Below are 144179 nucleotides of genomic sequence, written 5' to 3'. Positions count from 1 at the left end.
ATTTATTCAATAGCTCATTCATCAACCTCATGAAAGTACTTGGTGCAATAGTCAAACCAAAAGGTATCACCAACCATTCATACAATCCCTCATTTATCTTGAATGTTGTCTTCCATTCATCTCCTTCTCTGATTCTAATCCAAAGATATCCACTCTTCAAGTCTATCTTTGTGTAGTATTTGACTCCACTCAAGCAATCCATTATGTCATCCATCCTAGGAAAGGGAAATCGGTACTTCATTGTGATCTTGTTTATTTCTCTGGAATCGGTGCACATCCTCCATTCCCTATTCTTCTAAGGTGCTAACATTGTTGGTACTGCACAAGGACTCAAACTTTCTTTGATCAAACCTTTCCTCAATAGTTCTCGCACTTGTCTATTCAACTCTTCATTCTTTGTCGGTGTCATCCAATGTGCATCTTTGTTCGGCAAACTAGCTTTGGGAATCAAGTCCATGCAATGATTGATACTCCTCACGGGTGGTAATCCATCAAGCACATTATCTGAATTGATGTCTTCATATTCTATCAACAATTCTTTTATCTCCTCCAATTGTTCTTCATCATGCTTCGAATTCTTAGTCCTCTTATGAACTAAGGAAAAACACATGTTTTCATGTCTCATTCCATCTAGGAATTTCCTTCCATCCACCAAATAGATTTGAGCACTCGTACAAACTTCACTCTTTAGGGGCTCCTCCAAGGGTAACAAGGTTTGTTTCATCCCATTTGCCACAATAGTGTATATGTTCTTTCTCCCATCATGTATTGCCTTTCTATCAAATTGCCAAGGTCTACCCAACAAAATGTGACAAATATCCATAGGCATAATATCACACAAAAATTCATCATGATAATTTCCAATTTTTAATTTCACCATGCATTGTTCACTCACTAACAACGTATGATCATCCCAAATCCATGCTATTTGGTAAGGCTTAGGGTGTTTCAATCTTTCCAACTTCAATTTTTTCACCATTTCTTCTAAAATAAGATTATCCAAACTACCACAATCAATAACTACTTTGAAACACTTATTCAATACCTTACATCTAGTCTTGAACAAATTTCTTCTCTACAAGGGCTCTTCTTCACCTCTGGTATGACACAAGGCTCTCCTCATCATCAATAGTTCTCTGTCTTCTAGTTTGTTAGCTGATCCAGTGGGACTTTCTTCTACCAATGTTGTTCATCTAGTTTTCTCTATATTCTTACATTCGAAAGAACGATGTCCTTCTCCTTCACACTTAAAGTAAGTTCCTCTAAACACTCTCTTATCTTGTCTTCTGTCATCTTTTCCAAAACCTTCATTCCGATAACCATCAGGTTCTCTTCTTCGATAGAAATTTATGTCATCCTTCCAGTTTGAACTACCATCTTTTCTTACTTCCTTGTCTTTGTTTTGATCTGTACATGTTCCTCTTCCTCTAGAATATCCTCTTCCTCCTTGAAATCTTCCTTCGGAAAGCCTTCCACCTTTACCTCTTTGTCCCTGCTCATGTCTTTTGTTCAACTTCTCTTCTACTTTCAACACATATTGGTAAGCTTCTTTGACACTTTCCAACTTGGTCAAACTAAGTTAATCCTGTATAGATATCTGCAATCCATTCAAATATCTTGCAACTTGTTCAATCTCATCATCGACATGTGCAGATCTGATATTCAACTTGTAAAATGCTTCCATGTACTCCTTCACACTTGATTCTTTTTGCTACAAGTTTTGCAACTTCTGGTACATATTTACTTGGTAATCAGCTGGCATAAACTTTGATTTTAACTTGCCAACCATCCGCTCCCATGATTTGATCTTCTCTTTGCCTCTTCTCTATATATCAACCTGCAAATGTTCCCACCAAAGAGATGCATGACCTTTCAACCGAGTATAGGCATATTTAACCTTCCTTTCTTCCGCGGTGTTCTCAAAATAAAAATACTTCTCCATCTCTGAGATCGAATCCATTAATTCATCTGAATCAAACTTACCATCATACACTAGTGGGGTAAAATGTGGTTTAGTGTTAGTCTTACTCAAAACCCTCAAAACCTCTCTTCATCCAGATCGATCACCAATGGGTTTGCTACTTGTTCTATCGGTGCTTCTTCTTCTTCATCTTCACTTAGATCTATTGGAATTGTTTATGTGTTGGATTGATGTTTTTTCATTGATGTCAACACTAGCTGTTATGGTTGGTTACCATCACCGATAGACAAATTTTGGATACCGGTAGAAGAACTTGTGTTACCAATAGAATGAACTATTAGTTTGATACTACCGACATGTTTCATGTTTGGTTTGATGCTTCTAGAGTATGTTTTGGTCAGTTGGTATTGACTTGATGATTGGATGCTATAATACACTCTAGTAAACCTTTACCGACATGGTTTAAGGTTTTACAGGCAGAACGTTTACTGAAGATCTTTAACATGATGCATAAGTGGTATTGGTGCAGCTTATAGATGGAATTCAGGATGCAGGAGGTGATCTTTGTTCATGCTTCAACTGATTGGAGACATTGCTTTGGCATGGTGAATCTATTTGGGTCTGATACCTATCTAGGTTATGGAGTGGTATCATGTTACGTGTTCTCGACACATTACTGGGATGATTTATGGATTGGATAATGTTGTTTTGGTTTTAAGCTGACATGGCATATCATTGTAATATACATGTAATGATCTTATTATAATATCTTTTAGGTGGCTGACCTAATTGGTTTAGGCCTTAGAGTTTGTATAAATAAGACGTAAGAACTCATTTTAGAGTATCATGGTTATTGTAAGAGGTCATGGTCAAGGAATGTAATGTGTGAATAATGTAAGATCATTCAAGTAGAGGAGTTGGTCGATCTTTGGAGATCGAAATGGGTTTGAAAGAGGATTTAGTCCTCCAGCATTGAGCTTAACTAGGACTATAATCAGGCATGGTAATGCTATCTTTGGCTATTCATTCTTTTGGATTTTTGTCCAAACATCTTGTTAACCTCTTTGTAGTCAGTCAGACCCCTTTGTAAGGAGTAGTATGCTCTAGGCAGTGTTCCTTCCTGCATGTGCAGGCCCCTCATTGTATCACATACTTTCTGTAGAAGTATTATCTAACTGTGGGTAGGCTTCCCATCGTGGTTTTTCCCTTTCCAGGTTTTCCACATACAAATCATGGTGTTATGTGGTATGGTTTCATTGTGTTGATTCTCTATTTCATTTTTAAGTTTTATTGCTTACTAGTATTTGTTTCCGCTATTCCAGTATTTAAGTTTATGTGCTCCGGTTTAAGGTTATAAAGTGGTTGAATTAATATAATTTATTGACAACTAATTCACCCCCCCCTCTCAGTTGTCCACCGGTTATTCTAACAACATCTTCAATATGTTGACCTCTTCTCTAGGTTGTTTCAACAACTTCTAACTGGGCTACAATTCCCCTCAACATTTACATCACAATAGGGTTTGCATTTCCATGCACTCGACCATTCCTATTTCTTCTTCATGACATCTTCACACCAGTCCTCTATAGCTGCAAGTCGGATCCACAATCTGCCACCCCACAACAAAATCTTCAGGACTCCAGAATGAAATCTCCCTCTGATACCACTTGGTGTAGTCACAGTTAGGAGGGATCTCAATGAGATCAATCCAGACCATGCAACAAAAGTAAACACAATGAAAGAAAGACAAGATGATGGAGGCAATGTAGAATTGAATGAATTAGATCATGAAAACTTATTACAAATAACCGGTAGCATCCAGACTTCAAGATTCGGCTCACTGGCGTACTACATACATGCTCAATTACATAATCATTCAACTCTGAACCTCTAAATCTTATCATACATCTTCTATATTCTCTCTAATGGATTATCATGCTTAATTAAATTGATTTATATGGTATAGAGGGGTTCATGTCAGTCCAAGAGGGATCTAATGCCAAAGAACAAGATCAAATGTGTAAAACCACCAAGTCGACCTCCACCAAGTAAAATCCTCCAAAAAATCCAAAGGAAGAAGTGCAGATTAGAGGGAAGGTCAGTCACACACCAAGGAACATTGGAATCCATGAACTGAAGCTTCACAATCTATGAAAAGGATCCGCAAGATTCACCAATAGTAAATAGGTCCAAATGGTCCCGGTGCTCTAAGCCAAAAAATTGTCTTAGAATCCGGAAACGATAACTTGCCAGAAAATGATCCAAAAGTCCCACGCTTCAGGAATAAGGAAGATAATAATGTTCACAAGAAAAATCCTTCTCCACAAGATTCTGTGAGAAAATGCAAGAAAATGCAAGAAGAAATGTTAAAAATGCAAAATAGAAAACAAACTGAAAATAAATGGTTTTTTGTTGATGCAAGATTGCCAAGAACTAGGGATGCTCTTGCATCAAGCATGTTAAATATGGTCTAAAGTTTTTGTGGAACTTTTTTTAGAGTGGAAATGGAAAAGGAAAGTGTCATGGAGCAGGAGCATATGTGAAGTGTGCACTTTGCCAACATGAACTTGAAGGTACATGTTCAACGTATATTTGTGTAATTTGTTCAAGAAATCTCTATTTACTTGAGTATGTATCTTATGGGTCGAAGTTAAATTGCTAAAAAAGGTTAATATGCGGGTAATAGAATACAAAATTCAAGTGAGATAGTAGAATGGTGCAAAAGTCATTTTGATGCTCTTGACGCGACATACAACAAATGCTATTTTTGGGAGGTTAAAGATATTGATTGATTTGATCCTTATAATTGCCAAATAATCAATGGTATTAAAAGTTTGCATCAAGTGATGACTACAAGACATAGAAAACCTCTTGTGATTTTGGTAAGAGAACTTAGAACTTGTTTTTCTATTGAAATTGCATTGAAAATAAGTCATGTCTATAGAACTTAAGAAACCTCTTGTGATTCAGGTAAGAGAAAAATCATGTTTTTGTGTTGATTGCATTGAAAACAACACAAATATTCAACAATGTTAGAACATTAGAGATGGATTTGTTTCACAATGGGAGATGAAAAAATTAGTCGCTATGTCTCCTTATCAAGATAGTGACATTGTAGATATTCATGATCCTCTATATTCAGTTGATTATGAACGTGTTTCTGATTTAGTTGTGCCAGATAAGCTTGCATTTTATTTAAATATCCTTACGTATTTTCATGTACTTTGTTTAAATTTAAATTAAATTTTAACCATGTGTAGGAGCACAAGGAGGCTATGAATCTCCTAATGTCTCCAATGGAATACGATGTTGTATATAATTTAAAATTATAATTGTGTTAACAATTTTGAATTTGAAATCTACTATTTAAAATCAATTAAATAATATGACCTTACAGAAAAACAATGTGTACCTCATGAGACTCGAAGGCTCTCCTGATCGTGCTAACCTCAGATGAATGGAAGGACACATAGTCAACATCTAAATCTAGAGATGTATCCTTTAAGTCAACAAGCAAACTAGTATAGTGACCGTGACCTCGAGCAGGAGGTGTAAAAGTAACAAGATGCAGTGGTGTATGTCGTGGAGGCTCAAGTGCCGGATTGACTGGTGTAGGCTGAGGAGGAGGTGTTGGATCAACTAATGTTTGTGGTGGAGGGGTTGTAGGATGCACTAGAATTCACTCCTCTCTCCCCATATCACACTGAGATGCTCTGCCACCATGGCTCATAGATCCACCTCCGTGTACATGTCGTCTCACCTATGTAGGTAAATCCTCTAGTGTGATCTTAAGATAAGAAGAAATAAATGTGTAAAAATACAATAAATTGCTAGACAACAATGCACTCATCTGTTGCAAAGGATCAACCTCTATCAACTATGCAGCATCAAGTGGAGATGGTATGTCTACATGGACATAAGAATCAATGCCACTGCTCAATGTTGTATCTGTAGCCTACAGAATGGTAGTCTGTGACTACAACAAATTTGATCTCTTGACATGATTAGATGACATCTAATCGATCTAAGTCACAATGTGTGCAATGCTAGAGAACATGTGTCGCCTAGCATCATTTGTTGCTGCATCTATTGCCTATGATAATTCCAAACATTTTGGAAGAACCAAAAGGTTTGGACCAACTAATGCCCATTTATTAGCAAGCACGGGTGCATCAGGTCGTCTATATTTATCACTCAGCCTCCTCCTCCCCTGCCTAGCATTCGATGGTATAGATGTGTAATCTACGTGCATGCCCATGTCAAATAATTATTTTCATAAGTAAAGTGGCAACTCATACATTTGTGGCCATTTATGATGAGCTGCAAACCACTTAGAATATATGAATGGTGTGACAACCATATTAGTGCATTTGGTCACTAAATATCGCCTGACCTTATGTTGACTCCCTACATAATGGGGGAACATGGTAAGCACCTGTGTGGAAGATACACCCTCTGAGATGGTTTTCCATCCCACCATGTCAGTCACACTACAAGAGATGGAGCTATAGAAAGAGTCAATAGATATATCATCATATGGATTATATGTATGAACAGTGTCAACCATGTTAATCAACTCATCCCTAATACCCTTTTCCCTTTCCCTATTTGGATGGTTAGGGACATTCAGTAATGTATTGTCAAGATGATTTATGGCACATTGTAAAGGCTCAATAGTTTTGGCAAAAAGTCAAGCCCTAAAATCAATGGACCATGAGAAGGTATTTGACCAAACTGTCCAGATGTTTGGTCACCCTCACGATGCACACTATCATCAGATGGATCATGATAAGCCATGTGGAAAATATATGCATGTGTAGTTATAAAAGCAAAGAATTTTAAAACTAATTATTCAAAACTATTTTAAAATAATTCAAACTAATTCTGGAAACTATTTTAAACTAATTCAAACATATTTGAAAATGATATAAAATTTGTAATTTAAAGTAATTCAAAGTCATTGAAACATTTGATACAAATTACTTTAAAGAAACATTAAAATTAAATAAACATACATACATACTCGTTTACATAGAAACACATACACACATACATATACATGGACACATACATACACACATACACATACATATACTTTACATACACACACATACACATACATACATACATACATACATACATACACACATACATACACACATACATACACATACATACACATATACATAAATACATATACACATACACATACACACATACATACACATACACACATACACATACATACATACATATATACATACATGCATGCATACATACATACATACACATATAGATATACATACATACACATACACATACGTACACACATACACATACACATCCACATACACATATACATGCATACACATACTTACACATACACATACACATACACATACACATACACATACACATACACATACACATACACATACACATACATACATACATACATATATACATAACTACACATACACATATACATGTACATACACATACACATACACACACATACACACACATACACACATACACACATACACACACATACACACACATACACACACATACACACATACACATACATATACATACACACATGCATACTTATATGTACACATACACATACATATACATACACACATGCATACATATATGTACACATACACATACACATACACATACATACACATACCCATACACATACACATACACATACACATACACATACACATACACATACACATACACATACACATATATATACATACATATACATACACACATAGATGCATATACATACACATGCATGCACACATACATACACATACACATACACATACACATACACATACATACACATACACATACACACATACATACACACATACATACATACACACACCATACACACATACACCCACATACATACATACATACATACATACATACATACATACATACATACATACATACATACATACATACATACACACATACACATATACATGCATACATACATGTATACACATACACACACATACATGCACATACACACATATACACACATATACACACATACAAACACTTTTATGTACTCACATACATACACACGTACATGAACATGCATACATGTGTATGACTTACATACACACGTACATACATACATACATACTGTGTACATACACACACATACACATGCATACACATGTACATCTATGTATGCATGTATATGTGTGTGCACATATGTGTATCTGTATGTATGTGTATGTGTATGTGCATGTGCAGGTTTAGGTGCAAGTGCAGGTATATGTGTAAGTGTGAGTATGTGTGTGTATGTGTATGTGTGTGTATGTATGTGTATGTGTATGTGTATGTGTATGTGTATGTGTATTGGTATGTGCATGTTCAAGTGCTGGTGCAAGTGTACATGTATACATGTGTACATGTGAGTCTAGGTGTGGGTGTGGGTGTATGTCTCTGTGTCTTTATGTGAGTGTGAGGATTTTCTTTGCTATGTGTAGTGTATTGATTATAATTTTTTATGGTTTAATAGTAAGGGTAATGAGGAAATGAATTTTTTTTTGTCATCATTTAATAGTAATTTGGGCATATTTTTCTAATGGTGTCATAGTGTGGGTTTTCAAAATTTGCTAGGTTTAATTTATTTTTAACATTTTTCTAATGCTTTCATTATAAAAATTGTCAAAAAATTGATAAACTAAAGAATAAAAATAATAATAACAATAAATATATTTATTTTTTAAACTACAAAAACACAAAAAAATGGAAAAAAATGTACATACCTGGAAAAAAAAGGGTTGGTACTAAGCTCCTTTTGCAGTTTGGTCGAACTTCCAAAGCTCCTCAGGTTGCAAATGAGGGTCGGTCGCCAAAAAAATGGTTTATATAACCGATAGTCTCGCCAAATTGAGTCTGGCCCAACTCAGTTTGACCAGACTAAGTCCGACCGAGCTCAGTTCGACTGGACTATCAACGTCATTACGGCACCACACAACACCATGTGGCTTGAGAGTAGTCTTATCGGGCTGAGTCTGATCGGACTAAGTCTGGCCGAACTCAATCCGGATAGACTACCCCCAGTTAGCCTAAAGTGTGACATAACTCCATGCTTTTTCCTTGATGTGAAGCCAAACAATGGGAAATTTACCTGGAACAATAAAATATGTGGTGAGGAGGTCACCTCAGAGAGGTTGGATAGATTTCTAGTTTTTGGTTTTTGGTTCAGTGATATATTGATTAATACTAGCTCAAAGATTTTAGATTAGAGGGGGTCTTATCATTGGTTGATTAAGCTATCGGTGTCCTCTTTCAATCCACCTAACAACTTCTCTTTTAAATTTCACTTAATGTGGCTTAGATGTCCCTCTCTCCAAGACTTGCTTTGAGTCTAGTGGTATCAAGGTAAATTGGCCTATGGTTGTGCTATGCATTATTTTGTTAAAATGTTGCAATGTTTGAAATACAAGCTTAAGAGATGGAACAAGCAAGGATTTGGGAACCTTTAGTATAAATTATTGATGGATTGGACTCGATTGGACAACGTTACCCACTTAATTTGAGACTACGGTTTGACCTTGGATTTGAGTAGGGAGGAATCATCTGTTGTCAAGAATCTAGAAGAATGGGAGTTTTGAGGAGGAAATTTTTTGGAAGCAGAAGTTTCATAATGACTGGCTTTAGGAAGGAGATAGGAATACAACTTTCTTTCATAATTGTGTGAGGACTTGCATGACTAACAATTGTATTTAATCTTTGGTTTCCCTAGATGGTTCTACCCTTTCTTCGAGAGCAACCATTTCTCAAGAGGTAGTAAGGTATTTTTCTGTTTTGTTTATAAAGGACTCTTTTCCAGCTTGGGAGGAGGAAACCACAATTTTGGATTTTATCCCTTTGGTTGTCTCTTAGCAAATGAATGATGACCTCATTCGACCTATTGACATTCAAGAACTAGAGACTATTGTTTTTAGCATGAAGAAAGGTAAAGCTCCAAGGCTGGATGGTTTTCTTATTGAGTTCTTTTAGGAATTCTGGAAGATAATTAACCTTGATCTTTTTGTGTGGTCTAGGATTCTCATAGAAACAAGAATATGTTGAAGGCTATGAATGCTACCTTCCTAGCCCTTACTCCAAAAAAAGATGGGGAAAACAAGCTAGATCAATTTAGGCTCATTGCCTTATGTAATGTTGTTTATAAAATCATTACAAAACTCATTGTTGAACACTTTAAGGGATTCTTAAAGGATCTGATCTTTGAAGACCAGGGGGATTTGTTTTTGGTAGACAAATAATGGATGGGATCATGATAGTAGTGGAGGTTATTCACTCTATGGTTTCATCTAGGGAGAAAGCTATGTTTGATAAGCTTGATATGGCAAAGTCTTATGATAGGGTGAAATGGTCCTTCTTGCATAAAATATTGTTAGCTTTTGGTTTTCCCAATGAATGGGTTTGTTGGGTCATGAGTTTCATCACCACTGCTTCCTTTTTTATCTCATCAATGGAGAACCCTCAAAGTTATTTAGAGCTTCTAGGGGCCTTCAGCAGGGAGATATCTTGTCTCAGTATCTATTTATCATTCTTCCTAATGAGTTGGGAAGTTTCATCAAGTTTCAAGTCCATAATGGTTTGATTCAGGGATGGAGATGGGGTAATGGGTTACCTCCTTCCTCACATCTCTATTTTGTTGATGATACTGCTCTAATGGGGGTGGCTAGAATTAATGAAGTGGTTAATTTTAGAAAATCATTGGATATTTATTTGGCTGCTTAGAGTCAAAGAATTAATGAGACTAATTCTTTCATTTAATTTTTTAATACCCCTCATCTTATTTATAGTAGGATTGCTCGTATCCTCAAATTTCAAATCAATACTCTCCTTACTATTTATTTAGGGATTCCTTTGGGTTTGGGTTCTCAATGCAAGGACCTTTGGTAAGATATCTTGGAGAATTTTCAAAAGAAGATGAGTCATTGGACATTCTGATGGCTTTCTTCTACTGGCAAGGTGATTCTTTTGAAGGTGGTAGTGTAGGCCCTCCCTCTCTATAGGCCCTCCCTTTCTAGTTTTGTGAAAGAATTTGATGCCTTGTTGCACCAGTTTCTTTGGTTTGGTAATCTTCTCTTGGCTAAATGGAATTTGGTGAAGTGGGACCATGTGTAAATTGAAGCAGGAAGGAGGTTTAGGGCTTCGTACTACTACAATGAATAACCTGGTCTTATTTGTTAAGCTTTATTGGAGATGGTGCACTTGTCAGGACTAGAGATGAGCTAGTATTCTCTCCTTTTAGTATTTGCAGGGTGCAAGTGGGAGATAATTCCTTAGATACTCTCTGGTGAGGAAGGGTTCCATGATTTGGAACACTTTAAAGAGAGGTTCTAATCTCATCAAGCATGGTCTTTTTGGATTTGTAACAAGGGTGTTGGTGCTTTATTTTGGCTGGATTCTTGGGAAGGCCAACCCTCAATTTTATCCCAGTTCCCACATCTTCAACCTATTTGCAATATCTTTACTGAGGCTAGCTGGTGTAGGGTGTAGGATTTTAAGAATATTTATTTGCAGGATCATCTAGAGGTTTGTTGTTGGAAAAATCCCTATAATTGGCCAGAGGGAGGTTCTGGGGAAGATCGTCAAGAGCTTGCAAAAATACTAGCTGGAAGACTCTGTAGTTCTCTCAGAGGGAATGATACTCTAGCCTAGGGTCTGGAGCTAAAAGGTAGGTTCTTTGTTGCTTTAGGGTACCTTGAGTTAGATAGAGACTTGTATGGTAGGGAGGGTGTTGTTTGGTGGAATTAGGTTTGGAACAAATTGCCATGGCCTAAGTGCAATTTTTTTCTCTGGTTGGTTGCCCAAAATAAGTTTCTGACTAGGGATAATTTGAGTAAACAAGGATTTCATGGCCTATCAATTTGTGTCTTGTGTAAGAATAGTGAAGAGAATGCTTCTCATTTTTTCTTTCAGTGTCCCTACTTAAGGGGGATTTGGCATCTCTAGTGAGAGTTGTGGAATCATGACTATTTCCATGCTACCTCTCTGGTGGAGTTTTGGGAGACCTCCTTCTCATATACCTTTTCTCTAAATTGCATGGACAATTGGTCCCTCTTATTATTTGGAATCTTTGGCTCGAAAGGAATCGAAGAATCTTTCAAGAGGTAGTTTTGGATAGAAATCTCTTGTGGCATGTTGGGTGAATATTTTGTCACTAGCATACCAATGCCAAAATATATAATTCACACACAACTATGTTGAGAAATTAATCTCTCCTCTCATCAAGGGGAGGTTCCCTTTGAAATTTCTTCTCTAATTAACAATAAATTAAAATCTGTGGTTAATTGTTTAGCATATAACTCTCTTTTTTCAGAGTCTATGTATTCTCCCTCCACTTTGTTACAACTCTTTATCAATTTTGACACTCAAAGAAATTAACAAATGAATTCAATAAACTATACTAAAACTTACAATCAAGAAGTCTAAATTCTCACTCGAATGTAACTCTAACTCAAACTAGTTATTATAAATGATAAGAAACTTAACTTGCAACCCAAAGTCTTCAAGTAAAAATTCCCAATCCTTCAAACTACAAGTAATAGGAGCAATACAAATCTTACCACTAATCACTTAATATTAGAAAATTTCCCAAATATGCAAGAAGCACAAAGTCTACTTGCACAATTGAAAATCTCTTTTATAAACTTTAACAATTTCACCTAAAGATTCAAGATCACGAAGAACGATTATGAGAAATAAACATAAGAATGATTCCGATCACAATCACAATCTTTAGTCCAACACAAAGTTTGGAAACTATCGAATTGCTATCTTTATTTCCTTGAATCCAGTTTTTTACATCAAAAGCACAAAGTCTTAATTGATATAAAATTGGGTAGAGTTTTGCTAAGCATACGAAAGATAAAGTTTTACAAATTAGGTCCTCCTTATATAAGAAAAGAAGTTGAGAAAAAGGTGGGCACAATCGACTAATTCAACTGCATAGTCCCACTTGATTACAACTACTGCAAAAAATAAAAATAGAGCTGCAAGAAAAATTGCAGCAACTAACAGTGCAACTACATGAAAAGATAGTGTCAATGAGGACACTTTATTTTTCATTTTCTTCCCTCTAGATTTAGACGGAGAAAGGTCAGTTATTTGCCAAAATATGCAACATTTTCATCACAAAAATTGACATTCACCATCAAATCACTAGCTTCAAAAGATCCTGAAAGATGCCTGAAAGATCAAAATTACCCTTAGACAAAAAGATAGAAAAATCAGCAGATCGGGTTTTAAAACCCGATTTGCACTTGGGGAGGTCAAGGCTATAGGTTGGGTTTTATAAACCGATCTGTAGTTGGGAAAAACCTAGGTTGCAGGTCAGGAAAACTTCCCCGACCTGCATATGGACCTGCAAGTCGAGAAAAATTCCCCGACCTGCACATAGGAAAACTTCTAGGTCGGGAAAAATTCTCCGACCTGAACTTAGACCTACAGGTCAAGGAAAATTCCCCAACCTACATATAAGTAGACTTGCAGGTTGGGAAAAATTCTTCGACCTACACTTAGACCTGCAGGTCGGGAAAAATTCCTCGACTTGCATATAGATCAGCAGGTCGGGAAAAATTTCCCGACCTACACATAAAGGCAGACCTACAGGTCGGGAAAAATTCCTCGACCTGCACTTAAACCGGTAGGTCGGGAAAAATTTCCTGACCTACACATAAAGGCAGCTCTGCAGGTTAGGAAAAATTCCCCGACCTGCATTACTTGGCAGACCAAAACTGTACTTTGGGTTTTAAAACCCGATGTGCAGGAAAACACAAGAAACACTGCATTTCGGGTTTTAAAACCTGAAGTGCAGACAAAAGATAAAATAAAAGATGAAGGGAAAAACATGAAAATGACAAAAATGAAGATGCAAACTGACACGACTTATGAGGGAATTCAACCGACCTTGGAGGACGTAGGCTACAAAATGGACATATTTCGTAGGGCTTGTACCACGATTTTAGCCACACTGAAATCGAGGACAACATGACATAGGATTTTTTATAAGCTTTGAGAAACTATTGCAGCTAAATGTGATATCTCGGTCACTATTGCTCCAAAGGATTTGGATGTGGTTATCAGGTTAATATTGACAAGAAATCAAGGAAGACCAAGAAGAAAGTTCAAAGAGGGGGGAGATGGTTGTCTCTCCTAGAGGGAGTGTTGAAAACTAATACTGATGGCTCTTCCAGGGGGAACCTGAGTTTGACTGGAATTGGATGTGTCGACAGGAATAGTGGAGGTAGCGTTGTGTTTTTCATCTTTATATTTGAAGGTCTTTAATCTAATAACCTTATGGAAGCATTAGATATTATCCACACAATTGAGAGAGCTTATGCTCTTGGATGGAGAAGTATTGGTTGCAAATCTAATTCACTGATAGTGATTGATATTTTGAACACTTAGAGTTTGGAGGAGGTTAATTGGCAGCTTGTTGCAGTGGTTAAATAGATTCTAAATGTGTGCTCTTATCTATATTTTATCTCTTTTAATTGTATCCCTCGTGAATGGAATAAGGTTGTGGATTGCTTGGCCAAATGGGTCACATTGAACCCATGGGGTGGAATATTAAGGATTGGGAGCTCCTATCTCCAAAACATTTTGGCTTTCTGAACAAGTTAATTGAGGATGATCAGATGTTGTAAGTTTGTTTTGGGATGATTATTTGGGACCTTTTCGCTTGTGGTTGTTTGGTCCTATTTGTGGGTAGTAGGGCCTTTTCTTTGTATCGTTAATTTTTCTGAACATTTTTTTAAAATTGATTTGCAATAACAGTAAAATAACAAGGTAACATATTTTTACGAGGCAAGATTTGGAAGTAAGCAAAAAAATTGGTTAGTTTGGGATGAAATATAGGTTACCATTGTGCTCAGATGAACCAATAACCCTAAAAACGCCTATTAATTTGTCGAATTTCGAGACTAGTAAAATTTGGGGCAAATTTTTTTTCAGTACTATGTAGCATCCAAATAAACACATAGGTCAACATTTTTTCAATTCAGTTTGTTTAGAAAAAATATTTCATTTAAAAATAAATTCTAGAAAAAAAAATTGTTCGATTTTTTTCAAATCAAGTCAAATCATTGATATGGAGTCTTCTTTGTCCTTCATTCCTTCTTTTTAGTTGTTCATGTTATTTTCATGCATTGCATCTCTTTCTTTTGGATAGGGGTTTTTACCCACATGGTTTTTCTTCTTTTCTCCATTTAGAGAGACTTCATTGGTATCTACATGGGTACCTAATCAAGCCTTTTGTTGTTGGGAGCTAGTTTTGTATTCATGCATTTATATTTTTTTTTACTCACCCTAAGTTTCACTTAAGGAGGGATGTTAGAGCATTTTAACAACTACTCATGCTTTCTTTCTTAAGTTCACTTAGGAGTACTTGGTTCTAGTTAGCTTTGTGTGCTTCTAGTTTAGTTGTAGTTAATTTCTTTTTAGCTCCTCATGCATTCACTTTAGTTCTCCTAATTTTGGTTTGGGGAATCTTTGTGCTCTCTATAAAAGAACATTATTATAACATTATTGTTCATCTAGTAATTTAGTTTTGTATAATTAATATGATTCATGTTTTTGGATTAGTTGTGCTTTGGCTTCTATAGCTCTTTTTGCTTCTGTTTCATTTCATGATGGGTGTTTGATTGGATGTGATCTTCGGAAGTTGTGGGGCTAAGTGATCAACTCTAATATGGTATTAGAGCTCAATCTTTACTTCAACATCATAAAGTATTTGAAGGAGGAAAAGGTGACACAATCAAAATAAATTTCACCTAAATAGAAGTTACATTCATTTGCAAGATGAAAATACAAAATTCTTACTTTGAAATGAAAAAAAAGGGCATAAAAACAAAAGTTGAAAAATAAGTTGAGATGTAAAAGCTTGGACAAAACATTAATTTAGAAAATAAGTTAAAAAAGAGGTTAGTATATAGATTCCAATATAAATTTTCTAGAAAGAATGATTGTGATATGATGCAATTGTGCCATGCCCCTCTATACAATTGATATGATGCAATTGTGCCATGCCCCTCTATACAATAAGATGTCAATTCTACACAAGAAATGGAGACTAATAAAAAATGACCAGTACACTTATAGCTCGTGATGGAACTGGTAACAAGAATATAGAAAAATGACAAATTAATCTATATTTTGAGATAAAGAAAATGATATATGAACTAACTTAAAATAAACAATAAATATATATTGAGGGAGAAAAAATAAGAAACATTTTGTAAGAGAGACACCAAGAACACCTATAGCTAAAACAAGGGTGAAGGTTGTGACTACTTGGGAGCTTGCCAATGTGACCAAGTCCATAAATAGTCTTTCAACCTCTACAAGTAATCAAATTATATAAATGTATTCAATTTGACTATGTGTCTTAACCTACATGCATACAAGAATAGTAAAGAAAGTGCCTATTACTAGCATAGTGTGCATAGAAAATAAGAGAATTTGGAGGAAATGTGTTACCAATATTGCCATTAAAAGTGGAGCAATTAGAATAAATGTAGTGAAATGAAAATGATACAAATAATCATGAAAAAATATAAGTACAATAGTTTTTACCTCAAGATAGAGTTATAAGAATTTTGAAAACAAAGAGATTAGATAAAGGTAAGGTTCTTCATAGCCAACAAGAGAAGAAGACCAAATTATAACAAATAATAAAATATATGAAAATTCTTGTGAATAGAAATTGATTGGAAACCCAACAAGAAATAGAAGTAAAGAACTTGCAAATAGAAAAATGAATGGGTGTGCCAATATTTCTATACAAAAATTAGGAGAATAATGTGAAATTCAAACACCACTTAGAGAGGAGTTTCAACAAAAGAGAAAGAGTTGTAGTCCAAAAAAAATATAGTTACTAAAGGAGCTCAAATAATTAAAAGTATAAGATGTAGATTCAATCTCAATAACTTGGAATGCATATATACTATTGTAGAAGGGTTATTTGAGCCACTCTAGACATTTCAAGTCGAAATTACTAACAATTGTCAATTTATGACAAACATCTTAGATGTGCTCTTTAAAACATTTTGAATAATATAGCCACAATTAATGTAAATTCTAAACAATAATGTTATCATGGAAAATACCAAAATATATAAATATTATTAATATTCATTTGAGGTTTTTACAATGTATTGTGCAAATGATTATTGTTGGTATTTTGGATATGTTGATATGGTTTTGTCATTGATGTCAACACCTATTAACACTTATCAACTCTGGCACTTTGGAGGATTGGCAATGTTCACTGACAAGCAAGTGACTTTATGCACGGTCACCGGTATCTGGTATACCAGCAGGATATATTGTTCACCGGCACTTGGAATAACATGGAAAACACTTGGTTATGTTGATGACATCGTTTGGACACTTTGTCTTGGAGATTTGTTCATTGGTATATTCGTATTTGCATATTTGTTGTTACCGACAAATAGGTCCAGAATAAACACCGGTAGGCTTATCTATTCCAAATCAGCACAACATGCTTTGGAGATGATTTATCAATGTTGTAAATGCATTAAGCCGACATGGTGAATCAGATATTGCATCGGTTATTGATTTACTTGTAATTGATTTTATTGTAATATCTTTTAGAGCCGACCTACTAAAATTGGTCTTAGGTTATGGTATATATGTAAGATCTTGTTTGTAAGATCTATATGCGACTGGAAAAGGGAATTGTAAGAAGGTATATGCGAGAATAAGAAGAGCTATACACGCAGACATCATTTGAAGTTGAAGCAAGGTTTTTGTGAAGACATATCAGAACTACACTGGTACTGAATCCAGCATATGAAGATGCTATTTTGAGCAGTACATCATTATTGGATTTAACCATCCAATTGTAGTCAGTGTGACTCCTATTTGTGATTGAGCAGTGAGCTCTAGGCGCTTGGCCCTTTCTGCATGTACAGGCCCCATTTGTATACACATACTATTTGCAGTAGTATCATCTGATTGTGGGTAAGGTTTCCCATCGTGGTTTTTCCCCTTATAGGGTTTCCACGTACAAACATTGGTGTTATGTGTTGTGGATGTTATTGTCTTTCTATTTTCATGCATTAATCTTTACTGGTACTACAATTAACTGCTAAACTGTCTACCGACATAAATTTTGGTTTACCGGTATTAAGCATTAAGTTTAGTTAAGTTGTTTTTGGTTTGAATTTATTAGACAACTGATTCACCCCCCCCTCCCCTCTCGGTTGTCTCCGGGACCTAGCAATTGGTATCAAAGCTTAGTCCTCTTTTTGTAGAAGTTTAACAACTTGAGGAGATCCAATGTCTACTAACTATTTCAGGAAGGATAGTCCTAAACTTGATGGAACCAACTATGGCATATGGAAGATCAGGATGGAGACACATCTGAATTGCATTGGAAAGGACATCTGGGAAGTTACAAAGAATGACTATACTACTCCTACTCCCGGTCAGCCTAATCCACCTACCTTAAGAAAAGATGAAGAAAATGATTGCAAAGCAAGGGAAGCACTTTTGAGCGCATTATCAGATCAACAAATCATGGGATTATCATATAGGTCTATTGCTAAATCTATTTGGGATCATTTGGAAACATTGAATGAAGGATATTCCATAGTCAAAATTGCAGAACTTGAAAGCTTCCGGGTCAGGTATGAAAATCTGAAAATGGAAGAAGATGAAAGGATTACTGCTTTTATGGAAAGAGTAAATGAAATTGTTTTGGGTATTAAATGTTGTGGAGGAACCTTAAGTGAAGATGAAATTGTTTCAAAAGTTTTAAGAGGATTACCACCGGCATACAAAATGAAAGTTACTGCTATAAATGAGTTAAGAACTATGCCTAATACATAAGTAACTAGGGACACATTGATTGGAAAACTTTCAGCTTTGAAATTGAGGAGTTTGGTCCTGTTGCTACTATAAAGGTAGATTCAACTTTTAAGGCATCAACATCATCTGCACCATCATTTGACAAATCTGATTGGAAAGCCTTTTATGCAAGAGAACTTGAAGAAAGCAAGAGAGAAAATGAAGAACTTGAAGAACTTGAAGCACTATTTGCAAGGAAAATGCCTAAAGGTCCAGTTGGAAGCAAGTATGAAGGTAAAAACGCCCCTTTAAATGTTTTAACTGCAATAAGATTGGTCATATGGCTTCAAGATGCCCTGATAGACATGCTAGACTAAGAGAAGAAGCTAGAAGAACATACAAGCCTAACCCTGAATATCAGAGATACATATCTAGAAGAATAATAAATCTTGTTATCTTGCTGATGAAGGAGTCACTGATGTTATTTCTGATGAGGATCCGATAGACAATGGATGGGTTTTTGTTGCTATAATAGAATATCAATCGACACCTACTGTTCAACTGGTAGAGCAAGCCTTGGTAGCTAAAGTTGAAGTTAAGGATGAATGGATCATTGATTCAGGATGTTCACATCATATGACTAGTGACAAAAGTAAATTCTTGAACTTTCAGGAGTATAATGGAGGTCTGGTAAGATTTGGAGATGATAAAGCTTGTTTGAACATAGGAAAAGGTACTATATCTCTTGATGGTAAGCATAATACTGACAATGTTTGCTATGTTGAAGGTTTAAAACATTATCTTTTGAGTGTTGGTCAATTAGTTGAAAAAGGATTTTAGTTAAAATTCAAGAATGGAAAATGCAAAATTATGAACATAACTGGTTTGGAAATTGCAATCGGTAATCAAACTAGAGGTAACATCTTTCATTTGAATAACAATGAAAAGACATACTTGATTGCACATATTGATGAAAGTTGGCTATGGCATAAGAGACTCTGTCATGTAAATTTTGATTGCATGGTGAAAATTAGTACTACTAAGGCAATTAGAGACTTACCTAAGATTGTCAAACCTCACAATCCAGTATGTAAGGAATGTCAATTTGGAAAACAAGTTAGAGCATATTTTAAAAGTATTCCAGAAAAATCCAATAATGCTCTTGACTTAATTCACACTGATTTATGTGGTCCAGCTAGAATTAAAAGCTTACAAGGTGACAGATATTTCATGCTAATCATTGATGACTATTCTAGAATGTGTTGGGTTACTTTTCTTAAAGAAAAATCAGAAGCACTTGGGAAGTTCAAACTATTCAAGGTAATGGTAGAAAATGAAACCGATAAGAAAATCAAATGTCTGAGATCAGATCAAGGAGGTGAATTTACATCTCAGGAATTTAATGCATTCTGTGAAGTGAATGGAATCAGAAGACAATATATCAACACCTCGGACACCACAATAGAATGGAGTTGTAGAAAGGAAAAATAGAACTATCTTGGATGTAGCTAGAAGTATGCTATCAGAAGCAAATCTACCACATGTATATTGGAGAGAAGTAGTGAGTACAACGATCTATACATTCAACAAAGTTCACATCAAAGGTGAAACTGGTAAGACCCCTCATGAACTATGGTTTGGTATTACTCCTACTCTTCAATATTTCAAAATATTTGGAAGTAAATGCTATATTAGAAGAGATGAGTATATTGGCAAATTTGATCCAAGAAGTGATGACGGAATATTTCTTGGTTATTCATCTAAGAGCAAGGTATATAGATGTTTTAACAATAGACTACAGAGAATTGTTGAGAGTATAAATGTGAAGATTGATGAACAGTTTAGAGGAACTTCAAGGTATATAGACTCTGAACCAGGAACAGAGATACTGACAAAAGAACCTACATTGAACCCACCGGTACAGAATGAATATCCAGTTACACTGGTATCATTTGAAAATTCCACTGTTACTGAGGAACAAAAACAAATGAAGACACCCTGGTATGTAAGACTGAATCACTCAGAAAATCAGATAATTGGGAACAAGTATCAAGGAGTTATGACAAGAGGAAGACTAGAAAATGAAGAGGTATGTCTTATTTCTCAAATTGAACCATCATCAATTAATGAGGCATGTGAAGATAAGCACTGGATTAAAGCTATGGAAGAGGAACTAGAACAAATTGAGAAGAACAACACATGGACATTAGTTCCCCGACCTAAAGACAAAAATGTGATTGGAACAAAATGGGTATTCAGAAACAAACTTAATGAAGATGGTAAGGTAATCAGAAATAAAGCAAGACTAGTGTGTAAGGGATATTCTTAGAAAGAAGGAATTGATTATAATGAAACCTTTGCACCGATAGCTAGGATTGAGGCAGTCGGATTATTCTTGGCTTTTGCAGCACACAAGAACTACAAAGTATATCAAATGGATATTAAATGTGCATTTCTGAATGGAGATCTTGAAGAAGAAGTTTACATTGAGCAACCTGATGGATTTTCTTTGACAAATAACAAAGATATGGTTTGTAGGTTAAGGAAAGCTTTGTATGGGTTGAAGCAAGCTCCAAGAGCTTGGTATGCTAGATTGGATAAATAACTTTTGAAGATTGGATTTTCTAAAGGTAATGCTGATAGCAACTTATACTATAAAGTGACTAATGGTGACATCTTGGCTATAGAAGTTTTTGTTGATGATATAATCTTTGGAGGAAAAGATGGATTATGAAAAGACTTTTTTATTCAAATGCAACAAGAATTTGAAATGTCTATTATTAGAGAGATAAAATTCTTTTTAGGATTACAGATTTCACAAACTAATAAAGGTATATTCTTGAGTCAATCCAAGTACTTGAAGGAGTTACTAAAGAAATTTGGGATGGAGAACTCTAAACCGATAAGCACACCTATGACTACAAATGACAAATTATCACTAAGGGGTGAATCTACACCTGTTAATCCAACTAGGTACAAATCTATGATAGGAGGTTTACTGTATTTGACACAAACAAGACCTGATATTATGAATGCAGTATGTATTGTTTCAATATTTCAGAGTAATCCTAAAGAAAATCATGAATCAACAGTAAAAAGGATTTTCCGGTACTTACAAGGCACTACAAATCTTGGTTTATGGTATACTAGAGATGAAAACTTTGAATTATGTGCATGCACAGATGCAAATTGGGCAAGAGATGTAGATGATAGAAAAAGCACCACCGGTGGAGTATTTTTTCTTGGAAGCAGATTAATTTCTTGGTTGAGTAAGAAACAAAGTTGCACATCTTTATCAACAGTAGAATTAAAATATGTTGCAACAACAACTAACTGTACACAAGTATTATGGCTTAAGAAAATGTTGAAGGACATAAAGATCAAATGCAAGGAACCTATAACTATCTATTGTGATGACACTACAACAATTGATATATCTAAGAATCCGGTACTACATTCCAAAACTAAACATGTTTCTATCAAATTGAATTTTCTGAAAGAGAATGTTGAAACAAAAGAAGTAAAACTGGTTTATGTGAATACGAAAGAGCAGATTGTAGATATTTTCACTAAGCCTTTGCCTAAGGAGACTTTTGAATATCTCAGAGATCAACTTGGGGTCATACCCCCACTGGTAGAGACTTAGACAGATAATGTTTGTCATAAATTGATAGAATTAACAAAGAAATCTTTTATTTCGGCTTTGATGATGAGAGCTACTTCTCAAGGGGAGTAGTTGGTATATTGAATTGGTTGGTATTTTGTATTTGAACTTGGTTTTGTAGTAACTTTGGCATTTGATGTCAAAGGGGGAGAGATTGATATGAAAAACACAAGGAAAACACATGTTACTCTAAGGGGGAGAGATTGTTACTTAGGGAGAGATTGATTCCTCTATGTATCTGAATTTTGATTTCTGGTTATGATCTCTTTTGGGAGATTGTTGGTCTTTTGTATTTGGCATTTTTGTTTTGGCACTTTGATGGTTTTTCCATCTTGTGTTGCAATCAATGCCAAAGGGGGAGATTGTTGGTATTTTGAATATGTTGATATGGTTTTGTCATTGATGTCAACACCTATTAACACTTATCAACTCTGGCACTTTGGAGGATTGGCAATGTTCATCGGCAAGCAAGTGACTTTATGCACAGTCACCGGTATTTGGTACACCGACATGATATATTATTAACCGACACTTGGAATAACATGGAAAACATTTGGTTATGTTGAAGACATCGTTTGGACACTTTGTCTTGGAGATTTGTTCATTGGTATACTCATATTTGCATATTTGTTGTTACCAACAAATAGGTCCAGAATAAACACCGGCAGGCTTATTTATTCCAGATCAGCACGACACACTTTAGAGATGATTTATCAATGTTGTAAATGCATTAAGCCAACATGTTGAATCGGATATTGCATTGGTTATTGATTTACTTGTAATTGATTTTATTGTAATATCTTTTAGAGCCGACCTACTAAAATTGGTCTTAGGTTATGATATATATGTAAGATCTATATGCGATTGTGAAAAGGAATTGTAAGAAGGTATATGTGAGAATAAGAAGAGTTATACACGCAGACATCATTTGAAGGTGAAGCAAGGTTTTTGTGAAGACATATCAGAACTACACCGGTACTGAATCCAACATATGAAGATGCTATTTTGAGTAGTACATCATTATTGGATTTAACCATCGAATTGTAGTCAGTGTGACTCATATTTGTGATTGAGCAGTGAGCTCTAGGCGCTTGGCCTTTCTGCATGTGCAGACCCCATTTGTATACACATACTATCTCTAGTAGTATCATCTAATCGTGGGTAAGGTTTTTCCCCTTACAGGGTTTCCACATACAAACATTGGTGTTATGTGTTTTGGATGTTATTGTCTTTCTGTTTTCATGCATTAATCTTTATCGGTACTACAATTAACTGATAAACTGTCTACTGACATAAAGTTTGGTTTATCGGTATTAAACATTAAATTTAGTTAAGTTAGTTTTGGTTTGAATTTATTAGACAACTGATTCAACCCCCCCCACCCCCCCCACCCCTGTTGTCTTCGGGACCTAACACTTATAAATTGTTGCATCTTCATATAACTTTCCCAAAACCAACCTATAGGAATCTAATTCCCAACTAGTTATTTGTTAAATTTAACACTAAATAACACTAATATAATATGTAGACCTCAATTTTAAAACACTCTTGTTAAAGTTTACATTACAAAAAAACAAAAACAACAACATGCAAACTCTTCAACGTGGACTAACTATAGAAGCCCATTAAAAAATATATAGAAGTGTCTTGAGAAAATCTCCTTCCTCATCCAAATCACAAGGTGGACTTCTCATATATAGGAAAATGTCCTAATTGACCACCAACTTTCCTTATAATCACCCAAACTACTTGTGTCATGGAAAATGTCTATCTAACCACCAAATCTCCTCAAAATGGCCCAAATTTCTTGTGCCCTTAAAAATATCCTAACTATTCACAATTCACAATTACACTTGCATTCTTATGAATTGGGACATGATCAATTATCCACAAGAAAAAATATCAATTATTGTGAATTGATATGTACTAACTATCCATAGGAAAATTCAAGTCCCTTTATGAATTGTGACATGCTCAACTATCCACAAATGCACGCATGTAAGCCTATGATGTAAGGCATACCCAACTATGGGTAAGTGCACAAAGATGGTGGTCAAAAAGGGGGATATAAGTGGATAATTTTTTTATGAAATCAAGTGAACCTAAACTTGGAGGCAAAATTTGAAAGTCATCCACTCAAGATATGAAGATAATCAAAGAACAAATATTGTAGTACTATGAATCTAGTTTCCAAACTAATAAGGGTGAACTCACAATGTTGGTTCCCACTTTTTGGTACATCCTGGTTTTTGCTGAAATCATACATTTGTTAGAAAATATAATTTTAAGTTTTAAGAGGTCACATTTGAAGTAATTAATTGAAGAGAGTTAGATCAAAGGCTCTTAGATCAAAATTTCTTGGATAGAACCTCTCTACTTCTAAATCATACTTGCAATGGAGTCTCCTTTGCATCTATCAAATGCTAATAAAAAACCAATTTTACTTTAGCTATTGGGGGGTCAAATGTATTCATTTAGAATTTTTGTTTTTTTAAGTATTTAGTTCTTATTATAAGTTTTCCAAATAGAATAATTTTTAATATATTTTAATTTTATTTCTTTTGAATGTAGGTTTTTCACCAAGCATAAACTTCTTTGTTCAATGCATTGGAAAGATAGTAAACTAATTCAAAAAATTCTAAAAAATATATATGCACTAGGTATTGATGTCTTCTTTCTAACAAAAAAAATAAAATTTAATTTTGATATATATAGAACAAGTTATGTGTTCAAATGTACACCTATATCTAAATTATAATTAGTCGGACTTCAAATCTTAATAAAATGAAAAATATTCAACATTTCACTATGAAACCAACTGCATGCCCTGTGTATTGATGCTACAAACCAAAATTCAAAAGAATTAAGTTTTCATCATTTATAGAAAAAAAATTATACGGTTCAGGATGCACATCACTCTTACAAAACTGTTGTTTGCTTGTAAAAAACTACTTTTTGAGGGAGATGGAAAAATCAATAAAATTTTATTCAAAAACATTTGAAAAAAACATATTTAGAATCTACGAACAAGATGTTACAAATCACTAGTCTACATCATCTTTAAATTCTTAATGGTTTAAAAGTTATAGGTGTCGGAAAGTGAATGTTTTTATCAAAATGTTTATCTATGTGTCAAAGTTGGTCAAAACATGGGAACTAGTGTTGTGAGTTCACCCCTAAACTTTTTCAAAATTGGATAAGATTAAGGGGGTCAAATGCTTTGCACACGAAAAATAGACCCTGATTTTTTCTTAAAAACATAACATAGTGTTTGACGTGTGCATCAAAAAAGTCATAGTTAGATTTAGTATTTTGTCAAATCCTTTGACAGAAAGATAGTTAACAGTGAGAACTAGAAGATGTGTATTTTTTTGTAATTTTTATTGAGTATTTTTTTTTTATGATTTTTCCAAACGAGCACATCCTGAAAATTAGGTACATATTTGTGCGCGAAGCATAAGTTGCACTAAACAAATTGAAAAAACAAATTTTTTTTAACTTGTAAAGAAACAAGTGCACTACAATAATATATAAAGTTTTTTAAATTTGGATGAGTATATCAAAAGTTATTAAAAAAATGGTGCATCTATGTTTGTGAGAACTATGGAGACACTGGTAAAAGAAATTTAATAGTAATGTTATTGTTGTTCAAATTTTTAAAAAATTATATGGTTAGAAATCTCAGAAGATGGGTGAAAATATGGTGGCAATTTTAGAAATACCCACTTGATGAAGTGTAAACCTGATGATTAAAAGGTCGAGAAACCAAGTTGATAAAATAAAACATGTCAAAAATGAGGGAAATGGAGGGAAATCAAACTTCCAAACCATAGCTTTGTCATCAAGGCCTATTTCCAAGCCTAAACAATCAAAAGCACGTATGGGGTACCTATGGTATAAAAAGCGCATATGGGGTACTTATGGAATGAGAAGCTCGTACACTCTATCTTAACTATAAACTGCACGTACACACTATGTTTACTATAAACAACGTGTATGCACTATGTTTGTTTAATTTTTGGGAGTGTGTATAATATAATATTGTATATATAATATGTGTATATACATATAATATATAATATATAATATTTATATATATGTATATAATAATATATAATATATTAAGTATATATATACACACATATGTGTGTATGTAAGTGTATTGTCTCCCCCTCTCAAGCGTGTACAAGGTGCCTCTCTCTCTCTCTCTCTCTCTCTCTCTCTCTCTCTCTCTCTCTCTCCCTCCCTCTCCCTCTCTCTCTCCCTCCCTCTCCCTCTCTCCCCTTCTCCCTTCCTCCGTACCCCATCCCTCTCTCTCTTCTTCTCTCCCTCCCTCCCTCCACACCCCACTGCAATTGTTTCTGCATTTCTATAGAAGTAAGTGAATTTATTTCTTGTCTGCAACTTCCTCTTTGATTTTTATCATGTATGCTCTCCTAAGAAAATTAACTGATGGATTTGTGTGTGTATATTGAATAGGAGGAAGAAGGGTTTGAAATTGAACCACAGGTGCATTACCATGACAAACAAGGAAACCTGCAACAATATTCTTCTCGAATGTATTTTTAATGAGTAGGACAGATGTGGAAAATAGTGTCAACAAAGAAAAATGACGAGTCAGACTACCTGCAATATTCTTTTCAGAAGGAAACAACCGGTAGGAAGAGAAAGAGGGAGAGTAACATAGATGATGTCACAAAGAATGATAGTGGTGGGTATGCGAGAGTTCCCATGCTGTTACACATCGCCTGTCATCTGAAGAATTTGAAGTTTGTTGTAAGCATGGCAGTGGTAGTATATGATGAGCATCACTTGTCAAAAGGATTGGAAGGGTACATACCCATGAAAGAAATCAAGTGTGTAATTCCTATAGTCACAATCGAGATCAGTCATATAGCCTTGCAAATTTAAGAGCATCATATGTTTTACAAAGGTAGTACTCTTAGGGTTAGGTCAAGCTCTTACACTTTTTAGCGAAGCCTCATTGTTTGTTCACCTGGAGTCTCTCTTATGCTAAAAATGGTCTAACTTAGCTATATCAAAACTAAACTACCGATTTTCTATTGTATGATGTTCTATTCATAACTTTAAATAATATATCATTTTATTAGCCCACCATATGACCCCTTAGGTGTCATTAGAGGTCATATTGTTTGCTAAGAGGTTATATGGTGTCCTAAGGGGTTATAAGATGCCATATGACCCCTTAGGATACTATACAACCTATAACAACACCATATGGTGCCCTAAAGGGTCATATGGTGTGCTATGACCCCTTAGGACACTATTTGGTGCGTTATAGGTCCTAAGGTGTGCTAAGGGATCATATAGTGTCCTATGACCCCTTAGGATACCCTATGACCCCTTAGATGTTGTTATGGGTCATATTGTGTTCTAAGGGTCATATGGTGTCCTATGACTGCATAGGACACCATATGGTGTTGCTATGTGTCTTATGGTATCCTATGACCCCTAGGACACCTTATGACCCCTTAGGACACCATATGGTGTCGTTAGGGGTCATATGGTGTCCTAAGGGTTCATATGGTCTCCAATGACCCCTTAGAACTCCATATGGTGTTGTTATGGGTCGTATGGTGTCCTAAGAGGTCATATAGTGTTCTATGATCCCTTAGGACACCATTTGGTGTCATTATGGGTCTATGGTGTGCTAAGGGGTCATATGGTATCCTATGACTCCTTAGGACTCCATATGACCTCTTATGTGTCATTATTGGTCATATGGTATCCTAAGGAGCCATATGGTGTCCTATGACCCCTTAGGACACATGCATGGATCCCTAGGATACCATATGACTCCTAAGAATACCATATGACCCTAGAGAGGGAGAGAGGGGGAGGAGAGAGATTGAATGGGAGAGAGATACACCTGAGAGAGGAGGTGAGTGCGATAGATAGATAGAGACTGAGAGGGAGAGACAAGAGATAAATGAGTGAAAGAGAGATGGAGAGAGAGAGAGGGGGGGGGAGATAGAGATAGAGAAAGGGAAAGGGAGGGGGAGAGATAGAGATATAGAGTGACATAGAGAAGAGGACTCAGAGAGAGAGAGAGAGAGTGATATTTATAGAGATATAAGAGGTGGATAGATGGATTGGGAGAGAAAGAGAGACCTAAGAGGTAGAGGGAGGGAAGGAGAGAGAGGGTTAGAGATAGAGTCTGAGTGAGAGGGAGGAAGGTATGGAAGGAGAGTACAAGAGACTAGAGAGAGAGAGGTGTGAAGAGAGGGAGAGAGGGAGAGAGTGAGAAAGAGAGGTAATGAGAAAGGGAGAGAGGAAGGTGGAGGAGAGAGGGAGAGAATAAGAGAGAGATACACTTGAGAGAAGGGGAGAGTGAGATAGAGGATCAGAGGGAGAGACTTCAGAGATAAAGAATGGGGGAGAGAGAGAGAGAGAGACTTAAGTGAAAAATAGAGACTTGATTATCTCCCCTTCTCTCTTCCTCCATACCCCTTCTTCTCTCCCTCCCTCTCTCCCCCCCCCCCTCTCTCTCTCTCTCTCTCTCTCTATACCTCTCTCTCCCTCTCTCCCCTTCTCCCTTCCTCCATACCCTTCTTCTCTCCCTCTCTCCCTCCCTCCCTGCCCCTCCCCCTCCTTCTCTCTCCCTCCCCCTACTCTCTCTCTCTCTCCTCCTCTCCCTCCCTCTCTCTCCCTCCATCTACCTCTCTCTCTCTCTCCCCTTCTCCCTTCCTCCATACCCCTTCTTCTCTCTCTCTCTCTCTCCCCTTATCCCTTCCTCCATACCCCTTCTTCTCTCCCTCCCTCCCTCCCTCTCTCCCTATCCCCTTCTCTGCCCCTCTCCCTCACCCTCTCTCTCTCTCTCTCTTCCCCTCTCCCTCCATCCCTCTCTCTTTTCCTCTCTCCTTCCCTCCCTTTTCCTTCACATTTTATTTACTACAAATAGCATGTATGGGGTATTGAGCCTATTAGTTCGCTACCCTACCATAACATTTTTAAGGTGTAGGAGTGCGTACACGTTACTTATTACTTGTAAGCGCATATAAAGTACTGAGCCTATTAGTTTGCTATCATCCCATAACATTTTTAAGGCATAGGAGTGTGTACGCGCTAATTATTAGTGTAGGGTGGAAAAAAACTATATCGCTGGCTTGCCAACATTTTAGGGACTAACAACGCGCATGCGGTTATTAATATAGTGCGTACAAGGTACTTAGACATAGTATTATTTTCCCAAGAGCCTCAACGGCCTCAAAAGAAGTTTTTGAGGTCGTTGAAGGCCCCACTGCAACTCTATCTGCACTTCTATCACTGTTTTATACATAGAAGTAAGTGAATTTTTTATTTTTGCATGATTTCAAATGATTGAATTGTTTTGATTAAGTAAAAATAGGTTTTTGAAAGAAACCTGAACCTTTTACATATCAGGAAGAAAAGAAAGCATTAGAACTTAAAATAACCATGCCTGATCACTCCATCAAAAAAACTGATCCCTACCCGAACCAAAAAGCGATCACAAAACACATAGCACAAAGATCTGCATATTATTGTCAATATTATTGTGATTATTTAATAGTTTTGATTCAAAAAAATAATGATAAGATGCATATTTATGGTTATTTGTTTATTTATGAACTTTTGTTTACATATATATGTAATATAATTCTATTTAGGACAACCAATATCAACCATGGGAAAGAACAAGCGAGGAACAATGGAACAATGAGAGGCTGAAAAGGAAAGACAAAGGCAATGTATGAAGAAATTACGTGACATAAGAACAATGGGAGAAGAAGGTATGTCATCCTCAACATTTCAATTCGATTTACAAAATGAACATAATGCACCTAATTTAATTGAAGAAGAGACATTTGATTTACCATATGAACCTAATGCAATTGAAGAAGACACCACATTGAATAATCAATTAAATGATGAACATACACCTTCTCTATTTGATGAATTGAATTTACACAATGTGCCAATGTTAACACCTCCTAGAATCATTCGTAGGAAACCAAAGTATCCAATTGACATTGATGAGAATATATTGAAGCCAATGCCTGATAAAATGAATGAATGAACGAACGTGTAGGAGAATGGTTAAAAGAATATGGCAAAACTATTTTGAAAACTTAAATCAAACTGCAAGATGTCAATTAATTGTTCAAATGATTAAAAATTTGAATTTAGAGAGAATGAAAATTCTAGGCCTAAGATCATCTGAAAGTAACAATGAAAGAACTATTGTGAGAAATCTATTTGATGCATATCAAGCTATTGGTTCAAAATCATGTACTAAAGATTCTAATGCTACTCGACGTGTCATTACATCAACCATAATGAGCAAGAAAATAAAAAAAATCATTTGATAAGCAAAACAAGTAAGTCATTAAACATTAGTAGAACAACATTAAGTAAAGCATTACAGAGGTGAGAAAAAATAGAGGAACCTAACAATAAATCTCTTTGGGTATTCTCGGGTAGACTACCACGCAAAGACAAGGTTGTTATTGATGCACTAAGAACATTAATTAATTTTTTTTGGCATGACAACACAAGAGTTTCGCCCAACCAAAGAGATGTTGTTAGAAGGCAAATTGGGTCTACAAATCATGAGCCACATGCCAAACACTATTTGGATACGACTCAAACAAAATTTTATGAAAGATTCCTTCAAAAGTTTCCTCAAATAAGAATTTCTTAAAGATTTTTTGAAACGGAAAAACCTTTTTATATTAAGACTAATCATGTATGCACTACGTGTTGTTGTAGGATGTATATTGAATTTTCCATGCACTATGATATTTTTTATCATATTTGTTCTACTTTGCACACTAATGATGTTTTATAGGAATGCAATATACAAGCACCTCCTAAGTCGATAAGAGAATTTATTTCAAGTGTGCTATGTAATAGACATGATGGTTGCATTTATTATAAGATTCCTTGTTTGGAAGGTTTTTGTGCTATATGTGGTGGTTTGCAACATTTACCAAGATGTGTACATTTGGAGAGCACACATGAAATTGGTAGGAAACTAGTTTCTTTTGGAAAATACAAAACGGTCACATATGAAGTTAAAGATGGAAAATATTTGAAGAGATGCATGCTAGTGAAAAATGATATATGTCTAGTTGAATTTATGAAAATGTTTCAAGAGAAACTAGTTTATGAGTACATAATGCATACACATAGAGCTCGATGGTTAGATGAGCAATTGAAGTTATGTAAGGATGCATTTCCTCTTGGCACCATTGTCTCTATTGTTGATTTTTCTGAAAATTATACACTACAACCTCAAAATGAAGTGCAATCTATGTATTATCATTCTACACAAGTTTCTATTTTTGTACACATATCATTCATGCATGTAGATGATAGCATAGAGGAGGATAAAAAGGTTGCAAGAGAGTATCACTTCTACATGTAAGTGATGATCGTACTCATTCATCGGAGTTTGTACAAGGATGATTTAAAGTTTTCTATGATAGTTTAAGGGAAAAGAACATACAATACAACCAACACTTAATATGGTCAGATAATTGCACCACACAATTCAAGAATGCAAGGATGTTTTATTGGTTGACAAGGATGCATATGACAAGCGGTGTACAACATTTTTGGAATTTCATTGAGGCTAGACTTGGTAAGGGGGAGCACAATGGTACAAGAGCATGTGTAAAAAGAGCCCTAGCTAGAGAGATATTGAAGTACGAAGGTGGTGTTGAGTTGATAGATGCAGAAACAATTGTACGATGGTGTAAGTCTATAATGGGTCCAGGTAATCCAAGTACGTCAATGGTTCATAGATATTTTTGGTTGATCACTGAATCTAACATTGAAAACTATCTAGATTGGTGTACAGTTGCAGGATCTAGTGGCATGCACTCATTTATGAGTTCAAAGGCAAGCTCACTAGTAATTTATATGAGACAGATGGTATGTTTTTTCTCTTCATGCATGTATTTTATGTGGGAAGAATGTGAATCACAAGAGTGGGTTGACATATGGTCTTGTAGACCATTGGTTCCCATTGATACATATCAAATTCCCAAAGCACTACAATTGAGCCAAATGGAGACATCAGTGAATTTTGACCATGTATCCAACCTAGTGGATTCAAGTTATTTTTTGAGTTAAATTTTTTGCAAGTATTCTTTTTGGTTCGTTTTGTTGTACATCATACTTTATTTTTGGTATTAATTATCACTTTATAAAATGCAGGTCATGTGTATGCAATTGTTGAAGAAGAGAACAATGAAGAAGGAACGGATTACTATTTGTGTCATTGTGTTGAGCCTAAAACAAAATTGACAGCCACAATCATTGACGAAGAGGGTATTGAGTACCCAATAGGGTCTATTGTCGTGATAGGAACATGGCTTAGGAGATACCCTATTAAGAATTATGATGTTTGGTTGTTCGAGGACTTTGAAACACATAGACATGTTCTTCATTTCTCTAACCTTGTTGTTGTAAAAAATATTCATTTGATGAAGTATCGTGGTAGACCTCATAACAAGATTTTATGGAAAGTTCGTGAATCTGACCACAAGGCAATACTTGACACAATACGGGTTAGAGCCAATCCTAAAGGCTCACTTGATTGATTCTACGGTTCAGAGTAGAATGATTTTGAGAATTTTGTATATATCATTGACGAATTGTTCTATATTCATTTTATATATATATATATATATATATATATATATATGCAATGAGCTGATTTTTACATGTTTAGGGGCATAATTTTATATATTTAAATGGAAATGAGCTGATTTGTACATATGTAGATGCCAAATTTTGTATATTAAAATGACTATGAGCTAAATCGCACATATTGTAATGCCAAATTTTGTATAAAAGCCCATGAGATGATTTGTAAGATATTTTTTTGTATATTCAAATAGCCAAGAGCTGTTTTGACCATATTCAGAGGCAAATTTTTGAATAATATGTGACTATTTTTTGTTTCTATGTTTTGTGACTATGTTTTGAGTTTATTTGATATGATAAGGTCAATCATGAGCATTCTTGATTCTTGTATAATCATGGAGAATTATTTGAGTCATTATCAGGTCATAGGAGTCATGGATTGAGTCTAGATACAATTTGAGCAAAAATTGTCCTTATTGTCAAAAAAATTATCAAAAAAGTTGTCAAACAACTTGTACATCTCGTCGGTAGGGTATGATTCTCGATGTTAGGATGCTTTGGGATGCACAAGAGGAGCGTGCCTAGCATAAAATTTCCCACCCGGATGTTCTCGTGACGTCAATTTGTGCACACGACAAACCGAATTAATTCTAGCCTATCTTGCAACTTTGCATTGCATGCAACTGACAGTTTTTGCAGCAGGCAAAAAAATGCTACCAGTTGAAAATGGCTCTGAGTCATAAAAAATTGAGATAGGCCATTGTAGAGGAGCCTCATGTGACCCCACAGGTTCAAAAAAATCAATCATATGTGTCCTCGATTGGAATAAATAGTTCGTCAAAGTTTGAAAATTTTTTGGACTCAAGGCAATTGAGAGATCGTGTCGGTAGGGTATGACTCTCAACGTTTTGATGCTTTGGGATGCATGTGAGGAGCATGCCTAGCGTAAAATTACCCACCCATATATGCTCGTGATGTCAATTTGTGCACACAACGAACCGAATCAATTATAGCCTATCTTGCAACTTTGCATTGCACGTAACTGATGGTTTTTGTAGTAGGTGAAATAATGCTACCAATTGAAAATGGATTTAATTCGTTAAAAAATGAGATAGGCCATTGTAGAGGAGCCTCACACGACCCCATGGGTTCAAATGGATTGATCATATGTCTCCAAGATTGGAAGAAAAAAATCATCAAAGTTTGACAATTATATGGACTGAGGGCACTTGAGAGATTGTGCCAGTAGGGTATGACTCTCGATGATCCGACACTTTGGGATGCATGAGAGGAGCATGCCTAGAAAAAAATTCCCACTCGGATGTGCTCATGATGTTGGTTTGTGCACACGACGAACCGAATCAATTCTAGCCTATCTTGAAACTTTGCATTGCATGCAACTGACAGTTTTTATAGCAAGCAAAAAAAATGCTACCAATTGAAAATGGCTCTGAGTCGTCAAAAAATGAGATAGGCCATTGTAGAGGAGCCTCACATGACCCCATAGGTCCAAACAAATTAATCATATGTGTCCTGGATTGGAAGAAACGCTCCATCAAAGTTTGACAATTTTTTGGACTTAGGTCACTTGAGAGGTTGTGCTGGTAGGGTATGACTCTTGATGTTTCGACGCTTTGGGATGCATGAGAGGAGTATGTCTCGCATAAAACTACCCACCCAGACGCGCTCGTAATGTCGGTTTGTGCACACGATGAACCGAATAAATTCTAGCCTACCCTACAACTTTGCATTGCATGCAACTGATGGTTTTTGCAGCAGGGAAAAAAATGCTACCGATTGAAAATGGCTTTGAGTCATCAAAAATCGAGATAGGCCATTGTAGAGGAGCCTCATGTGACCCCATAGGTTCAAATGGATCGATCATATGTATCCTGGATTAGAAGAAACAGTTCATCAAAGCTTGACAATTTTTTGGACTCAGGGCACTTGAGAGATTGCGCTGGTAGGGTATGACTCTCGACGTTATGGTGCTTTGGGATGCATGAGAGGAGCTTACCTAATGTTAACCTACCCACCTGAACATGCTCATGATGTCGGGTTGTGCACACGAGAACCAAAATTTGACCATTGTGAGTGTGAAGGTGCTCTTGCACCACACACATATTGTTGTTTATATTCATATTGTCGACTTTTATTGTTTATATTCATACTGTTGATTACATAGGAAAATGTTCATTTAAATTTATAAAAGGGCAGCCACCAAATACAACAAATACACAATAATGAATTGAATACAACGAGTTTTGTAGGGTTAATTTGACATTTTAAAAATTTTATCAAATGATATTCCACGATTGCAATGTTTTATAGCATAGATTTTTGTTGTTTATATTCATATTGTTGATGACAAAGGAAAATGATCAATTAACTTTATAAAAGTACAGCCACAAAATACAACGAATACACAATAATGAACTCAATACACATTTATTGGATCAAATATCAACATTTATATATATAAAAAAAGGCATGTCTACCAAGTCAATACAAATATTACAAAAATGTGGCATATGCCATGTCCAAATCAATATACAATAAAAATGTAGAATATATCTACATGTATTGGTCATTCTATGACCACAACTAACACTATATGATCCTAAACTTGTGGTGGATCATCAAAATCGAGCCTCTTCGATGTAGTACACGGCTTTGTAGATGGCTGCAAAACCACAATTCAAAAGCCAAGTTAGAATTCTTTTGTAGAAAATAGTTCACAATTAACAACATAACTATGCATTTAACTATAATTCCTTTGCAATTGAAATGTAGATTACCTCATCGACTGATCTCAAAGCTAATGTCTTCACTCTCCTCTCCTTGTCACTCTTAGGAGTTTTCTTGAGGACAAACTTAAAAGGATCCACATTATGGTCGAACTGCGAAGGGGTCTATTGTAGATTAAATGTACAATTAATACAATGTACTAACATAAATGCATAAAAAACACTTAAAAGCTATAATATAGAGAACAATGACGTACCGGTTCCTAAGATGCTTCTCTAATGGACTAAGGATGCCTCACCATCGATGGAGAAACTGTCGCTATTATCGATACAAAAAATGATCAAAGATTAAATATAATTAATATAATGATAAGTATTGCAGGTTAAAAACCATTAATGTAATATATCAAACAAAAGTTTACCGGATCCTAAGATGCTTCTCATGTACACAGAGGAGGGCTTGCCATTGATGAAGCAGTTATGGATATTTCCTGTATGAAAAAATTATAAGATTATAATTTATCAAAAGTTCACATGTACGCGTGCATATAATCATGAAATCAAGAAAATAAAGTAGAGATACATAACTCCGCCCTCTCTTGATCCACGGGTGAATCAGGTGCATTCAACAAATCTACATAGCTCAATGGCCACTGTACATGTAAAATAGGCAAAAAATACTAATCAATCTACAAACCCCAACTAAGAATTGATTTCAACATTTTCAAACAATTGTACAACTAAAAATGTGTTCAATTACCTTCTTCCCACATTTTGGCGTCTTCAAGGAATTTTTTTTCTTAGGACGAGGCCTAGACGCGGAGAGGGTACCCTTAAAAAAAAATTAACATGAGATATTAGTAGAGATAATATATTAAACATAATTTAAAAAATCTAAACTGAAATGACTTGCATATTTCATCAAAACAATGCATAAAAGGGTTGTACAAAATATGATACCGTATAGCCTTGTAGGCCAAAATCGATTGCTGAGAGCGTGATGTCATCAATCTGGGACATTTGGTCCCTTGTCAACACCTACAAACCAAAAATTGGACCAAGCATTAAAGATCATTAGTATATCTTGTATTTTTTTGAATTCAAAGTGTACTATTCTATTTTAACATGTTACAAAATTTATACCTTAGGCATCGAAGTTGCAACTGTAGTAACTACAGGAGGAGTATGGGATACTGCTGCTGCATCCTGAAATGCATATTATTTATCTCAATTTAAATCAATGTATAAATGAAAATTTATTTTTATGTAATTACAAATTTAAAGTGACTTATAAATAAAATGTAATGAATTCAAACCAACACACCCGTGTCTATCATTGATGGACAAACACCATGTCCATCAACTCCTCTGTCAGTGCCAAATCCTTAGTCATGCGGGCTTGACATCTACTCCCGCAAAACATGTACGAATGAGTTGTGGATCCATCTGCAGCGACTGCATCATCCGTCCCTAAGCATATCCCCGAACAATTGACACACATATGTTGAATGGGCTCTTTGTCATCACCTGGAGCAACTAATGGCTCATCATCTAGTATAATAGGGTGTGCTAACGACGTCCCATGCTGGATGATGGCACCAGTCAATGTTGTGGCTGCCTGAAGAGTCTGTAGCTCCATCGACTCTTTCAGCTCTACTAGGACAACCTGATGCACCTTGAGTTTGGGTGCTAGGGGGTGACGACTCTCAGGGGCTACTCGCCTATGGGCTCCAAGTCTATCTTGGGCAGAGCCGCCATCTCTACCATGGAACTCTCTCATGTCAAAATAGTTTGGTCGCACATTGAGGACAAACTCACAATATACTTTTCTCAAAAAATACAATGTCACCTTTTTAATTATTACAAGGTGGATCATCAAAGATCATCCACCACCTCTACCAAAAAATATTCTTCATCTGCACATTGGTACACCAATGTATGGGAAACCTCTTTGCATTAAGAGGTAATGAATCACCAATTTTAGGATCAACAAAAAGCGCACATATTTGTTGTTTACTAATATTTTTGTTTTTCACTCCCTCGTATGATAACCCATCAGCATAGTATTGACGACACCTGTCCCTAAAGTTTCCCCATTTTGTAATTTGTGTGGAAATGACTATGGCAACACTAGCTAATGTTTCTAGGCTAGTGGCGAGGGATTTAGGATGCTCAAGTTCAGATGTTTTCAATTTATTAATCAGTCTATTTATTTTAGACATGTTTTGCTCTGATTGATTAATCAATTGCTCCTGTGTTTTAGGTGTGTGGTCAAAAGGAAGAATTGGGGGTGTATCTTGTGGGTTTTCAGGAGGTGCATTTTGTTGTTCTTGTTGTGGATTATCAGAATCTAGTTTTTGAAACAAAAAAAAAAAAACCTAATAAAAATTAACGAAATTAAATTCAAAATGTAAAACAAATTGAATAAATGGGAAAGAAAGACAAAAATTAAGAAAAACTAACCTTGATCCATAGCGTTTGGAGGGGAAATGAGGCACTCCGTTCGCGGTTTCGTGGAGGAAATGGGGAAAAAATGTGGTGGTCACGGGAAAATAAGACCTAGTTTTTTTTTAAAAAACTTTTTTTGACAGGTACCACATAAGCGGTTCTTTAGGGCTTATGAGCACGTACGCACTCACTTTCCTAAAAGCAACGCATACGCGGTACCTTTTTTAGGCTTGGGAACAATGGACCTAAGCGCGTATGGGGTGATTTCAAATTTTATAACCATGTACGCGCTGCTTGTTTTTTCATGGTTTTTTTGGGTGGTGTCCACTTTTCTAACCACCATCTTTGTGCACATACCCCTATACATGGATACAAATCACTAAGTCTATGGAGTAAGACATATTCATCTATTAACAAACCATAAAATTTCCACGCACTCCTACTCCATGAAGGGACAAAATTAAACTAGTGCTTCTCTTCTAAAGTACCATTTGTGAGAAAATGGATAGCTCAAGATGGTGATATTCCTTCAATCTCAAATTTAACATATTGGTTCTTACCTGCTAGAGGAAACACTATACTCTCTAAGAGTCCCATCAACACAAACAAAAAATCCAAGCATATTCATAAAGCTCATAATGCAATAGGATGTTGGGTTTAATTATATACTATCTTACATAGGCAAACCAAAGTACTCTCAATACTTCTTGAATAAAACAACTTTTGATTTTATAAATAATATTTAACTTACATCCTCTTCATATATATATTTAATTTCCACGCTCATATCCTTTGCTTTTATACACTCGTGTACAATTGATATACTATCATTTAACTTCACAATAAAAAAAGTTATTCTACAAACAAATGAAATAAATTATTTCTCATCATCTATATGGTCTACTCTCATGAATGAAAAATTAATATACTTGTACCTCTTACATTTGAAACTTGTTTGAAGAGAAGAGTGTTTCTTAAAATGCTAAAAAAGCTTGTTGAGCTTGGCCAAATAATATTTTTGGCATATTTTTGGATGATATGCCTACTTAAATTGAGTTGTAAGACCCATTTACTCTTCCCAAAGTACATAATATTCTTGTCTAATGAGGTGTTTATGAAACAATAAATGCCAAGATAGTGTTTTCTTTTAGACAATCCTATAGATTACTCTGCTTCTCTGGCAAGAGCTTTAGCTACTATTTGGTTATATTTTCCTTCCATTCTCTAAGAAACAAACTTGTATTATAATTTCAATTTTCTTTTTAAGGTGCCCCAAAAAATTTCAATAAATCATGAGACATTTTGTTATTTCATCATTTCTCCCTCTAACTGAAGGCAAGTCATTTCCTCATGAGAAAAATCTTGTCTCCTTTCCTTAGTTGAATTTTTACTGTCATATATCTTACTGCAATCATAATTCTCCATTATGTATGTGACCTAGGCTCATACGATTTCATGACCTTATGTGGTAATGATTGGATCCTACCATTTTTAAAAATTATGTGCTGAAGTTGCCCATAAGTAATCTAAATTGGAGTAGGCACCAAGAGGAGAGGAGATCAAAACCCATGTGTATTTGAAGGTGATTGATATGTGATCTCAATGTGAGGAGTAGGAACATGAAGATAGGCCTCTGATCCATCAGAACATGCAAGAACTTTGATATACTCAAGCTCCTCTATAGTATCATCATCATAGGGAAAGAAATATACATGTGCAAGGGGAAGAAGACTATCTATTGTAGGATCCTCTAGAAATGGAGAGATATGAGGGTCTCCAAAGATCTCATAGAAGTGATTCCAAAGTATGCGAGGACACTCAACGTCCAATATAACACACATAGTGTCATAATCAACACTAGAACAAATCACAACTACAGCATGGTCCCTGAGATTACCCCAAGCTGATTTACCATTTGAAATTGTTGGTTCAGGTATGAGTCCATACAAATAAGGAAACATATCTAGCCACCTAAGATGTGTTAGGATGTCATGTTGCCAAGACTCATAATTTCCCTTAGCTAGGCAAACAATTGAAGGATGAACAAGACAACCCATGATACCTCTTCAAATGAAATTATCAGACCCCAATAATCTAAAGACATGTAAAGAACATCAAATACAACTCTTTCCAATAAACAGGTCCATCCAAAGTGCCAAAATATCCAAGTGATTGAGCATATAGTGAAAACACAAAAATATCAATAAAATATGCATGAAGCACAATCTTGAAAAATAGACCTAATATATGGACTAATTACTTTGAGAGATTTACGATGATGTATGGAAGTAAAAAAAAACCCACCCCTTAAGATTAACTTAGGTATAAGCTAAAGAGCTAATGATGAATGTAGAATGCATGCATGAATGAGTCCCAACAACAAAGGCCTAATTAGGTACTCATTTACAAACCAATGCAAAGAAATGCAACTCATACCAATGAGGTCTCTCTAAACGGAGAAAAGGAGAAAAACCACATGGGTTAAAACCCCTCTCCAAAAAATGAGAGATGCAATGAAAAAGGTACTACATGTGACTAAGATGAAGGACTCCAATTGGTCCCCCAACTACATAATCGATTATAAAACTATAATAAATATCCCCCCATATGAGAGAGAATGAGGAGAAGAATCCCCCCAATGTAGAAGTAGCTCATGTGCCAATGACGAACGCTTGAAGATAGAACATGATCCACTGCCCAAAAACAACATGTCTCCCCTTAGGAAGAAACCAATCCACTGGAGATAGGTGAAGTCACTCCCATAAATTGGAAGATATAGGAATCCAAATCCAAACTATATGTGCCTCTAGAAACTACTCAAATGCTGTTATGTCCATGATAGATGATGTGGATGCCACAACCAAATCAAGTACATGCCTAATAAATGTAGGAGGTGACAAATCAAGACTTTGCAAAATCTGATGAAGAGCGAGCTCCATGGGCGACAAATATGAGTTGACAACACTGATGTGTCTATTAGTAAAGAGGATATGAATGTCCTCAAAATAGTCCTCTAGATATGAAATATGAGACTCAACAAACAAGGATGATATATTTGTAAGATACGATTCACAAATAATTGTGTCTAGAAGAACAATGTCTTGTAGCACTGAATCAATAGTCACAAGAGCCAAGAATCATCTATGAGAAAAATACCTATCACACAAAAGAGATCAAGCAAAGATTGTATGCTCTATAACAACTAGAGAATTCTCTATTAATGCATAAATAAATAGAAGATTCAATATTGAAGGTGCTATTACAATGAATGAATGACTTGCTTTATAGAAAGCAAGAGATGTCCTAATCCTAAAATTAGAAGAACTAAAGCAATGCAAAGTAGGAGCTAAATTAAGCTCAACTACAAGATAAAAAAAAAAACTAATTAGAAGTGCCTCTAAGTGAACCAGACGAAAAACACATAACACCTAAATATAATAAAGCACCTAAGTTTAGCTTAAGTGAAAAAACATTTAAAGGACCTAATTAATAAATAATTAGATATTTGTCCTAAAATTACTCCAACAGTATCCAATCGTAGTCTTGTCTTTGAATGTGCTAGATAAGGGAGTTAGCTCTCTATAGAATCCAATTAAGATTTGATAGAGATACAATTACGCTTTATGGAACCTTTTCTCACATACAAATTTGATATGGAGTTAGCCAAACAAGAAACCATGTTAGTAGAATTCACACATCTTGTTAAAAGGTACTCTTAAAATAAGTTTCTAGGAGTTCAAAGTCATATAATAGGTTAGAGGAGATTCTTGTAATTTTTAATTTCAAAAATTATTTTGTAAATAAAGAGAGCATAAACATTGGAGAGATGATGGATGGACAGAAAAGGTTTAATTACCTGACATAGTTAACTACCCTACCATTAGCTCTCACATTTTTGTTTAGAACTCTATATTTTCTTGTCATAACTACATAAATTCTGCTTTCAATAGTTTTTTTTCTATTGCTTAAAACATGGCAAATTTATATCGACTGAGCCATGCTTTTAATAAAAGTAATTTGTGAACATGAAAAAGACACTTGAATGCTAGCACTATAGTAGAAAGAGAAACACACATCTATCATCATAGAAATAAAACACAGATATAAATATTATCTGAATCTTAATCACTTTAAATATTTCAAATTGAAATTACCATGATCAATTCGCATAGCAAATACTTTGAATATACTCATTAAAATTTTGGTCCCACGAAAATGAAAATTTACTACCTATAAGACTTCGATGCCAAGAAATGGTGTCGCTAATCATGTTTAACACGGAGGATTGAAAACTGAAAAATTTACCGCTCAACGTAATGTCCAAGACCGCACACGGATTGGCAATTATTTTTCAGTCTTCTGATTTTTTCTATTCAAACACTTCGAGACACATTCGCTGGAAGTGAATAAAATTACTGCCCAGGAAAGTTTTCAAGCACGCGCTTGGACCTTGAAACGGGATCGAATCTGTTTTGTAACCGACTTCCTCAACCATCGCTTTCAGATGATGTCTCGTCAAGTACAGAGAGCCGCAAAATTCTTTTTAGTGGAAGAAAAAGTTCCACACTCACCATTACTTCATGCTGACGGATGATCCGCCTACTTAAATTGACTTTTTTCTAAAGGTTATTCTGTAACATCTTTCTACACTTTCCTATGTAAATAGGATTACTGTCTTACGAAGTGTCTGTATGCTTCTCTGGCAAGAGCTCTAGCTGCTATTTGGCTGTATTTCCCCTGCTACCTCTGACAAAGAGAGTTTTAGTAGAATTTCAGTTTTCTTTCTAAGGTACCCCCAAATGGGTGATCCTGGCTTCATCCCTGGAATGTTTGGTTACGCCATTCATTTGGCTGTGAGTCAGGTTATTCATCACATCAATGTTGCCATCAAATGCAGGAAAGAGTTAGATGCTCTCAAAGCCCTGATTCTCAAAGTTCAATTACTGAACATGGAAATGCAAAACTATAGAAAAGCTTTGAACTGTGGCAGAGTGAACACAGCCTCTGAGCCTTCTTTGCCCCTCGCAGTCAACAGTTGGTTGAACGAATTGAATGCTCTTCTGGATGAAGCATCCGATTTGGCCGAGCACTGCAACGTACAATCATACTGGCATCTCTTTCCTCGTTACAGAACGAGCAGAAAGATTAGGCGACTCATTGAAACTGTGGAAAAGCATCTAGCCTCCACGCCTTCCGTCGCTTTTCTGCATCAACTACAGCTGCATGTGACAAATCAGCAACTTCTTGAGCAGATTAAAGCGGGGAAGGATCCCCCCTTTAATCTGCATACTTCAGCACTTGCCGGCACAGTTGGAGATCTCAATCCATCTAATTCTACAACTGCTCCACGCACGAAGTATATTGAGGAGGCATTCATTGTCGGACAAGATTCTACATCAACCAGAATGAAGGAGCTGATTCATTCACAGCAGCACAAAAACGTCTCTCGTTTTGGCCTTGTTGGGAAAGGCGGGGCCGGTAAGACTCTACTACTCAAACGACTCTTCAACAGTGACCAGGTACAGAGTATCTTTTGCAATGACTTGATGCTTTGGCTTACTATTTCACAAAATCCATCTTTCAGTACCCTTAGAAATGATCTTGTAAAGCAAATAGCTCTTAAAGTAAATGAAATATTGGACAGTAGAGATGAAGACCGTGTGAAAACTTGGCTGAATGAAAGCATGAGAAAACACAAGTTTGCCCTGTTTTTAGACGATCTTTGGGAAACAAGTGCAAAATCCTTGTTAGAGGAGTTGTGTGTTCCTCACTCTCCACTCCACAACTCAAACATCATCATTGCCACTTCCAGAAGTAAGAGTGTGCTCTCACAGTTGGGTGTTCCACCTCCATCAATCATCCAAATGCAAGACTTGACTGAGGATGAGAGCTGGACATTGTTTTCTTCCCATGCTTTTCCGCACAGTGATGGAGTTTTGTCCATGAGCATTGACCAGGAAATAGCGAGGCGCGTTTGCAAGGAGTGTGGGGGGCTTCCATTAGCAATCAAAGTAGTCGGACAGGCAATGGCAGGTGTTGCTCAGTCAAATGAATGGGAATTCGCACTCCAGAGATTGCAGAATGATGTTACGCACTCGCTTTCAAGCAAGTTGAGATTAAGCTACGATGCTTTGGCCGACTTACCAGGCTATGGCTTTTCCTTGCAGTTGTGCTTCCTCTACCTCGCTGCTTTCTCAGAAGACGAAGTCATCCTGGCTTCAATTGCTATCAAGTATTGGATTGGAGAAGGGTTGTTACCCGGGCCGGATCCTGTCCAAATTGGAGAGACATACCTCATTTTGTTAGCAGATCGATGCCTTATTGAACCAATCCATAAGGATCACGACGGAAAGGTGATCAATTTCAGGGTGCATGATGTATTGCACCACTTTTTGGCACACCAAATCGCTCAAAAGGAAGAAAAATGCTTCTTTCAGGCACGCAGAGAGTTAGGAGAGTTTCCCGCTGATGAATGTGAGGGATACATCAGAATTTCATTAATGGACAACTGTTTGACTAAGGTTCCAAAGGCATTCGGGGCTCCCTATATCCGCTCCTTGCTACTGGCCGGTAATACATCTTTGTCGGAAATTCCTAAAGAAGTGATTGGGAGTATGACCGCTCTCAGGGTCTTGGATTTGTCACGGACTGCCCTCCAGTCGTTGCCAAAAAATGTGGGAAATTTGAAGCATTTAGTTTGTCTCAGATTATGCTCTGTTCCAATCAAGAAACTGCCGTACTCTGTCGGTACCCTTAGAAACCTTCAAATATTGGATCTTTATCAGTCTGATATTACACAACTCCCATCCAGCATTTCTAAGTTGACTTGCCTAAATATTTTGGATGTTGGTTCATGTAAACATCTGAAGTGCATGCCTTATGGGATCTCAAACCTTAGGTCTCTGAAGTACATGAATGCAGGCGGATCTCGAAATGTAGTATGGAAGAAGTGCAGAAGAGGTCAGCTTTCAATTAATGATTTGGGTACCCTAAACCAACTCAAATGGTTGATGCTTTCAAATAAGGGTGAAATAATTCGAGAAGGAATGCTCGGAACCATGAAGCAGATGGAAACTCTATTTTTATATCTAACAGATATAGTAAAGCTCCCCCATGACATGACTGCCATGTCTAAATTGAGGACACTCTGGCTAGCATGTCCTCACTTAATCCATATAGAGGATTCATTTTGTGGATTTAAAAATCTGGGTAACATTAGATTGTTCAACTGTGGCAAGTTGAAACAACTACCTCCTTTGCAGAAGCTTGAGAATCTGAAGCATTTACAGATTGTTAGGTGCCCCAACATAGAGAAGTTCCCAGAAGAATTCGGAAAGGGGGGAGGATTTCCTAAGCTTGAGGTATTTTCAGTGGTGGAGGTGGAGAAATTAGAGCAGCTGCCAATAGTAGAGGAGGGAGCACTACCTTCACTTAAAATATTGACAATAATGAAGTGTGAGGCATTGCAGAGGTTACCAGAGTGTTATTGGAATTTGAAGTGTGTAGAGAAGATAAGAGTGTATGGTTGTTCAAAAGCTCTTCACGTTATGGCAGAGGAAGACAAATTTATAAAGAAAAAAAGCAAGGTGCAAACAATAACATTATCAAGGACAGAAATTAAGACATTGGAAAAGCGCTATTATGATATCCTTTGTCGGGGTGAGCACTTCTATTATGGTGAATTTTGGTGCAGCGAGATGTTTCAATTTTTGGATAATATTAATCGATTTTGGTCTTTATATGTGTCAAAATAATGGTATATAAATATATATTATTATACAATTATTTGACAACAATTTTTTTATATTATATTATGTGTAATTGTAATGCTTAAAAAGTTTCAATTATTTTTTCATTACATATATATAATAAATTTATAATTAAATGTTTATTTTAATTTTTCAAATTTTTTATACATTGTGTTAGATTCACAATTTTAAGATAGCTTAAATTTGTCTATAGATTGAGTCATGTAATATGATCTAATATATATTACTCAAAATGTGTCTATCTCACTTTTAATTTAATGTTTATGGAAATTATTTGCATTCTGCCAATTTACAAATCCAAAAGATTGAGTTGAGTAAGAACAATTATTTATAGATAGACCCAAGTCATTAATAAAACATTTGGGAATCATCTACAAATAGGAAATCACAACTCAAAAATACTGTTTGATTTTAGAGAACTTTGAAGTCTCATCTCTACATAATTAGGCATCTTCTTCTTGCATTTCTTGTGTATCTAGGAAATTGTACAACCACCTTCTAAGGGCTTGACTTGCAATTAGAAAAAGTCAAGGTTTTTTCTCTCTCACCTCAAAGCAAGAACTATGGTACTTTTTAACACAACCCATTTTCAATTACAAGTCAAAAGATATAGACATGCCAATCTCAACCAATAAATTTCAAATTCAAGCTTGATGTTAGTAAACTTATCTGCTTGACTTTGGGCTTAATGGGAACCTTGGTCATGTTGGCATTGGTGGTGTAGCACGTGATAGCTTTGGTCTTGTCCAGTTTATTTCTTCAATTTATAAAGATTTTTATACTAATAATTACGTGGAGGCTGTCACCATTTTGTATGCTCTGGAGAGAGGCTATGTTCTTGGCTGGAACAGGATTATTTGCAAATCTGATTCACAAGTGGTGGTGACTCTACTAAATGAGCAGTGATTTGATAATCTTAATTGACACTTAGCTCAAGTTGTTAGACAGATTTAATGGTTGTCTCGTTTTTTGGAATCTATTACTTCTAGGGAGTGGAATGGAGTTGTAGACTGCCTGGTCAAATGGGCTTCTGATTGAAGGAATTGATGGAATATTAAGGATAAGTGGCAATTAACTTTGGATTTGTCTCACATGTTGAAGCAGGCTGTTGCTACAGATAGAACTATTTAATTTGTTGTTCTTTGCAAGACTTCTAGACCTTATTATTTTATAATGCTCTTTGTGTTGAATAAATTTTTACCCCTCTTTTTAAGAATTTGTTCATTATTATACTATTGATGGTTGATTTTTTTTTTTTCAAAAATTCAACACCTTGATATTAGTTTAGACACCAATCTTAAGATTTGTTGAATTGGGGTATTCTAGAATCTACCATAGTTTGACCTTACTGTAATTCCCGGTTTTTCAACTTGGGTCATACTGTCACCATTTTCCCCAATGTAATTTTAGTTTCAGTGTTTTGCCATAGGAAGCCCTGTTTTATGATTGCGTCTTTAAAAAAGCATGATGTCACAGTTTAATAAAACATGTTGAAGACCATTGTTTTCCTGAAACAATTTCATGGGTTTCATTGGGTATTGATTAATTACAAAAAATGAAGAAAACCCAACCTGATTGCAGTTTGTAATGCCTTGATACTAGCATCGTCTGCTGCCTCCTTTTCAGAGTATATCTTCCGCTCAACAGTGTGGTGTGCCTGCAATTGTTTGTCTAGCTAACTGTTAAAAAGTACGACCTAATTCCACTCATACCAGCAAAACAACAAATACATAACACCTGTATAATCATGAGCAACATAGAAAATGCCAGTAACTCTGTAGCGAGTGCCATCTTGTTCTGAAATGAAACACAATCTCGATATCTTTCAACATCTTTTTATCTCTAATTTTTTCAAAATATAAGTATGCTCTAAAATTTGAAAAATAGTAAAATATTCTTACTTACAAAGCACAATAACAAAACTGGTTTGTGATTCAATGGCATTAGCTAGAGTGGAAAATCAAAGAGGTATTCCAAGTAGAGTATCCCCATGAGACACTTTTAGTTTTAAAATAAGGTAAAATACCAGAGTCTGACTCTAGATGGAACTCCTGGGTAAAGTTAGTTCAAACTGGGTACATCAAACAGTGGGTGCAGATAGTTTTAAGTGTCAGGTGTTGGGAAAACCCCGCATTCAACTCCAGGCCATCCACACAATGTTCACCCAGCAAGAATAAATTTAGCAACCAAATAGAAGAAACTTAATTGAAAACTCAAAATTAGAACAATACCTGAAGTCAAAGGAGATTGGGTTCTTACAAAATTAGAATGAATGTCATGTATAAACTTTCCTAAAAAATTCTGGTAACAATCAGCACTAAAGATGCACTGTTACAGAAAGATCTAAAGACTGCATTCCTCTCCATTTAGTTTATACCATGTTAAGTGTTACAACTCATCTACTAAGGTCAACATCAAAGGCATTCTAACAGATCTAGAGAAACAAAGTTTTGATAGAGAGCTCTTTTGCATGATTAGTAACAAGTTATTCTAGATAAAAAACTAGTGATGTTGAGTTCGATAGCTCACTCTAAAGTTTCAAATATCAGATGAAAACTTCTAACATAGATTGTAAATTAATCCATCAGACAAAATCTAACCTTCTGTTTGATTTCAAGAACTTTGAGAATCTTAATATTCACCTCTCTCTTTCTGAAGTCAAAATGATATCCATACAAATAACATTATTTCAGAATGATTACAACCAGGGTCAATAAATATTCCAAAATCATGCAATCTTACTACCCAAGGTTAATGCAGATTCCAAAGTATTGTTTGTTTTGAGCTAAATAATTCCACAAAGATTCGTTAATGTAGAATCTAAAAATATGTTGTTATAGTCTAATATCTAAGTAATGTTTCATTATTGAATACATGAGTTTTTCACAATCCAGGAAATTAAATTTTATTTTTTCTGGATTTGATTGTGTATAGATTTTTTTCCATCAATATTTTTAATCACTCTCTATGATTCATCATCACGATGAAAGAGTGCAACAGTTTTTTTCCATCAGCGTTTTGAATCATCCTCCGTGATTCATCACCAGGTTGAAAGAGTGCAACATGGTTGCACTCTTTCATCCTGATGATGAATCACATAAGGTGATTCAAAATATTGATGGAAAATAATTTATACACAATCAAATTCAGAAAAAATAAATTTTGATGTTTCATTATATCAACCAATTATGAGGCAGGATTGCATGAATTCAGTATTAAACCTACCATACATGCACAATATAAATATTTATTCAAGTTCAATGCTAGAAGAAAATTAATATTTCTCTGATAGTCTAATCCAAAATGTTATAGAAATCACTTAATACCCGATTCAAATTTAGCTCTTAGAACTCAAACTTTATCATTTCCTTCACAATTCCAATTGCATAGTTCAAAGCATTCTGAAAAAGTAGTAATAATTCTACATACCTTATCAATTAATAGACTTCTTGTGATATGCATCACTTTCACACTGATACCACAAAATACCGCTACAATTGTTTATATTAAAAATTGAATAATATTTTTGTTTCTCAATGTCAAAGAGAAAATTGATGGGAATAACCACTACCTCATACAACAAATTTTTAAAAAGCTTGCAAAAGTTCTAACAAATTTCAAAACTCAATAACACTGAAATTTGCTGCTAACACAAAGACTGCAATAATGGAACTCACACATTCAAACAAACAAGAACTCTTTCTATTTTTCATTCATGAATCCAAAACTACATGTCTAGATTTTTTAGACAGCTTTAAAATCATTCAAATCTCTTTCCAAGCAACTCTGTCTTCAATGTGTTGGGTTAGCCCCTCCCTTATTCTTATTTCCAAGCACCTCTCTTTTATTCTTCCCCATACATTTTGTTAATCTCCCACTTATCGGATTCTGCAGTCTTGCGCTGTTCTTTTTGTTTCTCTGTGTTTTTGCAAATTAATTATCTGCAACATTTTCATTTCATTTCACCTCACTCTCCTAGCTCCTACGCAACCCAACTTGGTAGCCTTCCTCCTGTATCCCTTTCTCTCCATTTTTTATTGCACTGCTTCCTATTGTCTCACATCGCAGCCCACAACATACATTCCTTGGTTGTTTCTACTCCATACGCAGCTCTCTCACCATGCTTTGTTTTGGGTCGATGACTCTTCCCTATTCTCCTTCACCACAACCCCCTTCTTCTTCTGGGCTGATTCCTAGGTCATAAAAAACCCAACAGCAGAAATAAAAGTGAGATACTCAACCTCCTAAAGAAGCACCTGTAAAAAACACTTAAGTGCACAGATTCACTCCCATCCGTTATTTTCCATTAACAATTTTGCCAAAAATTAGAGCCTTTAAAGGCCATATTAAATCCTTAATGAAATGAATATAAATATTGATGAAAAACCATTAAATTTAATTATTAGCTGGTTTATTTGGAAAAGGAATTTGGCAGCTTTGTCTAGAGAGTATTTATCTATATGAAACTAAAAAGAACCACTACAATGCATAATATTTTAGTATGAATGGGAATAATTTTAGTAATAATTTCTCATCATACATAATGTTTAATAATATTGCATTGAATTCATGCATGTAGGTCACTAGATCTCTGTCACATCCCCACATCAAGCCCATTTGGTGGGGTCTCAAATAAATAAAACTAAAGCACATTGCAAGGACTACCTATCAAACACGGAAGGAGGAAAAAGGAGACATTTGAAGTTAATAGGCATGGCATGGGTATGGTAGGAGTGGTTGTGTAGGTAAGAGGTGTGCTGTAGGTGTGGAAAAACAAAGGGCGTACCAGCATGAATTGACATTGCTGCCATAAAGAAGGCATGGCAATCACCTCTAGAGTAAGAATTAGCAGGTGGACGGTACAACTGGTGTGAAAGACTTGAAGAGAAACCAAAAACTGTGGTCTCCAAGGATGCACAGGTGATGCACGCTAAAGATTGTGGAGACAGGGTTTACAACTGTTAATTGCATTCGTTGGGAAGTTATTAAAGCCTTTTCAACAAAACCATTTTGAGTGCTTCTTGCAATCATGGCACCCATGAGACCGCATTTCTCTAAGGCATCTTGGCACGTAGTTCACATGCCTGATCGATGCGTACAACAGAACCAGGGCGGTTGCAGCAACAACGTTTCAAAAACCCCATCTAACACAAGCAGTGAGGACACGGGTGAAGAGACCATGCTGCTGTGGAGGAAAATGCCAGTCCTCACAAAATGTGGAGAAAGGAATGTAAGGCATGAAGCTTTATGCTCTGGTTTGGAGAAGATGTTCGTGGATCCTCATTATCTGTGGCAAGGATCCAAATGGAAGACTCTGCAATTAAACAGAATTGATTTTATTCCTTATCAGTTCTATTCGTTTAAAACATTTAACCATTATAATTTGTGTAAACTTACCTTGGTGTAGGACTGACAGGAGGGAATGATGTAGGAAGGGTTTCTCAAACTTTAGATTCCTTGAAATGAATAAAACATCTATTCTTATTCTAGCAAAACCAAATGAGGGGTAATGATACTATAAGTTTGAAATGTAAATAAAGGTGAATTCTCCAGTATGTCCAAAATTTGCTAGTTGAGATAGCACACCAGGAAAGAGAAACTCAAGAGTTAAATAGAGAATCTCATTGGATGTAGTATGATAGTGGTCGTATGAGAAATTGTAGAACCATAAATTTCAATCGGACGGATTTGATTTCAATATTGTTACTAATTAATTATATAAAATCTAGTAGTAACGAAACTTGAATTCTAGTTGATAAGATTGGTTATGAAACACGTGTCAATGTAAGTTGAGCTAAATATAAATATATGTAATCCCCTATGGTATTAGCCTCCACCTAAGATGATTCAATGATTATCATATATGTTGGCATTAATAAATGTAGCATATCCTCCACCTCTGGATAAACATCAACATTATATGTTTATTCCAACCATGCGTAAATAGCCATCAATTTGTGTCTAACATGAAATTATAATGCATAGAAATTAAATATGGTGTGGAATACGTTTAACTCTGTAAATGTTATTTATTAAACTTTGTATAGTTGAACATAATCACGAGTTATGATAATGTGGGTTTGCGCAATTTAATAATTAAAATCATAAGATAAAGAGTGTTGTTATTATTATTATCCTCATCATCATTATCATGGATATAACTTCATATGAATAACTAATTAATATAGTGTTTCACCTATTGGGAGCATGAAGTTGGCAATATTCACTTATAGCAAGTATAGCATTACTGATGTATGCCTACATATAGTTGGATAATCCACTATAGCATACATGACATACTTCTCTTGAAGATAGTTTTAAAGACTATAAAATGGTATATGATATGAGTTTTATTTAATAAATCCAACTTGTGAGTTTGCGTGAACTATGGATGTTCCAAGTTGAGTTATATAACCTCCATACTAAACTTGTTAGGTGAATTTAGATTGGTAGTGTTTTCTTGTGAGTTTGCGTGAACTATGGATGTTCCAAGTTGAGTAATAAAGTTGGCCCTAAGATGATAAGGCAAACCCTGTGTCATTCAAGTTGGTTTAGGAATAATAATATAGGACTTTAGATCGAATACCTAGATAGCTTTGAAGGGATAGCATTCTAGTACCAATAACTAAATGCTAAATGTTATTAATGGAAGGGAAATGTTGATGACACCTTGGTTGTGGGAACTTCTGCATAGGCATCCGGGTAAGTGCACCAAGATGGTGAACAAAAAGGGGAGTATAAGTGGCCACTTTTTTCCTGAAAACAGGTAAACCTAAACTTCAAAGAGATATTTGAAGGTCACACACTCAAAACTAGGAGTTGAGAAAAGAATAAGAATTGTAGCACTTTGAATCTAGTTTCTAAACTACTAAAGTTTTTTAAAATTGGATAAGATTAAGAGGGTCAAACCTCTCTCGCACGAAAAACTATTTCTGATTTTAAAAAAAAACCAGAACATAGCTATTTTCGTGCGCTGCACAAAATATATAGTTAGATTTAGTATTTTGCAAAACCCTTTGGTAGGATGATAGGTGAGATTGAGATCTAGAAGTTGTGTATTTTTTTGTAATTTTTTCGTTGAGTATTTTTTTTTAATGATTTTTTGAAGTGACCGCATCCTTAAAATTTGGTACTTGTTCATGCGTTGGGCATAACTTACATCAAAATAATCGAAAATGAAAACTTCTAAATTTTTTTTTTTATAGAATCTAGTGTAAAACAATAATATGTAATTTATTTTGAATTTGGTCTAGTAGATCAAAAGTTATTAAAAAAATGGTAGACATATGTCTGTGAGGACTGTCAAGGCACTAGTAAAGAAAATTAAAGTTCACTATGCTAATGTTGTCTAAAAATAGAGAAAATTATATGGTTAGAAAGTTGAGAAGACGTGTGAGATTATGGTGGTAATTTTAGAGATACCCACTTGATTATTTGTAAACCTGATGATGATGAAGTCGATAAATCATGTTGGAAGATGAAAAAACGTGTAAAGGGACAAAAATAGAGGGAAAATGGGCTTGCAAGCCTTAGGGTTGTTTTCCAACCATCTTACCAAGCCAAAACACACATGGGTTTTGATGTGCAAGATAACCCACTAGGGTTTTGAAAAACAAAAAGTACCATTCATAGTTCTACATAACCCGTATGGGTACGAGTTATGTAGAACTAAAACCATCATTTTTAGTTTCACAAAACCCGTACGGGTTATGAAAAACCATAATTTTGAGTTTCACAAAACTAGTATGGGTTATGAAAAACATCATTTTGAGTTTCAAAAACCCATACGGGTTATGAAAAACCATCATTTGATTTTCACAAAACCAGTACGGGTTATGAAAAACATCAATTTGAGTTTCACAAAACCCGTACGGGTTATGAAGACATCAAAATGTATGCTTATAAACTTAGCATTTACTACACATAAGTATAGACATACATATATAATATGTGTTTATTTATGTATATATGCATATCTATAGTTATATATGCATATATTTATATAGATATATGTATATATGTTTGTATACATGTATGTCTCTCTTCTTTTCCTCTCTCTCGTCTTCCTTCCCCCATCACTGTCTCTGTCTATTCCGAGCCCTAATTAGCCTCCTTGAGTTATATCTCATCTCTCTCCCCCTCACACTTCTCTCTCTTTCGAGTCTCTCACCCTCTTCTCCTTCTCATTCTCTCTACCTCATCTCTCTCTCTCTCTCTCTCTCTCTCTCTCTCTCTCTCTCTCTCTCTCTCTCTCTCTCCCTCTCCCTCCCCCTTCCCCTTCTCTCTTTCTCTCCCCTACCTCTCCCTCTCCCCCCTCTCCCTCCCCCTCTCGTTATCTTATCCTACTCTCTTCTCCTCCCCCTCTCTTGATCCTACTCTCTCTCTCTCTCTCCTTCCTTTTCCCAATATACCTCTCTCTCTCTCTCTCTCTCTCTCTCTCTCTCTCTCCTTATCCTATTCTATTGCTCTCTTCCTACCCTCTCTCTCTCTCTCTAACTCTCTCTCCCTCCACCCTCTCTCTCTCTCTCTCTAACTCTCTCTCCCTCCCCCCCCCCCCCCTCTCTCTCTCTCTCTCTCTCTCTCTCCCCACTTCCTCTTTGGTTCTTATTTCTACATAACTCGTACGGGTTATGCAGAACTAAGGCCAAAAATTCTAGTTTTGCATAACTAGTATGGGTTATGAGAAATTGAGGAACTTGTTTTTTTATTATTAAATATATAATGTTCCTCAAAACCCATATGGGTTTTTTTGAATAAAAGGGGTAAAAATTTATTCAAAACTAGGAAAACAACAAAGCACCAAGGGTCAAACCACCCTGTCCATATCCAGTAAGTTATCTAACTGATGAGCCAAATCAAGAGACAATTGACTCCTATCAACAATATACCAATTTTGCAAGTGTTCAGAGGCCCATTTGGCCAAACAATCAGCAACACCATTCCATTCTCTAGGGATATGCTGAAAAGAAACACATTCTAGAGAAGTAGACAAATGAAGAATCTGATCAACCATGTGAAGTAACCCCCAACTAGCTTCAATAGACTGCATCTAATTCAGTAATCTAACAACCACCTGCGAGTCAATCTCACAAATAATCCTACACCACTCACGATCACAAGCCTGCTCCACAACAAATAAAAGAGCAAGAGCCTTCATCAAATTATTGGTGTGATTCCCTTTATAAATAGAGAAAATAAATTGGACATTCCCTAAACTATCTCTCCCAACGCCACCAATCCCAATAGGGCCAGGGTTACCATGAGAAGACCCATTAGTGTTAATCTTCAAAAACCCTAGTGGAGGAGGGAACCACTTCCCTTCCCTATTAATTTTCTGGAAAGGGTGTCGACCTCTATTTCTCTTGATTTGACACCATGAAGGAGGAAAATAAAGATGATCATAGCAAGTGGTATCCGCAGTGTCAACAGCCTCTGACATGTCACATTTGGCACAGATAGTTTCTCCCAAAGAGTAAAGAATTTTCCTCCACAAGTGTTGAACTCCCAATTGAACATCCTAAAAAATTTGTCGATTCCTTTCCAGCCAAATATGCCAAACAATAAAAGATGGCCCCAAAGTCCAAGCTATTTGAAGAAAAGAAGTCTTAACTGGAGGCTTACCCCATCGATCAAAAAATTCAACCAAAGAGGCAGCATGCTGACAAGCTTGGTTCCAAACACCCCACCAAGAATGCCAAATATGTCTAGTAAAGGAGCACTGAAAAAAGAGATGTGAGACATTCTCCTCACCATTACTACACAAAACACATCTAGAAGGACCTTGAAAACCATGGTTGCATAAATTATCCCAAGTCAAACATCGATTATGGACCAACAACCACATGAAAAAATTGCATTTAGGCCAGGAAAACTTATGCCACACATGCTTCCACCAAGAGACCTGGACATCTCCAAAAGTCTATCACACTAACTCCCCATAACTAGTAGAAACAACAAATTTTCCAGAAGAATCACTACTCTCCCAAGCCAAAATATCATTTCGAGTCAAAGTGGGACATTGTCGAGACCCCAAAATACGAGACAACTCAGCTCTATCATCATCCGAACCCCTTGGCGACCATTTAGAAGAATGTTTCCAACGAAAGGTAACCCCTAAACCACAGTTGAAAGCCTCCTTGTAGTGACCCACAGTGTTCCAGCCAGCTACAATAAAATAATCACAAAGATGGTGGAGGTGGGGAAAGGAAGAAATAATAGGGGGATGGCCATCCCAAGAATCAAGCCAAAACAGGGCTTGTGATCCATCATGACATATCCAAAATAGACAATTCTTGACCAAATGAGCACCTAATTTCATAGTATTCCAGATTATAGATCCACGCCCAACCAATTGAAATCAAGGGACATCAAACCAATTAACATTATTCAGATACTTGTGGTTGAGAATATGGGCCCAAAGCTGATCCTGACAGGAGCAACAATGCCAATATAACTTGGCAGCAAGGAATTTCCCATTCAAAAGTGTTGATCGTAACCCAAGCCCACCTTCAGTCTTAGGTCTGCAGACCGTTTCCCATTTAACAAGACTCTATTTCAAAGTAGACAAGTTGCCACTCCAAAGGAACTATCGTGAAAGGGCATCAAATTCCTGGAGAAAGTACATGGGAGCCGCTTGAACAAAACATCTGTAGATAGGAAGAGCCTGAATCACCGACTTAAGAAGAGTCAAGTGAGCAGTTGTAGATAACCAACGGTGAGTCTAGTGTTGGATTTTATGGCGCAACTTGTCAAGTAAAATATGCCAAGAATTTTTGGGCTGCCGACCAACCGTAATGAGAATGCCAAGATAAACCACAGGAAGGGATCCAATCTGAAAATGAAGAATATCAGCCACACGCCTCTGAATGGCAAGAGGAGTATTGAAGAAGAAAATAGATGATTTATGATCATTGACTTTTTGACTCGAAGCAACAAGATAAGTATCTAAAGCTCCTCTAAAAGATACAACTTCCCCAAGTCGCGCCAGGCCCATAAGAACAGTATCATCGACAAACTAAAGATGAGAGATTTGAGGTAACCCATGACCCCACCGCCAGCCAGAAATCTAGCCTTGAGAGACACGGTACTTCAGAAAACAGCCAAGGCCCTCTGCCAAAATAATGAACAATTAAGGGGAGAGAGGATCTCCTTGATGGAGACCATGAGAGGTAGCAAAAGGCATAGAAGGTTCTCCATTCACAATAACCGAGAAAGAGGCCGAGGTAACACAACTCATAATCCAGCTAACCCATTCTGGGTGAAAACCAAAGGCTAAAAGGATGCTTTGAAGAAAACTCCACTTAACTCTATCATAAGCCTTGGCCATGTCCAATTTGATAAACATGGACCTTTCCTTAGAGGTTTCCATAGAATGAATAGCCTCTATAGCAACAACCACCCCATCCAAAATTTGTTTACCAGCAACAAAACCCCCTTGTTCCTCTGATATCACAAAGGGAAGACAAATTTTGAGCCTCTCAGCAATCAATTTCGAGATAATCTTGTATACCACATTATAGAGAGCAATAGGACGGAAGAATTCAAGTTTATCCGCCCCTTCCTTTTGGGGAATGAGAATCAAAAAGGTCGAATTCATGGCTCTAAGCATCTATTTATTACAATAAGATTCCTTGACAACCTCTAAAAGATCCTGATTAATTATCTCCCAAAATTCTTGAAAGAATTCACTTGGAAAACCATCAAGGCCTGGAGCTTTCCCTTTATTCATGGAGAAAAAAACACTTTCAAGCTCAGGCATTGAAATAGGCTTGAGGAGAGACTCACTCACAGAATTGGTAACAATAGAAGGAATGCAAGAAAGAATTAAGTTCTCTTTGTCAACAGCAGGAGGAGAGTCCTCAACAAAAAGTGTAGAATAAAATTGTCGAGCCTCACAAGATATGGCCAAAAGAGCGGAAATTAGTTGCCCTGTAGAGGTAGTTAGAGAGGAAATATAACCTTTATTACAACAAGCCTGGACTGTGTTTTCATATGTGCAAAGTATGATGACATGATAGTATTGTATGTTGTCATTGATGTCAATATGTTGAAGGATGAACCGGTATATTGAAGTAAGCGAACTAGCAAGTGAACTGATATGATGATTCAAGTGAAGCGGTATGTTGAAGTGTGAACTGGTATGATGGTATGAATGGGTATATGCCGAAATTGAAGCGGTATGTTGGAATATGAACCAGTATATGCAAAGTTTGTATCAGGGTTTCATTTGATATGACTACCGGTTGGTAGTCTCAGCTTTAGGGTTTTTGGTTGATGCATTTCAAGTCTATGTGATCCGACGGACGACATCCTGTGATGAGTTAGCATTGAAATGGAGATAAGATCGTGTTGCCATGTCAGCCTTGTGTGCATAGAGAATCTTCTTGAAGATCTTGCATGAAGAAGATTGATTCTATCCACCTCGAGAATGTGCAAAATCTCAGTAAACAATGGAGAGTGCGTGATGGGTTATCAGCTTCCAGAAGTGGTGAAGAACAGACGATGGAGAATGTCTTGAGATTTGTTCAAGATTGTTTTATCCTATGTAATGTGATTAAACGGTCAGGATTGGACCAATTATATTGACAACCTAGATGCTTAGGGTTTAGGGTTTATGCTACCGACCTAATTGTTGTCTATAAGGTCGATGATGTTTGTTGTTGTAAAGTTGTTGGCAAATGTTGTGTGTGTATCCGAGTGAAGAGATACTTGATTCTTGCTAGACCAGAGAAGTGAGTAGATACCTGCAGAGTGTGATTGCAAAAGTATAGGAACTGAAGTGGATCTACCTTGGCATTAAGTGTTGTTATCAGATCAGTGTATTACTTGTTGACTTCTAATCATTTCAATAGTTGGAAAATCCCTTTACCAGGTAGCTTTAACAGGCTTTTTGTAAATCCTTTAACAGGGTGACTCAAAATCATTGAGTTCTACAAATCCTCTAACAAGGTAACCTTTAATAGGGTTTTAACCTTTAATCGAGTATTTAGCCATCCCTTAACCAGGTGATCCCTAGCAAGATCAGTTCCTAGCAGAACCTATTGTAAAAGTCTTTAACTGGACTAGGCTCCTAACAGAGCGAACTTCAGAAGAGTTCAAGAACAACTTGTGGGTATTCATTGATAACTCAATGATGAATGGATAGTACTAACCTGGTACTTGAGGGGGAGGTGAATTAGTATAGACAAAAACACAGTCCTAAACTGGTTTGACAACAGACACTTCAAATGACTGGCAAACAGTGACACCAGTTTGAAACAAAGTGCAACCGATAAAGCTAAGAATGACTGAGACAAGCATTAACCAGTTACTCACTTAGATTTTCAGTCAACTCAAAACTAAACTACCATTTCACCCTTTTGCATAAATAGGTAATCTATCATCAGATCATAATAACAACTAGTTCAACATGTTTTATTGACAGGCATAAAACACAGAACCATCATATGCTTGACAGACAATAGGAAAGCATCACAAGATAAAAGCATCACACATGACACACATATTTTTCATGTGGAAACCCAAATGGGAAAAACCACGGTGGGGATGAATACCCACAAGCTTGTTTTTGAACTCTTTAGAAGTTCGCTATGTTAGGAGCCTTGTCCGGTTAAAGACTAATACAACAGGTTCTGTTAGGAATCGATCCTGTTAGGGATCACCCGGTTAAGGGATGGCTACAATACCTGGTTAAGGGTTAAACCCTGTTAAAGGTTACCTTGTTAGAGGATTTCAAGAACTCAATAGCTAGAGGATTTCATTAACTCAATAGCTTCGAGTTACCCTGTTAAAGGATTTACAACAAGCCGGTTAAGGCTACCCTGTTAAGGGATTTTCCAACTGTTGAGGTGGTTAGAGATCAATAGGTATTACAGTGATCTGGTAATAACACTCAATGCCAATGCATATTCTCTTAAGCTTCTCTTCACCTTCTGCACTTACACTCTGCAGGTATCACTCCTCTCCTTTTGGTCTAGCAAGAATCACATATCCCTTCTCTTGGATACACACACACAGCTTTTGCCAACAACCTCAGAAAAAGACACAACATCGAACTTATAGGAAAACAGATAGGTCGGTAGCATAAACCCTAAACCCTAAACCTGTTAGGTTAAGGAATTCAAATGGTTCAATCCTGAACATTGAGCATACTGCATTAATCTCCATCATTCGTTTTTCGCCGATTTCATAGCGGTTGATAACCCATCACGCATTATCACCGTTTTACAGACTTCGCACATTCCCGAGGTAGATAGGAACAATCTCCTTCATGCAAGATCCTTCACGCACACAAGGCATACTTGGCAACATGATCTGTCCTTCATTATCATGCTAACCCATCACACAAAGTCACCGGTTGAGTCACACAGGCTTGAAGCACTTCAACCGGAAACCCTAAAGTTGAGACTACCAACCAGTAGTCATACAATGCTTACATGTGCCTGTTCCCATAACCATATGCCGGTTCACCTTGAACAAACACACCCCTTCACTTTGGCACAAATGCCGGTTCACAGTGTTATACCGGTTCTCACATATGCAATGCTGGTTCACAGTGTTATACCGGTTCTCACATATGCCGGTTCTCACCTCTTTAGCATATTGACATCAATGACAACACACAATGTCATTATGTCCTCATACCAGTTCACATAATGCCAACATTCATCCCCACTGTGGTTTTTCCCAGTTGGGTTTCCATGTGAAAAATGATTGTCTTATGTGTGATGCTTTTTCATGTGATGTTTTAGTATTTTCAGTTAAGTGGTAATGCAAAGCTGATACAGTGGTCATTGTATTTCTAATGTGTTACTTTCTTAAGCATATGGGTGAAGTTTGAGATGAGATGTTAGGTCTGAAGATGATCTAGATGAACTGGTTTGTCTTTCACAGTCATACTATGTTTTACTGGTAGTGCCTTGTTTTAGATCGATGATATTGTTTGCCAATTAGTGCAGTCTTTGCAGTTTGAGTTGTTTAAGAAGTTTTGTCCATACTGATTCACCCCCCCCTCTCAGTATCTATTGAGTATTTACTGTTCATCATTATTCATCAATTGGTATCATAGCGGTCCTCCAGGTCCTCTATGTTGTAAGCTTAACCGCTTGAGGAAAAGATCCTATTCTAATGATGAAGAGGGAAGGTCCTAAGTTTAACAGAGATAACTTTAAGATATGGAAGGACAGAATGAAGATATACATTAAAAGCATGGGTGCTCAACACTGGAACTATGTTGAGAATACTTATGTTGTCCCTACCGGTACTCTCACCGATGATCAAAGAAGAGAAATTCAGGAGAATGGGCAAGTCATGGAAGCTCTTATCAGTAGTCTATCTGATATTGAGTTTATAGATGTTTAGGATAAAGACAATCCCAAAGATGTATGGGATACTCTGGAGTCTATCTATGGTGGTGATGAGCATGTGAAGCAAGCTAAGGAAGAAAGCCTTAGAGGAAAGTTTGAAGACATGCGGATGGTTGAAGGAGAGACCATTCAACAATATGGGATAAGAATTAAAACTGTTGTTCGAGACATCAAGAGTGCAGGAGGTACAATGGATGATTCCACCATTGTTAGCAAAGTTTTGAGATCCCTGTTACTGGTCTATGTAATAAGGGTTGCCGCTATTCAGGAGTTGAGATCTATTGATAAGACAAAGGTATCCCTTGACTCTATTATTGCTAATTTGACTGCATATGAGCTAAACAGTTATGATGGCAGTGTTCAGAAGACTGAATCGGCCTTTAGAGCATCTGCTATACCATCTAGAAAGGGAAAAGAAGTTGGAACCAGCTGTGAACCCAGTCAAAGAAGAGATATGGATGATAAGGAGATCCTGATGGAATTTGAAGCTCTTCTTGCCAGGAGACTTCCTAAGGGAACTAGAAAATATAGAGGTAAGCTCCCTTTGAAATGTTTTTCTTGCAATAGGATAGGACACATTGCTGTCAATTGTCCTAACAATGATAATAAGGACAAACCAGACAAGTTCAAAAAGTTCAAAGGAGGAAATAGGAGAAACTATCTTGTTGCAGTTGATGAAGGTGTCATGATGATGAATCAGAAGATGAAGAAAGTGAAGACATAGTGTTTGCTGCTGTTAAGGAAGATGTGTCAGACAAGAAGGCTCTTGTCTCCCGCTTTGATAATTCTAATGAGTGGATTATTGACAGTGGTTATTCTCACCACATGACTGGTGACCGAAGAAAGTTTCTGTCTCTAGAAGAGTATGATGGAGGTGTAGTCCGATTTGGTAATGATGCACCTTGTATGGTAAAAGGCAAAGGTCCATCTCTCTAAATGGAAAATATAGTGCTGATAATGTGTATTGGGTAGAAGGTCTTAGGCGTAACCTTCTGAGTGTTGCCTAGCTGAATGATAATGGACTCACTCTGGAATTCAAAGATGGAGTGTGCAAAATAAAAGGAAAGAGTGGTGAACTGATGGCCACCAGTATGCAGACCAAAGGTAACTTATTTCAGTTAAATACAAATATCAGTCAATGTCTAATGGCTAAGTTTGATGACAGTTGGATATGGCATATGAGACTCTGCCATGTAAATCTTGATAATATTGTGAAGGCCAGTAAGATCAAGGCAGTTAGAGGATTGCCTGTGCTGAACAAATCAAAAAATCCTTTGTGAAGAGAATGTCAACTGGGGAAAATGTCTTCCTCAACCTTCAAAGGTAAATCTTTCACAACAGATAATTTACTTGATCTTGTGCATACTGATTTGTGTGGTTCTATGACAACTAGGAGTGTTCAGGGAGATAGGTACTTTATGATTCTTACCGATGATTGCTCAAGAATGATGTGGGTAACATTCTTGAAGGACAATTCTGAAGCTTTTGGAAAGTTTAAAGCCTTTAGAGCACTAGTTGAAAAGGAAAGCGGTAAGAGGATCAAATGCCTTAGATCTGACCAAGGAGGTGAGTTCACTTCTAGTCAGTTCAATAAGTACTGTGAAGAGAATGGCATCAAGAGGCAACTGTCTGCCCCTCAGACTCCTCTACAGAATGGCCTAGCAAAAAGGAACAACCGGATTGTAGTTGAAGCAGCTAGAACAATGCTAATTCAAGGGAAGGTTGCTCACACTTTTTGGAGAGAAGCAGTGAGCACTGCAGTCTACACTATGAACCAGGTACTCATCAAGAAAGGTAAGGATAAAACTCCTTATGAGTATTGGACTGGTAAAACTCTAGTAGTAAGCTACTTTAGAGTGTTTGGTAGCAAGTGTTATATCAAGAGGAGTGAACACCAGAGCAAGTTTGATGCAAAATGTGATGAGGGAATATTCCTAGGGTATTCCACCAAAAGAAAAGCTCTCAAGTGTTTTAATATTAGGATTCAAAGAATTGTTGAAAGTATCAATGTTAGAGTTTGTGTAGGGGAAAAAGCAAGACTAGGATAATGTACCCTAATCCTAACTTTTGACACACATTGCGGAATACGAAAGAGCCTAGAGATATCGCATGGTTGGCTACTTCTTTTGGTGAAAGAGAGAGCCATGGGATATCTATTAGGATTTCTATTCCCTTGTTGAAATTGAAAGCTAAAATGATACAAGTTCAAACCCTAACCTCGAAATGTAAGTATGAACTAGTAACAAGTTTGCAGAATTGAGATTAAACAATGAACAGCTGTAAATGTAACGATAAAATAAAAATGCAGATATGTACCTGGAGTCAAAATCAGACTGAAAATGTTCGGGACGGGGGCGCGGGCGCCACTGTCCTAAAAACTGCACCGGAAACCACTGTTTTGCACCCTGAAACACTGTTTGGAAACTGTCGGAAAGATGTCTGTCCAGAGGACCAGGGCGCCCAGCGCCTCTGTCCCAGGGACCAGGGTGCCCAACGCCCCTGTCCTGGCAGGACCAGGGCGCCCAACGCCCCTGTCCCAGTCTTCTGAGCTGCAATTGCACACAGAGTTCTGTCTCAGTCTCCTCTTTCCGGATCTGTGTCCTGCGGCGTCGTCCGAATCCCGAAACCTGCAATAATATCTGAAAGGGGGGAAGGGCGGCTATATAGGGTTTTGCCTTAGTCAAACCCCCGCTTTGGTGATTTCCACCTCCACGAATAGCCAAGTTGTTTTGTAAAATGTATTGTGTGTGCAGACCTAGTGTGTGTGCAAGGTCCAAAATGCAAGAAAGCAAACTAGAGCAACCTAGAAAGTAAACCCTAATTGCTTGTAAATGATAATGCAAATGCTCTAAATCAAGATGCAATGTGATCTAAAGCATGAATAAATGATATATCAAAGCTTATGTAAGGACATGAAAACAATATGAAATCATACCCAACCCTCAAGGGAGGAGTACAAGCCAATCTTCAGTCGGTAATCTCCTATTGTTCTTCAATGTCTTCCAAGCCCTAATTGGATGAATGAATGAATTTGATAGATGCTTGATAGAATGATGTTGAGTGTTGTTGAAGTCTTCAAAGATCTGCTCTTTCGTTGCATATCAAGTTTCTGGAAACAAAAATCGGATCCCTGCAAATGAGGAAAGAGAGCTTTTATGTATGAAACCCTAGGTCGTAAATTCGTATTTTGGCCGACCTAGAGATTGAATATCCCGCCAATTTCTTGGGGTTAATCTTTATTTTATGATTGGATCGCGCTCCCAAAATTTCAGGAAAAATGTCCAGGACCATGTTGCATGGGCGCCATGGTCCCGACAACTTTTCACCAAATTTTCAGGGCCGTCGGATATGATGATTTTAGAGAGAATCCCAAAGTTACAGGTGATTTCGAGATGTTTAGACCCCGAAACCAAGCCCCCAAGTTCAAAATAGGACTTAATTAGGGCTTTTGATTAAGTGATGTATTGGAGGAATAAAATGCGAAGGGCGCGCTTTAGTGAAAGGGCCCTACTTTATGATGTAGAGAATGATGAAATAAGACCTTAGACCTAATTAATTTGATTAATTAAGTGCTTAAGGAGAAATGCAATGCAGAATGCAAAATGCGCTAAGGCGGGTGCTAAACTAGGTGTGAAATTGTACCACCCTAGCGAGTGCGTACAATTTACGACGCTACATTTAGCCCCCACTTTAGCGGTCATATGAGTACTACGTGCATATGCAAGCTAAAGTATAGAAAAGTAAACATTATTTGAAAAAGGATATATCCATAAGTCGTCGAACGAAGCCCCCAGCGGTATCTGCAGTACACAGTTAGGAACCGCACCCTACAAAACAAACGTTAGATCACAAAATCACCTAATGCTTATTAGGGAAAGTGATGAAATCTGTGAGTAGCTATATGCCCCCCCCTGTTTCGACTTTCTTATTTAGGGAGGTGAAACAGGGTAGCATGTTTACTTGCGACAAATTGTGTAATAGAGTGTTGATGAGAGGTGTTCACTAAATAGGCTTCATCAGAGCACTTTTTGGAACATCCCGAGAGTAGGAGAAGGAAAATACGATTCCAACGCAACAAACGGCTCGAAAATCGCATCTCCCAAACCCAAGTTATGATAAAATGAATGATAGGGGAAAAATTAGGGTTTCGAGAAGTAAGAATAGACAAACGAGAGTATATACTTCGAAAGTGACACTTGTATTCATCACTTTGCCGATTTCAGGATACTATTTAGTGCAGCGGAGCCCACCTAGTCATCATGCCTTCATGACAACTGGAGCGTCCCACGAGGATCGAGATCCTGCGCCAGGCCGTGATCGACGACGAGCCACTGGACGAGGTGAGTTGACTGAACGTTTGACTTTTGATTTCTCGCATGTTTGACTTTTTCGTGATCGAATGCGGACCCTGAACGCCGACCGGGGCCCACCTAGGGCGCCCTGGTCCTTGCAGGGCGCCATGGTCCCCTCAGGGCGCCATGGTCCCCTCAGGGCGCCATGGTCCCTGACAGGGCGCCATGGTCCCCAATCAGGGCCTGGCGAGGGGTTACAAGGCAAGCATTCAATGTTCAACAGTTTGCATTTGCGATTTCGATGATTGAGTATTGATTTTGGTCATGTTTTCGTTTTGCAGGGTCTCCCGTACATGAGAGAGCACACAGCAGGACACATCCTTCGCACTTTGCGAGACCAGATTCCACGGCTGACTCAATCAGAGAGAGACACCCTATCGATAGTAGGATTGTGGTACATGATTCTTATGCCGGCCATTCAATTTCATCCTGCGATGCTGATGGCACTGATGGAGAGATGGGATCCTGACACCTGTACCTTTCACCTTCCGGTAGGAGAGCTGACGGTCACACTCGAGGATGTGTACCGTATACTGCGTCTTCCTATCAGAGGAGCGACAGTCACATATGTGACTGATCGGGTAGCAGAGGATCATCAGAGGGAGCAGATGTACTGCATAGGGAGAGTCATGCCGACCGAGACGAGAGGTCGTATCATGGTCAGCTGGCTCTTACATCCTACAGGAGAGATACCACTTCTGAGACGCCTCATGATAGCCATCATAGCACTAGCCGTCTGCCCTAATGGGCGAGGGACACACATGCATGGGGGCCTCACATGGTGTATCAGAGGGATGAAGAGACATAGGAGAGTTTATGCATGGGGTCGGAGTATGCTTGCACATCTCTATCACGACCTTGAGGAGTATGTATTCGGACAGGGTTGTAGTTTGATGACATGCACACTTCTGCAGGTGTGGATCTTAGAGCACTTCACATGCACCAGGCCCGTCGGCTATCCACTGAGTATAGCGAGCGAGCGACCTAGGGTGTTCGCTTATCCACTGACCAGCGAGTGGAGATTTGGGGATTTGTTGTATTGGAGAGTGACTATTGACAGACTGACATCCGAGGTGATAGTGTGGAGACCTTACCTACTGATGCATAGATGGGATGGTATGGAGAGACAGTTAGCATGTCTACAGAGGAACCACCTACTGCGAGGACGATATGCACACATCATAGTCCCTTTCTACTTCGATCGAGTACGGAGGCAGTTCGGACTAGAGCAGTGTGTTCCAGCCGATGTACCCATCTATAGTCGACACTCACGGGTCCTTCCCAGACCTAGAGCAGTAGCGAGACCGACGGTGGATGATATCGAGACGACAGACTTGGAGGGATCAGATCAGGATGCAGTCATTGACTATTCTGCAGAGCCTGGAGCATAGCGTAGATATGTTTCATGGTTCATGAGATCATATCCAGGTCCTATCTTTCCACCAGATCATCCGACAGGCTATCCGGGCCCATGGAGACATGGAGACCGAGACGAGGACGAGGGATCCAGGTCAGAGGAGCCAGATGAGGGAGAGGGTCATGAGGAGACGGGAGATCCTGATCCACCTACAGGCGATCAGCCCAGTGACGAGGAGGAGGAGGATGCAGATAGAGAGGAGGACGAGGAGGATGCAGGTGATGATGCAGATGAGGATGAGGATGATGAGGAGGACGACGAGGAGGATGATAGAGATGATGAGGAGGAGTCGGATGCAGCTCCCCACCATTCAGGAGACGATACCATAGCTCTGGATCCACCTTTTATTCCCCAACAGGAGGAACAGGAGGCGATACGGAGACCTGTCACCAGTACCGTCTAGCCTACACCCATCGTGGATAGAGTATTCAAGCGAGGGGAGCCTAGCGGTTCCCAGTCACAGATGCTACCATATCATGATCCCTACTGGCGCGAGGGAGATCCAGGTATAGTAGGTTTATATTGATTGATTAATGCTTTGATGATATAGAATGGTACTAACAAAGATCTATTCTACTGCCACAGCTAATGTGCAGGACTGGCGTTCCTTGATTCAGCAGGCAATGACAGACATCTCCATGATAGCACAGATTCCTAGTTCCTCACAGATTACCTACAGGCCTTAGGGGAACGCGGGTCGGCATGAGGATTTGTTTTTCCCATTCTGATTACAGGTAGATATATGGAGGGAGAGAGAGAGAATCCTATCAGAGGATCTCCGTCAGGCACGACAGAGAGAGGGAGTCCTATCGGAGGATCTCCATCAGGCGCGGCAGAGAGAGAGAGTCCTATCAGAGGATCTCCATTAGGCGGGGCAGAGAGAGAGAGTCTTATCAGAGGACCTCCAGCAGGTGCGGCGAGATCTAGTAGTGGCCCAGACCGAGGCTACCACCTATCGTGCGATCCTCATGGATAGGGATCGTAGGAGTTCCTCTCAGAGTCAATCACGATCTGTATCGCACTACACACCCATGGGTCCACCTCCACGGCCAGATCAGGAGGGAGCATCCAGTCGACACTCTCCAGCCACTAGCCCTAGGGATAGGAGATGATTGTATGATGTAAGAGAGAGATCACATTTTGGATATACAGTGACCTATGTTTGTACACGATCCACACATATATATGTATATATACATGCTTCTCGTTCTGTCTCAAATGTGTTATCTTTGATGCCTAAAACAATGTATATTTTGTTTTGATTAAATCTAATACATTTGGTAAATGTACATGTATGTTCAGAATTTAATTTCTATGTGATTGATTTCTCAATGCTCCATGATTAAATTGATACATGTGTGACTTAATTAAAATATTTAATCAAGTACGACATTGATGATAAGGAAGAAATATGCATTAAGTCTAAGAATCATATAACTAATGTGATTTAATTGTGAACTTAAACACAACATGATACGATTCTACTTAACACATAAAAACACTGTATAATATGCTAGCATTATAAAAATGTAAACCTTTTACAATTTACATTAATGAATTCAAGACAAACTATAAAGTAAGAAGAAATGCTTGTCAGGAACGAAGCAATATAGATCAAACATCATAACATTTAATTCTATTTTGCTTTTAATTAAGAAACACTAACATATTATCCAATGTTGAAGAAGATAGATAAGAAGTGAAGAATTTAAGCATAATATCTATGCAAGTGCATAGCATTGATAGGTTCTTTAAGAGGCATACTGTCTACATCCGCTATTTTGTAAGCACCTGATCCATAATCCTCAATGACGATATATGGTCCAAGCCAATTAGGACTAAATTTTCCCTTTTCGGCCGGCAAGGCATTCACATTGCGCTGATTCTCATAAAGGACTAAATCACCTACTGAGAAGGAACGTTGAATGACCTTATCATTATAGCTTCACTGTAGAGTTTTGTGATACGCTTGAATATGCTCAAGAGCGTTTATGCGCTGTTCATCAAACATCTCAAGCTGTTGAAGTTGTTGTTCTCTATAGGAGTCATCATCTACTATACCTTTAAGAGAAACCCTAAGTGATGGAATTTCTAACTCTAAGGGCATAATAGCGTCAGCACCATAAACAAGATTATAAGGAGTAGTTCCCGTAGCAATTCGTACACTCGTTCGGTAGGCCCAAAGAGCGTAGATTAGCTGGTTACTCCAATCCTTACCATGCTTATTTACGGTTTTACGAAGAATTTGCTCAATTATCTTATTGGATGATTCGGCTTGACCATTTGACTGAGGGTAATACGGTGTAGAAAATCGATGTTTGATATGATACTTCTCAAGGAATTTCTTCACGTCCTTGTTCTTAAACGATGTTCCATTATCTGAGATAATAGTGGAAGGTATCCCAAATCGAGAAATAATGTTTTCTAGAAGAAATTGACAAATCACTTCAGCAGTAGTAGAGCGAAGAGGAATAGCTTCTACCCACTTCGTAAAGTAATCTGTTGCAGTTATAATGAAGGTGTGTCCTTGAGATGAAGGAGGAGAAATTTTTCCAATAAGATCCAAACCCCATGCAGAGAAAGGCCAAGAAGCTACTTGAGAACGAAGTTCTTGGGCAGGAGCATGAATCAGATTATTGTGTTGTTGACATTGGTGACATTTCTTAACAAATGAGAAGGAATCCTTCTGCATAGTTTGCCAACAGTATCCCATACGAAGCAACCTATGAACCAGGGATTTGCCCCCAAAATGCCCCCCACAGGCACCCGAATGTGCCTCTTCAAGAGCAACAGGGATTTCCGACTTGTTAAGACAACGAAGAAGAAGACCATCATAACCCCTTCGATAAAGGACATTAGAAAGGATGATATACCTAGCAGACAGCTTGCGGATTCTAGCCCTAGTGTTCCTATTAGCAGAATCAGGGAAGGTACCATCGGTCAAATATCTTACAATATGCGAGAACCATTCATCTGAGTCTACAAAGTCACAACATGTTACCAAGCTAGAATCATCTTCAATAGCTGGAGAAGTAAGATTGTGAATAACGAAGTTAAGATCGACCATAGGGTCCTCTAAAGATACTAACGAAGCCACACATGCCATCGCATCCGCATGTCGGTTATCTTTTCGAGGGACAGGTTCCATGGTATAAGAATCGAAATTTTGTAATAAAGATATAGCAAGGTCTTTATATTGTGATAATTTGTCTTGTTTTGCTTGATATATTCCTGTTACTTGTCTTATAATTAATTGCGAATCTCCATAGATATGTATGTGTTTTATATTAAGAGCTAGGGCTGCTTTTATTCCTGCTATAAGAGCCTCATACTCAGCAATGTTATTGGTACACAGGAAATTTAGACGATATGATAAGGGAATAGGTTTCTTTGTAGGAGAAACCAAAACAACACCTGCCCCTGATCCCGTACGACACTTAGAGCCATCAAAATATAACTCCCAAGTTTCATCTTTCTCTATAGAAAGAATGAAGTCATCAGGAAAGGACTCAGGGTTAGGGAATGAAAAAGGTGAAGGAGCCTCAACTAAGTGATCAGTCAACGCTTGTCCTTTAATTGCTCTTTGTGAAACAAATTTAAGGTCAAATTCAGTTAACATCATAACCCACTTAGCGAGACGTCCTGATAAATCAGTTTTAGAGAAAAGATGCTTCAACGGATCAAACTTAACCATGACATGGACTTCTGAATTTAAAAGATAATGTCTCAATTTCTGAGTCGCAAACACCACTGCCAAGCATTGTCTTTCTATCATAGAATATTGGGTCTCATAATCGAGTAAGGTACGACTTATGTAATACACCGGACACTCCTTACCATCTTTATCATGTTGTGCTAACAATGCTGCGAGAGCATGAGAAGAAGCAGCTGTATACAGGATAAAGGGTTTAGAAGGTTCGGCAGGTTGAAGAATAGGAGGACTAGCTAAATACACTTTTAAATCTTCAAATGCTTGTTGACAATCCTCATTCCACTGAAAAGTGATATCCTTTTTAAGAAGTTGAGTAAAAGGAAAGGTACGATCCGCAAGTTGAGACACAAACCTACGAATAGCTTGAATCTTTCCTTGTAAGCTTTTAAGTTGAGATACATTTCGAGGAGGTGGCATGTTAACAATAGCATCTATTTTCTTAGTGTCCACCTCAATCCCACGATGCGAAACTATGAACCCTAATAGTTTTCCACTATCCACACCAAAAACACATTTTCGGGGATTCAAGCGCATGTGATATTTATGAATTCTTTCGAAGATTTGACGAAGGACTTTAACATGATCCATGCGAAGAAAGGATTTAGCCAAAATATCATCAACGTAATCCTCTAAAATCTTATGCATATAATCATGAAAGATAAGGGTCATCGCTCGTTGATAAGTTGCACCGGCGTTTTTAAGTCCAAAAGGCATCATTATCCAACAAAACGTACCCCAAGGAGTGGTAAAAGCGGTTTTGAATTGATCTTGAGGGTTAATGAAAATTTGATTGTAGCCTGAAAAACCATCCATGAAGGATAAGAGGGCATGTCCTGCCGTAGAATCAACTATCATATCAATGTTTGGAAGAGGGAAATCATCTTTTTAAAGAAGCCTTATTTAGATCCCGAAAGTCGGTACACATTCTTATTTTGTTATCTGGTTTAGCCACAGCGACAATGTTTGAAATCCATGGGGAATAGTCAATAGGGCGGATAAATCTAGCCTCCAATAACTTTTCAATCTCAGCTTTAACAAGCAGAGCTATCTTAGGATTCATTTTTTGAATCTTTTGTTTCACGGGCTTAGCATCAGGTACTAAGACGATATTATGAGTAACAATCTTAGGATCTATACCAGGCATGTCAAAATATGCCCAAGCAAAAATCTCAGGGAATTCATGCAATAGTTCTTCATATTGTTTTTGTTCCTCTTCATCCAAACATTTTCCAATTTTAATGATTTTTTCTTTGTTGCAAGGATCCATCTTAACATCAAGGGTATCACTTATGAGGAGATTAATTTGTTGAGGAGTATCCTTTAACTGAGGGAATTCTTTCACAGTCTTATCATTATCAATCTCTTTTCCAAAATAAGCTTCAGTGTTCAAACAATAAGGGAGTCCCCTATTGTGATGATAACGAGGAAGAGTGTCATAGGCTCCCAAGAACTCAGCTAAAGCGTCATCGGTAGGGAAGATATCTAGAGCACAATCACCCAAAGAATCCTCATCAATATACTCAGGGTGTTGTATTGATAAAGATGTAGAGATGGCATTAACACTAATGCATGGTCTTTTAGAGGCTTTAGTACGTCTGCAGGGATTATAGCCAAGTCCAAAGGCATAATGTTGAAAATTAGTCTCTAGAGGAACTCTAATCCCTTGTTCATTAGCACCACAACCTTTTCCATGATACCCATGCTTAGCAAAAATGCGAAAACCACGACCATAGTGATCAGCCATTTCAGGAAAAGAAGGTGGTTTTTCATAAGACAAAGAATCAAACTCTTCATAGTTATAGATGTGAGAAGAGGAAGTTTGAGAAGCGGCCACAAAATTATTACTCATAGCTTCAGGCAGGGTTGATTGTCTTTTAGTTTCTTCTTTCTTTCCAACTTTGTGATTTCCAACTTCTTCCTTCTTTTCAACTTTAAGTTCTCTAGAAGGAATCTTATATTCACCCACAAAGGTAGGGTTAAAGTCAAGAGATCCCCAATCATCTTCTACGAGAACCTTCTCAGGATCAAAATCCTTTTTATGTGTAGTTTCAAGCCGAGAAGGATCTTCCTTAGGAATTCCAGATTCATCCCAAGGATTTTGATCATCGGAAAGCGAAGACTCATCGATAGGTTTCTTGTTTAAAGAGTCATCACTAGACAAGGATGGCTTAGAAGAATCTCCTTTGGAATTAGATGTTTGTAGACAAGCTTGAAAATTAGTATCTCCCATCAAAGTATATGTCTTATTATTATAGATGAATTTAACTTGTCTATGCAATGTAGAGGGGACAGCTTGCATGCTGTGAATCCAAGGCCTCCCTAATAACAAGTTGTATGTTAAATTTCCTGGCATAACATGGATAGGAGTAGGCAAAGTAATAGGTCCCACTGTGAGAGGTAAGGTGATGATACCCAATGAAGTCTTAGCCACATTGTCAAAGCCACGAATAGAACGAGAGTCAGGCTCCATAAGAGATGTATCCACATTCATCTTATGCAATAGATTGATGCTACACACATTAAGGCCAGAGCCATTATCTACTAGTGTTCGTCTTATAGCAGTGTCTTTCATGACAACCACAATCATCAAGGGATCATATTGTTGTTGGACTTCACTAGTAGGCAACTCATCTTGCGTAAACACAATTTGAGGTTTAGGATTCATCACAGAGTTAACAAAAGATGCTATATTACTAGATGTATTCGGTGGAGGAACATTCAAATCTTTCAAGGCATCTTGTAACATTCCATGATGAGCGGAAGAAGTTTGAATCAAATCCCAAAGGGATATCTTAGCAGGGGTAGCTTTAAGCTGTTCTATGAGATCATATTCCTTACCCATAACTTGCGAAATACGAGGAGCTTGAGGAAGAATTGGTTGAGGATTAGGAAGAGAGACTGGAACAATAGGAGGAGGATTAGGTTGCTTATTATTTCTGGTATGATAAGTATGGGCAACCGCATGATAACTCTCTCTAGTTATTTGCTTAGCATAATTGTAAGGACTTATAGGTTGTCTTCCTTGTACGGTAATGATTGGTTTATTCGGAGTACAAAAGGAATCATGATCATACCTCCCTTGGATAGTAAGGAGAGGAGTCTTAGGAATTTGAAAGGTGGGAGAAGGATAAGCACCTTGGACTTCAAAGAGAGGTTTGTTATATTCATTCAAATTTATCATGTTAACCAACTTAGAGGTCTTGTTTTTGTTTATCGGTTTCGACAAAGCCACAAAGTCATCAAGGGCATCATCCAACAAAGCATAATCATATCGGTTAAAAGGTTTGTCTTTTGATTCAAAAGGAGACATCTCCTCATAGAAGGGATTATTGAAAACAACCATGTTACTAGATTCAGGGGAAGAGTGGATAGGAATGTATCCTTGAGAGGAATCATTCGACTTATCTTTCTCATCACACCTAAATGGCATAGTAACAAGGTTTATGAGTTTTTGGTAAAATGAAGGTTTAGCATCCTTAGGGTTTAAAAACTCATCTAAAGCTTCATCTAATTCATCTTGGCTATACTCATAATAATCATCAAATGCATGAACATTTTGCAAATAAAAATCTGACATTTTGAAAAGATTGCATAAAATTTAAACACACAATGCAAAGAAACACAAGTTCTCTCTCCTTTTTTTTTTTTCCTTTTTCTCTTTTAATGAAATGAAATGAAAACACACTAAATCTAGATCTAGATCTAACACATGCAATGCAAGAGGAAGCAATGATAGATTCACGTCGGGTTCACCAAAATGTGTAGGGGAAAAGCGAGACTAGGACAATGTACCCTAATCCTAACTTTTGACACACATTGCGGAATACGAAAGAGCCTAGAGATATCGCATGGTTGGCTACTTCTTTTGGTGAAAGAGAGAGCCACGGGATATCTATTAGGATTTCTATTCCCTTGTTGAAATTGAAAGCTAAAATGATACAAGTTCAAACCCTAACCTCGAAATGTAAGTATGAACTAGTAACAAGTTTGCAGAATTGAGATTAAACAATGAACAGCTGTAAATGTAAGGATAAAATAAGAATGCAGATATGTACCTGGAGTCGAAATCAGACTGAAAATGTTCGGGACGGGGGCGCGGGCGCCACTGTCCTGAAAACTGCACCGGAAACCACTGTTTTGCACCCTGGAACACTGTCTGGAAACTGTCGGAAAGCTGTTTGTCCAGAGGACCAGGGCGCCCAGCGCCTCTGTCCCAGGGACCAGGGTGCCCAGCACCCCTGTCCTGGCAGGACCAGGGCGCCCAGCGCCCCTGTCCCAGTCTTCTGAGCTGCAATTGCACACAGAGTTCTGTCTCAGTCTCCTCTTTCCGAATCTGTGTCCTGCGACGTCGTTCGAATCCCGAAACCTGCAATAATATCTGAAAGGGGGGAAGGGCGGCTATATAGGGTTTTGCCTTAGTCAAACCCCCACTTTGGTGATTTCCACCTCCACGAATAGCCAAGTTGTTTTGTAAAATGTATTGTGTGTGCAGACCTAGTGTGTGTGCAAGGTCCAAAATGCAAGAAAGCAAACTAGAGCAACCTAGAAAGTAAACCCTAATTGCTTGTAAATGATAATGCAAATGCTCTAAATCAAGATGTAATGTGATCTAAAGCATGAATAAATGATATATCAAAGCTTATGTAAGGACATGAAAACAATATGAAATCATACCCAACCCTCAAGGGAGGAGTACAAGCCAATCTTCAGTCGGTAATCTCCTATTGTTCTTCAATGTCTTCCAAGCCCTAATTGGATGAATGAATGAATTTGATAGATGCTTGATAGAATGATGTTGAGTGTTGTTGAAGTCTTCAAAGATCTGCTCTTTCGCTGCATATCAAGTTTCTGGAAACAAAAATCGGATCCCTGCAAATGAGGAAAGAGAGCTTTTATGTATGAAACCCTAGGTCGTAAATTCGTATTTTGGCCGACCTAGAGATTGAATATCCCACCAATTTCTTGGGGTTAAGCTTTATTTTATGATTGGATCGCGCTCCCAAAATTTCGGGAAAAATGTCCGGGACCATGTTGCATGGGCGCCATGGTCCCGACAACTTTTCACCAAATTTTCAGGGCCGTCGGATATGATGATTTTAGAGAGAATCCCAAAGTTACAGGTGATTTCGAGATGTTTAGACCCCGAAACCAAGCCCCCAAGTTCGAAATAGGACTTAATTAGGGTTTTTGATTAAGTGATGTATTGGAGGAATAAAATGCGAAGGGCGCGCTTTAGTGAAAGGGCCCTACTTTATGATGTAGAGAATGATGAAATAAGACCTTAGACCTAATTAATTTGATTAATTAAGTGCTTAAGGAGAAATGCAATGCAGAATGCAAAATGCGCTAAGGCGGGTGCTAAACTAGGTGTGAAATTGTACCACCCTAGCGAGTGCGTACAATTTACGACGCTACAGAGTTGATGAAACCTCTAAGAAACTTGAGGAAACCAACAACAAGCAAGTGGTAAATGAACCAAATGTAACCTTCTGGGAACCGGTTGTAAAACAACCAAGTACAAGTAACAGTGCTCCTACATCGATAGATGTTGATGAAGATGAAGATGAGGATGAAGAGGAAAAGCAAGAGGAATTAGTTAAGATCATTTCTAGGTATGTTAAGCTGAATCATGATCCAAAGCAGATTATAGGGGATAAGGATGCAGGAATACTTACAAGAAGAAAGGTCAGAGAAAATTCTTGCATGATCTCTGATTTTGATCTCAAAACATTTAAATAGGCACACATGAAGACTGGATTAAGACTATGGAAGAGGAACTTGACCAGATAGAAAAGAATGGTACATGGTGTTTGGTACCTAGAATGGAGCACAAAAATGTTATTGGCACCAAATGGGTTTTTAGAAACAAGCTGAATGAAGATGGCACAATGGTAAGGAACAAAGCAAGATTGGTATGTAAAGGATATGCTCAAGAAGAAGGAGAAGACTATGGAGAAACCTTTGTTCCAGTAGCTAGATTGGAAGGAGTTTGAATGCTACTTGCATATGCCACCTTCAAGGGATTCAAAGTGTATTAGATGGATGTAAAATCTGCATTCCTGAATGGAATGCTTGAAGAGGAAGTGTGTATAGAGAAACTAGATGGGTTTGCCCTATCAGAAGACAGTGATTGGTGTGTAGGTTACATAAAGCCTTGTATGGATTGAAGCAGGCACCTAGAGCTTGGTATGAATGTTTACACTCCCATCTTGTGAAGATTGGATTTGAAAGAACAAGTGAAGATAGCAATATCTATCTGAAGTCAGAAGGAGATCAGATTCTGATCTGTGAAGTGTTTGTTGATGACATAATTTTTAGTGGAGATGACAAGATGAGTCATCCGTTTGTAGATGAAATGAAGAAAGAATTTTAGATGTCATTGATTGGAGAGATTATGTTCTTCATTGGACTACAGATTCAACAAATGAAAAATGGTATCTTTATCACTTAGTCCAAGTATGTCAAAGAGGTGTTGAAGACCTTTGGCAAGGAAGATAGAAAATCGGTTGGTACACTGATGGTGACCGGTTGTAAATTGTTGAAAGAAGATGACTCAACATTGGTGAATGAGAAGGAATACCGATCAATGATTGGTAAGTTGCACTATGTAGTACACAATAGACCAGACATTGCACATGCAGTGGGCATTACTGCATGTTTCCAGAAAAGTCCAAGAGAATCCCACTTGGTAGCAGTCAAGCAGATTCTTAGATATCTGAAGGGAACTATAGATTATGGATTGTGGTATCCATACAGTAATGATTTCAATCTCAAAGTGTTTACCGATGCTGATTGGGCTGGTAATGTGGATGACCGGAAGAGCACAACCGGTGGTGCATTCTTTCTTGGTGGTAGACTAGTCTCATGGATGGGTAAGAAGCAGAGTTGTATCTCTTAGTCCACAATAGAAGTAGAATATGTTGCAGCATTTATGAACTACACTTAGATGATTTGGATGAAGCATGTATTAAGTGGTTTCAAAGTCCCTGTATCTGAACCAATGAGTATCTTTTGTGATAATGAAAGTGCAATTAATATTTCCAAGAATTTGCTATTGCATGCTAGAACCAAGCACTTCGAGCTCAAGTATAATTTCTTGAGGGAGAAAGTTAGTAGACATATTCACCAAGCCTCTACCGAAGGCTACATTTACCTATTTAAGAGGTGAATTAGGGGTGCTACCACTTCAAGAGGTGAACTAAAGGTATGTGCTCCACATCAGTCAGGTATTGCATTGTCAAATATTTTCAGGATTGATGTGTTGAAGGATGCTACTCCTTAGGGGGAGTAGCATAGTAGATCATGGATGTTTTTGCCTTCACTTTGACATTTTTGTCAAAGGGGGAGAAGATGTGAAGCAAAGAAGATATTTGCATTTTTGAAGACATATAATATGGAAGAGATTGGGGAGAAGATGTGAAGATATAGAGATATCTTTGTATATTGCCATCAATGCCAAAGGGGGAGATTGTTGGCATATGTACAAAGTATGATGACATGTAGTATTGTATGTTGTCATTGATGTCAATATGCTGAAGGATGAACCGGTATATTGAAGTAAGTGAATTGGCAAGTGAACCGGTATGATGATTCAAGTGAAGCGGTATGTTGAAGTGTGAAGCGGTATGATGGTATGAACCGATATATACCAAAAGTGAAGCGGTATGTTGGAATATGAACTGGTATATGCAAAGTTTATATCGGGGTTTCATTTGATATGACTACTAGTTGGTAGTCTCAGCTTCAGGGTTTCTGGTCGATGCATTTCAAGTCTATGTGATCTAATAGACCGATGACATCCTGTGATGAGTTAGCATTGAAATGGAGATAAGATCGTGTTGCCACGTCAGCCTTGTGCGTGTGAAGAATCTTCTTGAAGATCTTGCATGAAGAAGATTGATTCTATCCACCTCGGGAATGTGCAAAATCTCAGTAAATGATGGAGAGCGCGTGATGGGTTATCAGCTTCCAGAAGCGGTGAAGAACGAATGATAGAGAATGTCTTGAGATTTATTCAAGATTGTTCTATCCTATGTAATGTGATTAAATGGTTAGGATTGGACCGATTGTATTGACAACCTAGATGCTTAGGGTTTAGGGTTTATGCTACCGACCTAATTGTTGTCTATAAGGTCGATGATGTTTGTTGTTGTAAAGTTGTTGGCAAATGTTGTGTGTGTATCCGAGTGAAGAGATACTTGATTCTTGCTAGACCAGAGAAGTGAGTAGATACCTGCAGAGTGTGATTGCAGAAGTATAGGAACTGAAGTGGATCTGCCTTGGCATTAAGTGTTCTTATCAAATCAGTGTATTACCTATTGACTTCTAATCATTTCAATAGTTGGAAAATCCCTTTACCGGGTAGCTTTAATAGGATTTTTGTAAATCCTTTAACAGGGTGACTCAAAATCATTGAGTTCTAGAAATCCTCTAACAAGGTAACCTTTAATAGGGTTTTAACCTTTATTCAAGTATTTAGCTATCCCTTAACCAGGTGATCCCTAGTAGAATCAGTTCCTAGCAGAACCTGTTGTAAAAGTATTTAACCAGACTAGGCTCCTAATAGAGAGAACTTTAGAAGAGTTCAAGAACAACTTGTGGGTATTCATCCCCATCGTGGTTTTCCCCAATTGGGTTTCCATGTGAAAAATGACTGTGTTATGTGTGATTCTTTTTCATGTGATGTTTTAGTATTTTTCAGTTAAGTGGTAATGCAAATTTTATCCAGTGGTCATTGTATTTCTGATGTGTTACTTGCTTAAGCATATGGGTGAATTTTGAGATGAGATGTTAGGTCTAAAGATGATCTAGATGAACTGGTTTATGTCTTTCATAGTCATACTGTGTTTTACCGGTAGTGCCTTGTTTTAGATCGGTGATACTATTTGTCGGTTTGTGCAGTCTTTGCAGTTTGAGTTGATTAAGAAGTTTTTGTCCATACTGATTCACCCCCCCCTCTCAGCGTTTGTTGAGTATTTACTGTTCATCATTATTCATCAGACCGAATGATGGAAAAATGTTGTATTCCTATCACCTTCTTGTAGCCAATCAATTATTTCCTTTTGCTTCCAAAAGGTCTCCTCATGAAGATCCCATTCCTCCACATCCTATAAAGCTTTTGATTTTGCATTCCCAAGAAAGACAGTAAAGCCATTATCTCTAATTTGATGAGTAATCACATCAAGGTGATCCATAGCATTCCTCTTCTAAGACTTAAGATTACCAAAACAAAACGTATTCCATCTTTTGAGTTGGTATTTAACATATTGAAGCTTCTCCACAAACACATACATAACAAAACCATATTTCAGACCACCCTCTCTCCACCACTTATCCACCAAGTCATACAAAGAAGAATTACACAGCCACATCAATTGGAACTTAAAGGGAGTTTTTTTTGGTGCAATTGCAGGAGAAGCTGAAAAATTAATCGACCAGTGATCAGAACCTTGCCAATCAAGAATTTCAGAAGAAGAGTTCACCGCACAACCAACCTAGAAACAAGAAACAAGGAACCTATCCAACCTTTGAGAAATAGATTCGTCCCCATTATGAGGATTGTTCTAGGTAAAGACTCCATTAGAAGGCTTAACATTGACTAAGGCAAGAGCATCCACCTGAGAATGAAAAAGGTTGAAAGTAGGGCCAAGTCTAGGCAACACCCCCTCTTCTCATCCAGACTAAGCACATAATTAAAATCCCCACCAAGAATCCAAGGAAGATACATAGCACATGAGCGCACATACCTGATATGAGCCCAAAGCTGAATTTTACCTCGGATATCAATAGGAGCATATACATTCATCAATAAGACAGTCTCACCAAACTCCAAGATAGAAGCAACCATGGATATAAATGAAGGACTAGAAATCCACCAAAGGGGAACAACTTTACAAGGATTCCAAAACACAACCAAACCTCCTGAAGAACCTTGAGAGCCAATACACTGGCATTGACTAGAATACCAAATATGGGGAGCATACTAGAACATGACATCAACATAAACCTTAGTCTCTTGAATACAAATAATGTCTGTAGAATGACAAGAAATCAAATCCTAAACAACTTTTTGTCTGGGGATTCTATTCAACCCCCTTACATTCTAGGACAAAACAATCATTGAGAAGGTGGAGAGAAGTGAGCATCGAGTGGCCTCACAACCCCTGATTCAACCAGCAGATCTCCTATTAATTTAAGCTTATCCAAGTCCTTCTTCCTACCAACTTTAGATAAGGACTCCACCAGACCTTTCTTTAGAGGGTGTTGATGAACCCCCATAGTCTGAGAGAAACCCTTGCACTTGCCAGCATTAGCTACTGCTCTAGCCAAATCTGTAAGAACCATATCATCCTATAGAGGATCAAGAGAAGTCATATGTTGATCCTGCCCCCACAATAATGTCTTGGGAAACATGTGGATCTGGAATGGGGACCACAGGCTGAACAGTCTCCATATGGATCCCCTCCTCCAAGGCCACAAAATTCAAGACCTCAAACCTGTTTACTGCTTCATCCACTTAACTATCTCTTAAAGTTATTTTTAAGCCTTGGTTCTTGGCTCTATTTTTAACCTGTTCAAACCCATCCTTGTCTTTCCCAGATCAACGTTACTCACAGGAGCATTCCCTTTCTCCTTCATACCCACATTTGGCATGGAAGGGGAAGGAGAAGGGGAGTTATTGGAGTTGGAATCTTGAGTAACCTTAGGGCATTTCCGTTGAAGATGACCATATTCATGAAAAACCTGACATCGAAAGGGGTTGGACTCATAATCCAGTTGTTGAACCCAAGAAGAAGACCCTAGACAAATCTCAATAGTCTGGCAAAGGATGATTCAAATCAATATCCACACAAATCTTAGCATAAGAGATTACCTTATGATCAAGATTTTGTTGAGCCACCACAGTAGGCTTACCAATAAGAGCGACAATTTGCTACAAAATATCATCTCTCCAAAATTCCAAGGGGAGGTGAGGCAAACGAACCCAGACAGGGACCCGAGAGGCTAATTCCTCCACAGAATTAAAACCCACATGCCAAGGTTTAATAAATAATCCAACCCGTTTGTAAAAATATGGGCCTCCTTCAAACACCTGATTATGATCAGCAAAGTTGGAAAAAGAAACCATAAAATAACTATTCGTTGCTAGCATAATGTCCATATCTCCCTCTACCTTCCATGCACGATGAATCCAAGCTTCCAAGGCTACAAAGAGGATTCAAATCCCCAGAAATTTACAAATAAGAGCATGTCTGCTCCAGTAAGACACATCATCTGCAACCGCATCTGGAGAAACAACTAGAACCGACCGATCGAGGCTTCTAGGGAAGCAACCATTCACTTTCTTCATACTAGAACTCTCTCCCACATAAAAAGAATCTTTCTTCTGGTCATGCATTTTTGTAGATGAGCCATGCAAACTCGAGGAAGGACCATTTTGAGGCATTCCACCATCGACCACCACCAGACAAGATGAAAGCAAGGTCTCTGCCATGAGGGAAGAAAGCCAAAGCCAAAGCCAAACCAAAACACAACCTCACCACTCTACCAAAATCCACTCACACCAAGCAAACACTCCCCATAGTCACCACATAGACAAAGACAAGCCGCACCCCAGCAAAGGCCACCCCCCAAACAAAGCACGAAAGAAGATTATCCCCCTCCCGAATGCAACACACAACACGACAGAGGAAGATGGAACGGCTAGGGCAAGGATGCCCTAGCTTGCTGCGCGTGATCACACAACCATTCACAACTCCCCCTTGAAATCAGATGCCATAATCTAATCATTAGTTAAATCTCAACCCATATAGGTTTTGAGGAACTTTTTGTTTTTAAAATTTTTTTTTGCTAGGCTTGGTGTTACCAGGCCTAACACATTTTTGAATTTCATAGAACATGAGTTATGAGAAATTTCATTTTTTTTGCATGTGGCCACCATCTTGGTGCACTTACCCATCCCTTGAGAGAGACCTTGTAAGGAGAACTATGTGTGACTTTGACCCATTTGGAAGTGGGAATGTAGGTTGTCCTTGGGTAAAGGATTCCCTTGACAGCTCAAGTTCATAGGGGTAGGATCTAGTGGGGGTATAACTCCAAGGTTTGGGGTTGTACCTAACTTGTTGACCTATCCTCTCTAGTAGGCTTTGAATGAGGCTGAATAAGCATTAGAAGATTATGAAAGAGTTAAGAAAGTCTTATAAAGTTTGTATTTAATATAAATCATGTTTTGAATGACGAGTGGATAAAGTGAAAGGGTTCACCACCTTATAATCGATTTGTTTGTCTATTGAGTGGAGGTTTTCTTGTGTTGGATCTAGGTGATCTCATGCAGTTATATGATCTAATATTAGACCTATAAGGCTTTGTGTATATTTCTAGAACAATCAATTATGATCTATATGTTCTGAATTAGGAACCTCTCTTCCAGTTATAATGCTAAGCTAAGTACGGATGCTGACTTTTATTACAAGAGATGGAGGTAGGACCCTACAAGGGCATAGGTAGAGGATAGTATTCCTCTAGCATGTAGGCTAGTCCACTCTATTTGAGGTTATCACTGAAGAATAAATCCTATGGCCTGCTTAAGATACCCTTATCCACTTGAGATTGACAATAGTCAAGGAGCGTACTATGCTAGTAGACTACAAATCGTACCACCTAGTTAACAGATGGATGCCACTAGTTGCATGCAGGCGAGGGATATATGTGTTGACCTAGGGCTTTTGGACCGATTCTGCCAGGAGCATGTGGGCTTAGGGGCCAATTGCATGCTGGTGATGGATGTCCTTTTTGCTTAGTCATCCGATGGACTGTAGGGAAGAGAATTTCTAATGAAGAATAGGTAGATAATAATTGGACCAATCTCATTGTATAACTTTGGGCATATCTTGAGGTGGAAATGGTATACTTGCCTTTGTTAGGATATGGATAGACACTCGGTCTAGTATGGGATACATTTAACCTAGTTCCACTTGCTCATTGGTGCAAAAGACTGGACAAAAGAATGTGTCCCATGGTGTAGTGCATAGTGCATCAACATTTCTTTTATCTGGGATGCACTATGGGCAAGAGGTAGCTAGTTTTTTATGGATATGTTAGTTCCTCACTATGTAAATGCTAGTCACTAGGTATTAGATGCCTACTGAAGCTAGTCTCCATTTACAAGATATGTATATTGAAGCTAGTCTTTATGAGTATGAGACACATGCTAGAGCTAGTCACTTTGAATATGTGACATAAGCCAAAGCTAATCATCATGTGTGTGATGTGTACAATCTAGTCTCATGTGTTAATAGGATGCATGCTCGAATCACTCTTAATGGAATTGGAAATTTTTGAAGGGTACAGACCCCAAAGTAATTGTGTATGTATGTACACCATTTGAATGCAATTAGATATTCCTTTATTATTGTTGGGCTATTTATTAATAAATAGTTCTAGTATAAAGAGAGATAAAAGATCTTATACAAGAAGAGAGAATGAACTCCCTCTAATCTTTGGGGATGAACTATGAATCCTCTGACTTCCCTTGAAGGGATACATAGGCAGTGCCATCTAGAATGAACCTGCAAGGCTTAGGTTTAGGTCTAGTAGGGATTCAGACCTCAAGAGCATACGCTCTTTGAGTGCAAATGTATTTGGTGATGTGGGTTTATCGCCACTTTGGTAATCAAAGAAATTATGAAGATGACACTTCTAAAATAGAACAAGAAGCTTGGTTGATTAAGTCGATACTTGGGAACAAAAAAAAATTGTAGTGCCTAAGGGTGGATATTACAATCTCCTTAACAATTTTACATTTTAAATAAAAAATCCATTAAATAAATAATGAAAGGATATCCAACAATATCATATGGTCGATGTCCCTTATGTTGTTTCTTCTACTAGTATTGTCTATGTCCCTAATATTTCTTTTCTTATTGGTAATACTATTATCCCTATTGCTATTGATCCACCTCTTCCTTTGGGTTAGAGTTGTTATAATTGTTTTAATGGACCTACTTAGACAATTGTTCAATGTAAGAAGATTATTCTAATGGTGGGGCATTATGTAGGTAGTCTCAAGGTTCTATTTCAAAATAGGTTGTTACTTGTTTGGTTCCAACTCTGTTGTGTCGTTGGGAACCTTATTTTTTTTGTCGCTGTGATTGGTTTCTTCTAGTTGTGGTTTTAAATTCTTTGTGCCAAATCTGTAACAAGTTGGGGCCCTTCCCCACTTATATTAATAAAAAACAATATTATATGCTAATGAATTACAACACGGGCTTGTCTAATGACAGTTGACTCATTTGTGATCTCAGTTTAGTATATGCACACATATATGAATAGGAGGCTCATTGGTTAATATTTTGTTGATACCTACCATAGTATATAGCTAGAGGATTGATAATAAAGTAACAAATATAACAATTAGTACTAAATGTTAGGTAGAGAAATTTAGGGTTTCACAAGATAAGCTTTGTAAACTAGGAAATGACCTAACTCTTACATACATCACATTAAAAGGAAAGTAAAATCAATAGATCCAACCTCAATTCAATTAAGAACAGGGTTAGATGATAATTAGATTTTATTTCTTTTGCTTGAGTTGAAAATGCAATTGAAAGGATGTAAATTGAATGCCAAATCTTGGGTAAGAAGGTACATGCATGAACTAGCAACTTGGATTGATTATTCTACCTAATATTGAAATAGATACTTCAAAACATGCATGGGAATGAAAAGGAAATCCAAAAGTACACCTTTGCCTAATAATTGAGTTGAAATTGATGTAATAACAAATATTGAGGCATATCCTTGTCCAAAAAGTTGAATTTGTCAACATGGAATTGAAAGTAGGTCTCTAAGGCACTGCAAACACTCCCAATTTGGACCTATTTTGAGAGGACCATGGTGCCCAAAATTCCCTAGTCTAGAACCATGGCACCCCAAGCACCTTATTCCTTGAGCTCTTTTTGACGAAATTTCCCCAAGTGCTTTGCTTATGGGTCCTAGTTACTTTTTTATCTTCTTGACTCCAGTGGGTACCTATAGTTGTGTGCACAAAAGGAAAGAAAGGGTGTTGTGGATAGGGATTTTCCTAGGTTTGGAATTAACCCTAATTAAAATAGAAATTGGACTTGAATTGAATTGGAAAGCTTGCCTTTTGAGGGCAAGGCTAGATCTAAAAGTAAAATGCTTGAATGTAGATGATTAGACCTTGAATAGGTGATGAAATGCTCTTAAGATATGTAATCCATGTGTTGATGCAATAACATGATAAATCACATAAAATCCATCATGAAATCATAATTGAAACACAATATGAAGATGTCTTGAAGTAGTTTGTTGCTCCTTTAATTAGATATGCTCTTGAGGAAAAATAATTGCTCTTAAATAGGATGATAATGTTGCATGAGATGAGATGATGAAAATGAATCGAGAGGGGTGCCTTGTATAGGGATTTCACAGTTAAAATCACCTTTAGGCTGACTTAGATTTGGTGTATTTTCACATAGAGCTAGATTTGAATTAGATATGATTGCCAATTTATCCTCCTAAAATTTTGGGAAAAAGGTGTAGGACCAGGAGGGTGGGATCATCCTAGTTTTGACAACATTTTATTGACTTTTTAGGGATGCGAGGTAATGGGGTTCTTAGCCAATTCCAAGTTGGTGGCTCAAAAACTGATGTACAAATATGTGAAATATGTTTTAGAAGTTGCAATTGAGGTAGGATTATAGATAAATCAAGATAAAAAGATAAAGGGCACACTTGGATTTAAGGGCCCAAATAATGGAGTGTTGATGTAATAAAGTATAGGACCTATAATATTGAATTAAATATTAATTAATCATAATAAAGTTCCTATAATGATTACATGAATGATAATTACTAACATCAGTTCTAGGAGAGTGTGAAACTAGACACATTAATAAAGGTGTACAATTTGTGATGCAACATTTAGCCCCACTTTAGTCAAAGTGTGAGGTTAGGGTCATACTCTTGGTAAAGTAGAAATGGAAAGGTAGAGCATGTAATAGAAAGACAAGCTAAGGATAGGAGATTCACTAAATTTGAGGGAAGACAAAGCCTCCAAGCATACGACCCTATCAATCAATGAAAGTAACCTTCACCTAAAAAACAATGTTAGTACTAAAATAAAAAGTTACAAGTCAACTAGTTGAAGAGACCTCAATAATCAAAATGTCTCAGCTGCTAATATCATTCTCAACATGTTATTGCAAGACCAAAAGTGTACTTATAGAAAAAACAAGGACATACACCAAATGAAAGGAGAAAAAATCATGATCCAATACTAGCAAATTGTGTTGTGCTTCGGGGTGGGAGAGAGAGGAAGGAATGTGGATGCCACAAGCTAGAAAGTTGTGTCATGCTAGGTAGTCCATGTAAACATCAATAATCATGGGACAACAAGTTGTGTTATGTTGTGTGATTCATGTATAAAAGGAGAGTTAGAATAGTCTAGCAAGTTGTGTTATGCTAGTTCCTCTCATCTGAAAATGTAGCACAAGGAGGGTTGAAAGGTCTAGCAAGCCGTGTTATGCTAGTCAACCTACCTTAAAGAAATTGAAAAAGGAAGAGCTGAAAGGTCTAGCAAGTTGTGTTATGCTAGTCAAGTCATCCTCTTGAATATGTCATTGTCTATTTTCAAGACTTAAAAATTTCATCTAAGACTTTAGGTGTAGTTTTGAGCATGCAATAACCTATATAAGACATGTAATTTAAAAAAAAATAATGTGTCTAGTTTCAAGAATGGGAACTATTTATGTATGTAAAGCGGAAAATCGAACCCTAGGTGTTCTCCCCCACTCCACTCCAAGGAGAGAGAAGGGAGGTCACTAAGGTTGACGGTTTTCACTTAGGAGAGACTTTACATTCAAAAGAGGGGTCAAAACTCACAAGATCCAATCCCACACAATGCAAGATTGGATTCTAAATGAGTTTCAAGGGTTGAGACATCAAGGATACCCTCTTTTGTAAAGAATGTAGATAGAAAGATTGAACTAGGAATGCATGTAAAGTAAGAAAGATTCGCTTATAAACAGAGATAGGGATACGGGATGAAGCTGTGGACCTGGAATTAGCAGTAAAATGTCAAGATGATGTTGTTCTGCAAATTCGAGCGAAAGTTGATGGGACGATGGCACCCGACGTGCACACGGTCCTCCGAAAAATCCGCGAAACGAAGGGGGATCTGTTCGTCTCTGCACAAGGACTCCAGATCTTCAATTACAGCCGCGTACCTGCAACCTACACACAGAAAAGAGAGGACGATTGGGGGGTTAGGGATTAGGGGTTTTCGTTTAGGTCAAACCCTGGTTTTGGAATTAACCAAGAAATGAGAATGCTGTAAATGTAAATGTTTGTAATGTAAACAAGTACTGATACCTTGTTGTAAGAATGTTTGTATTCTTACATGCGAAGGTGTAATGAATGTTCTATTTTGTATGTTGTAGGTGATCTCCTCTTCAATGGTTGAATCCTTGTCTTGAATGTAACACTTAGCCTTGAATGGAGACTTAGAATGCTCAATTGCTTGAAGGAATACTTGAATGCTTGAATGTTTGAATATCACTTCCGCCTCTTGCTTGCATATATTTTTCCTCTTTTTCCTTGCCTCCCTTTTTGCCTCCTCAAATGGGAGGGGAAATGTAGTTTATATACTTGTCAATTAGGGCTGATAGACTGATTTTTCCGACCTTAGGCCGACCAGGAAACATTATTTCCCAATTTGCAAACTTAAAGACCTGATGCCCAAAAGGGATCGGGCCCAAAATAGGGCCAAGGACCAGGGCACTGGGCGCCATGGTCCTGAGGGACTAGGGTGCTGGGCGCCATGGTCCCACCTCCCGGGACAATAGGGTGCAAGGGAGGATCAGGCCAAGGTGTAGAAATATGCAGTTTTTGATGTCGCAAATAGGTTTCGGGGTCTCCATTCAAGTTCAACGTTGCGCCGCCATCGTGAAGACCCAAATGCAGTCGAAATTGCAAGTGTCGCAATTTTAGGACACTACATTTAGCCCCCACTTTAGCGGGAGTATAAGAGTATGCCCATACTTCCGGTAAAGTACAAGGAAACAACATTGAAAAACTTCCACCACGTCAAGAAGGCAAGATATACCAAGCCCCCAGTGGACTAAGGATCTTATGACTTCAATTGACAAAGTAAAAGGAAAGATCACGAGGGAGAACCATGACTGTCAATAGTAAGGTTCCCTCACTATGAGTCATGCAAGAAAGATATCAAAAATTTTCAAGGCAAAGCTAAATTTGTCAAGAAATTTTCAAGTATCTTGAAGAGATATGAACGGGGTGTATGCCCCCCTACGTTAAAGCGATCGCACACACCTCATCGGGGGTGATTGCTTTAAGGTAGTGACACATATAGGAAATGAGAAGGGAAAAGAGCACGCTATCATAAGGATTTAGCCCCCAAGTGTGAGATAAACCCAAGGATAATAGACACAAAACACAAAGCACAAGGTGACTTCACTTTCCTTGCGGTCAGTATGCTGTATGATAATTCATGTATATCATATGTATGTATGCATAATTGTTCTTCATTCCCCAATCAAGGAAGGTCACCTAGAAGAAGGGAACACATGTGTCTTTTGAGTCAACATGAGAGAGACCAAAAGAGATCTCAATGCTTTGCATCGTCCTCAAGTAGAAAACACTAAGGACAACAAATAGAAGAATGAGAATAGCACATAGAAGAAGTAACAAAAAAGATCAAGAGAGGAGGAGAGAATCTGCTATGCTAATGAAACTAGTCTAGCACATCATCTACCCCTTGATCTTGTTGATCAATATTTCGGGACAGTAGGAAACACGCTAGAGGAGGAACATCCAACATAGCAGACGGAGCTATCACAAGATCCAAACAAGGGCTATGTTCATGTTCCAAGCCACGTTGTTCTTGTCTAGGAGCTAGGATAAGTGCTTTAGAAAATTCGTTAGATAAATGGTTATCAACATCAACATACTCATTCACTATCAGAATGAAAAGAAGTAACATTTTCATCATGAATAACATTTTCATCTATATCATCATCAAGATTTATAAAAATAGGATCTTTAACTCGCACAGGATCAAGACCATCATGCATCTTATGTTTAGGAGATTTTGGCTCAATTTCTGGCTGAGGAGAAAATGGAATAATGCTAGCTGAAGGTGTTTTTGGGGATTGCAAAGTTTGAGAAGCAGCTGCCTGAGCTCTAAGACGATGCTTTCGTCAGCATTCACGTGCAGAATGATTTCGTCTAGTCTTAGTAGGAAGTTGAGAAGATTGAGGAGGAGGAATGTTCTCATCCTTATCACTTAGGTGTTTGGGTTGTGATCTCTTAGGTTGGATAATAGGAGAAGAAGAAGGTCTCTTCTCTCTATAAGAAGAAGGAGGAGGAACTGCTCCATATAAAGTAAGAATATTTGGTTTAGGAAGGAGACCAAGTCCATCATGACGAGGAGGTATAGGTCTACCTTTAGAAAGTTTATTAGGCATAGACATAGTCACATCCATAGGGATGGGTTGGGAATCTTCTTGAGGAAAGACATTAGTTTTATCTTTCAAAGGAAGAACTTCCTTCTCAAGAATGATAGGAATATCAAGTTTGGGTGTTCTAGGTTCACCTAGAGATAGGATCATATCTTTTTTCCACTTTTGATAAGATTTGAAAAGATGATCACTTCGCGGAGGAAGAGATTGGAATTGTTTAGGCCAAAAGTAATCAATAGGAACGCTAGAAGTTCTTTCAGCTGGTTTAAAGAGACTATGATTGATAGTAACAACTTCACCATTATGGGGAAATTTCAAACACTTGTGAATAGGAGAAGCAATAGCTTTCATGGAAGATAGCCAAGGATAGCCTAGCTTCACACGAAATTGTTCGGATGATGGAATAATAGCAAAGCTTACATCAAGGGATTTGTTATGGACCTCAATAGGTAATGTAATAGAACCATTTGCAGGAGAAGAGAATGCATCAAATAATTTCACAACCACATTTGTTTCGTCATAGATCACTTGATTCAATTGCAAAGTAAAAAGAAATTCTTCAGTAATGATATTAACCATGCAAGAAGGATCAATAAGCACTCCACGGCAAGGTGTAATCTTGACTTTTGCAACTATATATAAAGGACCATCAGGTGCCCTGATAGTTTCACTGGAATCAAAGGTGATGGAAGGTTCTCTAGGGATTTTCTGCTGCTCTACAAAGTTAATCACATTCGGAGTCATAGACACAAGATCATCAGGTGAGATAGAGGAATCATTAGTATCAATCGCATTAGAGGTATGAGAAGGTAATGGATCAGTAAAAATCTTAAGATTTTGGTTAGGAGGAGCTACATATGTGTTGCCTTTATCATCCACACCAGAAACAGAGATAGTATTATTATCAATCAAATCTTGAATTTTACCCTTTAAAGCAAAACATTTTTCAGTATCATGCCCAGGTTGACGATGAAATTGACAAAAAGATTTGTTATCAAAATAGGGTGAATTAATCTTTGCAGGATCTATTTGCCTTATAGGAGGAAGAGTAAGCACATTTTGTTCCAATAATTTATTCATAATACTATGCAATGATTCATTCAAAGGAGTAAACTTTCTTTCTTTCTTGAAAAACTTAGAAATAGGAGGCACACCTGATGCTGCATTCACATTGTTGTTGATGATGTTTTCATTGAATTTAATGGACTCTCTGTTCGGTTTAAACTTCCCAAATGGTTGTTGACTACTATCAACCTTATCACTCGGAGCCATAGGATTTGCTTGTTCAATTTGACTCACAGTTAGTTGATAATTGTGAAGAGTTGCACACAACTGTTGGAAAGAAGTAAACTCAGAAAACATAAGTTTTTCTCTAATATCTTTTTGTAAATTAGAAATAAAGATTCTTTGAATATCATTGTCAGGTATTGGAAAAGAAATTTGAGCATACAAATGCTTATATCTACCAATGAAATCAGTCACTTTTTCTTTAACACCTTGTTTACAATGCATTAAATCAATCAAAGTAACTTTAGGACTTATATTGTTTTGAAATTGTTGAATAAAAGCATTTGCAAGTTGTTGGAAAGAAGTAATAGAATAGGAAGGCAATGAGCAATACCATTGTAGAGCCTTGTCTCTTAATGTTCTAGTAAACAGTTTTGCAAGCAACCTTTGGTCATGAGCAAAATCGGTACATATTGTTTGAAAGGTCTTAACATGTGTTAGAGGATCACCTTTACCATTATAAAGCTCCACTTGTGGGAGTTCAACATGCTTAGGGGGAATAGCTCGAACAATGTCAAGAGAAAGTGGGCTCGCAACATCAAATGTGGGCACACTAAACTTAGATTGATTCATAGAGGCAATTTGTTGCTGTAAAGAAGAGACAGTTTGTGCAAGATTGTTAATGGTCACTTCAGTCGAAGAGTTCATATTAGACGTGTTAGATTGTGATGGAGGTATTATGTTATTGAAAGAAGGTATTGATTGAGAGTAAGGTGGTAGGACACTATGATAGTTAGTCATAGGAGATGATTGGAAAGGAGGAACACTACAAGGAGGAATGGAATGGTTAAATGAATTGCCCCCTTGCGCCAAGTTCATTTGTGGAGATGTAATAGGAACACTCATTGAAGGAATGAATGAAGAAGTCAGATTAAATGAAGGAAGAGGGTTGATTGAAGAAGAAGGATTGCCCCCATGATTGCTGATCATAGGTGGAATGTCTTGTATTGAAGTAGTCATTATGTTTGATGTAAAAGTAGGTATACTAGCAATAGAAGTTGTCAAAGGGATAGAATGATTGACTTGAGTAGGAGGTTGTGTATAACCCAAAGTTCCAGCACAACTCTTCATAGGCATCACATTCGAATCCATAATGTTTGCAATACTACGCAAAATATCAATTCCATTCTTATCATTTTGAACCATACATTTTAGACCCTCAATTAAGGGAAGAGCTTGACTATCGGGGTATTCTTGAGGCATCCATTGTCGAAAATCATCAAATTGGTTATCCAATTTCGAAAGTTGTTCTTCAGAAACCTCATGGAGAGATTCTTCATCATTAGAAGGATTAGAGGAATTACCCGTGTCCTCGTTAAAAAGGCCATTCAAATTAGGTTCCATCTCCTCAGTAATTAAACCTTGGAAAGACTTAATTCTAAGGCTTCGTCTAACGGGAATAGTGTAAGTAGGGCTTATTGTTGTAAAACTCATGCACTAGGGAGAGAGAGAGAGAGAAGATTTTGAATTTAAAGGTAGCAAATTTCAATAAAATCAGCCAATCTCCTAGATTTAAGCTGTTAAATGCAATCAGGACAATCTCCCAAAATTTCAGAAAAATGGTCCAGGACCGTGGCGAACGGAGTGCACATGGTCCTCGCAACTTTTTTCGAAATTTTTAGGGATGAAAGTTATGATGATTTTAAAGCTAACCTGAAAAAAGTGAGTGATTTTACGATCTGTAGATAGGCCAAATTAAAGTTGCAATCTCAAAATTGAACCCTACCAAGATTGTTGAAAAATGCAAAATTTGAATTTTGAAAAAGAGAGGGAAACTGAAATTTTGAATTTTATGATTTTAGAGGGAATACTGAAAGCAATGCAGGTTTCGAAATTTTAAAAATTGACTCAATTTCATGCAAAATTCAATTTTGAAAGTGGAAATCAAGGTTGTTGCAATTGAACATTTAATTTAAAAAGTCACAAATTGCAAAAATTTGAATAAAGCACTGAAATTTCGAATGAATGCCAACACACTTTTCAGATTTAGGATAGTAAGAAACACAATTTTGACATGAATTTCAATTTCAATAATTTTTGAATGATTAGAAGCCTTAATCCAAGCAATCGCTAGACCAACTTTGACTGTAATTTTGAAAGTGTTAGAATTAATGAAATCAGCCAAAATTTTGGATTTTAGCAGAAAAATACAGTAAGATCTAGCTCCCGAAATTTCGGAAAAAATGTCGGGGACAATGGCGCTCGGGGTACACATGGTCCTCGCAACTTTTTTCCAAATTTTTCAGAGATGAGAGATATTATGATTTTATTGCGGAATCCAAAGTTACAGCCGATTCGGAGATGTTTTGATCAGTGAAATCATCAGTCAAAGGCTGAATCAAGAGGGCTTTAAAAATTAGGGTTTTGACACTTAACCACTTAATTTTCAGAATTAAAGCACAAATATGAATTGACAATTTGGAATAGAAGGGTAGATCAAAAACAAGCATTAACAATTAAACATTTCACAAGCTCAATTATTAAAAAGAAAATTTAGGGTTTTGTGCAATTAACCTCTAAAATTTGCAAAAGATCAAACATGGAAATGTAATCAAGGAAGCCAATTTTTCAGATCTAACCATGAATAATTAGAATTAGGATGTTCACGTCAGGTTCACCAAAATGTAAAGCAGAAAATCAAACCCTAGGTGTTCTCCCCCACTCCACTCCAAGGAGAGAGAAGGGAGGTCACTAAGGTTGACGGTTTTCACTTAGGAGAGACTTTACATTCAAAAGAGGGGTCGAAACTCACAAGATCCAATCCCACACAATGCAAGATTGGATTCTAAATGAGTTTCAAGGGTTGAGACATCAAGGATACCCTCTTTTGTAAAGAATGTAGATAGAAAGATTGAACTAGGAATGCATGTAAAGAAGAAAGATTAGCTTATAAATAGAGATAGGGATACGGGATGAAGCTACAGACCTGGAATTAGCAGTAAAATGTCGAGATGATGCTGTTCTGCAAATTTGAGCGAAAGTTGATGGGATGATGGTGCCCGACGTGCACACGGTCTTCCAAAAAATCCGCGAAACGAAGGGGGATCTGTTCGTCTCTGCACAAGGACTCCAGATCTTCAATTACAGCCGCGTACCTGCAACCTACACACAGAAAAGAGAGGACGATTGGGGGGTTAGGGATTAGGGGTTTTCCTTTAGGTCAAACCCTAGTTTTGGAATTAACCAAGAAATGAGAATGCTGTAAATGTAAATGTTTGTAATGTAAACAAGTACTGATACCTTGTTGTAAGAATGTTTGTATTCTTACATGCAAAGGTGTAATGAATGTTCTATTTTGTATGTTGTAGGTGATCTCCTCTTCAATGGTTGAATCCTTGTCTTTAATGCAACACTTAGCCTTGAATGGAGACTTAGAATGCTCAATTGCTTAAAGGAATACTTGAATGCTTGAATGTTTGAATATCGCTTCCGCCTCTTGCTTGCATATATTTTTCCTCTTTTTCCTTGCCTCCCTTTTTGCCTCCTCAAATGGGAGGGGAAATGTAGTTTATATACTTGTCAATTAGGGCTGATAGACTGATTTTTCCGACCTTAAGCCGACCAGGAAACATTATTTCCCAATTTGCAAACTTAAAGACCCGATGCCTAAAAGAGACCGGGCCCAAAATAGGGCCAGGGACCAGGGCACTGGGCGCCATGGTCCTGAGGGACTAGGGCGCTGGGCGCCATGGTCCCACCTCCCGGGATAGCAGGGTGTAAGGGAGGATCAGGCCAAGGTGCAGAAATATGCAGTTTTTGATGTCGCAAATAGGTTTTGGGGTCTCCATTCAGGTTCAACTTTGTGCCGCCATCGTGAAGACCCAAATGCAGTTGAAATTGCAAGTGTCACAATTTTAGGACGCTACAATGTCAAAATTTGATACCTCTAATATTGTAAATCTAAATAAGATTTAGCCACAAAACCCTAGAATTACAAAGAAATCCAACACAACATCAATAAAGAACTATAAACATGCAAAATCATGATGTAAATCACATTATACAATTTACATATTGGATGGGTTTGATCTCCATTGTCCTCCTATCTCCATTGATCTTGCTTAATATGGTTGCTCTTAGATTTGTTGCTTGCACAAGAGCTTAATAGTGAGTGATTGTGGTTGTGGTAAATAATGCAGTAAAGTGTAGGTATATTTGCACTTAATTCTCTTGGGAAGAGAGAGGAAGAAGTCTCTTTCATAGAGAGCACCCTAAAAATCAAGGGTTAAGATTAAGAGGTGAAAGGATAAATGGTCAGCTAGGATTAGTGAGTAGGTATAAGAAATAATAAAATATTGGGAATGAGGTTAGAGGTGAATTAAGATGTGAATGCTACTTATCATGGGAATAAAAGGCTAAATAAATGAATTAAATAAATAAAGATTTATTTAATTAATAGAAGGGTAGGGCCAAATAAATTAAATAAATAAAATGTTTATTTAATTTGGAAAAAAGGGGATATAAATAAATAAAAAATATTTATTTAAATTAGGAAAGGCTTTGAAAAGGCTTAGTGAATTAATTAAATTAATAAATAACCATTTAATTAATATAAGAAAAGGGGATAATTAAAAAAATAAAAATATTTATTTAATTAAGCTAAGATAATTTTAGGTGTCTACATTTTGTTATTCTTTGAGACAATGTAGTTTATTGCGTTGTTTCAAAGAAAAATAATTCACTGGTACAAAAGGTTTCCCCTGGTAAGGATGGTGGCATGCCCCCTCAAGAGATTGGATGAAAAATCTATTAAAAATCAAACACTCTCGATAAGAAGAAAGGAGAAGGAAAATAAAGCAGAAAGATGCGCATATGGAAACAACAAAATATGAGCTAAGAGTGAAGCATGGGGGTCACAAAGACCATGAGAGGTCACCATGGCCAACTCGGGGTTATAGAGCCTATAAATAGGAGCTTGTACATTAATAATCTCCTAATTTGCAACCATCACCTTCAGAGAATAGAGCGCAAAGAAGAGAAAAGGAGTAGTGTAGAAAGTGAAGCAATGGAGAAATGATTGCATAGGTTTGAGTGAGTGTGATGAGATGATAGGCCAATGGAGTATGAAGAGCCAGTAATTGCATCTTTACTTTCTTGATGTTGTGTATTTATTGCATCATAAATAGGGTCCAAAGGTACGTAGACAACAATGTGGCAATATAGGTTAGGGATAAAAATGAGTATAGGTTAGGTTGGGGTGTGCATATGGTGTGACGACATGTATACACTTTGTAAAACTATGTATGTGGTAAAAGTGTGTTTTTGTCATGCAAAATTGCATTTTTGTAATATGAATGTATCTATGTTTTTTCAACGCGTATTTGGTCAACAGTGGTGCATTTTTGTGTTTTAGTGCGTATATGTGGTTTGAAACCATGTATGTGGTTTCTTAGTGTGTATGTGTTAAGTATAAAATGCATATATGCATGCAATGCAAGATTGGGGGCAAGATAGACTACAAATGTGATAAATAAATGTAACAAACAGGATTGTCAAAAAAATTGATAGAATCCAACCATTGCCCTAGTAGGATAGGCTGAGTTACAAATAATAAATCTAGAGTGGTAAATTGTGATAGGCAGATGTGGTTGATGAAGATGATAAATCTTACAAGGCTTTTGCTAGGATGAAAGTTGATAGAGCTTGATAGGATAGAGACAATAAAGTTAATGTTGATGTAATGTGCATGTTTGGGATTGTAGGCTAACTTAACCCCAAGACTTTCCTACTCTCCCAAGAGTAGGAGGTCTTGGACACTCCCAAAAACATCAAGAACACATAAACAAAACATAGAAATGAAAACTCACATTTTTCTTCTACAACAATTTACATAAACACATCTCTTTCAACAAGCATTTCTTTCTTTCAAAAAAAACAACATAAACAACATAAACAAAGGAAATAAAACCAACCTTATTCTACCAATAGGTATGTTAGATTTAGTTGGGGATGAGTTGCCCAAATCCACACAAACTTTCCACCAACCCCTTCACCAAAATTCTATTCTAAATTTCAAAAATTACATAATCTCCAACAATGGAGAGTGGGTGATTACTCACTAAGTCCCTAATTCTTGCCTAAGAAGGCCTCTCACACACTTCCCAACCCCTTGGGTGAGGTGAGAGTTCCCATTGGTTGCTCTTCCCAAACTCTTACACATTACTAAAACTGGAAAGGGAAAAGGTGAGAGAAGATGGGGAAGAGAGTTTGACTTCAAAAGGGAAGGTTGTCTATCCTAGGAGGAACCTTCTAAGTTGAATTTTCGCTCACCTGGGACAAACCACTTTTTGAGGTGACTAAACAGTCACATGGGAGTAGTCACATGTTTCAAAATACCCCTAACCCATAGGTATACCCTTTGGACCTTTGGAAAAGCCCTAAAACTGACCCTAGGAGTCCATTTAACCCCTTAGAAACCCAATTGAAGTTAAGCTACGGGTCAAACCTGAGTTGACCACTCCCAAGACTCCCTACCCAAGGCAAATTTGGGACCACACTCATTTGTTTGAATGGCTTTGGTAGAAACAAAACTCCCTCCAAGAGACAAGTCAAAATCAATGACACTAATCATCACATGTGTCAAGTGACACAATAAAATACAATATAAAAATCACACATGGAATTTGTCTCTTGCAGGTTTACACAATTAAATAAAATCAAATTGACACACATGCATAATTTACTTCACAAATAAAATACATTACAAACGGGGTGTTGTCTCTCCAAATAGACAACCCCTGGCTTAACAAACGTACATTGGTCTAGGTTTGGTTCTCCATATAAATTCCATGGTCACATGGATAATTTTCCTACGCATCTCAATTAACACATTAGTAATTCCAAATAATCACAATTATACATAATTAAATACATGGATTTCATTGCACATCAAACACTCATACATTTGGCAACAATAATTCAATATCTCATTCATTCAAATTCGATTCCACATAAGCAATTAACATAATTCTCAAAATTGAACCATACATAAAATAAGCATCATTTTTCTACCATCAAAATGAAGTCCTGCAATTCCAATAATGACATTCACCATTTCAAAGTAATTCTACTCTAGCAACATATAAAGTTTCATAATCATCATGCATAAAATAAAGCATCAACATATGTCAATGTGATCCAAATCATGGAATCATGTAAGTTCTAAATCCATAAAGCATAAAATAAAGCATCCATAATAGTCTTAATATGCAAATAATTGAAAATATCAAACTGAGTCGGGGTAGGGCCTCACACCCTCCCCTCTAGGCATGAACTTCCTCCTGGAGTTCATCAAAAAGGTGAGGGTACTGTGATCTCATACGTGCTGCATCCTCCCATGAGGCTGTGACCTCATCATAGCAATCCCACTGGACCCTAATCTAGTCCAGCTCTCGACCTCGAAGGCCCAGCGTCCGGCGTGCCAAAATACAAATGGGCTCCAAAGCTAGCTGCCCGTCCGACTCCACCTGCAAGGCATCCCAATCTAGAATATGAGACTCATCATAGATATACTTCCTCAAAACTGAAACATGAAACACATCGTGGATGCGTGATAGGCTAGGTGGAAATGCTAAATGGTAGGCAACTGGTCCTATCCTCTCAAGGATCTCAAATGGTCCTACAAACCGAGGTGCGAGCTTAGAACCCTTTCCATAACGGATTGGACTCTTATGCGGTCGTACTCTCAAGAAGACTCTGTCTCCAACCAAGTAGCTACGATCTATCCTCTTCGCATCTGCATATTTCTTCTGTCTATCCTGTGCCTCTCTAAGACGCTGCCTAATCAAGTCCACCTGCTGCTCCATATCTCGAACTATCTCAGGACCAATAGCAACTCTGTCCTCTATGTGGTCCCAACTCAACGGTGTCCTACAAGGTCTGCCATATAATGCCTGATAGGGTGGCATCCCCAAGGACGTGTGATGCCCATTGTTATAGGCAAACTCCACTAAGGGAAGGTACTCTTCCCATCTGGTCTGGTGATCCATGACATACATGCGAAGCATATCCTCTAACACTTGATTAACTCTCTTTGTCTAGCCATCCGTTTCCAGATGATAGGCTGTACTGAAATTGAGCTTGGTACCCATAGTTGCCTGTAATGCCTTCCAAAAGGAAGAATTGAAGAGGGAATCCCTGTCAGAAATGATATTGCGTGGAATGCCATGAAGTCTGACAATGTCTCGCAAAAACACCTGTGCTACTGCTGGTGCTGTGAAGGTGGTATGAACTGGTGAAAAGTGGGCCACTTTGGTCAACTTGTCAACCGTCACCAAGATGGCATCATGGTGACGAGATGACATAGGGAGACCAATGATGAAATCCATAGATATAGTATCCCACTTCCACTTTGGTATAGCATGAGATTGGAGCAACCCACCTGGATGGCGGTGCTCCGCCTTGACTCTCTGACACTCAAGGCATCGAGCTATCAACTCGGCAATAAGATGTTGCATTCCTGGCCAATGGTATAATTCCCTCAAGTCTGCATGCATCTTCTTGACCCCGGGTTGTGCTGCATAAGGAGCTCTATGAGCCTCTAAGATAATGAACTCCCGCAATCCCCTAGAAGAAGGTACATAGATGCGTCCTCTATGGCGTAATAAACCATCGGACTCTAAGGAATAATCCATATATTTCCCTTCTAAGGTTTCCTGAGATCGTATAGCCTGACAAACCTCTAAATACCATCTGTCCTCTGGCAACTGCTGCATGATCTGATCTCTCAAATCCATGCTCATAGATATGGTGTATACCTCATGACGTCTCCTACTCAAAGCATCTGCAACTACGTTTTCTTTCCCTTTGATGTAGTGAACGTCAAAATCATACTTGCACAAGAATTCCATCCATCTCGTCTGACGTGCATTAAGATTCGGCTAAGTGAATATGTACTGAAGGCTCTGATGGTCTGAGTGCAACTCAAAAGGGTGACCCAAAAGGAAATGTCTCCACCTCACAAGTGCATGCACTACTACTGCAAGCTCAAGGTCATGAGTAGGGTAATTAAGCTCGTGAGTCTTGAGTTTCCTAGACTCAAAAGCTATAGCTCTGCCACTCTGCATAAGTACTGCTCCTAAACCCTCTAGGGAAGCATCTGTGCAAACCATGAAATCAATTGAAAGATCTGATACTACAAGGATAGGTGCGGTAGTGAGTGCCTTTTTAAGTTCCTGAAAGGCCTTCTCGCACTTCTCCGTCCACTCAAATTTCTTCCCTTTGCGCTGAAGAGAAGTAATAGGATGAGCAACTCTAGAGAATCCCTCAACAAAACATCGGTAATAACCTGCTAAGCCCATGAAGCTCCTAACCTCTATCACACTAGTAGGCGCTGGCCAATCCATAATGGCTTTGATCTTCGATGGGTCTACTGAGATCCCATCACCGGATATAACATGACCAAGGTACCTGACCTCTATTCTAAAGAAAGCACACTTCGACAAATTGTCATACAACTGATTATCCCTCAAACATTGCAAAACCTGTCTCAAGTGCTCCTCATGTTCCTCCTCATTCCATGAATATATCAATATGTCGTCGAGAAATACAATCACAAAATGGTCAAGGAATGTGCGGAATACTCCATTCATGAGACTCATGAAAACTGCTGGGGCATTCGTAAGACCGAATGGGACCACGGTGAACTCATAGTGGCCATATCTAGTGCGAAATGCGGTCTTGTGGATATCGCTATCCACTATCCTCAACTGATGGTACCCTGACTTTAGATCAATCTTGGAAAATAATTTGGCACCCTGAAGTTGGTCAAATAAATTGTCGATCCTAGGCAACGGATATCGGTTCTTGATGGTTACTTTGTTCAACTAACGGTAATCCATGCATAATCGGAGAGATCCATCCTTCTTCTTCATGAAGATGACTAGTGCACCCCAAGGGGATACACTAGGGCGAATGTGGCCCTTCTCTAAGAGTTCCTCAAGCTGCATCTTGAGCTCATTAAGCTCATTTGTGGTCATTCTATATGGTGCTCTAGAAACTGGTTCGGCTCCTGGAACAAGGTCTATATGAAAATCAATCTCTCTACGGGGCAGCATATCGGGTAACTCTGAAGGAAATACATCTGAAAATCCCTTAAGGATAGGATGGTCATCAATAGATGGTTCCTTTTCCTCTTCTTCTTCTCTATCACTAATGGTGATGGCAAATAACTGACATCCCTTTCGCATGCTCCGCTTAAGCTGCATGGCGGAGATCATACGAAGAGACACGGGTCTCTGAATTCCAGTGATCACTATGGGAGAACCATGATCATCGTCACACTCGATCCTTTTTAGGCGACAATCCATCTTGGCTCTATGGGCATAAAGCCAATCCATGCCAAGTACGATGCCATATGATCCAAGTGGTGTAACTCTAAGGTCTACTAAGGTTGTGGTATTACCAATCTGAAGCTGACAACTCTTAACCTCTGATTCCACTAACACTCTAGCCCCTGAAGCTAATTCCACTTCCCAACTGACCTCTTGTCTAATTGCCACTAGCCCGCAACGCTCCACAACCAATGGAGATATAAAAGAGTCAGTAGCTCCTGAATCAAATAATATAGATACACTGCTACCTCAATAACCGTGGCCTGATGCTCTGCCTAGCGGTTGTCGACCACTGTGAAGACCCTATGGGACTTGCCCATATCCCCAACTATCGGCTCTAATGCTGCCATCCTCTGATTCCTACCATCTGACCCTGAGGACACTCTCTCACCATGTGTCCCATGGCTCCACATGTGAAGCAAGTGCCACATGCCTGAAACTGCACTCCCTGTGGTCTAGAGAAAGACTGTCCCCCTGTCCTACTAGAACCACTGTACCCACCTCTGGAGGACTATTGAGTCCTCGCGGGAGGTGTGTAAGGAGCCTGAGATCTCTGATCTCGCCTCTAACCCTGTGACTGCCACTGCTTGGGCTTCGCGCCCTGCTGACTCTGCAGAGGCCTTTGCCTCTGGTTTTGCTATGACTGCTGCAGAGGAGGGGGTTTGGAGAACCCCGATGTGTGTCTGTTGTTACCTTTCCAATGAGGTTTCTGAAACCCATAAGTCTGTGGTGTAGGGTTACGGTTCTGAAACCGATCCTTTGAGTCCTGTGGTCTAACCTGAATCTCCTCGGCTATCAAAGCCTTCTCCATGACAACCCGAAGGCTCCCTGGAGCGGCCATCCTCATTGGTCCTGCTATGCTAGAATTCAATCCTCTAATGAATCGGTTGATGAGAAGCTTCTCATCCTTCAGGTAGTCTACATACGGTAAGAGTTCGAAGAACTTGTTCTCGTACTGGGTCACTGAAAGACCCTTCTGCTGGAGGTCATGAAACTCATCCACCCTACGCTGTCTGAAATGCTCTGATAAGTACCTCTCCCTAAATCTCTTTGTGAAAATCTCCCAAGTGAGGGTTTCTATCTCTAAGCCACACTTATACTCTTCCTGTCTCCACCATGTGGAGGTTGTTCCTCGCAATAGGTGTACCGCTGCACGTGCTTTTAGATTGCTCTCATAAGAGTGCAATGCAAAGCACCTATCTAGGCTTAAAAGCCATGCCTCTACTTCTACCCCGTCGGTAGATCCCCCAAAAGATGGTGGCTGAAGACGCATAACCTCTCTGATTAGATCCCCTAGATCCCGACGTGCCCTCTCAATATACACTGGTGCTACGACTGGAGGTGGTGCTGGTAGGTGAACGGACTCGGGCTCATGCCCAGCCTGACTCTCTACGGGATTAGGAGGTGGACTCCTACTCCGTTCCCGTTCCACTGTCCTACGGCTTCCTGAGTTCTGGTTCTCAACATTATGATCTACTGCCGGAAGCCTATCCTGAACTATGCCAATCAGGTTTTGTAGAGCTACCAAGATGTCTCGGTTTGGGTCAACTGATCATTCGGGAGGAGCTACTGGGTTCACTTCCTGAACTGATTCCTCCCTAATGACCTCTTCGCGTGCCATGCGTTCATGCCTAGGGCCTCTACCACGTTTGCGAGTTTGTCGCATAGTTGGAGGCATCCTTTTTTAAGAAAAGAAAATAAAATGAAATAAATAAATATTTTAGGAGAAATATTTTAGCTAATTTAAAAGTAACATAATAAAAATAAATAAATATAATTTAATTAATTAAATAATTATAGCGAAACGTAATGGAGTAAGGTTCCTAGTGTTGGCAACCTTGCTCTGATACCAAAATGTCATACCCAAACTTTTGGGCACAAACGGAATAAATTTTTCTTTTAAAATACTTAATTTAGAACGACTTAATTAAGATAATGCAAATCTAGTTTGGTCTTAACTATATTTTGAGTGTACCAAACAAATAAATTAATTTGGCGATAAATAATCTAAGTTATAAGCGAGCTAACATTTCTCCAAGAGGGTTATTACAAACTTCCACTAATAAATAATTAAAGTCTCGAACTTAACAATTAATCTCAAATTTAAATGATCAATATTTATCTTAGAGTTCTTAAATTACAGTGGGTCTAAAATTGATTTACCCTAACTCTTTGATTAATAAATCTATTAAATAAAATATCCATTAATGAAAAAGTGTCTAATAAATTTCAAATAAATGGACCAACAGGGCACTACATAAATCATTATGTTCTCCCAAGGATTTATCCTACCCAACGTTGTAAATTCGTCTCACTAAATGCTCCTACATTCATTTATTAATTAAAAGAACATTCCTTATCTTACAAATAACTATTTGATCCCAAATAAATATAGAAATTAAACTATATATATATATATATATATATATATATATATATATATATATATATATATATATATATATATATATATATACCTATAAATGTATACATATGCTTATGAATATATTCTAAAGAGAGAGGGGGGAAAAGTTTTTATTTTAATTTATTATTTTACCCCTTTTTAAAAGAAAATCCTACAAAGTCACATGCTACCCTAAACTTTCCTCTATCACACCCACACACACATATCTTATTTAAAAAAAACCAAGTGTGCTTGCCCTAACCCAAAACTAGGGTTAGGGCAAATATGTTTTAACATCTATTATTTTGTGGGTGGTGTGTGTGTGTGTGTGTGAAAGACTCTTTTCCCTTTTTTTTTTTTTTTTGTGTGTGTAGGTGTGGGAGTGGCGGCCCGAGCTCTAACCCTTGGCAGAGCCGAAGGGAGGAAGGCGGAGGGAGCCGAGCGGCCAAAGAGACGGCGGCGGAATTGGGGGATGGCGGCGGAGGTGGTTTTTGAGTGGGAGTGAACGACAGTGGGCAGGGGTTTCCCCCGGGCGCCACTGTGCTTACCCACAGTGCGGCCGAGCGCCGTCCACTGTGGGTAGTCACAGTGGCGGACCGGGAGCCACCACCACTGTGGTTACCCACAGTGGGGGACCCGGTGCCATCCACTGTGGTTACCCACAGTGGCGGCGCCGAGCCGTCCACTGTGAGTAATCACAGTGAGGACTCGGCCGCGCCGTCCCCTGTTTTCACAGGGGTTCGGCCCTTTGGTAATGTTAAAACCCTTTTTTTTATTTATTATTATTTTTTAAATATGGTAAAAAAAATCATTTAAATATATATATATATATATATATCCCCTTTTTTTTTGTTAGGAAAATTAACATGTAAATACATCACTGTTTTTTTGTTGTTTATAAACAGAATTTCAGAATATCATTTAAGGTAATATATATATATATATATATATATATATATATATATATATATATATATATATATATATATATATATATATAGAATGCTACTTTTTAAACTATAACCCATTTAGGGAATCTTTGAGTTTATTATTTTTGTGTATCTTTAAAATGCATATAAATGATTTCCTAATATATTTTTATTTTGTATAATGGGAAAATTATCCTTTCCTTAAGAGGATGAAGAAATACATGCTTAATATTTTCTCTTGTTTTTTTTTTATTAAAACTAACATTCTATAACAAATAACTACAATGAATTCTAACAGCAACTTAAAATATAATCTTTTTGGCAACAAAATAAATCTAAAACTAAATGTTATTCTCTCTTCCTTTGATAAAATAAGCTACTAAAATAAGTTTCATTTTCTGCATTAAATGGGAAATTAAATGACTGATTTATTTATTTTGCAGCAGCATAAGTAACAAAATAATCATGTAGTAATGAACTAAATTTATCTACAGAATACACAAGAATGCACATCTTCATATATATATTGTTTTTTTTTTAAAACGTGAAGATTTAAATACAAGCTAATACATTTCTTCTTTCTTTTTGCAAAACTAACCAAAGTAGGAAAAATATATATTTCTTTAGCAAATGTAAATACAAAGTAAATATGAATACAAATGGGTTTGAAAACCCAACAATATTTTCCTTTCCATGGTAATATGAATAAAATAATACATTTCTTTTCTTTTGGAAAATAAATACAACAATTGCTCTCTTTTTATTTTGGAAAATAAATACAACAATGGCTCTCTTTTTATTTTGGAAAATAAATACAACAATGGCTCTCTTTTTCTTTACAAACTTCAATATTAAATACATTTGTCTTTTAAAATTTTCTGCAACATAAAACAACAATAAAACTCTTTATTCTTTCCTTTCCCATCCCAAGCAACCTGCAATAAAACACAACTTGACCATGGAGAGCTCACCTCCCAGCCTAGGCTTACTAGAAGCCACCCTCGAGCTTGGAGAACCAAGCATTAGACGAGTTACAAACAGACAACACAACAACAAATATAACACTCAACATGCATCTTCCCATCCCAAGCTACACTTTCACCACATTTTGTGATGATCATTCTACGGGTGGAAGTGGACCAAGTACCATTGGGGAGATTGCAAGCCAAAATACAACTCAAGCCACCTCATGGCAATACAAAATACAAAAAAAGATGCACCTCCACACCTTATGCCCCCCAAAGGCTCAAAGGCCATATTTGCTCCCCTTATGACCCCCAAATGCATACACAAGGCTATGCAGCAAGGGTCACAAAGGACACCCTTGAGATCACTCCTAAAGGAGAGCCTCTCACCCAAGGCTATCATGCTTCTTCCACCCCAAGACTTTCCTACTCTCCCAAGAGTAGGAGGTCTTGGACACTCCCAAAAACATCAAGAACACATAAACAAAACATAGAAATGAAAACTCACATTTTTCTTCTACAACAATTTACATAAACACATCTCTTTCAACAAGCATTTCTTTCTTTCAAAAAAAACAACATAAACAACATAAACAAAGGAAATAAAACCAACCTTATTCTGCCAATAGGTATGTTAGATTTAGTTGGGGATGAGCTGCCCAAATCCACACAAACTTTCCACCAACCCCTTCACCAAAATTCTATTCTAAATTTCAAAAATTACATAATCTCCAACAATGGAGAGTGGGTGATTACTCACTAAGTCCCTGATTCTTGCCTAAGAAGGCCTCTCACACACTTCCCAACCCCTTGGGTGAGATGAGAGTTCCCATTGGTTGCTCTTCCCAAACTCTTACACATTACTAAAACTGGAAAGGGAAAAGGTGAGAGAAGATGGGGAAGAGAGTTTGACTTCAAAAGGGAAGGTTGTCTATCCTAGGAGGAACCTTCTAAGTTGAATTTTCGCTCACCTTGGAAAAATCACTTTTTGAGGTGACTAAACAGTCACATGGGAGTAGTCACATGTTTCAAAATACCCCTAACCCATAGGTATACCCTTTGGACCTTTGGAAAAGCCCTAAAACTGACCCTAGGAGTCCATTTAACCCCTTAGAAACCCAATTGAAGTTAAGCTACGGGTCAAACCTGAGTTGACCACTCCCAAGACTCCCTACCCAAGGCAAATTTGGGACCACACTCATTTGTTTGAATGGCTTTGGTAGAAACAAAACTCCCTCCAAGAGACAAGTCAAAATCAATGACACTAATCATCACATGTGTCAAGTGACACAATAAAATACAATATAAAAATCACACATGGAATTTGTCTCTTGTAGGTTTACACAATTAAATAAAATCAAATTGACATACATGCATAATTTACTTCACAAATAAAATACATTACAAACGGGGTGTTGTCTCTCCAAATAGACAACCCTTGGCTTAACAAACGTACATTGGTCTAGGTTTGGTTCTCCCTATAAATTCCATGGTCACATGGATAATTTTCCTACGCATCTCAATTAACACATTAGTAATTCCAAATAATCACAATTATACATAATTAAATATATGGATTTCATTGCACATCAAACACTCATACATTTGGCAACAATAATTCAATATCTCATTCATTCAAATTCGATTCCACATAAGCAATTAACATAATTCTCAAAATTGAACCATACATAAAATAAGCATCATTTTTCTACCACCAAAATGAAGTCCGACAATTCCAATAATGACATTCACCATTTCAAAGTAATTCTATTCTAGCAACATATAAAGTTTCATAATCATCATGCATAAAATAAAGCATCAACATATGTCAATGTGATCCAAATCATGGAATCATGTAAGTTCTAAATCCATAAAGCATAAAATAAAGCATCCATAATAGTCTCAATATGCAAATAACTGAAAATATCAAACTGAGTCGGGGTAGGGCCTCACAAATCTTTAACTTTATAGAATTGTACTTTCAACCACTTAATGCATATGAACAAAAGAAAGATGCAAGAACATAAACCAGATAGCCACAACACCATAACACCAAGATTTTTATACATGGAAACCCCATTAAGGGAAAAACCACGGTGGGGACGAACCCACAATATAAATATACTCTACAAAAGTATAGAAATATTACAATAGGGAATGCACATGCATTCAAGGACACTGCTTATAGCTCACTACTCAAAAGTTTAGGCTCATTGCCTTTAGAATAATTATAAAAAATCACAAAATCTTTTGAACTAAGTGATAGCATCTACAAATGCCTGATAATAGTTTTGGCTAAGAACAATAATCAAACATTTCATACTCTTCCTTACACTACTCTGATTTGTTGTTATGCATTAATCCAGAGCACGAGTCTCTAAATTGTGCACATGAAACTGTGCACTATCCACCACACAACCTTTTAAATCTATCCTCAAAATAATCAATTACATTATCCTTATATATCCGCAACATGGAATCATATCAGCTACATGTTAGCTCAAGAACATATAACATATTCATCAAACGTGTATGAATTATCTGTTGAATCCGATTTGCAATACATATGTGGACCAAAAAGAATTGTCCACATGCTTTCCAAATTTTGGCTAAACATCCTCAAACACAAAATAATCACCAAAACTTCTCCATAAATTCTGCACAATGATCAATAACACAAGTTGGCCATACTACACAGTTAAATTCAAAAACCGATATACTGAATCTACTACCTTGCACAAAAATTATCACCAGAGGTTGAAATCATGGAATAAGGTATTGTAGACATCTATCAAGCTTCCCTTAGCTCTGCAACAAAAAATATTCAATTGAATCAAAATACTGAACTCTGTCGAATGGCCTGTTCTAACTTACCAAACTTAACCAAATCTTCACTCAGACTTCTGGTATAAGCAAATCAATCACCGCAGATGAGAATGTTGACCTAAGTTGCACCATCAATGACAACATTTGACAACCTGAGTAGTGTCTCTTGCCAACAATTTCCCCCTTTGGCATTGATAGCAACACTTAGTGAAAAATGATTGTGTTAGAATCAGTACCAACATATGAATACACTTCAAAACTCAAATTCTCAAAATTTTGGAACTTCCCATGAGATGAATACAACATTTTTCACTTCCCTACACTCCCCCTTTGAAATCAATGGCAAAAGTAGGCATCCGCATGGCAAAAATTTACTAAATTTCTATATACATATGTACACACAAAACTTTACACGAACTTAAAGATATCTGAAAAAGTGCTCTTCAATGAACTCAAGTGACTATCCCAACCTTTCTTAAGGCACTTCAAGACTGATATTAGGCCATTGAAGAGATATTCTTTCATTTTCGCTAATTGAAGATCTACAGGATCATTTGTGGCAATAACATCCTGAGCTTCCTTCAATGCACTGAGCATGGTGTCTAACTTGGGAGTAATGAAGCTTCGGAGCTCACCAACTCTACCAATAATCTTCTCCTTTTCATGGCTCAAATTCTTGATCTTGTCAAGCAATGATATAACTTGAGTTTCCTAACTAGCTATTGAGACTAAAAAAGGATCAAATGGCTGAGTTATACCTTCCAGTATCTTCTCATTCTCCATAATTTGTTTCTCAAAGTCTGCAACAAACTTAGAAAATGATAAACAAGACTTGTAGACATTTCCACCTTCATATAAACATCTTAGATACCTTTCACACATGTTTTTAACAAGCTTCCATCATTAGCAATCATCTTTTGTAGCTCATTGAATCTCTTAGCATCAAACTCATTCAGGACCTTAATCTCTGCTGACTTCTCTAAAGATTCAAAATGAGTACTCACAGGATTAATTAAGTTCTTTAGATTCCAAAATGTAGAATTTGAAGTGTCCTTGACATATGTAGGAATTATCTTTTGTCAGACACTAGATGCAAGATTAAGTAGCTCACTATCCTCAATATGAGATTTCAAAATTTTCTCTCTAGCCTTAGCCTGAGCAAATGTTGCTAACTTAAGTTTTTGCATAGGAGAGAGGGTGGCTAAGTTAATAGGCCTTTAGGATAGTGTTGTATCATAAAAAATATTCTTATCCTTATCAAGAAAATATCACATCCTCTGGAGTATCTCTTGCTTCAACCTTTTTATCCTTGGCATCAATTTCTACTTTGACTTATTTCAAACTTGCATCATCAACCAGAGCTTGAGCCTCCACAGATGGCATTGAATCCATATCTTGATATGAAGGATTCTATGTATCCTCATCCTCATTACCTTTACCTACCTACTCGTCACCCTTATTCAAATAATCTTGTTGCTTATCTTTATATACATCTTCCTTTTCTAGAATAGAGAGAATATTTACATCAGCTTGATCATATTTTGGTTTCTCTTTTTGCACTGTTGAAACAACATCATATTGATTCTATTCCAAAATTGGCTTAAAAATATTTTCAGTATCTTTAATCGCTTCATCTATTTGTCCAATCATGAGCTTATTTATTTTGGGTTTTCTCCTGAAATGCTTTTGGGCTTCCTTAAGTATTCTCTTAACCTCTTCTACCTTTAACTACTTCATCTATTTGTCCATCATGAGCTTATTTATTCTGGTTTTTCTCCTAAAATGCTTTTGGGCTTCCTTAATTATTCTCTTAACCTATTATCAAACTTAAATTAACTATCACATACCCCTTCAACCTATCATCTTTTGCCTTTGTAGTACCTCTTGTCAATTCTAATAGGCTATATAAACTTCAAGGGATCTCTAACCTATTGAAAATGTTTAAATACTTTATAGTGGCTTCTTCTAGAGTTTTTTTTCCCAGCATCATCAAACTTGTCATAAAAATTAGAAAGAGGTTTCAAGTTACCTTGCACTATTAAAGCTTCTTCAACCTCTTGGACTATCATTCCAGGCTTATCACAATCTATCTTCATTTTCTTGTTGGCTTTTCCTTCACCAGAGGGCTTGTCCTTTTTTGTAGATTTGGTGCCCTTGGTCTTTATTTTCTTCACCTCTTCATCAGACTCAATCTCCTCATGATCATTCACAATCACATATAATCTTGTCCTCTTCTCTTTCTTCCTCTTTTCACCTTTACTAGATGGCTTGGCTGGTGATTGGGTTGACTTGGTAGAACCAGAGGAGGGAGTAGTGCTTCTAGTCTGTCTTGGCTTAGGAGTGGAGGCTTCTAGACTAGTTGGTTCAACTTTTACTGGCTTCTTTGCTTGCTAGAATCTTTTACTAGCCTCCTGGACCAATTCCTTAGTGATACGAATATTTTTAGTATATTCTTCTATTTGCTTCCTCACTTTCTTCTAAATTTCTGACTTCTTGAAATGTGAATGTAATTGCAAGTCCTTCTCAACAAATTTGTCAAGCCTCTCTTCTAATGGATCAACTGGCTTTCTCAAGAGATGTTGAGCATATGATTCAAATTTTTTTTCCTCAACTTCATACCCCATGGACATGATCCAAATAGTCTATGTTCAAATACTTCCATTAGGCATTGGTCTGTATCAACCATAAAGAAAATATTATCCTTATACTTCTCAATAATAGATTTAGGGATTCTCTCCCTATCCTGCATTCCACTTTGAATTTTTTTGAAATATCCCTAGAGAGTGGCTTTCTGGGTCTTGCTATCACCAACATTGTATAACTGTTCTCTAATCTGGATAGCTACCAGTCTATCATATGCCCATTGCACCTGACCTATTCTTGGAACCTCATTAATGAAATAAAAGAATAAGCACATAATTAAAGTACCATATTTGAAAGTATGCTTCTTGTCCTGCTTGATCTTTGCTAGGCTCTTCATCAGCTCACTCTGGAGTAACTCACATAGATCATACTTCTTTTTTTCCCGAATCATCTAATAAGTTGCATAAATAGAAGTATCAGATATTGAATTATCCCTATTGGAGTTGTAAATCTTATACCTAATAACCATGGAAGAAAATATTACATCATCCTTAAGAATATCATTTATAGTCATAGCTCTTCTATAGAATTTTGAACCTGTTGCATCAGTGACAATCTGGTTCTTCATAGATATCAAAGAAGGAAAATCATGGTTGGTCATAACCCTATTATGACCCTAATGGAACTCTTGGTGATTTTGAATGGCTTTTTCATAAACTCATCGTGCATCCTGATGAGCACATACTAGACCCACTCGTGTTCATGGAGCAGCGAGAATTTGATAAACTGCACAAAATTTTTCTCTTCCAATACTTTGAATTCCAGTTTTAGCCTAAAATTCTTATATATCAACTACTTATTGTAGAGATTCAACAAATGAGAGCTTCCCAACTCCTCATGGATTGCATGGATATAAACCCTAATGTCCTCCACATGAAGAACATCATATGGAATCGACGAGAACACACGTTTTGGGTTTACTTCAACTAAAATAAATGGATGTTTGTTGAAATTGGGTTGAGCTCTTTCAGTAATATCGACAACTAGAGGGGTATCCATCTTTAGAGTTCTTGAATAGAAAAGTTTTGTACATATATACTTTCTTACTTAGATTAAGGTTTCGCATGAGAATCACTTTCATGCTTTGATCTCTTGGATAATCTTCTCATAGAGCGGTCTCCTCCTCTTCTCTTGAATGCAAAGTGACAAATGAAGGTGTAAAGTTGCCTTTTATCGCTTGCATATCTAACTTTTAGGGTGCAATAAATCTGTTTTTCCCTAAACCTTTTGGGTACTCATCTTTCATAGACTTCTCTATAGATTTCATCTGCGGATCTTTATTATAGCTCAAATTCTTCTGGAGAACACCTCAAATCATCTGCAATACCCTAACATAGAATCTTCCAATCTATCAGATTCAGGTATCATCTTCTATAGGGGGTGTATAGGATTTTCATGAAAACTCCCCCTAGGCCAGAGACCTTAATTCAATTCCAGGATGAATTTATAGCATCCGATTCAAGTGCAGATCCATTCCCTGCATCATTATCACTCTTCTTAACCCATGTCTTCTTCATTTGATTCCTGATCTCCTCCACTTTCTCTTTTCCTTTTTCATCTACCTACACATTCTTGTTCCTATCTGCCAAACCATTCCTATTCACATTTTTGCTTCTACAAAATCTTGCAATGTGATTGGATTTGTTGCAATTGTAGTGAACAACGTTCCCTTGTCTAGGCCCAAAATTCCCTTGATTTCCTCTTGATTTCACTGGTTAGCAATGTGTCCAAACCTACCACATGCATAGCATCTAATGTTCCTTCTATTTAAAGTGTTATTCATCATGCTTTTGCATTCATTTGACTTATGTCCAAAATTATTGCAATTGAAACATTGACCAGAGAAAGATAGACCATTATGATTCATCCTATTTGTGCACTCAATTGCTTTATGAATAAATTTATTGCAAACAAAACAATTTCCATTGAACTTTTGAACATTAGGTTGTCTTACTGGAGACCTTCTAGGTTTGTTCTTCTAATTTGCTGACTTGGTATTACTTTGACCAGATCTGAAGCTTTCTACTTTCTCAAATCCAAGACCTCACTTGTCATGTCCACCCTTCTGGCTTCCAAGAATTTCATCAAGATTAGCTGAGATGATCTTGAACTTCTCCTTGTACTCATTTGTAGTAGCAAGTTCATCCCTAAGAATGACAATCTAGCTTTCAAGCTCTTCCTCATTGTTTTTGGATTGTTGCAGTTCAAGCTTCAAATGATCATTTTCACAATTAAGTCTGCAACATTCATTAGATCTATATTTCATGGACTAAGAAAGATTATCCTCATTCTTCTTCCTTTCTTTAATTTCCTTTGTGAACCTCATCACAATAGATTCCATCTCATGATTTAGGGCTGCATTTTCTTTTGCAAGTTTCACACATTCTTCTGATTTCTCCTTCAAGGATTGATTCAGGTGACCATATTCCATGCATTTTGTTTCCTTCTCTTTCAACTTGTCACAAAGTTCTTTTCTCTTTTCCCTGGACTTGTTCAATTTCTCTTTCAATGACTAAATAAAATTCTCAGCATCCTTTTGAAGACTTCCTTGCAATTCTCGGACTTCAACTTTGGATTGATCAAGATCATCTAAGGAAACTAGAAGTTGATTTTGAAGCCACTAGAATCCATTGAAATACCTTCTCAAATCCTCCTCAAGCTGTTAGACTTCTTCAAAGGAACTAGGCTTTGATACCAATTGTTGGGATCAAGGAACACTGAGAGGGGGGGGTGAAATAGTGTTCTACAATCTTTAACTTTATAGAATTGTACTTTCAACCACTTAATGCATATAAACAAAAGAAAGACACGGAAGAACATAAACCAAATAGCCACAACACAAAGATTTTTATGCATGGAAACCCGATTAAGGGAAAAACCATGGTGGAGATGAACCCACAATATAAATATACTCTACAGAAGTATATAGAAATATACAATAGGGAATGCACATACATTTAGGAACACTTCCTAGAGCTCACTACTCAAAAGGTAAGGCTCATTGGATTTAGAACAATTACAAAAGATCATAGAAGATTTTGAACTAAGTGAGAGCATCTACAAATGTCTTATATTGCTCCGATTCATTGTTTTGCATTAATCCGGAGCACAAATCTCTAAATTATGCATGTGAAACTGTGTACTATCAACCACACAACCTTTTTTTATCCTCAAAATAATCAATTACATCATCCTTATATATCCACAACATAGAATCATATCGGTTACATGTCAGCTCAAGAACATTTAACATATTCATCAAATGTGTATGAATTGTCAATTGAATCTGATCTCCAATGCATATGAAGACCAAAAAGAATTATCCACATGCTTCCCAAATTTTGACTAAACATACTCAAACACAAAAATACTCACCAAAACTTCTCCATAAATTCCACACAACAATCAATCACACAAGTCAGCCATACTACATTGTTCAACTCAAAAAATTGATATACCAGATCTACTACCTTGCACAACAATTATCATCAGAGGTTGAAATCATGGAATAAGGTAATAGAGATATCTATCAATATTCCCTTAGCTTCACAACACAAAATATTCAACTAAAATGAAATATCGATCAATATACTGAACTTTGTTGGATGTCATGTTCTAACTTATTGGACTTAACCAAATCTTCACTCAGAATTTCGGTATAAGAAAATAAATCATTGTGGATGAGAATGATGACCTGAGTTGCCATCAATGACAACATCTGATGACCTGAGTAGTGTCTCTTGCCAATAGGACCATGCTTCCTTGCACATCTCTATGTAATGGTGGAAGAACTAGGGTTTAAACAATAAGGATAATAAGACCACTACATTGAAAGAGGGGTGAACCTAATATATCTCACCACAATCCAAATAAGAAAAGGTTTGAAATTTTGATTAGATTCACTAGTTATTTGTTTTTCCCCTCTTTCTAGTTGAAAATGGATGATAATTATGAAATCAAGGTAAAACAAGGAATGATTAAAGTAAATTATCAAAAATAGATTGCTACAAATATCCCACGGAACCACAAACTAAGATATGGGAAAAGTAATATATCTAGAACCAGTTGACAACTTAAATCAATTTCTTCTATTCTTTTTACATATTCAGAATGACCATCAAAATTAATTAAAACATATATAGCATGAAAACATAAACATACAATATATCACACAATGAACACCGGATATGACGTGGAAAATCCAGGAAGGAAAAAACAATGAAGAATGTTCTTGTTCTCAATATAAAACATCGATTAAGGTGACATAAGTTAAGGTGATTTTTACAAAGGGTGGCTCACCGCCAAAATGCTAACTGTAGGAGGGCTCACTACCGAAGAAAGAAAGAAAATGCACCACCGTAACATAATATACAAAACCAAAACTACTTTCAATGCCTCAACACCAACACACTTTACACATCATCAATAATTAGATCCTTCCTTTTCAATCTTGCATATCTTCAATAACAATACCACACACTTGCCACACAAACTCATTCAAATCATCCTTATATATATACTGTCTCCAAGAAATGTATTCATCTAAGTCAGCCAAGACAAAGATCCAAGAATAGGTCAACACTAAATATTCCGGTGGTGGGAAGAAATGAGAAGTGGACCATACCATGACATACATCAACAGTCAGATCAACACAATACACTCATTACAATTTTTGGACCCAAATCATGATTCTCATGCTACTCAAATACCATTAATCATCCTCGAATTCTGGACTTAATCCGAACCCAAAAAGAACTACCCTATACAAAAAAAAAGAATGAAACCAAGATGCACATGAATCAATCAATCAATACCATATCATGTAAATAGAGAAATTTGGATCACTGACAACTCAAAAAACATATCTTTCGAGTCACCAAAGATTTTGAGAACACATCTTCCATATCACCAGCACCAAAGCTATGTGTTGACATAAATGATAACCATTATGTTGACATCAATGACAACCAATCATAATCATCAACATCACATTTGCAATAGTCGCTCACTTTTTCATTGGTGGCAACATCCATCAACAACAAACACAAAACTCTCTACAACATTAGATCAACAACTTTGCATATCGCTGCATCTCTCCCCCTTTGACATCAAGGACAAAGGCGGGCATAACTCCCCCTATGAAACTTACTCCAACCCCCCCTAAGAGGAAGCACCCAAGCATCAATCCATATAATAATATACACGTAATTCACTAGATCAATGCACATCCAAATGTACATTAGTCCAAATTAGGAAGGGGTAATACCCCTAACTCCTAGATTGGAGATACTCAAAAGTATCTTTGTACAATGCCTTCGTGAAGATATCTACAATCTTCTCTTTTGTAGGTACATACTCAAGCTTTACCTCATTATCCAACACCTTTTCCCTCAAGAAGTGATACCGAATAGATATATACTTTGTTCTGGAATGCTATACCAAATTCTTGGAAATATTTATTGCACTAGTATTATTGCACATAATTGAGATGGGTTCATTGAATGACCAATATCCTTCAAAGTTTGCTTCATCCATAGAATCTATGTGCAACATGAAGATGCTACAATATATTATTCTTCATTTGTAGATAAAGAGATCGAATCTTGCATCTTACTTGACCAAGCAACCAACCAAGAGATAAAATATAATGCTTCACCACTTGTACTTTTCTTGTCATCAATGCTTCCGACCCAATCTGCATCAATATAAGTTGTCAAAGTGAAATCTGAATTTCTGGGGTACCACAAACCAAACTCTTCTATTCCTTTTAGATATTTGAACATTTATTTTTATTGCCACAACATGTGATTCTTTTGGTTCTTGTTGAAATCTAGCTGCCAAACAGACTACATACATGATATCCGGTCTGGTAGCAGTCAAATATAACAATCCTCTAATCATTGATCTGTACTGACTTGCATCTGCTTTAGGGGACTTATAATCTTTTGTTAACCTGCGTCCAGTAGTCATAGGTGTACACACTGGTAGGAAGTTGAGTAGGTAGTCTCAAGGTTTTGTTTCAAAATAGGTTGTTACTTGTTTGGTTCTAGCTCTGCTACGTGGCCGGTAGCCTTGTTTTGTTGTCTTTATGACTGGTTTGTTCTAGTGTTGATTTTAGATGGCTTTTTCTAGATTTGTAATGGATTGGGACCCTTCCCCACTTATTAAATTAAAAAAATACCATATGGTAATGAATAAAAAAATGATTTAACTCATGTCATAAATGTTTTTTGAGAAATATGTAAATTAATTACTATGGTTCTTGACCTTAACAATATCCTTCATGATGACTTATAGCGATAGTTTGGAAGGATTTGTGGATGGAAGGAGTATATGATCCATAGTACATCATATGCAAGTAGATTATGAAGGAATAGTGGAAGAGGACATGATTGGCTGAGAATAGAGGATGGAAAGACCTAAGGATGTGTATGAGAGAAATAAGTGTGTAGGTTGAGTGCATTGATGGAATGATTAGTATATCATCATGTGGGAAGAATTGGGATGGGAAAAAGGAGTAAAATCTATAGTTGGGGGATGGAGGAAGTAAGATATTAGAAATATTATTGATTAGGAATTCTTTAGGAAGAATGATATAAAAAATAAATGAGATGGATAGAAGAATTGTAAGGGAAAGTAGTATCCCAAATATTTTGACTAATTTCTTGTAACATGTCTACGTGTTAATGTTTGATCAAAGTAAAGCATTGGATTAAATCAATTAAAAATTATGAATTGCTATCATCTAATTTTTTTATTTCCTACTTTTTTATTAGCAATATATAGTAGAATTGTCTCATTTTTTTTTTAATCTCCATTTATTGAAAGAGCATTTTTAATGAGCATCTCCTCATCATTGAAGTGAATAGAGGAGGTCAATTTTTTAACGATGAACATATACAAAGATGTCTTGGTGGTAGATGTATTAACCTAGGGATTTGTCTCATGTGCATTAGAGACCATGGGATTTAATTCAAAATGCAAATTTATAAAATAAGCTTAAACAATACAAGATTAATCAATAAATGCACACTATATTAGATCTAAAAATGGATAATGAAGGTTTAAATTAGGTCAAGGATCTTAGTGACATTTAAGTTAGATCAAAATTCACTAATTTTCATTAGAAGAATAAGTGTTATTTGAAATCTTGATGAAAAAAATTCTTTACAAAATCTAATCTAGAACCATCTACATTAATTCAACATGGATTGTGGAAACTTGATATCATTAAGTGTTATCGTATACTTTAATGACATAATATATGTAGACATATACAAATGACCACTTTCTTAAGTGAATATTTAATATTCATTTTAACCTCATTCCTCTATTTAATTAAATTTTGTTTAATTAAATTATTCACATTCATCTATATTATTAAATCAGTTATTCAATTTATTTAATTAAATTCACCTAAGCCTTTCATATCCTTTAATTGAATAAATCACTTTATTTAATTAATTTCCCTTTCTCCCCTTTTAATAAAATTTACATTTAATTAAATTGCTCATGGCAAATAAATAAATCTAATTTATTTAAATCCCCCACTTGCATCTATTTTGTTGAAATAAAGCAATTTATTTTAATTAAAATTACCCTCCATCCACTTGCATTCTCCTACATTTCCCACTTGCCTCTCTAACCCCCCTTCTAGATTCTTCTAATCACTTCTAAATTAGCCTAACCCATCTACTAAATATTATCACATCCGTAAGCAAAGGGAAGTCACTTTTCAAACCCTCAAAGTCTTTGAAAACCATTAAAGGCTTTATGTCTTCAGCAAGTTAACCTTGAAAGTCTTTCGAACCATTAATGGTTAACTCAACCCTCTTGCATGATTAGAGAATTTCTCTCTAACTCAACCCTCATCTAACCCAAGGGTCTCATCAAGCATTCATGGCTTTACCCTTGGTTATTCCTTTAACCCTTGCACAGGAGTTTATCCTTTGGGTAAAAGCTTTATCCAATGGATAACCTTAACCTCACCTTAACCCTTACCTCTTAAGGTAACTATGAGGTCTTCTCAAGAATTTAATGCTTCTTGCATCCCCTCTCAACCAGCCTTATGTTGACAATTGTCACCATTTCATTGGTGAGAATTGTAAACATGGATTGATAAGTTTCAATCCTGACCCTTGATAAGATCATTCAATCCTGACCATCCATTCCCCTATTCTTCCTATAAATAGAGCTCTCATTCCTCCATTTGGATATCCAAGTCTTTAGTATCAAACTTATAGACATTTCACTCATAATCCAAGTTTCATGCATCTAATCTATACTCATTTTTATAAAGCATTTAGTCTCTCTTTGAATAGAAATAATCTACTAAACATTTTAGAAGTATTTCTATTATCATAATAATCATATTTACCTAGTATATCATGTTAGGATAGTTCTTTTACTAATCCTTACATCTTATCATCATATACATGCTAGTTTAATTCATACTTGTTAGTATCATGCACATTTAGGATTGCATTCATGTTAGATTGATCAAGTATCCCTCATTCTCATGATTGTCATCCCTAAGTCACTTTGCTCAATGATCTGAGAGCAAAGGCATTGGCTTGAGGGGTCTTGTGAGATAGAGAACAATGGAACATCCCTTAGGAAGTTGAGTTATTCGATATAACTCCATAACTTGCACCAAGAGTCCCATTGTTGTGTGGACTAGTCTTGAATTCGTATTTTCCGTTTCATAACCCCACTTTTCCCGCACATAATATAAAATAATAATGAAGTAATGAATTTAACCATTAGTACTAAATCAAATGAACTAAGAATAAAAACATGGTGAAGGAAAGAAAAGCTTAGTTATTTTTGAATGGTAGTGTGTTGATTTGATATTTTGTTGTTAACTTGTGAATGTGTTTAGAAAGTTAATTCAAAATAAATAAAAAATATTGTAGATTAGATGTTGGAAGGTGACAACAAATTATAGTGAAGTTATATTTATTAAATAAGGTCATGTCACATGATTAGTCTTGGACTAAGCCATGTTGTATGAACTTAGCATTCTCCCATGATATATGACATAAACCTGATGTACCTGGACCTTTCTACTTTTAATATAGCAAGGTTGCATTACTGTGAAGTTCTGTCAAATTGCAAATTGTGGCAAGACAATATTATTATTTGATAGTAAATCATTTAATTTTTTTTGGTTAATATGATAATAGTATTGGTTGGCAAAGAAATCTAGTTTCTAAATAATAAAGTAAATTTAATTCATTTTTTAAATAAGAATTGTTATAGTCAATGTATTAATTAAATTTTATAGTTATGAATTAAATTGAGTTTACATATGATTTTATAGTTATGAATTAAATTGATATTATAGTTATGAATTAAATTGATATTATTTTTAAAAATTAAGTTGAGAATAAGAAACTACTTTTTGGTGCTATTTTATTATTGACTTTTTAGATAACAATTTTTATAATTTAAAGTAATAAAAATAAAATTATAATATAAGAAAAATATAATGCAATATGATAATAATATTATAATGTTATATAATATAATAATATATAATGCTATAATAAATGATATACTATATATAACATAAAATAATATATTAATACAATAAATGTTGTAATAATAATAGTATAATATTAATATATATTACAGTTATTGTATATTATTTTAGTTAGTGGTTGCAGTTTTAACTCATATTATATTTTTCAATATCAAAAGTTACAATTTTCAATTTTATAAAAAAAATTATACAGTTCATAATCAATTTTTTTGTAGTCTTTACCCATACTGCCTCAAAGATATAAGCCAATTACATTGAAGTAAAATAATTTTTCATTAATTTGTTTAAAAAAAATTGCATCTAAAGTTTTGTGAAGTAATAAATAAAATGAAAAGTAATCTTGATATGTGATTGGTTGAAAATATAATTTTTAATAAAGAGTTAAAAACAACACAATTGCTATAGTTCTAACTATATGCAGGAAAATGTGGTGATCAAAACATCAAATTTGAGATCAAAATACCTACATACCAATGAGACTCTTGAGTGCAAATATGAACTAATTTAAACTAGTCTAATTTCCCAAGGTGTGTCCCATTGTTCTCTATCTCATAGGATCCCTAAAGCCAATGTTTTTCTCTCAAATCATTGAGCAAATGACTTAGGAATGACAACTCCAAGAACGAGTAATATTGTGATCTATATGCATGAATGCATTCTAAGATCTATATGATATGTTCAAACTATCATGTTTAAGCTAAGATGAAGATAGTGATATGATAAAGATATTGATAAATTATCTTAACATGATATACTAGCATAGATATATACTATGATATGAAATGCTTCTAAATGCTTAGATGATATTCTAACAAAGAGAGGTTAAAATGCTTGATACAATTAGACTATAAATTAGATGCATGAATACTTGGATATGGAGAATGAGGAATGTGAGCTCTATTTATAGAGAAAATAGGGCAATGGATGGTTAAGATTGAATCTTAACAATGGCTAGGATTGTAAGTTACTCAATCCATGTTTACAATTCCCACCAATGAAATGGTGACAATTGTCAACAAAAGGTGTCTTGAGAGGGGATGTAAGAGGCATTAAATGCCTGAGAAGACATGAGGGTTACCCTAGGAGAGTGTGGTTAAGTTTAATTAGGATTAACCAGTGGATAAAGCTTTTACCCAAAGGATAAACTCTTGTGCAAGGGTTAACAAGATAACTAGGGTCAAAGCCATGAGTGCTTGATGAGACCCTTGGGTTAGATGAGGGTTGAGTTAGAGAGAAAGTCTCTAATCATGTGGTAAGGTTGAGTTAACCATTAATGGTTTGGGAGACTTTGAGGGTTAACTTGTTGAAGGCATAAAGCCTTTAATTCATTTTGAAGACTTTCCTCCAAACTTGAGAAGCGACTTCTTTAAACTTAGGGAAATGACATGATTGGATGAGTTAAGTCCAATTGATTAGGATAAGATGAATCTAGAAGGCTCTAGAAGAAGATTAATCATGCAAGTGGATTTGTTAGGAGAGGGCAAGTGGGAGAAATAGAATTTTAATTAAAATAAAATGCTTTATTTCAACTAAAATAGGTAAAACTTGCATAAATACAAGTGGGGGGACATTTATAAATAAATTTGATTTATTTATATGCAAGGATAAATTTAATTAAAATGGAGAAAGGGGATTTAATTAAATAAAGTGATTTATTTAATTAAAGGCTAGAAGAGATTTAGATGAATTTAATCAAATAAATTGAAAAAATCATTTAATTAAATAGAAGAAAATGAAGAAATTAATTAAATAAGATTTAATTAATAAGGGGATGTGGTTTAAATAAAAAACAAATATTTATTTAAGAAGGTGGTCAGATTTATACGTCTACATTTTGCCCCTCTTTTAAGTGACATGTGTGCACATGTTGATTCAAAGAAAATCGCTTGATATGCTGCCAAAATTTTATCGATATGATGTCTTGTGTCCAAATGTTAGATATGATTCTCCAAATACTGATGATGCCCCCTCGGGAGATGAATCAAGGGTATGTACGAAAGATTTATAAAATTTATCAAATTTGTGATTGCACGAGTTGATTTCAATATGATAATGGTGATGATGTCGGATGTGCAATTTGATTCATCTCCCAAAAAAAGATGTGGATAGGGTTAATAATGAAAAAGTGGAAAAAAATGACATGCCCCACTTATTAACCCTAATAGTTACCCTTGTAAAAGGTAAAAAGTGATTTGGAAAAGTCATTGTACACTTGTCTTCTAGCGATTTGGAAATTTGGAGCTCTGACCATGATGTCAATTTCATACCATTCTCATTGTTTTGAGCACGTCAGGTGATATCGAAGACCCGCCGCGTATGGCCCACCAGTAAGTGGCTCGAATCCCTATCTTTTTTGATTGATTTTAGCAATTTTTTGTTACGTTTTTCATTTTTTGGGTTGGGTTTGTTACAATTTAGCACATAGAAGTAGAATTGTAGCACATACAAAACAAAAATTAGTGCATAGGAACCCTAGGTTAGATGTTTAGTGTGTCAGATAGGTAGATTAGTGCATAGAAGCAAATTAGCACATATGAAAGGGATTTTAGCACCTAGGGTATGACAATTAGTGCGTACAGTAGGTTAGCACGTTGAGGGGATACGGTGGCACATAGGGAGCATTTGATAGTGCATGGTATTGTTTTAGCACATAAGGAGTATTTGATAGTGCATCTGATGAAAAAGGTAGTGCATGGGTGGCAATTTAGCGCATTGGAGGTTTGATTTAGTGCGAAGGGTAAAAAAAGTTGAAAAAATTGATGTTTTGTAAGATGAAATGCAATTTTGATAGATTGTGATAAATTGGGTAGCTTGTTTTACTATTAGGCTTGTCTGATATGGGTCAATTTGACATATATGTTACTTGGATATGGTGCACTGATATGGGTCGCAATATGGATCTCGAGATGGGTTTTTGTTTTTGTGTCACTGATATGAATCTCTAATATGGGACACTGATATGGGTCACTGTTTGTGATACTAAAATGTTTCACTTGATATGGATTACTTGATATGAGGCTCTGATATGAATTGCTGATATGAGCTCTGATTTTGTTTCACTGATATGAATCTCTGATATGGATTACTGATATAATGTTGATATGGATCATTGATATGAACTCTGAGTTTGTTTTACTGATATGAATCTCTGATATGGATTACTGATATGATGCACTACTATGTTGTTCTGATTGATCTGGAGATGATACTTTTGATATGAAATTCAATGCAGAAATGTTTCTGATTTATCATGATATGGTTCTTTTTAATGTGATATTCATTGTTGATATATGATTGATCACGATATGATGCTTTTGATATGATTCACAATTTTGAGTTGATTTTCTATTGAAAATTGATTGGAGTGAGAACTAATGGTGGATGTGTTTGTGATTCGTAGGCAGAGCTTGATGTTTTACAGTCTTGGGAGAGATTCTCGAAGCCATGGACACTTATGCGGTGGTTGACACAGGCTGACAGAGATACTATTGAGAGATGTAGATTATCATCTCTTCTAACCTTGCCCCAGTATATCATTAATCGGGTTCTGTTGACAGCCTTAGCAGAGAGGTGGCACAGTGATACGAACACCTTTCATTTGGTGACTGGGGAGATGACAGTGACACCTGAGGACTATTACCGGATCTTGTGGATCCTTGTGGTTGGGGATTTTTTGCCATATGAGCAGACAAAGGATGATGGTAGAGAGGCTCTCTAACGGGTACTTCAAGATGATCATATTAGTGGTTATGAGATTCCCTGGCATGAGTTCTTGGATTTGGGTTATGTACCTCTATCGTCAATATTAGCAAGTTTCATCAGTGGTTTCCTTTGTCCCGATTGTAGGTCGAAGGGACTAGTTATAGGATGGGGTTTGGTCCTGGAGGACATGGTGACACAGGGATGCAAATTTGCTTGGGGGTCCTGCATGTTGGCCCACCTATACAGGGAGCTTCATTAGGTAGCATATCTAGGATACACTAGTCTATTAGCTGGAGTGACATTATTATAGGTCTAGGCCTGGGAGCACCTACCAGTGACGCGACTACTTGTTGATAGGGACATACTAGTTGGTCGGGCTTACGCATATAGATACACAGGTGTAGTTGTCCAACGTAAGCTAGGAAAAATAGAGCACTAGCATAGGGCTCTAGATGATATAGACATGGTCCTCTAGAGATGATATATGGACTACGAGGTGTGGGCCGAGGATGGGCTAGAGATGCCCTAAGTCTATATGTCGAGAAATATGATTAGGTGGATGCCCTTCATTATTGAGAGGTTTCTGCACAACCACGTCCATAAACATTATGGGAGACAACAGGGTATTCCATAGAGATCTTGTTTGTATGCTCGTCGGTGGTAGGATGTGCCTGAGTGGGGGGTGATTGTAGATAGTGTTGCAGAAGTGGTGGAGTACATGAGCCTGGTAGGGAAGATATGGGGTCAGGGTAGTAGATGCTGAGATGATGGAAGAGTTCTCGATTTACTTTGTGGCACATATAATGGCTCAGATATTTGATCCAACAAAGTTTTTACTAGCATTTGATGATGAGGAGGAGGAGCGGCCACTAAGGTGAGGGGGTTAGAGGCAAAGAGAGGAGGATGAAGGAGATGAGGGGGGAGATGGAGGAGATGAGGGTAGATATGGTGGTGGAGGGGTGATGGTGGAGGTGGTAGGGGTGGCAAAGGTGGTCTCATGCTTGGTGCGGGGAGAGGTGCGGTGCTAGCTATGGTGGGAGGCATGGAGGGTGGTGTGGAGGTTGGGAGGTGACCTACATAGAGGAGGAGATTTTATATTCTTCCTCCAACAACACCTCAAATAGGGATAGGTATAGCGAGGACCACAACGTAGGTACCCGTCTAGATTAGGGTGCCGACACATCGACAAGATGCCTAGATCAGGGCCCTATAGGTCTTTGTATAGTAGTTACAGGCATAGGTGCTAACATAGCATCGACAGATTACTCAGCTACAGACAAAGAGGGACACAACAGTGGAGCGCTTGGGATGAGCAGAGGCCCTTGCAAATAGATTAGATAGAGTAGCCATAGGCGCTCCGCTCTAGGATACACTGAGTGAGATATAGTACCTAGCCAAGGAGGCCAAGAACTACAAAAGTTTATATGGGGATATGGTCCCTCAAGAGCATAGAGCTCCCAGCTATGTTGCAGTGGCATCTACTTGATCCGAATGCAATCATTCAAGGACAAAGAGTAGAGGGGTGACAGGACTAGCATGACATGATCCATCTGGTGGGGAGGACCAGGGACATTTGTGATGAGACCCTCTGCCTCAGGGGATAGTCACACTTGAGAGCCTGATTTTGTGACATTGATCATTGTTATTGTATTGATAGGCATGACACTCAGTTGTATATTTTGACAGCTTTGTGAGATATATATAATTTATGAAATTGATTTTATTCAATCCATACATGTGATGTGTTATTGATGATGATTGATTTATGATGTGCATGATTTGATATGATGATGTTATAATGTTCCTGATGTTATAATGCTGATTATTACATGATGATGTGAATGCATGGTTCGTGATGGTATGTTGGATATACATGTGTTGATAATGTAATGATGCATTGATATGTTACTAATATGTATGGTGTTTACTTTGATATGATATGTGATGGTGATGTAATCTGAATGTAATGTTTTTAGGAAATGATATGATGTGAGATGTATCTTGAAAATGAGAGGTAAATGATAATGATAATGATATGAGATGTATCTTGAAAATGAGATGTAAATGATAATGATAATGACATGAGATGTATCTTAAAAATGAGATGTAAATGATAATGATATGAGATGATTAAATGCAACTAAATGAATACAACTAATTGTATGATATGGTACTAAATGATCATTTGAATCCTGTTGTTGTCATTCCTGTTAGTCTCTTTGTTTGTGCTCTTTTTGTCATCATTGAGATTTTTAAGTGTTGGAAGTTAATACAAACATCAATGGTATAATTGAACCATGATGACTTGAGTATAACTTTCATGATGTTTGATATGGCAAAATAACACAAGCGTCGAGGTATAATTGAACCAAGATGACCTAAGTGTTGTTTACGTAAAACAGACAAGAGTTAACCATTTTTATGTGCAAAAATGGGAAATGCCTTCAATGATATGTTTCTAATCATGTCTCGAGATAAATTTGGATCATATGAATGATCGCCTCACAAACAGAAAACCAAAGAAAATATCAGATTCCTTCGTTGCTTCTCTAGCTCAGTGCGTCCTTGAGTAGCTCAGGAGATCTAATGGTTCTGAAATCATGAGACAAAAGTCAAAACTCCATGCTAAATGTAAACAAATAATAATTCAGAATTGATCATCCATCATGTTTGTGTTGCAGGTGTAGTTGGACAGTGATCCTGTTTTCCAGTCTGATGGGAAATTTTGACATTGGTTTCCTTAGTATGTTGTGATCCTCATTTGCTGCCTATATTATGAATGCTAAAGTGAGATGAATTCTACCCCCAACTATGCACACTTTTTGATGTGGATATATATTGATCACCAAGCCATGGTGGGATATGATTGAGATAACTGATCTAAATAATTAAGGACAATGACTATGCTAAGTGTGTCCCGAATGTTGATAGGTATTTGTTAGCAAACTTGTGATGGCCATAGGCTTAGTTCAAAAAGGATAGGAAATGAGTACATATATATGGAAGAGCCGATCTCTCACAAATAGCACCTATTGCCAGGTTTTCACCACTTGTTTTATTGCACTTTTTGATTTGTTTTTCATTTTTTTATATTTTTCTTGATTTTTTTTTTTTTTTTGTGTCACAGGGTGCCTATTTGCCAGGTTTTCACCCTAGTGATGATTTTTGATACTTTTTTTTTTTGCTTGATTCGTGCATTGGATGACTCAAGTGTAGAATTTCTTCAAATGGATGTTGTTGGTTGGTTCATTGAGCACATCCCCTTCTGAATTTGACAACTGATATGCTCTTTATCCATAAGTTGAGATGATAACAAAGGGTCCTAACCAATTACGTTCAAATTTCCCTTTAATTTCTCGATCTTGCTGGTTTCGGGGATTTTCTTTTAAGACTAGATCACCGATTTTGAAAGCCCTTGGGATGACCTTGTGATTATAGATTCTGCACATTCTTTGTTGATATTCCTTGAGATGATCAAAGGTACGTTGGTTGCGTTCATCAAGCAACTCTAGCTCTTGTAACCTGTGTACTCTATATTCCTCATCTGGAATGAGGCCTTTCAAGGATATTGGGAGTGATGAAATATCTATCTCAATAGGTAAAATAGCTTCTCATTTATACACCAATGAATATGGTGTAGCTCCTATAGGTTTGCAGATACTTGTTTTGTAAGCCCAAAGTGTAGGGTTGAGCTGGACATGCAAGTCTTTTCCGACTTTATTCACTCTTTTTGAGGATTTTTAAGATTGTCTTGTTTGAGGCCTCTACATGGCCATTCCCTTGTGGATAATAAGGTGTCAAAAAGAATTGTTGGATATGGAATCGCTCACAAAGCTCTTGGACATCTTAATTTTTGAAAGGTCTTCCATTATCTGTGATAATGGAGCTAGGGATGCCATATAGATAGATGAGGTAATTCAAGATGAAGGAAGCGATCTGTTTGTCGGTCACTATAATTAAAAGAACTGTTTCAATCCATTTGGTGAAGTACTTGGTGGTCATGATGATGAACTTGTTTCCATTGGATGAGGAAGGATGAATTTTTCCTACTAGATCTAGTCCCCATTGACAGAAAGGCCAAGATGTAGTGAATGGTTGCAACTCTTGTGCTGTGCATGTATGAGATTGCCATGAATTTGGAACTTAGGAAATTTCTTAGCAAACTGATAGGACTCTTTCTCCATCGTCACTCAGTAATATCCCATCCTCAAGAGTTTCTTGGCAAGAGTAGGACCACTTGAATGCATACCACAAATACCTTTGTGAAGCTCATGTAAGACGGAATCAGATTCATTACAATCAAGGCATCGAAGAAGAGTACCATCAAGACCTCGGTGATAAAGTGTGTCAACGATTAAGGTGTAGCGGGCTACTTGTCAGATAAAGTTGCATTTTTGGTTGTGAGATAGGTCGGGTGGGAGGGTATTGTCTTTGAGATAGGCATAGGTCTTCTTGTATAGAGGGGAATCAGAACCAGTCAAGACATAGATGACTTGGGATGTTGAATTGTCATAGGTTGGAGATAATAATTGCTCCACCAGGAATTTGTAATGATTTTGTGTATCTGGAAGTTGTAGGAGCAAGGTGATAGTGGCCATTGCATCAACAAATCTATTATCCAACCTTGGAATCTGCTCAAAGGTGATGTCCACAAAATATTTCTTGAAATAATCCACCATTCTATTATAGGGTATCAACTTGTCATCCTTTGTTTGATAATCATCGTTGACTTGATTGATGACTAATTGAGAGTCTCCATAGACTTTCAATTTTGTGATTCTCCATTCTATAGCTATTTTGATACTAGTCACCAGGGCTGCGTATTCAACAATGTTTTTGGTGCATGGGAACATCAATCTGTATGATCTTGGAATTGTATGTCCTTCTGGAGTGACAAACATAATGCCAACACCTGATCCATGTTGCATATAGGATCCATTGCTTGGGTGCGATAGTGAGTACATCCATATTTGAAAATTCCACCTATAGTGGGTGTTTGTCTAGTAAAGGTGCTTCTACCAGTTGATCTGCAATTGCTTGTCCTTTGATGGCTCACAGTTTTGTGTATTGAATGGCGAACTCACTTAGGATCATAACCCATTTAGCTAGCCTCCTTGTTAGAGAGGCTTTGCTAAGTAGATATTTTAGTGGGGTGATCTTTGCTACTAGCTTGATTGTGTGGGCTAGCATATAGTGGCAAAAATTTTGGGAAGCGAACACCATTGCCAAACAAGCCTTTTTGATGAATGTATAGTTGAGTTCATATCCATTCAAAGTCATGTTGATGTAGTAGATATCCCTTTCTTTTCTTGTGGGATCTTCTTGTGCTAGTAGTGCCCCTAGTGACACTTTGGTTGCTGATATATAGAGGATGAGTGGCTTTCTTGCTATTGGTGGTACCAAAACTGGTGGATTCATTAGATATTATTTGAGCCGGTGGAATGATTCTACACATTTGTCTTCCCATTTGAAAGGTACATTCTTATGAAGTAGATGGTTGAATGGGAGATATCTGTCCGCTAGTTGAGCAATGAACTTTCTAATAGATTGTAGCCTTCCTTGTAGAGATCTCAATTGGTTGATTTTTTTAAGAGGTGGCATCTCCATAATAGCTTGAAATTTTTCTAGATCTTTCTCGATGCCTTTTTTTGATACAATGTATCCCAAAAGTTTTTCATATGTGACCCCGAAAACACACTTATTAGGATTCAATCTGACATTGAATTGTTCCAATATTTGAAAGAGTTTATCCAAGATGTTCAGGTGTTCTTCTCTTGTGAATGATTTAGCTATAAAATAATCCACATAATCTTCCATAAAAGTGTGCATCATGTCATGGAATATTGTTGTCACGACCCTCTGATAAGTTGCACCAACATTTTTCAAGCCAAAAGGCATGACGTTCCAATAGTATGTACCCCATGAACATGTTAATGCAGTTTTATCTTGGTCTTTAGGAGCTATCTTGATTTGGTTATAGCAAGAAAATCCATCCATGAGACATAACATAGCATGTCATGTGGTCAGATCGACAATGGTGTCGATGCTTGGCAAAGGAAAGTTATCCTTTGGACAAGCTTTGTTGAGATCTATGAAGCCTGTACAGATTCTGATGCTTTTTTCTGGTTTAGACACTAGCACAATGTTGGAGATCCATTCTGCATAATCGATGGGTTAGATGAATCCTACATCAAGTAATTTCTTTAGCTCGGCTTTTACCAAGATGGCCACATGTGGGTTCATCTTCCTTAATTTCTATTTAACAGGCTTAGCTGCAAGAACAATGGACAAGTGATGCATGATGAGATTTGGATCTATCCTCGACATGTCTGCATAAGACCAAGAAAAATTGATTTGCTTCTCATCGAAGAATTTGACAAAGTCCGGTCCTTCCTTTTCTATGAGTGATTCTACCAGATGTATGGTTCTGGTTGTTGCTTCAGTGCTGATATTTATTGATTGAGTTGGCTCAATCAAGATTGGTGATCTCTCCTGGTAATGTTCAGGAAGAGTGTCAAGTCTCCCATCTTTAGGTTCCTCAAAGAGGTTTTCACCATTAGATGCGTCCTTTGTTTTTACTTTTTTGCAATTTAATACTACCATTAGATCGATTTTCAATTTTGTTCATTTTGCGACTAAGAGACTTGGCACTCCCCTGATTGCAGATATTATTATGTGATTCGCTAGTGGAGCAAGTTTCTAGGTTAACAGAGCAAAAGTATTGAATAATGGCCTTATCTCTTTGGAATATTGGTATATTATGTTTAGGTTCTTCCTAATCTACAAGGTCAGGATATATGAGCATTAGGGAGTCATTTGGTAGGTCCAGATCAGTTGCTGTGAGGGTCATGATAGAGATATTGTCATAGTTGTCTGTAGCATGGGTAAGGTCTATAACAGTCTCAAGGTTGTTGATGGTACTCTTGTTGACATTGCCTCTCTCATATTGAAGTTGTTCATTCTCACTAGCCTCATAGATATGTTGTAGTCTGAATTCAAACAATCTAGAGCTCGAGCCTTGTCCCTCATAAGGAATGGGTGTGTATGCGTGGATTATATCCACCTCAATATCCTCAGAGTTATTGGAACACGTGTCCCACTCATACTCATTGGAATCTATTTTATAATCGCTATCCCAAGTAACTCAATCGAATTTGATAGGTATGTTATAGGACGAGAAAAGATCACTGATAATTGACACAAGTTTGGTAGCTTGTTCTGATTCAGGATCGGTTCTTTCTTGTACTCTTTGAATTTGTTCATACACAGTCTACCCTCTTTGAGTAGTAATCTCCTCAGGTTGTGACTCAGACTTGGTTTGATCAAGTTCTTGTACATGATGTACTTTTCTATAAGAAGCCTTCTCCCTTTGGATAGCGAGCTCTTCTTGTCGTTTCTCATTTTCATCACGCTCTTGTTCTTTTCTTGTCTTTTTTGTTGCGTGGTGTAGCATCTTTTGCTAGGAGTCTTCGTTATTTGTCAACTTTTCTTTCCATTCAGATTTTTTATGGTGATCCTTCTTTTGCACAGGTTGAATATTTTGGCTATATCCAAGTCCTGATTTGTCTTTTGAAAAATTGTGAATGAAGCTGTATGGGTTCTAGGATGCCTTCTTGATGCTTATCAATAGGTCCTTTTCCTTTGTATCCCATGCATTGCATGATTCTGAACCTACTGCCATATTGTTTTGTGGGAACGACTAGTTATAGGGCAGCAACTCTTACTTCTTCCTCATCCTTGTATAGCCAGCTAAGAATGTCCTCATCTTCTGATTCTTCCGCCAGTATGCCCATTTGGATAAATTTACCATCAAATTTCTTGATGGGTTGTGCTGCCTGATGTTTTGATGTGGAATATTTTCCACAAGACCTTGGTGAAGTTGACAACTTAGATAGACACTGGGGTTCAAAAGAGTACTCCCCCATACCTTGATCCTTTATCTTCATCTTTTTCTCAAAATTCATGGATAGGGACTTGAGTTTTTCTTGTTGGTTGGATGATGAGGAAGCTTGGGCCTCCCTGTTATGTAGAACCAGAACATCTTGAGTTTCTTCCATAGCATTGTAGTACTGAAAGGGGTTAGTATCTATTGATATTGAAATTTCCTGTCCATTGTAGGGAAAATTGAGACATTGATGGTATGTGGAAGGTACCACTTGCATTTCATGGATCCAAGGACAACCCAAGAGTATGTTGTATGTCAAGTCTATGTCTAAGACTTGGCACAATGTGTCTCTTTGCATAGGTCCCACTTGAATGGGTAGTACCACTGTTCCTTCAGATGACCTTTCTTCATCATCACAGACTTTGATAGTGATCTTCTTTTTAGGGTCAATAGCTTTCTTGGAGAAGCCCAATGCATGGATAAGCTTTAAGGAACATATATTGAGAATAGCTCCTCCATCTATGAGTACTCTTTTCACTTGATGTTTGTAGACTAGGACTTTGAGATGGAGCGGGGTATTATGCGGATGACTCAAGGAGACGTCATCATGTTTTGAGAAGGATAAGTTATGTGGCATTGTCATATGGGCCACCATGGCTTGGAATAGATTGACATCCAGATCATTTGGAACTGTTGTTTCGACAAGAGCTTGCTCCATGATATCCTTGTGTTTTGGTGAAAGTTTAAGCAACTCATGTATTGACATCTGGGTGGGTATCCTTTGTAGTTGGTCAACCAAGTTATAATGAGTCTTGGGAATAGTTGTTACCTTGGATGTACTTCCCTTCAAGAAATATTTCTGAGCCCTCATGGTCACATTTACCGGCGCATGCTCTTATTTATCTTTGATCTTTATGACATTTATTTGATTGTCATATGCCGATATGTGATTTATGGTGTTTTCATATATGTGATTGATGTGAGCTCCTTTGTTGTTGTTTGATGTTGATGCTCCTCCCTTGTCGTAATTAGGAAGAGGATTTTTAAAGGCTTCATGATCATCATTGGTTTTATGACCATCTATCGTTATGTCATCATTATTGATTAGATCTTGAACCAAGTTCTTCAACCTTAGGAAATCATTTGTGTGATGCCCTTTATTTCTATGATATTCACAATAGTGTGTATCCCACCATGGTGGTTTGATTTGGGGCTCAAAATCTCTCACATTTGGTAAGGTAATGACCTTATTTTCCAATAGTTCTTGAAATGCTGATTCAAGGGTTTGTTCTAAAGGTGAGAGCTTTCGTCGATATGGTGCTGGTTTTGGATTAGTGTTATTGTTATTCCCTTGGTTGATATTTCCTAGATTGTTGGTTCTTTGATTATTGTTATTTTGAGGATTAGTTGGTGGAGTAATGCCAGATATGTTTAACACAGGTAGTTTTGTTTTAACATTGTCTACCACACCATCATTAACAATGTTTTTTTCCTTGTCCAAAACTTGGAGTTGTCTCTAAGTTGTTGTTATTATTTGATGAACTAACACTTTCCTTGAAGAAATTAAAGGTTCCTTTCTTAATGGAGGATTCCTCTACTTGGATGCTATTTTCGATTAGCTTTGTACAAGTAGGTAGACATTGTGGTTTAAGTTGATAACTCATTTCACTATTCAAATTGTCTATGAAGATCTCCATCTTTTCCTTTTTAGGTACATCGTGTGGGTACCTTGAGACCATACATCTCCCTCGTTGTAAGAAGACCATGAATGTTTCATTTCTATTTTGATTCATGTTGCATATGTCAAGCAAGGTGATTTCATGTTGGATATTGTAGGAGTATTATGTAATGAATTTATTCACGAACTCATCTAATGATCTGATGGGAGGTGTGAGTTTTGACAACCACTCCAATTTTTTCCCTCCCAAAATTCTTGGGAATAACTACATCATGTACGTATCATTATGAGCGAACTCTAGACTCATAGTACAAAATTCCCTGACGTGATCATGGGGATCACTTTTACCATTGTATTTATCATACTTTGGTATATTTGAATTTGGTAGGAAAGGTATCATGTTTAGCCTCCTTGTTGGATACTTGGTTAGTCCCAAAGACACTGAGAGGGGCAGGTGAATTAGTGTCTAACTAGTAGATGAAAGATTTAAACTTGTTTGCAACTTTATAACCCAAATTAATATCCCAGTAAGAAAATGATAATGCAGTAAAGAGAAACAAAAGAATAAGCATCAATGCACACCATAACATAGATATTTTGGCGAGGAAACCCGGTAGGGGAAAAACCTCAGTGGGATTTGTGGCCCACAATATTTACTCACTGGCCAATATGAATAAATATTACTTAGTACAATAGGGTCCTACACATGCAGGAAGGCCAACTGCCTAGAGCTCACTGCTCAACAACAAAAGGGAGTCCCATTGACTACAATTGGATGGTTAAATCCAATGATAATGTACTACTCAAAATAACATGTGCTTGTTGGATTCAGTACCAGTTTAAGCTCTATCTGATACCTCTACCAAAACCTTTCTGGTGAATGATTCTGCTTACATAAAATAGTCTTCGCTCTACTCTTCTCTTGTTCACTCATAAGATAAATACATAAAAAATGCATATACAGTTTATTCACTATCATAACCTATCACATCTCATATATTGCTTCTCTACATTACCTAATTACATTTAAAAATGACCTACAAGATCTCATACATATATGAGTCTTTACAATACATCATGTTGGCTATACAAATATAATTTACATTACAAAACAATATTATTTCCAAGTCATCTTGGAGCATAGATATGATTAGCTGCTGGTGTAACTGGATGCTTGTGTGAATAACCCTTGTTGTAACTGTCGGTGCCGGTAGGTGAAATCTATTGCCGGTATAGCTTGTGAACCATGTTACCAGTTGGTTGCCATCAATGAAAACATCAACCATTCTCATATGAGTGTATAATGCCAACAATCTCCCCCTTTGGCATTGATGGCAACACTCATGAGAAAAATCCAAAAACTAATATCCAAAATGAAGCCCCAAAACTGATAGTGCTCCCCCTGAGCAAATGATCTCCTTCTATACATTTTTCTCATTACACCATTACTCCCCCTTTGAGATCAATGACAAAGGATTTCAAAAGAATAAAAAATTCAAAAATTTACCTAGAATCCTGTAGCCGGTTATGTACAATCTAGAAAATGTCTGCCAAAACTAAGTTAAGACCTTGCAAAAACTTAGTATTGTCAGAAATTATAGTCTCTGTCTGCTGGATCATCCCGATGAGATAATGCATTTTTTTCTCTGATGATCTTTCTCCTTGAATAGATGCCTTAGATAGCTCATTCTAGTGTGTTAACAAATTATCCAATCTAGGACCAAGTTTGTTCTTCAACTCCTGGGTTTTCATTCTCAACCTTGCCTTTTCTCTTTCCAACTTCTCAATCTTCTCTTCATAAATTGCCATCTCTTGATCCAAAACTGATGTGAGTTCTGAAGAACCAATCATATTGTCAGCAATGTCATCAATTTATTTTTGTGTTTTCTTTATTTTCTCATCAATATCTTCTGTTAGATGGTGAGGTTTGCATGCTTCCCTATACAATTCCTTGTATTCCAGAATGGTGGAATTCAGTGCCGGTAACGAAGAATCAATCTATTCTGTACTGTCCTTTATTGTTTTGTCAAAGAAATCATCCTTCTCCTTATTTACTCTTTCCTGAATGGTCTCCTCATTTATCTTATCTTCAGTTTGAATGTTAGAAGAAATGAATTTGGACAATGTGTCCAATTTACCTATAGACCCAACAATGTGATCAACCTTGCACGTAGGTGCAATCATTTGCAAAATTGGTAAAGAATCATCAATAACCTTAAATGCTAAGGCATTGCATTATGTTATCTTCTTTATTGAATCTAGTAATACATCAGTGACATTTGTCAGTCTGTAATCCATAGTAGAAGTACTGGGAGGAGTGCTAGGTTCTGCAATAATTTTCCTCTCTTCTCCAGATATCTATCTAGTTACCTTAACCACTTCTTCTTCATTTCTTCCATCCTTAACCTCTTCTTTATCCACTATTTCTTCCTTATTCTCACTCTTGTTTTCATTTTTATTTTCCACCAGTTCAGATACATTATGTTCTTGCTCTTTTTCTAGTTTTGTCAGTATCTCAATGTTCTGCTGAGAGTCAACAATGTTGACTAGTGACTCAGAGATCTCATCATTTGTAGCTTCAACTTTCTTATCTTCTGCAATTTCCTTATCCAACACAATATTGATATCCTGAGTGTCAACATTCATTGTGAATAGAATGTCTGACTCGGGATCAACATTATCTGCTTTCACTTCCTCTGACTTATCTTCTCCATGCTCATTTTGCATTTCTATCGGTGCCTCTGTTACTACCAGTGGGGTGTTCTATGTCGGTGGTGGTAAGTTGTCCTTAATTGTAATATATGGTATATTGCCAACCTTACCCTTACCCTTATCTGTCTTCTGATATACTTTTGTAAATGATTTATCAACCTTTTGTCTATCTTTTTCTTCTTTCTTCTCTTTCTCAACAAAAAATATATCCCACTTATCCATTGTTTCATCTGCAATCTCTTTTACTCTATCGGCCATAAGACTAACTTGTCGGTGACCACTCACAAAAACAGTCCTGTTAGCTTCAAATATTAAATCATCTATTTCTTGCTTAGACTTAACAAGATGCACAGCTAACAAAGCCTCAACCTTCAGTTTCTTATCTAACTCCATGATAGACATTATTTTTGCCTCAAGTCTCAAATACAAATCATTAGGTAGAACATCTATGACCTCAATAAGAACTTTCTTATATATATCTAGAAACAAAATAATACTTTCCTCAATGGTATCCTTATCTGAATCCTTACAAGAATGATAGAATTTATTAACATTACCAAGATTACCATCTTGAGTTATTTCATTTACCAACTCTTCCAGTGAAAGAGCATTAGATTCCTTTGGTGTGACTTTCTTCTTCTAACCACTGGGCTCTCTTACAGCCTGTTGTTTCTTTCTAAGTGTTCTTGATTTCTTTGGAGATGGAGAAGGTGTTGGTGAGGGTTTTCTTTTCTTTCTTTCCACCCTTTTGAATTTAGTTTCCTTATCACTATCAGAATAGGATGAGGTAGCCACAGGAGAGATATATGCTACCGGTTGCTATTCTGTTTTTCTTTCTTGTGCAACAACATCCTTCATTGGATCAAGTTTCAATAGGCCCTTCTTAACAATTTCAACAAACTTCGAAGCATCTTTCATTACCTTGTCTCTTTTCTTCTTCTGCTTCTTAACTTCAACACCTTTCTCAATAGTTTTGGCATTACCAAATATCTCCTCTGTCGGTTTCGATGGAGCATCTAGGAGTATTTTAGCATATGAATCCAAGATGTGTGAATCCACCTCATATCCCATCTTTTTTATCCAGATAGTTCTAGGTCTAACTGCCTCCATCCATACTTCATCTCTTTTCACAACAAAGCATATTTGTTTGTCATATTTGTCTACAATGCTTTGAGGAATCTTTTCCCTTTACCTCATTTTTGCTTGAAAATATTTGAAGTACTCTTTTACCAGTTGTCACTATCTAAGCCCATGCCGGTAATTGCCTCCTTTATCTATTTTCCAACAGAAATATCATAGGCAAAGTCCTTGTGTCCAATACCGAGAATCTCCTTTGAGAAATATAGCATTAAGCACACAATCAGGTTCCCAAACTTGAAAGTTCCCTTCTTCTCACCTTTGATCTTGTTCAAATTTTCTAACAGTTCATCTTTCAGCCATTCACAGATGTCAGTTTTAGCATTATTCATAATCATCACATAGGCACTATGAATGCATGAACTTGAAACATAATTCAACCTATTAGTATGAGCAACTTTGTATCCAATAACCATACTTGCATATTTAACATTGTTGTCAGTTATATCACTCACCCTAAGTGATCTATTGTCAAATATAGTGCCGATTAAGCTCATAACCTCTTTGTTTGGAATTTTCTTTTTCTTATCAGGCCTAGTGCTGATAGAAGGTAAACCAATAACAACTCTAATTTCTTCCTTAGTGATCTTGAAAACTGAATCTAACCACAAAAATTCATCGCGAACTCTGCTAAGAACATAACGGATAATCTCATCTAAAAACTCAGGCATGTGAAGGATGTCAATGAACCCTAAATCTTCAACAATCTTGTGTTCCAATTTAACTACACCTTGTTTGTCAGCAATAACATTCATGAACATATTCTTTAAATCTTCGAACCCTAAAATTTCAATGTTACAATGTATGTATGCCCTAGGGTCTTCAACAAACTCAACTCCTTTTGGAATTTTTGAAAATGCACCAATGGAGTCATCCGACTTTGGTAACTTAGGGATTATCTCAAAGACTGGTCTAGGTCATTTTATATTTTCCACAATAGTAGGGTTCTCAATGAATTAAGGAACAGAGGATGAAGAAGCCATGTCGTAAGATAAATACCTTTTAACTAAAAAACCTTGGATGCCATGAAAAACCTTTGTTGCTTCGCCTCTAGAATGTCGGTGCTCAACTTTCACACTCTTCGAATTCTTGAATGCTTTGGTAAGTCGAAATGAGAAATTGTCGTGCTTTATAACCAAAAAGTTAACTTACAACTACAATAAATGCTTCGTCGGTGAAGTGAATACTCAACATGTCTGTCATTAAAGAAGAAATATAACTTCTTACCACCAAATGAGGGTAAATTCATGATCTTCAATTAGTTGCCTTACCTCTAAGGATTATTCCTTAGTTAGATGAAGAATCTCCTACCGGTGCAGGATTGCCCTGTTCTGCCGGTGCAGAGATAGATTCATCATTTCTCTGATCTCTCTTCTTGATCCATTGTTTAGTGAATTCTTTCTTGATTTCATTTACCTTTTCTTTGCCTTTGTCATTAGATCCTTTATTGTTCGCCGGTACACTCTTACTTCTACAAAATTTTGCAATATGCCCAATCTTGTTACATGCATAACATGTTACATTGTTTCTTTGAATAACTTTTCCATAACCTTGACCGGTTTGAGTTATGCATTGATTAGATAAATGTCCAAATCTACCACAAACATAGCATTTCACATTCATTCTGCAATTGTTTGAGTTATGACTATGTTTATTGCATTTGGAACATTGACTAGTGGATGAGTTTGTATTTTGATTATTCCTAAATCTGTACTGATTTTCTCTATGACCAAATTTGTTGCAATTAAAACATTTCCTGTTGAATTTATAAGCATTAGGTTGCCTTACCGGTTTGATGTGATCATGATTGTTTGCAGTCTTAGAATTTTCTCCATGTTCAAATCCAAGTCGAACTGTTTCTCCATCAGGTTTCTAACTTTTCAACATATCATCAAGCTTATCTAAACTCTTGAATTTGTGTTTTTATTCATTTGCAACAACCAACTCACCTTCCAAAGTGCTAACTTGTCTCATAAGTTCATCTTTGTCATGTTGCATGTGAATCAAATTTCTTTTTAGCATATCATTTTCATAACTAAGCCTTAGAGATTCATCTGATCTTTCACTAACTCTTCTGGCCAAATCTTCCTCATTCCTCTATCTTCAATGTCCTTGCATAGTCTCATGGTTAAATCTTGCATCTCATTATTCATGTTATTGTTCTCTTGTCTCAATTTCTCTGCAATATCTCTGAGAGTTTCCTTTTCTTCATCATCTTGATTTTGCAATTGCACATGTAATTCTTTTCTCTTATTCTTTGCTATGACCAGGTTTTCTTGAAGTGCTTTGATGAATTCCTGAGCATTTATGAGTTCATCTTCTAGTTTGATATTTTTCAATTTTTTTGCATCAAAATCTTCAAGAGATCCTTCCAACTGTTGTCTCAAAATTTCTATCAGTACCAGTTTCAAAATCTTCCTCAAGCTGTTAGGCTTCTGCAAAAGAGGATGAGGCTCTGATACCAATTGTTGGATACTTGGTTAGTCCCAAAGACACTGAGAGGGGGGATGAATCCGTGTCTAACCGGTAGATGAAATATTTAAACTTGTTTGCAGCTTTATAACCCAAATTAATATACCGATAAGCAAATAATAATGCAGTAAAGAGAAACAAAAGAATAAGCATCAATGCACACCATAATACAAATATTTTGGCAAGGAAACCGGGTAGGGGAAAAACCTCGGTGGGATTTTTGACCCACAATATTTACTCACTGGCCAATATGAATAAATATTACTTAGTACAATAGGGGCTTGCACATGCAGGAAGGCCAACTGCCTAGAGCTCACTGCTCAACAACAAAAGAGAGTCCCATTGACTACAATTGGATGGTTAAGTCCACTGATAATGTACTTCTCAAAATAGCATTTGCAATGGATTCAGTACTGGTTTAAGCTCTATCTGATACCTCTACCAAAACCTTGCTGGTGAATGATTCTACTTACATAGAATAGTCTTCGCTCTGCTCTGCTCTTATTCGCTCATAAGATAAATACATCAAAATGCATATATAGTTTATTTGCTATCATAACCTATGACATCTCATATATCACTTCCTTACATTACCTAATTACATTTCAAAATGACCTACAAGATCTCATAGATATATGAGTCTTTACAATACATCATGTCAGCTATACAAATATAAATTACATTACAAAACAATATTTTTTCCAAGTCATCTTGGAGCACCGGTATGATCTACTGCCGGTGTAACTGGATGCCGGTGTGAATAACTCTTGTTGTAATTGCCAGTGCCAGTAGGTGAAATCTATTGCTGGTATAGCCTATGAGCCATGTTACCAGTTGGTTGCCATCCATGACAACATCAACCATTCTCATATGAGTGTATAATGCCAACACTCCTGTCAAAAGGGTAAGGACAAATATCCTCCAAAGAATACCTCGTTTTAGACCCTTGTTGCATATCTTCCATTTGTCGTTGTTGTGTAATAAGAGCTAGGGCCATATTTACTTCATTGGATCTTCGATGACGGGCATCCCCCTATTTACTAACATTGTCATCATGATTACAGGTATCATCTCGGTTGCATGTGTTGTCTTGATCATATGTGTCTTCCTCTCTCAAATGCTCTTGATTTTGGGTATTGTAAGTGTAGACACCCAAAATTGTCCAGTCTAATTAAATAAATATTTTATTTATTTAATTATCTAAGCTTAATTCTTCTATTAATTAAATAAATCTTTATTTATTTAATTAATTCATTTATCCTCTTCTAGCCTTATTTCTCATTTAAATAAATACATTTATTTATTTAAATTATCCTTTTCCTAAATTAAATAAATATCTTATTTATTTAATTATCCCACTTCTTCTATTAATTAAATAAATCTTTATTTATTTAATATATTCATTAACCTTTTCTACCCATGACACATGTCATTCATCTCTTAATTCATACACTACCTACCCCTTTCATTATTTTATTATTTCTTTTACCTACCCTCTAATCATAGCCGACCTTCTTTTACACCTCTCAATCTTATCCCTCCATTTCATATTGTGTCTTCTATATAAGGAGATGCTTCCTTCATTATCAAACCCTAATCAATGATCTTAATGACTTGACTACACTATGATCCTACTTGCAACCACATTTCGTTCTTTGTGGAGCTCTTGTGCACATAAAATTTGAGAGCAAATACATCAAACAAGATCAATGGAGATAGGAAGAATGGAGATCCAAACCCTATTGGACATGTGATGGTACAATCTTTGTGATTTTATTTGATTTGCATTGTCTTAGGTAATCTTCATATGTTATGGTGGATCTTTGTTGTTGTTAGGTTAGGGTTTTTGTGGTTGAATTCATTTAGCCTTTCAATATCATTATTATTGTTATCCATTTTCACCATATACAGTAAGTATAGGTCCTTGCCCTTGTTCGTGAGATTCTCTCATTAGTATTCCTTAAATTTTCTACATCAAAATCTGCAGGAATCTTGACTCCTTTACTAGTTAGCATGAGAAAATACTTTTTCTTATCTAATTCTATAAGCCTTTCCATGAGTTTTTGGAAAGTAACAATCTCTTGAAATTGTTGGAGAAGCTCTTCGGTGATCTTTGTTTCTCCCATATTTGTATATTCATCAAAAGGATTGGACTCCATTTGTCGCGTACTTGAATCTGGTTGTGGATCCTTTCCTTTTTTTTTATGAGATGGAGTGACAATGAGCATCGATATACCTGTATAGTAGTGAATTCCTCTTCCTCTATTGGGGTTCTTGATGGAGTTGGTGGCTCAAGCCTATTCTCATTGTAAGTGATGCAAAATTTTGGAAAGAAAGCGGGATTGATATTTTCCCCTTTGTTAAGGCGTTGATTGAATGCTTCTTTCTGAGTGTAAGCTTTAATTCTTAAAGGTTCCTTGTCAAATTCATTGGTTTTTCCTTGGAGATACAACCGGATATGACTCAAGAATTCACGATGTGATTTAAAGAGTTTCTAGTTGATATAGAGAAATTTTCTCCTCTTGATAAGTGCCTTAGACTAGGTTGTCTCTTCTTCAACTTAGTCTTTTGATGAAGACTTCTTCTCAAAATATGGGGACTGATCATACAAAATGATCAATGTTGATGTTGATGGTTGATATGGATACTTTGTTTTGGATACTCAAGCTTACTTGTCAAGTAGAGGTTTAGTTTGATTTGCCCCCATGATAAAGTGTGTCAAATGATATGAGTCAAGTTTCACGATGTAAAAACTTAATTTGGAAACTTGAGAACCTAACTAGGTATTGTTTTGATAAGATTTGTTGGATGATGGAACCTTTGACCACTCTATTTGATTCTCCTTAATTTTGTAGGATGAAATCTTATCTTTTTAAGATAGTTGAAGATTTGATACCCCTTCCAAGGGTGCTAGATGGATTTGGAAATTTCTTCACTTATGATCCCTCCTTGTTTGCTACAATTTCTCCTATCTGCATTGGATTTGTCAAAAGACCTAAAAGGCACCTATCCAAAACTGGTTATGAAATTTTTCAAAAGGTTGATGGATTGGTCTCTATCTTTTGCCAATTTTGGTCATGCGCTAAAACAGAACCCTGACGTGCTAAAACATGACCCCAAAGCACTACAAAGTTTTCCAAAGGTGCTATGTTGTCCCTCAAATGCACTATCTATCACTGTTGGATAACACAAATGTTGATTCTATTATGTGCTGATATGTTCTACAGAAGCGCTAATATTTTATTTGTATGCG

The 144179-nt window shown here is 36.9% G+C and overlaps 1 protein-coding gene across 1 annotated transcript; it reads left to right on the top strand.

The window, feature by feature from the left end:
• The first annotated feature begins 43092 nt into the window (after positions 1-43092).
• On the top strand, positions 43093-104937 carry LOC131043403 (probable disease resistance protein At1g61300). Its single transcript, XM_057976594.2, has 2 exons — positions 43093-45952; positions 104807-104937. The coding sequence occupies exons 1-2, from the start codon at positions 43093-43095 to the stop codon at positions 104935-104937; spliced, it is 2991 nt and encodes a 996-aa protein (XP_057832577.2).
• Positions 104938-144179: the final 39242 nt, after the last annotated feature.

This window comes from Cryptomeria japonica, chromosome 5 (genome assembly GCF_030272615.1).
Source record: "Cryptomeria japonica chromosome 5, Sugi_1.0, whole genome shotgun sequence".
NCBI classification, from domain to species: domain Eukaryota; kingdom Viridiplantae; phylum Streptophyta; class Pinopsida; order Cupressales; family Cupressaceae; genus Cryptomeria; species Cryptomeria japonica.
Note: the sequence above shows the minus strand (reverse complement) of the source record. Positions and strands in the feature narration are given on the sequence as shown.

What these genes read in the sequence shown, in the direction of transcription:
- LOC131043403 (XM_057976594.2), top strand. Translation starts at nt 43,093, where the DNA reads ATGGGTGATCCTGGCTTCATCCCTGGAATGTTTGGTTACGCCATTCAT. An exon ending in TTATGATATCCTTTGTCGGG is followed by an intron (nt 45,953 to 104,806) that starts GTGAGCACTTCT and finishes TTGTGTGTGTAG; the next exon opens with GTGTGGGAGTGGCGGCCCGA.